We start from the raw sequence: 144179 nt of genomic DNA, 5'->3' as shown, positions 1-144179 counted from the left end.
ATGCAAAAACAACAATTGATGGACAGAATGCAGAACAATGTCATACATTCACCCCAGTACAGAGATCTGGGCCTAAATCCATCGTTTTTTTGCTCACCATGCCATTCCAGTTTGAACCCAGCCATATGCAAATCAGTCTTGACCCTGTGCCCCATGGGAACAGTCCAGCCCGAACTGCCAAGCCAGGTCCTCCCTGGACTGGAAACAAGCATCCTAGGACCGGTTTCGGGCTTTCAGCCCTCGTCAGCCAGGATAGCTTGATTCCAGTGGCATGGAGAGCAAGGGACTCACGTCTGAGCATACCCTTTCCACTCGGGGTGACAAATGCAAAAACAACAATTGATGGACAGAATGCAGAACAATGTCATACATTCACCCCAGTACAGAGATCTGGGCCTAAATCCATCGTTTTTTTGCTCACCATGCCATTCCAGTTTGAACCCAGCCATATGCAAATCAGTCTTGACCCTGTGCCCCATGGGAACAGTCCAGCCCGAACTGCCAAGCCAGGTCCTCCCTGGACTGGAAACAAGCATCCTAGGACCGGTTTCGGGCTTTCAGCCCTTGTCAGCCAGGATAGCTTGATTCCAGTGGCATGGAGAGCAAGGGACTCACGTCTGAGCATACCCTTTCCACTCGGGGTGACAAATGCAAAAACAACAATTGATGGACAGAATGCAGAACAATGTCATACATTCACCCCAGTACAGAGATCTGGGCCTAAATCCATCGTTTTTTTGCTCACCATGCCATTCCAGTTTGAACCCAGCCATATGCAAATCAGTCTTGACCCTGTGCCCCATGGGAACAGTCCAGCCCGAACTGCCAAGCCAGGTCCTCCCTGGACTGGAAACAAGCATCCTAGGACCGGTTTCGGGCTTTCAGCCCTCGTCAGCCAGGATAGCTTGATTCCAGTGGCATGGAGAGCAAGGGACTCACGTCTGAGCATACCCTTTCCACTCGGGGTGACAAATGCAAAAACAACAATTGATGGACAGAATGCAGAACAATGTCATACATTCACCCCAGTACAGAGATCTGGGCCTAAATCCATCGTTTTTTTGCTCACCATGCCATTCCAGTTTGAACCCAGCCATATGCAAATCAGTCTTGACCCTGTGCCCCATGGGAACAGTCCAGCCCGAACTGCCAAGCCAGGTCCTCCCTGGACTGGAAACAAGCATCCTAGGACCGGTTTCGGGCTTTCAGCCCTCGTCAGCCAGGATAGCTTGATTCCAGTGGCATGGAGAGCAAGGGACTCACGTCTGAGCATACCCTTTCCACTCGGGGTGACAAATGCAAAAACAACAATTGATGGACAGAATGCAGAACAATGTCATACATTCACCCCAGTACAGAGATCTGGGCCTAAATCCATCGTTTTTTTGCTCACCATGCCATTCCAGTTTGAACCCAGCCATATGCAAATCAGTCTTGACCCTGTGCCCCATGGGAACAGTCCAGCTCGAACTGCCAAGCCAGGTCCTCCCTGGACTGGAAACAAGCATCCTAGGACCGGTTTCGGGCTTTCAGCCTTCGTCAGCAAGGATAGCTTGATTCCAGTGGCATGGAGAGCAATGTATGCATTGTCAGCATTCCGTCCATCATTTGTTTGTTGTGACGCTTTTCGCCCTAAGTGGGATGGGTATTCCCAGACGTGGGACCCATGCTCACTACGCCACTGGAGTCAAGCTATCCTGGCTGATGACGGCTGATAGCCAGAAACCGGTCCTAGGATGCTTGATTCTGGTCCAGGGAAGACATGGCTTGGCAGTTCGGGCTGGACTGTTCCCATGAGGCACAGGGTCAAGACTGATTTGCATATGGCCATGTCTAAACTGGGGTGGTGTAGTGGGCAAAAGAACGATGGATTTAACCCAGATCTCTTGACTGGGGGAGAATGTATGCATTGTCAGCATTCCGTCCATCATTTGTTTGTTGTAACGCTTTTCGCCCTAAGTGGGATGGGTATTCCCAGACGTGGGACCCGTGCTCACTACGCCACTGGAGTCAAGCTATCCTGGCTGATGACGGCTGATAGCCAGAAACCGGTCCTAGGATGCTTGATTCTGGTCCAGGGAAGACATGGCTTGGCAGTTCGGGCTGGACTGTTCCCATAAGCCACAGGGTCAAGACTGATTTGCATATGGCCATGTCTAAACTGGGGTGGTGTAGTGGGCAAAAGAACGAGGGATTTAACCCAGATCTCTTGACTGGGGGAGAATGTATGCATTGTCAGCATTCCGTCCATCATTTGTTTGTTGTAACGCTTTTCGCCCTAAGTGGGATGGGTATTCCCAGACGTGGGACCCGTGCTCACTACGCCACTGGAGTCAAGCTATCCTGGCTGATGACGGCTGATAGCCAGAAACCGGTCCTAGGATGCTTGATTCTGGTCCAGGGAAGACATGGCTTGGCAGTTCGGGCTGGACTGTTCCCATGAGGCACAGGGTCAAGACTGATTTGCATATGGCCATGTCTAAACTGGGGTGGTGTAGTGGGCAAAAGAACGATGGATTTAACCCAGATCTCTTGACTGGGGGAGAATGTATGCATTGTCAGCATTCCGTCCATCATTTGTTTGTTGTAACGCTTTTCGCCCTAAGTGGGATGGGTATTCCCAGACGTGGGACCCGTGCTCACTACGCCACTGGAGTCAAGCTATCCTGGCTGATGACGGCTGATAGCCAGAAACCGGTCCTAGGATGCTTGATTCTGGTCCAGGGAAGACATGGCTTGGCAGTTCGGGCTGGACTGTTCCCATGAGGCACAGGGTCAAGACTGATTTGCATATGGCCATGTCTAAACTGGGGTGGTGTAGTGGGCAAAAGAACGATGGATTTAACCCAGATCTCTTGACTGGGGGAGAATGTATGCATTGTCAGCATTCCGTCCATCATTTGTTTGTTGTAACGCTTTTCGCCCTAAGTGGGATGGGTATTCCCAGACGTGGGACCCGTGCTCACTACGCCACTGGAGTCAAGCTATCCTGGCTGATGACGGCTGATAGCCAGAAACCGGTCCTAGGATGCTTGATTCTGGTCCAGGGAAGACATGGCTTGGCAGTTCGGGCTGGACTGTTCCCATGAGGCACAGGGTCAAGACTGATTTGCATATGGCCATGTCTAAACTGGGGTGGTGTAGTGGGCAAAAGAACGATGGATTTAACCCAGATCTCTTGACTGGGGGAGAATGTATGCATTGTCAGCATTCCGTCCATCATTTGTTTGTTGTAACGCTTTTCGCCCTAAGTGGGATGGGTATTCCCAGACGTGGGATCCGTGCTCACTACGCCACTGGAGTCAATCTATCCTGGCTGATGACGGCTGATAGCCAGAAACCGGTCCTAGGATGCTTGATTCTGGTCCAGGGAAGACATGGCTTGGCAGTTCGGGCTGGACTGTTCCCATGAGGCACAGGGTCAAGACTGATTTGCATATGGCCATGTCTAAACTGGGGTGGTGTAGTGGGCAAAAGAACGATGGATTTAACCCAGATCTCTTGACTGGGGGAGAATGTATGCATTGTCAGCATTCCGTCCATCATTTGTTTGTTGTAACGTTGTAGGTCTGCCACAGCACCCGTGCCTAGACAACCGAGTGTTCGTTTTCGTGGGAGTAGTGTTCTGTGTCGCTAATAATCGTGTCATGTATCTTAGGGATCTTAAGGTACCAGGGGTTAATAGGGGTTGTTCTCCCTCTTCGTGGCTTCCCCACCTCCACCCGGGCCCAGAGAGGCGAATGGTCCGATATTCCCCTTGCAAGGTGGGTAACCTCTCTGATATATTCCTGTTGGCCCGTCGGTGTTATCATAAAGTCTATCCTAGACATACTACGGTGGGCCCCTGAGTAAAACATATATTGCTGCTCTGTGGGCTGGAGTGCTATCCAGGTGTCAATGAGTCCCATCGCATTCAAGAAGTTATGAATCTGTGTGCAGGCTAGCGGCAGGTCCCTAGGGGGCCAGCGATCCAACTTGTCAGAGACAATGGAGTTGAAATCTCTCCCTATCATAAGTCTCCCCTCGGGCAGGGAGAGTAAGAGGTCTACCAGATCTTTGAAGGCCGGGGCTTGGAGGCCAGGTAAAATGTACACAGAGACTAAGTTTAACGTCTGACCCTCCCAACACCCCCAAGACGGCCACAAATCTGCCCAGATTATCCGTCCATACGTGATCCGTCGTCATCGGAATTTTTTTCCGAATCAGTATCCCCACCCCCCGAGATCCAGAACCAAACGCAGAGTGTGCCACCAGTTTGAACCCCCAGCATGTGAGAGCCTGACATGTATTACCCAGCAAGTGTGGGGCCTATTCTCAAGGAGGTATCGCTGAGTTAACGGCACTTTATCGCAGCCAAAGTCGCGATAAACTTATCACCCCATTCACAAGGTGGTGCTAACGGCTCATAACACCAGTTTAACCTCAATAGCTGTCACAAAAAACATTGCCACAGATGACCCCGGCAACTATCGCTAATGAGATGCAGAGTAGGCGTTTCCGAGCAAAATTCCGTGACAACACAACCCCACAACATTCTCAACGACCAGCCAGATCGGCGAAAAGACCATGAAACATGCGATAAGGCACGTTAGCTGCAGGAAATTAACACCTGCTCCGACCTGGAGCAAAGTCGGTACAGCAGCCTGCACCACAAAAGGGAGCCCAGCCCACAGCCACACCTGAAGAACAACAAATGCCATGGAGCCACTGAACATGCGGGCCGGACTACCAAGAGGGCCACAACACCCACCACCAACACCCCCATGACCCCCCCAGACACCCACTGCCCCCCTGACCAACACTGAGGCAGCACAGACAAAGACAGCGACACTCCAAAAATGCACCAACCTCACAGACCCAACACCAGAGAATGTCATTGCCCACTACATGCTCAAAGGGACAACCCTCCTCCTCATCCTGACCACCATTGCCTACAGTCTGATGGTACCAACACAGCAGACAACCAACATCCCAACTCAGACAAAGGTGATGGCCGTGCTGCACCTGTTGGCCTCTGGTACCCTCCAACCAAAATCCGCCTGAGACAGAGGAGTCACACAGGCAGGCCAATCCAAGTCCCTCACAACGGCCATGGATGCCACGATCAGCTTGGTATCCCACCATCTATACTTTGCACACACTGCGCAGGAACAGCCTGAGACCAAGCAAGGCATGTATGCCACAGCTGGCTGCCCACACGTGTCAGGGGGCAATTGACTGCACACATGTCCCACTAGTGGCCCCTGGCAACACTGCACACAATAAGCGCAACAGAAAGTGCACGTATCCCACCAAGGTGCAGGGCAATAGTGGACCACCGGGGAATCCCCGCCAATGCTGCCACAAACCACCCAGGCAGTGTGCATGATTCCCACACCTTCCGACAGTCCATCATCAACCTGCGCCACTAGGATGGCACCTACAGAAATGCACTGCTCGTTGCCCAAAACCAAATGCACACACCACACACCTCAACTCCACAATGCTGCAACACATGACACAGGAAATGCACACGTCACAAGCTCACATACAACATGCACACCCACCAGACACGACAGCACAACTCACTGTGGGAACCTGGGCCAGCCATGTACATTACCCATCAACGGCATGGCACTTCGGCCACACCATAGCAGATAGTGTGAAGAGGTGGGCACCAGGCATGTGCGAAGGAGGCAAGTGACCCATGAATGAGTATGTACACAATGCCAAGTGCGGCATGGATGTTCTGGACAGACTGGAGTATGCAGATCACACCCATATCCATGTCGAAATACACCGCTGGTGTATGGAGTGTATTGAACAGTGGACGCAACCATGTCACCCCAGCCAGGGGGGAAGATCGCGGAAATGTAGCCTCTTGCGTCCCCCCCTGTAAGCGTGAGCCGAGTGGGCTGGCCCTGCGTACGCCAGGCCAGCGTAGGGGTGTGAATAAAAAGCACCTAGTCCTGGGCGTGGTCCTCTTCCGGAATGCCCAACGTCTCTGCCAGGGCGGCACCTCTCACCCCGCCACGAAGCCGACGCCGTCGTCCTGAGCAGAGTTTCCTGCGATCCTGTGCGCCTGCTGTACCCGGGCCGCTAGTCCCCGAACCCGTCTTGCCCGCCCCGGCGCAGCCAGGCCTCACTGCTCGCTTGCCGACATGGGCGTGTGTCATGGAGGACCCACCACGTGTCGATGCAACCTCCAAGCCCGAGGCCCGCGACCTTGGCAGCCTACTCAGACCATCACGGCCTCCTCGAGCAAGGCCCTCAGTCCTCCTTTCTCGTTGACATACTCCACTGGCATACACAGTGGACAAGTGGGTCACAGATTTGGAACTGAGACTTGATTTATTTATTTCAGAGTGTGTACCATTGTACGCAAGGAGAGAAGTAAGAGGAAGACGTGGTTCAGTCTGGAGGAAGAAAGGATCATCGTTACAGAGGTGATCGAACACTACCAACAGCTGCTCTTATGTCACTAACTCTGTGCATCGCAAGCCAACGACACGTAGCTGTGGGCCCCTGCTGAGTCTTGGCACCGGACTACACTGTGGACAAGTAGGTCACACATGTGGAACTGAGATGTGATTTATTTTTGGAAGATTTCATGCCATTTTACACGCATCATCGCAGACTGCATCCCCTTTCAGCACTGGTGCCACTAACTCTGTGCCCCGTAATCCATGTACACTCCCTGGTTGAACTTTGGTGGCGTGTGAGACTATGGCCTGGGTGTTGTCATCATCATCATATAGCCGATACTGATTTGCTGTCAAGTATGTGTCTGTAGCATTCACCTCCTACATATTGCCTGTGTCTGCTTGGTTCTGCCCTCTGCATCAGGCCCTGGAAGAACTCCTTCCACTGTCCCCTGAAACACTCCGCGACATTCACCTTGGACATCGACGATGACCCACTCAGCTCTGGTGTCCCTATCTCACTGTACCGTAAGTCACCGTTCCGTGGCGGTGTGCCTGTGCCGGCTGCACTGCATCCGGGGCCACAAACTCTGTGCACCACAACTCATGGACCTGTTCTGATTGAGTACTGTGCTGTGGACAGCGCATGCAACAATGTTACCTCATGCAGTGGGGAAGACCTGGGACTATGATGAGGAAGATGTGGCAAGTGTGTGGACGGGAGAAGGCACAGACAATGAGAGGGCAGGAGGCAATAACCAGAAGGTAGGAATGCAGACTGAAGGTGGTAGTCCAGCTACACACCCGGATCTATTACTGGGTATTGCGCTATGGACTGCGGACGCAACTGTCACCTCAGGCAGTGTGGAGGGCCTGGGACGATGATGGGTGAGAAGTGGCAGGTGTAGCACACCCTACTGCAGCTGCAGCAGGGATATCCCAAAGGGACACAATCCGAGACAATATCTCACATGAGCACGCTCAGTCCTGGTGCCCCTACCTCAGTGCACTGCGACTCACGGAACCTCCTGACTGAATATTGGGTGACCTCTGTACTTGCTCCGGTTCCACCCATGTTGCTCAGCAGTTGACTCTGGTATGCTGGTGCTTTCTGTTTTCATTGCACTGATGTCCAATGTTCAAGTTGTTGCCAGCACCAAGCACTCCGTGCGGGCTGGCTTATACTCACCCCACACACATCCAGCACAGGCGTCACTGTACATGTGGCCCTTGCCAATAAAGGGGCCGGGTGCACTTACCCGTAGCCAGTTCAACATTGTATCTGCGTGTGTCCCTGTGGTCTTGATGTATGCATGAGGGCCGTGGGCCCTACGACATTACATTGTGCTCTGTACAGCGGACATGTCACCGCAGGCAGCGGGCTAGGCTTGGACATGTAGCTTTGTCATCACCCACTTAATTCGTAAGGGGAGTGGACTGGGCCGTCGTACGCAGAGCCAACGTGGGTGTGTGACTGATGTGTGCGTGCCCCTGGGCGTGGTTCTGTACTGTGAATGTGCATATGCAGGTGTCTCTATGGCAGTGTGGGTTATCTTTGTGGGGTGTAGGTTGTCCCTGAAGGGTAATAGACACCGGCGTATGTGGTCTAGTTCGCCTTCCATGGGTTCGGACCACACCCGCACCTGTTGGGCCAACTCCTTTTGGCATTCTGACACCTGGCATTGGGGTGCCATGTGTGGGTCAGTGGGGTGTTGTGAGCCAGCCGTGCTTGCGGATGCTTCATGCTGCGTGGTCTGTTTCAGGGGCTGGGTTCTCCTCTAAGTAGCTTGGCTGCCCTGGTCCTGTTGGTGGGTTGCGTGGGATGTCCATGGCCTGTTGTAGGGCGTCGGTGTCGAAGGTGTGGTGGTCCTCTCCGGCATCACTGATGTGTGGTCTTCTGTGCTCTGCTGGAGGTGTTGTCTGTCCCTCTGCAATGTGATGGGGAGATGCATGTTGACATTGTGTTGACATGTATGTTGGCGCATTGTTCTTGGTTACATGCATACTGCATGACAATGTACATTGTGACTGTTTTGGTGGTGCAGGATTTAGATGCGGGACAGTGAACATTTGGACCACATGATGGATGTGAGGTTGCACATGTACATTTCCATTTCGCAGTTTCCAGCTCTGTCAGATGTAGTAGACCTGTTTCTGCGTGTGTGCGGAGACAGTTGTGTCCTCTGTTCTGCAGTGTCGGGGTTGCACATTGTGCCACATTGTCGTCAATGTGGATGTGCTGTTATTGCTATGTGTGTGTGCTGCAGTGTGCCACGGGGATGAGGGGCATGATCCTGGGTCATTGTGGGTGTGCAGTGTGCTCTGCTTATTTGTGCATTTGTGCTGTTGTGCCCATCCCCCCCGTCCCCCCAGTCCCTTGTCTTTACTCACCCTGTTGATGTTGTGTCAGGTCCTCCGGAGCCGTGTCCGCACTCCTGACTCCTTGCACCATCTCCTCACTGTTGACTGTGGCCTCCGTTTCCTCCAGCTCCTCCTGTGGCGCAGGACTCCCACCTTCTGTCGCTCTTGCTGCCTTCCTGTTGGCAGCGGCTTTGTGCCTGGTTTCGATTTTCACGTCATGCCAGCGCCTCTTGGCCTCCTCCATTGGCCTCCTCGCCACTCCGGCTGCATTCAAGGTGGTCTGATTGTGGGTCAGTTGCTGGTTGTGTTCTGTCATCTCCGTGACGCTGGTCTTGTTTCCCTGTGGACTGCACCCCGTCTTCCTCTCTCTCGTCTCCTTGGCCTTCCCCGACCCCGTTGTTCCTTGCTGGTGGTCTGTAGGGCTTGTGGGGTTTGCGTTGGCCTCTGCGCTCGGTCAGGGTGCATCCATATTGCTATGCACTTTGGCTTCTTTCTGGTGTGTTGTTTTTGTTGCTTTTATAGTGCATTTTCCCGCCAGACGTGTGGGATTTGCAAGCCTGCCGCTGGTTTTCGCTTTTTGTATCACGATTGGCCTCATCGCAGCTTTTTTTGCATTCGTGTTCCGCATTTTTGCGGTGTGGTGTTGATTTTATCGCGGCCATTTTACGAGTTGTCTGGTGACTATCGCATGGTAACCGCCGTGTTGTAAATACTTAGTTAACACCGTGTAATTTTCCCGCAATGGACTGCGATGTTGAGAGTTGCGTTAAGTAACTTTTGCTATGGTTATCACACGTTCTTGAGAATATGCCCCTGTGTTTCTTGGAGCAAGATCACGTCCGGCAATTGCCTTTTAATATAGTGAAGCACTATACCCCGTTTCAATTTATTCCCCAGTCCGTTGACGTTCCAGGACAGTAGTTTAAATCTGATTGGTAATGGTAGCCCCATAGATGTGTGGTGCATTAATTAGGTGCCTGAGGGGAGTCCTAGCCGATGCATCACATTTCAGGCAAGCTGCTCCTATATCAGCTATTGTGTCTAGTGCAAACATGATTCCTGTGGGTGCAAGCATGTCAGCGGCATTATAACGACCTGTCGTAACCACCTTGTCATAACTTTGAACAAACTAAACTAAAACAGCCCTCCCCCCCTCGACGGCTCTATAGGGAACAAACTGTGCCCCAATGCCATCGTAAAAGAATGTAACATTTTCCTTCGCTGACTGAAGTCTCTCCCACCCTACAAACCCTAAATGTAACCCCCTCCCTGCCTCCCTGCATGGCGGTATCAGAACCTCCCGCCACCCCAACATTGCAGACTGCCTTTCGCCCACCCCTGAAACTTGTAGGTCGTGTGCCAACCCCGCACCCGTTCCATCATTAGTGTTGCAAGTCACTCTAGCATTAGTTCAAGTTTCCAAGAGCCCAGTTCATTTATTCATGCCGTGAAGGCAAATGTCAAGTGTGAGGATCGATCGAATCCACCCCACAGGCGACCCACAACCCTCATGGAGGTTAGGTCCCATAGTTCCCCAAAGAAAGGTGATGGTGAGTCAAGGATTATCACAAGAAAGGATACAGACCAATTATTTTCTGTCGCCGTCGGTCGTCAGATTTTCGCCTGGTGAAGATCGCTCTGCTGCTCCAATCGGTTTTGCCCCTGCCTCTCCCGTGAGTTCTGGTGGTTCTTCTGTCCTGCAACACACCATCCATCGAGCCAGTCCCACGCCTCGTCGGGAGTATTATAATTATTTTTGATGTGTGTTCTAATATATATTTTTGGAAGTAATGTTTTATTTTCAAAATGTTTTTTATTGACAGGAAATGTATAGTGAGCAGATATGGTTTTATATGTGAATATTTTTATTATTCTTGTTTGAATATATTGTTATATCATAAAACGTTTTGGTGTAGTTTAGTTAGTCATATTTCTTATATGTAAATGGAATGAGTTTATAATGTTAAATAATAATTTTTGCTTATTTGTAACAATACTATTGTAGTCAATATTATGTGTTTCGATATTTATGGTATTTGTATATATTTAGTTAGTAGATGATAGTTTGTTTTAGTTTTTTTATGCTTTCAGTAATGTTAGTTTTAAATATTTTTACGACTGAACTTTTGTCATCGATATTTGTGTTTTTTTTTTTGGTTTTTTTTTAAGAAACCTTTATTACACATTAAAGAGATACAAACAAGGGCCTACAACCACACGGGCCGGCCGCTAGAAGGCTCGGGAGCCAGCAAGGCAACTCCATACATTCAAATAAGTCAGAAGCAAGAGCTCCCGAAAGTTCAAAAGCACATATAACAGACCGCGGCCATAGTCCAAGGACTATCGAAAAGAACGGTTTCATATTTTCTAAAAAAGAGAAAAAAAAAAAAAAAAGAAAGATCCACAATAACACACAAACAAGGCAATGAGAGTCCGAAATAGCATCGTGCGTTCCCCAGGACGGGGGAAGATACATATTATCTAGAATAACTCTTGACAGGAGGTGGTAGTGGGGGGCGGCGGGAAAGGGGACAAAGCATGCACAATTACGTAGAATGTGCGGCTAGGGGGACAAAGCGGCATCGACCTCTCGCGGATTTGTGTTATTTTTAATTAAATATAGGGTGACAATATTTTTGTAAACTATATCATTTTGATGATTAGTAATTCAATATTATTCTCCAACATATGCTGTCATGGAACCATGGAGAAGAGATGTCCTCTCCTCTGTCAGAACCAGAACCATTTCCCCCCCTACTGGGTTTTTAGGAAGAACATCTTGGATGGCCATTGGAATGGATAGTAGCCGTTCCTTGCAGCCCTATTTGGTTCTTCCTTTGATTGGAAGATGTCAACCAACTGTTATTGTCCGACTCCCCAGTGGCTAATCCCTGCTATGTTACCACTTGTTGACTACACCCCTACCTTATTGGGCAGAGAGGCCAAACCATTGTGCTTCAGGAACAGGGTTGCTAAAAGTCAGCAAATAATGTGCATGTGGCCTCTGGAGTAGGACTGAAAGGTAAACCAGCTCTAACCTGGTTTCCTGTTAGGCAGCACATCGTATGTTTCTTAGGGCCTTAATATGACTTTGGCGTTTCGTAGAAGGACCGCCACACTGCCGCCCGCTCCGAAATCGCCAAATCCATTAAAGACCGCCCGCCAGAGTATGACTTATTTTTACTCTGGCGGGCGGTTCTTTGGCGGTCCCACTGTGGTGCCTTTTTTTAAAAAGGCGCCGCAATGGGACGGTCTGAGGCAGTTCCTGCAGGGCATGGATTGTGCCCCCCGGCCTGAGCCCCATGGCAAAGAGGCACAATTTCCTCCTCGCCACAATTTTCATGGCCATGAAAAGTATGGAGGTGAGGAAACTCGTAATGTTTGGTGGGACCGCATATTGTGGCCTCAAGACCGCCACACCACCGCCTTGTAGTGGCAGTGCAATGGCGGTCCGACCACCCTAGTTGTAATATGGCAGTTGGAAGACTGCCACGACCCTGCAAATCTGGCGGTCAGTGTATTGCCAGACTCGTAATAAGACCCTTAGAGTTTTATTTCCACTAAAGTGTCAATCTACTTCCCACATTGATTAGGAGTTTTTAAACTAAGTGAAAAAAAAGGTTATCATTGCTCTAACATGTTCATCGGAGGAGATATGGAACATTGACTTTGTTCAATTTTGGAGTTTACTTACTCAATGAAAACAGCTTTTGGATAACTGGTCAATGTGGTGGCATACTGTTCTAAATATGCGATATGCCACATTTTTAGGTATTACCCATTGATTCCTCTGGTCTTGAAGGACATACTTTAGTTAGCTAATATGTAAAAATATATATAGGTTCCAGAAAAAAGGTGAATAATCCAGTTTGACCATGCAAAAAGGGTGACTTAGCCTACAGAGCATTTTAAATCCAGGAGAATATGGTTATATGGATGTAGCTGAGTTCCTAAGCTCATGGCACAAATCAGGGAAAAGGATAAGGAAGGCATAATTGGATTGGAATCTCAATGAACTAGCACACAGGCAAGCCCAACCTAGCCACAAATTCACAACATAAACTGCAGTGCAGTTAAATTAATGGATTGTCTTATATGTGCACTTTATACCATTGATGTGGTGCAGACCGGTTTCATGATGCTCAGTGGGTGTACTTGATTGGAAGATTATCAATCACAGTATACATTGCACTCTGAATTATATATAAATTAAATTGTTTGCATAAACCTAACATTGGGCTGATTTATGTTAGTGTCCCATATGTTGCCATTACAGACAATTAGGTTCAATGAGGTAACATTGCTTGCTCAGGATTGCATGCGTTGGCCTACTATAAAAGTTAGGATTTCAGTCCCAGTTTTCCATACACACATTCTGCAATTCAGTCACTCCTCTCCCGTCTCTGTTTTTACCAGAAAGACCAATGCTTTGTTCATAGTTGTTTTTGAACAGCTAAATTAGAATACTATTCAATACAAGTGACTTGTATACAAACAATTTCTAATTTTTATGAACTTATTCACAAATGCACAAAAGAAATTGATGTAGGGTTTACAAGAGATTTGAATAGGACCCACGTGCCAGATTATGAGTTTTTCTGTCACTGGCAGGCGGTTCTTTGGCGTCCCCATGGCAGTACCTGCACGGCATGGACTGGTGCAGTCCATGCCATGCAGGTACTAGGGTGCATGCACACCGGGGGACACATCATGTGCCCCCCTGCATGCACCCCATAGCCCAGAGGCAACAGGGGGCCCTGTAGGGCCCCCTTTGTTTCCTCTTTGCCCTAGTTTTCATGTAGGAGACACCGCCATGAAAACCATTGCGTAGAAGAAACTTGTAATATGCTTGGTAGGACCGTGGCTGTCCCACCAAGCAAATTGCGGTCTCAAGACCTCTGCACCACCGCCAGGGATCTCTGATCCCTAGAGGTTGGGGTGGTGCAATTGTGGTCCGACCGCCGTAGTTGTAATAGGGTGGCCGGAAGAATGTCACCGCCATGCCCGCATGGACCACCAGACTTATAATCAGACCCTAAGAAAATAAAAGCACATCTGTGCATTGTCATACAACCATGGGGTTTGAGGCCTTTAGCCACCGCAGCCTAGAGCCTGCCTTGCCACGTCTCTGCAAACTAGGCCAAATGCAACCATTTCCACACTTGACTCAATGTTAGGGAGACAAGCAGGCACAGGCTTGGGGGGTACTCAGGCTTGAGAATCAAGACTATCCCCAGCAGCGCAATAAGGAAATGTACAGCCCAGTGCTTCTCTTTGTAGAAAAGAGAATTACTTTCTTACAGAGAAAACATCAAATTCAACTACACAATCAATAATGCTTGAGTACCCAGTTCACGGGTGCAAGTTCTTTATGCTCAAAGGACTTTTGCCAACTAATCTTCCACCTCCCAATGTGGGCCCCCTGTCTTTTTGCTTCACGCTCAGGTTCAGCATTCAAGGTAGATTGGTGGGTGCAGTTCGTACTCTCCTACAACCCCCACTCCCTTTGATTTAGTCTTAGCACTCAGTCTCTTGGGCCTAGGCTTGTTCAGTCTTTCGTCAAGCTCCGCAGCCGGCCGTACAGCGTGCAAATCAATGGGTCACAGTTGGAGTGGAGGATTCTGTCAGGGTCCCTCTTCTGGTCAGCGGACAGTAGATCTCTGCACACTCCTGCACACCAGTGGGTACTTGACTCATGGTGTGGCTCACTCCAATACTCTGGTGAATTCTTGGCCCTCCTTCTTTGAAACAATGGTCACACACCTATAGATGGCGATTCTTCAGACTGAACTCCAGGCAACGTTGCATCACTGCTGGGGAGTTGGCCGTCAGAGTGAAGCCAACCCTTGGCTGCATAGTAGTCAGTGAATGCTCTGCACTACCCCCTCCTCGGCAAAAAAGACCACAACAACGTACAACAATGGTCTTGGACTCCCATCTTTATACTGATTTCACAGGCGGCAGATAAGTGCTGTGGGTTGACTCTCTTTTCATATGTCCTAGCCAGGTCACTTTCCAAACCTGGTCTCTGCTTGCAACAATGTTGTGCCCAGCAGGTCAGTCTCCAGGAGGAGTGGCCACCACGAAGTACAAACAGGTGAGAACAGGCTGCACTCAGCTACTCCTCCTCACAGTGATTAGAAAGAAAGACAAGCATCTATGCCCTTTTAGACGTCTCCTATCCCCAATTAACAAATTCTGCAGGCTTCACCCTTTACCATCTGCCATCTACCAAATAGAAAATGCAATCAGAGGTATTTACTGCACAATGTATCAGGAATAACCCTGGTACATCTAAGGAAAACGCCCGTTCATCTTTACTCACCATAGAGTTTGGTGTTGCCCCCTCCCAACTAGGGGCCAGCAAAACACATATGCTGTCTGAAGAAAGCAACCTCTCCTCCATCTTGTACTCAGGTTCAGGCTCTGGGCTTCCAAAATGGAGCCCGCAGGCCTGTATCACTCCTGCATGACACTATCATGTTTAGCACACGTACACGTACATGTAGAGGATGTTCCATTCAGGATTCTAGGTTTACGGAGTAACGGAACTTTAGATGGATGGGCCTGTAAGCATGCATTCATATCTCACACACAAAAAGACTAGAAATCACTAACCTGCATGCTGCCACCACCACGCTTCAAGCATGAAACCCATGGCAGAGACGGAAGTCCCCTGTAACTATGATGGTGCGCTTGGTGCACCCTCTCTGGTTCAGAACCTACCACTGACAAAAATCTACGCCTAGGTCAATGTGCGCACCCAGGATTAGTGTGTGACATGACCAGAAATCAAAAAATCAGGATCACAGGTATGCAGTTGAGGAACGCAGAGCAAGGGATGAGACTTTACATCATGCATTGGACATTCCCGTTGCAACATGGATGGAAACATTGTTCAAAATACAAGCAATCTGTGGCATGGCCTAGCCCTGGAGACACATTGGGATGTGCCTTCCAAGAAGCCATCCTTGGTTATTCTGCAATCAGCCCCTTGAGCTTTGGTGCCTAGTTTAATGGGGGATGCGCCAGAGGAGAGAAATGTATTGTATTATTACAGTGATGGAAGTGAGTTGTACTTTCTAGAGGTTTTCCTCCTGATTTGCAAGAAGACATGCCTTCAAGGTCATGGTTCACCTGATGCCAGAGTCACAGATTATGGTCCAGATTGTAATTTCCCCAAAAGGACTATGTGCCTTGATTAAAAACATGTAACGAAGGTGATTTGCTGCGAAATGGCAACAAAGGCACTATGATTATTATAGCTACACTTGATCAGCAAGACTCTTGTTCACTGGTAAATTGTTGTGGAGTGAATAAAATGAAAAATGCACCTAGCGTAGAGGGGGAAACAACCTTTACATCGTGGATTTTACTCTGCAATACAATCACAACGCGGTTGTTACAACAACCGTGTTGTAACCACGTAGTGCCATTTCTACGCAAGTCATTACATCAACTTGCAGCAGATGGCGCTCTAACATAATGAATAGTATAGTTTACTATTCCAACACCTTCCCTACTGTTACGTAGACTGGAGTTGGAATAGTAAATTATACATTTCTAATGTTACAGCGCCATCTACTTCAAGTCGATGTAATGACTTGCTTAGTAATGGCATTGCACGGCTACAACACGGTCATTGTAACGACTGCATTGTGATTGTATTGCAGAGTAAAATCTGCGTTGTAAAGGTATATATATTCGTGTAGAGGTATTGCTAAAGAGATGGTTGGCTGTGAAGAATGGTTTTTCCCATGACTTCCCAGAACATTTTTTTCATTATGTATTGAGTTCTCATACAGACATTGCGTGAGTTTTTTCTATGCTTATTTAAGCGGTTAATCAGTTTAAATTTCCATTAAAAGCATAGAAAAGAAGGACATTGATGGCTCTTAACTGGATCGAGGTGCAGCTCAGGTCAGCCTCTAAAGCATTAATGGTGGTAGACAGGGATAGTACCTTGGCTTTTCATCCAAAAGCGACTTTTGTGGTCTTCCCATTGGAGTGACATTTATCATTTTGGCCCCAGATCCCCACTCCATAACATATGGTACTTCCTACTTTAGCCTGGCGAATTTGGTTCAAGTTGTGAGGGACAGGTTTACAAAGCTGTGTAGCAAAGCAGAAGATTCCCTTGGCCATACTTTCCTTTGTATTAGACACCTCTTCCACATGACATTTTCAGCAGAGTATGTCCAAAATGGTTGCCTCACATGACTAAAGATTTTTCATTTGTCTGACATCTGAAAAATGACGTAGTATGGAGTCTCTGATTTTGGGCCCCATGCTATAACTTTTGATTTTGATGTTTTTATTTTTAGCTTGTTCTTCGTGCAATATTGCTCCCTGGCTTCACACATAAATTACACCTAGAAATGTCCCAAGAAACCTGCCTTAGATTAATTGAAAAATATGTGTTGGGATAGGGCTGGAGGACTGCAAGAACCAAGGATAGAGAAATCATTATAGATTTCATGGTGAATCTGTGGGAACAATAAGCCTTTTGCATAAAAGGAGAATAATGCAGGAAACTCGAGGGAGGGTTTCATTGAAGGAAACCCAGAGGAGAACACTGTGGATAAAGACTCACCAAATCCCAGAGTGCAGACTTCTCCTAGACTGGTCTCCTCAGTGTCCCTGGATTGTTTTGCAGATTATCCCCTGGACAGTCTTCTTCGTCCATCTCCTGGGTACCTGTATCCACTGTCAAAGGTATTGCACCCTTATATAGTAGGGAGTTTGAGAAGGAGGCTCTCAGATTAGCTTGCTGAGAAGAAGACGAGAGCCGAAGAGATGACCAGGTTGAGTGGTCCCAGGAAGAGGGAACAGGAGAAAAAGAGTGATAGATAGGGAGTTGGATCACATGTGGCTAGCCCTGGAGAATGAAAGGCTCAGGACAGACTCTGAGAGAAGGGTTAGCTCCAGAGTTAGTAACTCCCACAAGCCCCATAGATCCACCACTAAGATACCAAACGAATAGACATATATCTATGTGCCAGATACTGATATTATATTTTAATTCCACAGTTTTGAGATTGCATGTAAGGTGCAAGGCCGGAAAGATAAGTCTAAATCAGCGACTCTGAGTGGACTCCCATTTGAAGGGACTATGGTAATTGGAAAAGTGCCTGAGAATGATAATATGACATGAATAAATGAAGGATTTTCTAGTTAGGTGCTTTGTGTTGATGCCAGCCCAATGCCTGCAAAGGTTGGTTGAGGACAAGAGGGTGGATTGGGTTCCATTTGAGCATTGGATTCATGACACAGTAGATGAGAGTGATGAAAGTGAAGCATTATCAGTCCCTAGTTCTGATAATGATAGTAGTGCGACTCAGAGAAGAGGTCTCTAACTAAGACCGTATGAAAAGGATGCATAAATGCTTGCTGTATTTACTGACATTCAATGTTAGCACACCATGTGAACATAGGGTTACAGCAGCATGGTTCCAATCATAGAGGGTGTAAGCTTTCCCAGCAGAGTAGTTTCAGGCCAGAAGGGAAGGTGGCAGATCATGCACAATGGTCCTGACCTGAACAGAAGCCTGATGGGAACACCAGAAGGAGAAGGGAGGGAAAGAAACCCCATCCCCACCAAAGGTGGTAACTTGCTATAGTTCCACAAGGACGGGCATTATGAAAAAAGGACTGTCTACTTAAGGGCCTGTGTCAGCTGTACCTCTGGTGGGCAGTATGCATCAGTAGAGAGAGCCCAGTGGTACTTTCCTTAGTCATTATGGACATTTGGGTAAGGGATCCAGAGGTCCTTAAACAAATTCTCCAAACACGAAGATGTTTGTCAGTGAGGTGGTTATCAACAAGAGGAAGCTTCCTACCAAAAGGTTTACTTACTGCTGTCTACCAAACTATGGTTGAGAGGATGTTTCTCAGATCTGAAGAGAGTCTCCCTGATACCATTTACAATGAGCTGGTAGCTAGTGAGGACAAGATAGATGAACCTTTTCCTAGGGTTGAGATTGAAGCCAGCCGCAAGATGGACAAGGCTGATGCAGGACTGCTAGTGAAACAGGGTGCATGCTGCCTGCTAGACAGTGATGTTATGTTAACTAGGCTCGTTCCAGGGCCACAGTGTACATTGCCGTGGCACTGTTCCTGTGCGGACCAGAGCACAGGTTGAAAATCAGCCTCAGGAGAAGGGTGTTGTAACTTCTCAAGGGTAAGAATTAGGGGAGAGCGATATAGTGCAGACTAGAGCAGACTATGAGAAGACACCAGCCGTGGTGTCCATCGCCCATGCTCCAGAGGGAGAGAAAGATGAGGCCTCAGATGTGGTCTAGAGATGCAGGAGCTGTTAACAGTTGGAGGGCCAGGACTGGTGTCCTACTCTGATGGGCCCACACAAGGTGGCCCTGGACAAGCTACACTCTAGTGATTGGCAAACGCCACAATCTGGTAGGACAGGCTACTGTTTAGCAAACCTGGGGATCCAGAATATGGAGCCAGCAAGAAGGTGACTGTTCTGCAAGAATACAGGAGTTTTCCGTTGTCCTAGCCCATGGGGTAAATTTAGCAGAGCACCTGAGCATCAAGAAGACACAGGACAGGTAGGAACCTTCTTTTCTAGAGGCCAGGTATGAGCAGAGATGTAGGGAGGTTCTGCAGAACTTGTCTGACTATTCAAGTGAATGGCTAGTCTAGAGGCAAAGCCAGGGCGCTGGTGTCTCTGCCCGTGGTTAGTGTGCTGTTTGAGAGACTGGGAATATACATATTTCGGTACATATTTGGTCCATTTGTTTCCACCCCAAAGCTAATAACATTTTGGTTATGGAGGACCATGCCACCAAGCATCCCAAACTGGTTTCCTAGATGAGCACACCTGCCAAAACATTGAGCCCTACTTCATGCACCTGTCTAAATACCCAAGAGGGCTATACATTTAGATTAGGGTACACCAGTAACAGATGTCCTGAAGAATGCCACTGACTTGTGACGGTAAGAAGGCAGAAACATGTAGACCAATTCCTAGTTGTGGACATTTGGGATTATAATTTCCCACCAATCAGTCCTTTCCTTTTAATCTTACTGTGGATAGTGCAAATTAAAAACATAATAAACTCATCAAAACCTAACCATAGGTAAGTTAACATCACTTAGAAAAGCCCTATTAAAAAAAGGTTTAAACGTACATGATCCTTGGGGGTCCTTTGATCTAAAAAAAAGGTAGATGAAAAGAGTCAAAGTCAAAGTCAAAAGATTTGTATAGCGCGCTACATACCCAGAGGGTCTCAAGGCGCTTGTAGAAGGGTGGGGAGTTACTTGTCAAATATCCACGTTTTGAGTTGCTTTCTGAATGCTAGGTGGTTCTGAGTAAGGCGAAGGTGAGTGGGAAGTGAGTTCCAAGTTTTAGCTGCTAGGTAGGAGAAGGATCTGCCTCCCATGGTGGTCTTGTTGATGCGAGGTACATTGGCAAGGGCTTGGTTGGAGGATCGTAGCTGGCGGGAGGGGGTGTAGAAGGATAGTCGTGTGTTGAGGCATTCGGGTCCGATTTCGTAGAGTGCTTTGTGTGCGTGGGTTAGGAGCCGGAAAGTGATCCTCTTATTGACGGGGAGCCAGTGGAGGTTTTTCAGGTGATCAGAGATGTGTTCTTTACGCTGGATGTCTAGTATGAGCCTGGCTGAGGCGTTCTGGATGCGTTGTAGTTTTTTCTGGAGTTTTGCGGTGGTGCCGGCGTAGAGGGTGTTTCCGTAGTCCAGTCGGCTCGTGACTAGAGCGTGGATGACTGTTTTTCTAGTTTCGGTAGGGATCCAGCGAAATGTTTTTTTGAGCATGCGAAGAATGTTGAAGCAAGATGAAGAAACGGCGTTGACTTGTCTGTTCATCGAGAGTGAGGAATCCAGGATGACGCCCAGATTCCGTGCGTGGTCCGTCGGGATGGGTGCTATTCCAAGGGCCTCTGGCCACCAAGAGTCGTCCCAGGCGGAGGGGGAGGTACCTAAGATGAGGACTTCTGTTTTGTCTGAGTTCAGTTTCAGATGGCTGTGCTTCATCCCTTCGGCTACTTCTTTCATTCCTTCATGTAGGTTGGTTTTGGCCGTGTTAGGGTCTCTGGTGAGTGATAGGATCAGTTGAGTGTCGTCGGCGTAGGAGATGATGTTGAGGTTGTGTTGACGTACAATGGCCGCGAGGGGGCTCATGTACACGTTGAAGAGGGTGGGACTGAGTGAGGACCCTTGAGGTACGCCGCAGATGACTTCAGTGGCCTCCGACTTGAATGGTGGGAGGCGGACTCTCTGGGTTCTTCCGGAGAGGAACGAGGTGATCCATTCCAGTGCTTTTCCTTGGATTCCGATGTTTTTGAGGCGCTGTAGAAGGGTGCTATGGCAGACTGTGTCGAAGGCTGCGGAGAGGTCGAGGAGGATGAGGGCGACTGTGTCTCCATTGTCCAGTAGAGTTCGAATGTCGTCTGTTGCTGCGATGAGGGCGGTTTCGGTGCTGTGCTTGGCTCGGAAGCCGGTCTGTGAGGAGTCGAGGGATTTGTTGGTTTCGAGGAATGCGGCGAGCTGGTTGTTGACAGCTTTCTCGATGACTTTGGCTGGGAATGGAAGGAGTGAGATAGGGCGATAGTTTTTGAGTTCGGTGGGGTCAGCTGTGGGTTTCTTCAGGAGGGCGCTGAGTTCGGCATGTTTCCAGCTTTCCGGGAAGGTTGCGGAGTTGAGGGAGCAGTTGATGACGTCTCGGAGGTGCGGTGCAATAATGGAGTCTGCTTTGTTAAAGATGTGGTGAGGGCAGGGGTCTGTGGGGGATCCTGAGTGGATAGAGTTCATCAGATGAATGGTGTCCTCAGTGGAAATTGGCTTCCAGTCGTTGAGGATGTTCGGGGGGGGTGGGGGACCTGCAGGGTATTGGGAGGCTTGGACTTCTGGTTGGTTGTCGAAGCTGTTGTGGATGTCTGCAATTTTGTTGTGGAAGAATGAGGCTAGGGAGTTGCAGAGGGCTTGAGAGGGGGTGATGTCGTTGGAGTTGGCTGAGGGGTTGGTAAATTCCTTGACGATGTTGAATAGTTCCTTGCTGTTGTGGGCGTTGTTATCTAGACGGTCCTTGAAGGCTGCTTTCTTGGCAATTCGGATTAGTTGGTGGTGGATGCGGGTGGCGTTTTTGAAGGCGTCCTTGGTGCTGGTGGTTGGGTCTTTTTTCCAGGCCTTCTCGAGGGAGCGACAGAGTTTCTTGGATTTCTTAAGATCATCGTTGAACCAGGAGGCCTTCTTGCTGCCTAGTTTGATTTGTCGTTTTTTCAGTGGTGCTAGGATGTCGGCGCTGTTGGATAACCATTGGGTGAGGTTGGTGGCTGCTTGGTCTGTGTTTGAGGAGTGGGCGGGGGGCTTTTGAAGAAGCGATGAGGAGATCTGGTCGATGGTGATTTTGTTCCAGTTTCTTTGCAGAGTGGGTTGGGGGTGGTTGTTGGATGTGGGCTTGTTGTAGGTGAAGTGAACACAGCTGTGGTCAGTCCAAAGGAGAGCTGTGGTGTGGCTGAAGGAAACATGCTTGCTGGAGGTGAAGATAGGGTCGAGTGTGTGACCTGCGATGTGGGTGGGGGTAGTGACAAGTTGTTTAAGTCCAAGGTTTGCGAGGTTGTCCAAAAGGGTGGTGGTGTTGCGGTCGTTGTTCTTTTCAAGGTGAAAGTTGAGGTCTCCCAAAAGGATGTAGTCCTCGGAGGGGAGCGCGTGTGGAGTGATGAAGTCCGTGATGTCCTCACTGAATTGTGCGCGGGGACCTGGTGGCCTGTAAAGGAGGGTGCCTCTGAGTGTGGTCTTGGGGTCGATGTGGATCTGGAAGTGAAGGTGTTCAGAGTTGGCGAGGTTGACGTCTGAGTTGGTTGAGATACGGATGGAATTCTTATGGACGATAGCGATGCCTCCTCCTGTGTGGCCGGTACGGTCCTTGCGAATGATCTTATAGCCTTCCGGGATGGCGATGGTGATGTCTGGGGCTGAAGAGGCATTCATCCATGTTTCTGTTAGGAAGGCGACGTCCGGAGAGATGGTGTCGAGTAGATTCCAGAGGTCAGTGGCATGTCTGTGGACCGAGCGGGTGTTGAGCAGGAAGCATTGTAGGTGGTTGGGATCGGATATCTGTTGTGTGTTCGTGGATGCGGAGTTGTTCTTGGTGCCGTCGAACTTGCAGGAGTAGCAGGAAAAGGGTCCATGGGTGTGTCCAGGAGCGGCTTGGACGCAGTTGGGGGAGCGGCCAGGGTTAAGGGCTAGGAGGGTGGTGGCATCGTAAGTAATGCGGGAGGGGTGGGCAATACGGGGACCAGGGGGTCTGGCGCTGGGCGCGGTCCAGGCGCGGACGGCGGATTGGGCGCGGTCGCTGCGCGTGAACGCTGCGCGCGGAAGCAACTGTCATATATGGATAGTGGAGGGGGAGGGGCGAGGGCGGCTCAGCTGGGAGGCGGGGCGGGCAACAGGGGACGACAATAACAAACAAAATGGCTGCGTAGGGGTGAGCACAGCAGTGCGCTTGAGGACAACGCGCAATCAGAGGGAAAGTTCAAATGGCAATTCAAAAGTGCATACAAAGCAAAAGCGGCAACCTAGGCAGACTGCAGGCAAAATAATGAGGCAGTTTAGAATACAAGCGAAGCACAACGATACCAAATGTCGCCAGGGACACTGGGGAGCGACCACTCAGCCCAAGAGCGAAGAGCGAGTCACAGCGCTTCTAGGTAAGGGAGCGCTGTTTGTAGTTAGTGGGAGGGCGGCTCAGCTGGGAGGCGGGGCGGGCAACAGGGGACGACAATAACAAACAAAATGGCAGCGTAGGGGTGAGCACAGCAGAGCGCTTGAGGACAACGCGCAATCAGAGGGAAAGTTCAAATGGCAATTCAAAAGTGCATACAAAGCAAAAGCGGCAACCTAGGCAGACTGCAGGCAAAATAATGAGGCAGTTTAGAATACAAGCAAAGCACAACGATACCAAATGTCGCCAGGGACACTGGGGAGCGACCACTCAGCCCAAGAGCGAAGAGCGAGTCACAGCGCTTCTAGGTAAGGGAGCGCTGTTTGTAGTTAGTGGGAGGGCGGCTCAGCTGGGAGGCGGGGCGGGCAACAGGGGACGACAATAACAAACAAAATGGCAGCGTAGGGGTGAGCACAGCAGAGCGCTTGAGGACAACGCGCAATCAGAGGGAAAGTTCAAATGGCAATTCAAAAGTGCATACAAAGCAAAAGCGGCAACCTAGGCAGACTGCAGGTAAAATAATGAGGCAGTTTAGAATACAAGCGAAGCACAACGATACCAAATGTCGCCAGGGACACTGGGGAGCGACCACTCAGCCCAAGAGCGCCCTCCAGTATTGCAGACCTCAACCATCGTGGAGCACAGCCCAATTATGAAGCATGCCTCCTAGATGGGTGAGGTTCAGTGCATCCTGAAGAGGAGATTCCTTGTATCTGGTAGTTGGTGGCTTAAAGGAAGATTCCACTTACGTACCATAAACGGAATGTCACACTATTTAAATTGTGTGAAAATCTCTATGTGCAAGCAACTGGCAAAAAATATGGCTAAAAATCTACATGCACCAAACAACTAGCATAAAAACAATCCGTGAATGTAAGGTTAAGTTATTATTATTATTATTTTGAGTTTTATATAGCGCTAGCTAGACCCGACTATATCAGAGCGCTTTACATGTTATGTGATTCATACGAGTCATAGTTGAACAACACATCATTAAGTGGTTATAAAGTCACACAAGTAATCTAAAATGCAACATATTCCTTGACGAGGTGTAGAATAGTTGTCTCTTTATCTGGCCACTCATTTTGAGGTCGATCCTGCTGCTGAAACACGGTTTAATAAATGATCTCAGGGTAATTTACATTTCAGGACCAATCCAGACCTAGTTAGTTCCAGCAGAGTCTGCCTTAGCGTGGTGCAGTATTCCCTCGAGCCTGTGTTAATTTCAGGGCAAATTCAATCCTGATAGTTGCAAGAGTTGGATGTTCTGATTAATACTAAAGGCATGTCTCCGAGGTGAATCGATTACTTTCTACAGAGTTCCAAGTTGTTGCCCCGTCTGATAATGTCGGTGCAAAGTGCAAATTTGACACTGTAGACCTTTCTAAAGACTACTATGGAAAAAGACTGTACATATTGTTAAACATATTTATCCCATTCATGCTGCTCTTAGCTGATACTGCCTTAGTGATAACATATTGGTATTGGTATTACACTCAAATTGGTTATGCGCGTGCTATCGAAATACCATATGCATACTTTCATACATACGTATATTCTGCAGCTGTGCAGAACCCAGATAAGAACCAAACTTCACATTTGCTCTTGGTTTCGAAAGTCATAATTTGCAATTTTTTATGGTTAATCAACAGCAGGTTCTCAACTGTAAACATCTGCATTATATTTAAAACATACTGCAGCCAAATGTAATTCTGATCCGAAAGGACCATGTTGTTGCAAGATAGGGATGTGTCCAGCCTTTCTTCCCACCCATGCCGGCTACCATTTTGGGTAAAAACAACTTACCTCCGGTTAAATAAACTTTTCAAACCAATTCTATGACTATATAACATTAAATTTTCTGCTAAACGTGGAATGGATGTGTAGTCCTGAAAATATAAACAAATATCTGCGATGCTTAAGATGACATGTTCACCATTGTAAATTCTGTTCTTCAACTGAGCGTATGAAAAGTTGTAACCGTCCATTGAAATACATTTATGAGGCAACTGTCTGCCTGGAGCACCTGCATCATGTAGCTAATAAAATATATGAGGTGAGGAGCCTTTGGCATCTATTAAGCAGCGTGGGGCTCAGCCGGGCATTCTCGGCGTTCTCGAGTCCGGAAGTGTGCAGAGCCTCCTGAGCGCGCCGAAGACCGTGTCTCCCTAACGATGTGGATTGCCTACAATGTTTAGACCTGTCAGGGAAGTTGTGAAGCCTCAATACTTTGGTTTATTTTGAATCATGTTTTGCTGTGCTGTTGTATTCAGAGTTGCTCAGTGGTCGAAGTGGGCGGGAACGGAGGGGCACGGCGTGCCCCTACTTATTTAATTTAACAAAGTCCGTTCCCCTACTTCTTCATTTCAAAAATGCGTCCCGGGACGGCAGGAATGCTTGGAGTTTAAAAAAAAACCTAAAGGATCATCCAGGCCGGTGAGCTGCATAGCGAGGAAGGCCTCTGCAGTTGCCAGGACCCCCTCCCCCTTCCCCACTGTATCTGTGGGCAGGGACCTGCCCAGCAACACTGTAGGAGCCGTGGCACTGGAGGAGCAATCAATCGGCACAAAAACCCGGCTACCTCTGATGGGCCCGGCTGTGCAGTGATTTACACCTCATTTAGTGAGGAGGCCACCCACATGCCCCCACTGTGACCAATACAATGGACACATTAGGACACATTGGCGGCCCCGCCCTTGAACTCATCTGCCCTTTATTTTCCAGCTCACCCAGACTGACAATACCACACGGAAAGGAAGAGGACTTCATGTGGAATTAGTGGCAGACTGTGCTCAAACCTTGGCGCTTTTTAAAAATAAATGTGGCAAATTTTAATGTCTTATCTGCTGTTTTCCGTATTATATTTTATAAAATGTGTACTGCTTCTCTGTCTATGCAGGGCCGGCTTTAGGGCGGTGCGACCGGTGCCACCGCACCGGGTGCTGCCTTCCTGGGAGCGCAGTGTTTGAAAGTTTATTAAGGTTTTGAAGCACCTGCTACAGCGTTTCTTTCCGCCGGCAATTACCAGGCCTCACATAAATGTCAAGAAAACTCGCGTGATTAATTATCTTCCTGGAGAGAGATCAGTGTTTTGTAAAGTTGAGGTTTTGACTTAGGTGAAGTTAGTGCAGAGGGTTAATATGCCTGCTGCAAAGAACGTGTAACAAGTAGATTACAGAGTGCATATGATGTAAACAGATCAGCAGATTACTGCCTTCAAAAGAGACAACCTTTTGTTACTTGCAACTTATAACTTAAAGTCCTAATATAGAATAGTGAGCTATTAACTTTCATCCCAGAACTGCATACACACCGCAAAGTATACATTATTAGAACATTGATTAATGTTGCAAAAAGGGTTAATTTGGCTAGAAATCGATTCTTATTATTAAAGAAAACTCCCAACTATCCTGTTTCTTTTTCGACTGCGTTTGTGCTTCTCCACACCAAGCACTCTTAAACTATACTGCCTACCAGTATGGATGACATGTGACTCCTACACTTTCAGTCCTTTGGCTTATGTAACATTTCCTATACACTGATTTACACACGTATGATTGATTGTCTCTGTGTAATGTGTGTGTGATGCAAAGTGCTCGGACACCCTACACTGGTATGAGTGGCGCTATATAACTAATTCAATGCATCTGAGAGAGTGTGGTTATGGTGACTTGGTCACTGTTAAAGGGTGCTAGTGAGAGAATCCGTGGTGGAGGTGGTCATTGGGGGGGGGCGCCAACAAACATTGTCGCACAGGGGGCCACCAGCACTAAAGCCGGCCCTGTGTCCATGTTCAGGGATGTGGTCTTTTTGAAAATACTGTTTACCCTTTTCTAAGGATATAACATAAAAGCAGCCCGAGGTGTCCATTTCTGTGACACCCGAGCACCAGAGCCCCTTGTGAACCCCATCCAGGGTCTGACTGTGAAGACAAATAAGCCCTGGCTCCGAGGTCTGGTGTACTGGGCATCTGGTTTTATTACTGGAGGCTGCAAAATCGACCCCAGTAACAAAACCCGCAGGGCTGTCCAGCACAATGACTCACTTCACACTCTCAAAAACGCAAAAATCACTGCAGGATTCCTTGTAAGCCCAGCAGATTTCAGGCAACAATAAAAGAGTCAAGATTTATATCTCTGGTGGTTGATCTTCCTGTTGGAGAGAGATTGGAGTATTGTCTATTGCCAGTTTTGACCCATCCATTGTAGCGCAGAGGGTTAAAATGCCTGCTGCAAAGAACCTGTACCATAGAAATCACAGAACTGTATTTAATGGGCAAAGCTCAGTGGGTTACTGCTTTTGTCACAGAGAGCTGCATGCAAACTGTATGGTGAGGGTTTGGAAGTTATGTTTTTTCCCCAGTCATTCATTATCCTAATACTGCTAAAATTGGTTTGTTTGGGAAGAAATACATTCTTATTAGAAAATCCAACTACTGTGTTACATTTTGAACCCTCGGGTTGTGTTCCAGATCTTAAAAAAATGCCAACCAGAATTGATGGCATGTGAATCCTAACACCTTGTAGCCCTTTTTGTGTTGTAAACATTTTCTAAACATTGATTTACACACGTATGACTAATTGTCTCTGTATGTGTGCATGATGTAAAGTGCTCCAAATCCCTCACTGGTATGAGAGGCTCTATAAAACAATTTAAATATTTAAATACATGTGAGAGAGGGGCAGTGGAGAGATGAGGGGTGCTGTTGGAGGGTGATAGTGAGGGAATCCTTGAAGGGCCCCAACAAGATTGTCGTATCCTGGTGCACCGTAAGGTCATCATTTACTGTTCTCTAAAAGCTAATACAATGGAATACATAATACAATGTGTTGTAGAATGCACCATTTATGTAATTTTTTCCAACATTTTCTAGGGGAGAGAAAACCCTCTCCCCGTGTCCCTTTTGCAGTCATCAGGCTTGCTTGCTGCGTTCGCATGCATCACACTGTGCAGGGGATGGACACAAATTTGCCAGGGCTGCTTTGGGTTCCCAGTTTGGCCCTGTCTGGCACCAAATTAAAAGTGCCCCATTTAACAAATGAGATATCTAAACAAGCATTGGCAAAGCCAATAGGTCTTGCCTTTGGGACCTCTTAGGTTTGTGATTTTGGTTTAGCAATGCATTACAGCCTAACTAATGTACGATTGTGTCACCACAAAAAATAAAGTTGGATGTATCCTTCACTTCCCAAATGAAAATATAATTTTGCCTTTTACCCTCAAGAGCTCTTTCAAGTTTTTTGTGGGTAGGAGAGTTAGCAAGCCAGACAGTTCAAAAGGTATAGTTAGCAGGACACTTGAATACATAATGTCGATGTTTGAGCAGCTTGCTGGCTGACATGAATGTGGAGGAGCCCTGTGGGTTTCTGTGAGTCAGATCAGATTTTCCTCAAGAATCCCTTAATCTTCTGAGCCCTGATTATGCCCTTCCTTGCTGTCCACGAGTACACCAAAGGCACACGTGTACACTAAGAGCACAGTTTTCATGTCCTCAACGTTTGAGGCAAAAAACAGTCATTGATTTCTAAACAAGGAGTGAAAAAACTAAAGTAGCCATGTCGTTCCTGCTTATTTCGCACGCTTTACATAATCTTCCTGTGCCTATGAGTGTTTGCTTTTTCCAGGATGTTGTTACTTTTTTCAGGCAGTGCGTAATTTGAATTGAGTCACAGCCAGGTGTTTATAATGGGGCAGAATTGGGTTGTAGCTGAAGGCAGTGCAAGTGTCTCTCAGTGGGACAGAAGGGTGCTCAGGGAGGATAGGATGTGGCACTACGGCCAGAGCTACCAAATCTGGAACTGGGGAATCGGGCTTCATGACCAGTCCACCAGACCACTCTCCTGAGGGAGCACATTCCCCTACTAGACCTTAGAAGGCCATACTAGACCGTAGAAGCCCTGGTCTCTAAGCACCAGCAAGTGGACCCTACCGGTGGCCAGTGTGGGTTAACCTTGAAGGCCTGTCCATCACAATCCATACTGAAGTTCACCTACAGTCTTGCGGGTAGGCCTACGAAGCAGCACACCCTAGAACAGCAGTGACTTTTTCACTGAGGGCACAGGACCCTTGAGGCCAGTCCGCCTCACACATAGGTGCCTCCATTGGCCTTGTTCCAGCAGTATTAATGCAACTCACCAGGGATTGGCAACGCAGGATTTGCATGCACACCAGACTAAGGGGCATGTTTACAAGGGCCTTGCGTCATGCTTGCACCACGGAACGTGGTAAATGCACGTCACAAATCTGCAAGTCATATTTATGAAGCCACGCAAAGTCACTTTGCATGGCTTTGAATGGTTTCATAAATATGGAGTAATGCAACACAGCGCAAATTTCTGCTTTGACTTACTCTGCACAAGGGAGGCGTTGCAGTGGGTGTTCCCACTCAACTCTCACGTTTTTTATGCATTCCCAGATTTACAAGGACTTGTCAACCTGGGACTGATTCAAAATCTTACGCCTCCCCAAGGGAGGCACAACAAGGAGAAAAATCTTTATTTCTCCCTGTTTTCCTCTTTCTATATGTGCAGCACTCATACAAAGAAGAAAAAGCCTCTCAGGTTTGCTTTTGTGCACAAAAACAATGCTGCATGCAACGGAGGTACCCTTGCACCATGGTGGAAGGGTGCCTGCGTTGGCGCTAGGCTGACGAAACGGCACCAGCACACTTGGAAAGGGCGGGAATGCACCGTATTGGATAAAGACAGTGCATTTCTGCCCTTTCCCTGTGACGCAGCACAGCAAAGTAACTTGATGCGTTGCACCACCATTCCTGTAAATATGTCCCTAAGTTCTCAAACTTCACGGTGTCTCTTTGCTTCAAGCAGCAAGCACTTTTAACATGTGCTGCCTGCTTTTGGGCCGCTGCAATTACGCAGTAATGGAGGGCAAAATTATGTTGCAGTGTTGACTAAATTATGCAGCAATGAAAGACTGCAGCTTAATGTGGTACATTTTCTGATACTTTGTTATTTTAAAATTTTTATACATACTAACCGTCTCTGCAAAGCTTTCGCCTCATTAATAGCAGCCCTGAGAACGTGACCAGTCAACCTTTGTAAAGGGCCCTCCACTTCACAGCAACACAAGTCACGTTGTTTTGATCCATTTGAGATACACACAAATTTTTAGGTAAAACCATCAGCTTATGAAACACGGCAGAGTTATAATTATGTGAAAAACATTTGCAAACTAGGATAATTTGCCATTCATGTTTGAACTTCTCTCATGCAGTCTCTGGTGCGTGGTATTCCTAGACACCTACAGTGCTCATGGAAACACAAAGGAGGAAGGTGCCTAATAGTGATTGCAGAGGATAGGAGCCTGTAGGGGAGAAAATAACTGATTGAAATAATCTGAGGACCACTACCTATTTTTGACTCTACCAATGTTTGAGTCTCATAATTTCAGAATTGACGCATTTGCAATTCTGATTGCTATCTAACTTGAGTGGTAATTACACAAACTACTCATAAAATAGTTGTATCTCATTCATCTGATACTGCTAAAAGCATCTGCAAAACCAACAGGTCTGGGTTGTTTTAGAGTGGTAGGTCTAGATACAATAACAGGAAACTAAGAGGCATCTAATGCTGGCTTCATGACATGTTGCGTGAAGCATGTAAAAACACATGAATACAATTTTGCATTGACTTTGGGGCACAGAATGATGTCATCAACAGAGCTCCCCAACACGTGGGGCTTCCTGTCGAATCTAAAGCCAAATGTTATGTTCAGAAATGGTTAGAAAAAGGGAGGAGAAGTGCTAATGAAAGAAACTGCATGGCTCGGACACAAATGGCTTATGATTCCACCTATATGCGTATTTGGGACATTCTGTGATTGAAGACGTATCCCACATTGTAAATGTATTTTAATGTCAATAACTCATCTATTAAACCTCAAATAAACGTGTATCTATTGGTTGCATTAAATAACATTATAAGCTGTAACTCATCAGTGAAATGCCAAACATACTAAAAATTGGGATGTTTTGCTCTTTCTAGCTATACCTGACTCCGCCCACTGACCCAATCCTCGGAATATTCCCGCCCCCTGAGGCTCCGCCCACAGTTCCCCTACTTTTTTTTCCCCACTTCGACCACTGGAGTTGCTGCTAATTGAAGACACGCGCCTCCAGCAAAATATGATTTATGTGGGGCAAGGTCAAGGGAATAAGCAACTGTTCACGTACGTGTAGTGACAGGAAGCTGAGCGCCAGTGGTGGCGAGAGGCCGCAGGAATGTTCGAGAAGAGGTGGAACTGTCTGCAAGGTGTTTGTATATGCTGACGGCGGACCAGCTGGTGCTGTTTCAAACCCCTGGATCAACAGCTCAGTTTTTTGGGCATATTTAGGACTAATTGGTGCAAACCCCACACCAATATCTTACATTGTGGAAGTGTGGACACACTGGGTGTGAGAGTTCTGCTGTTCCAAACAAATTCGGGAACTTTCTGACAGAAGAAATTTCCTTTTTTTTGTTTTACTTATAATATTTCAGGGCAAATTCAATCCTGATAGTTGCAAGAGTTGGATTTTCTGATAAATTCTAAAAGCATGTCTCCAAGGTGAATAGATTACTTTCTACAGAGTTCCAAGTGGTTGCCCCGTAGGGTAATATTGGTGCAAATTCGACATTGTAGACCTTTCTAAAGGCTACTATGGAAAAAGACTGTACAGTTTGTTAAACATTTTTACCCCATTCATGGTGCTCTTAACTGATACTGCCTTAGCACCAACCTATTGGTATTACACTCAAATTGGTTATGCGCATGCTATCTAAATGCATACTTTCATACTACATATATTCAGCGGCTGTGCAAAACCCAGATAAGAACCAAACTTCACATTTGCTCTTGGTTTCAAAAGTCATAATTTGCTATTTTTTGTGGTTAACCAACAGCAGATTCTCAACTGTAAACATCTGTATTATATTTAAAACATACTGCAGCAAAATTGAATTATGATCTGAAAGGACCCAGTTGTTGCAAGATAGGGATGTGCTCAGCCTTACTTCCCACCTCTGCCATTTTGGGTCAAAACAACTTACCTCTGGTTAAATAAACTTTTCAAACCAATTCTATGGATATGTGACAAAGTGAATCACAGCACTCCTGGAGTTTAAATTACAAATATGTGACCTTGATAAGTTTTATGCCAATATGGCAAGAGTCTATTCAATCACAGGTAAGAACCCAGAGATGTATTTAAACAAAATTTCCTCAGTTTATTACATACAAAAGTTTTACATGTAAGGGCTAAAAGCATCACTATAACAGTTTATAACAAGACTAGATGCACTCAGAATTAGTCACAAGGTGAGTACAGATGGCAAAACATTCCTTTGATGAAGGTGACATGCATCACTCCAAGTGAGCGAAAATATGGATGTCCAAAACTACGGACGGCGTAATTAGATGCTAGAATCTCTGTAGGGGCCTATCATAGCCTTTACGACCAGCCAGGTACATCGACAACATTGTCTTCTTCTGGATTGTCTAAATTGTTTAAAACATGGACATAAAAGAGTCCTAAAAAGAGCTGCCCACAGATTTGGTTTGCAGCCATCACCAGCCCTCATATAAATTCTTATGGGCATTATTTAATTCTCAGAACTTAGCTGGACGGTTGAGCGACCTGTACAACAAGCATAATCATCACAACGGCTTTCTCAGTACCGCAATTTCTTCCATAGAGCCTTGAGGAAGTCACTTGATGTGACAAAACACGTGTCGGCTGTTTCTGTATCTACTCACTTGGACTGATGCACGTCACCTTCATCAAAGGAATGTTTTTGCCATCTGTACTCACCTTGTGACTAATTCTGAGTGCATCTAGTCTTGCTATAAACTGTTATAGTGATGCTTTTAGCCTGTATGTAAATCTTTTGTATGTAATGAACTGGGCAAATTTTGTTTAAATATATCTCTGGGTTCTTACCTGTGATTGAATAGACTCTTGCCATATTGGTATAAAACATATCAACCCCCACTAATGAAGAGAAGCTTGTCCTCCATCGGGTGAGAGAAAAAATATATTTAAAAACAGCCATAAGATTGAGGGGAGCTCCTAGTTGCCCTCTACATATATATTACAACAAACAAATGATGGACGGAAAGCTGACAATGCAGACATTCTCCCCCAGTCAAGAGATCTGGGTTAAATCCATCGTTCTTTTGCCCACTACACCACCCCAGTTTAGACATGGCCATATGCAAATCAGTCTTGACCCTGTGCCTCATGGGAACAGTCCAGCCCGAACTGCCAAGCCATGTCTTCCCTGGACCGGAATCAAGCATCCTAGGACCGGTTTCTGGCTATCAGCCGTCATCAGCCAGGATAGCTTGACTCCAGTGGCGTAGTGAGCACGGGTCCCACGTCTGGGAATACCCATCCCACTTAGGGCGAAAAGCGTTACAACAAACAAATGATGGACGGAAAGCTGACAATGCAGACATTCTCCCCCAGTCAAGAGATCTGGGTTAAATCCATCGTTCTTTTGCCCACTACACCACCCCAGTTTAGACATGGCCATATGCAAATCAGTCTTGACCCTGTGCCTCATGGGAACAGTCCAGCCCGAACTGCCAAGCCATGTCTTCCCTGGACCGGAATCAAGCATCCTAGGACCGGTTTCTGGCTATCAGCCGTCATCAGCCAGGATAGCTTGACTCCAGTGGCGTAGTGAGCACGGGTCCCACGTCTGGGAACACCCATCCCACTTAGGGCGAAAAGCGTTACAACAAACAAATGATGGACGGAAAGCTGACAATGCAGACATTCTCCCCCAGTCAAGAGATCTGGGTTAAATCCATCGTTCTTTTGCCCACTACACCACCCCAGTTTAGACATGGCCATATGCAAATCAGTCTTGACCCTGTGCCTCATGGGAACAGTCCAGCCCGAACTGCCAAGCCATGTCTTCCCTGGACCGGAATCAAGCATCCTAGGACCGGTTTCTGGCTATCAGCCGTCATCAGCCAGGATAGCTTGACTCCAGTGGCGTAGTGAGCACGGGTCCCACGTCTGGGAATAGCCATCCCACTTAGTGCAAAAAGCGTTACAACAAACAAATGATGGACGGAAAGCTGACAATGCAGACATTATCCCCCAGTCAAGAGATCTGGGTTAAATCCATCGTTCTTTTGCCCACTACACCACCCCAGTTTGACATGGCCATATGCAAATCAGTCTTGACCCTGTGCCTCATGGGAACAGTCCAGCCCGAACTGCCAAGCCGTGTCTTCCCTGGACCGGAATCAAGCATCATAGGACCGGTTTCTGGCTATCAGCCGTCATCAGCCAGGATAGCTTGACTCCAGTGGCGTAGTGAGCACGGGTCCCACGTCTGGGAATACCCATCCCACTTAGGGCGAAAAGCGTTACAACAAACAAATGATGGACGGAAAGCTGACAATGCAGACATTCTCCCCCAGTCAAGAGATCTGGGTTAAATCCATCGTTCTTTTGCCCACTACACCACCCCAGTTTAGACATGGCCATATGCAAATCAGTCTTGACCCTGTGCCTCATGGGAACAGTCCAGCCCGAACTGCCAAGCCATGTCTTCCCTGGACCGGAATCAAGCATCCTAGGACCGGTTTCTGGCTATCAGCCGTCATCAGCCAGGATAGCTTGACTCCAGTGGCGTAGTGAGCACGGGTCCCACGTCTGGGAATACCCATCCCACTTAGGGCGAAAAGCGTTACAACAAACAAATGATGGACGGAAAGCTGACAATGCAGACATTCTCCCCCAGTCAAGAGATCTGGGTTAAATCCATCGTTCTTTTGCCCACTACACCACCCCAGTTTAGACATGGCCATATGCAAATCAGTCTTGACCCTGTGCCTCATGGGAACAGTCCAGCCCGAACTGCCAAGCCATGTCTTCCCTGGACCGGAATCAAGCATCCTAGGACCGGTTTCTGGCTATCAGCCGTCATCAGCCAGGATAGCTTGACTCCAGTGGCGTAGTGAGCACGGGTCCCACGTCTGGGAACACCCATCCCACTTAGGGCGAAAAGCGTTATAACAAACAAATGATGGACGGAAAGCTGACAATGCAGACATTCTCCCCCAGTCAAGAGATCTGGGTTAAATCCATCGTTCTTTTGCCCACTACACCACCCCAGTTTAGACATGGCCATATGCAAATCAGTCTTGACGCTGTGCCTCATGGGAACAGTCCAGCCCGAACTGCCAAGCCATGTCTTCCCTGGACCGGAATCAAGCATCCTAGGACCGGTTTCTGGCTATCAGCCGTCATCAGCCATGATAGCTTGACTCCAGTGGCGTAGTGAGCACGGGTCCCACGTCTGGGAATAGCCATCCCACTTAGGGCGAAAAGCGTTACAACAAACAAATGATGGACGGAAAGCTGACAATGCAGACATTCTCCCCCAGTCAAGAGATCTGGGTTAAATCCATCGTTCTTTTGCCCACTACACCACCCCAGTTTAGACATGGCCATATGCAAATCAGTCTTGACCCTGTGCCTCATGGGAACAGTCCAGCCCGAACTGCCAAGCCATGTCTTCCCTGGACCGGAATCAAGCATCCTAGGACCGGTTTCTGGCTATCAGCCGTCATCAGCCAGGATAGCTTGACTCCAGTGGCGTAGTGAGCACGGGTCCCACGTCTGGGAATACCCATCCCACTTAGGGCGAAAAGCGTTACAACAAACAAATGATGGACGGAAAGCTGACAATGCAGACATTCTCCCCCAGTCAAGAGATCTGGGTTACATTCATCGTTCTTTTGCCCACTACACCACCCCAGTTTAGACATGGCCATATGCAAATCAGTCTTGACCCTGTGCCTCATGGGAACAGTCCAGCCCGAACTGCCAAGCCATGTCTTCCCTGGACCGGAATCAAGCATCCTAGGACCGGTTTCTGGCTATCAGCCGTCATCAGCCAGGATAGCTTGACTCCAGTGGCGTAGTGAGCACGGGTCCCACGTCTGGGAATACCCATCCCACTTAGGGCGAAAAGCGTTACAACAAACAAATGATGGACGGAAAGCTGACAATGCAGACATTCTCCCCCAGTCAAGAGATCTGGGTTAAATCCATCGTTCTTTTGCCCACTACACCACCCCAGTTTAGACATGGCCATATGCAAATCAGTCTTGACCCTGTGCCTCATGGGAACAGTCCAGCCCGAACTGCCAAGCCATGTCTTCCCTGGACCGGAATCAAGCATCCTAGGACCGGTTTCTGGCTATCAGCCGTCATCAGCCAGGATAGCTTGACTCCAGTGGCGTAGTGAGCACGGGTCCCACGTCTGGGAACACCCATCCCACTTAGGGCGAAAAGCGTTATAACAAACAAATGATGGACGGAAAGCTGACAATGCAGACATTCTCCCCCAGTCAAGAGATCTGGGTTAAATCCATCGTTCTTTTGCCCACTACACCACCCCAGTTTAGACATGGCCATATGCAAATCAGTCTTGACGCTGTGCCTCATGGGAACAGTCCAGCCCGAACTGCCAAGCCATGTCTTCCCTGGACCGGAATCAAGCATCCTAGGACCGGTTTCTGGCTATCAGCCGTCATCAGCCAGGATAGCTTGACTCCAGTGGCGTAGTGAGCACGGGTCCCACGTCTGGGAATACCAATCCCACTTAGGGCGAAAAGCGTTACAACAAACAAATGATGGACGGAAAGCTGACAATGCAGACATTCTCCCCCAGTCAAGAGATCTGGGTTACATTCATCGTTCTTTTGCCCACTACACCACCCCAGTTTAGACATGGCCATATGCAAATCAGTCTTGACCCTGTGCCTCATGGGAACAGTCCAGCCCGAACTGCCAAGCCATGTCTTCCCTGGACCGGAATCAAGCATCCTAGGACCGGTTTCTGGCTATCAGCCGTCATCAGCCAGGATAGCTTGACTCCAGTGGCGTAGTGAGCACGGGTCCCACGTCTGGGAATACCCATCCCACTTAGGGCGTAAAGCGTTACAACAAACAAATGATGGACGGAAAGCTGACATATATATGTCATAAGGCTGCCCTGGAAACAACCTTTCATGATATAGCTCTATCTATCTATCTATCTATCTATCTATCTATCTATCTATCTATCTATCTATCTATCTATCTATCTATCTATCTATCTATCTATCTATCTATCTATCTATCTATCTATCTATCTATCTATCTATCTATCTATCTATCTATCTATCTATCTATCTATCTATCTATCTATCTATCTATCTATCTATCTATCTATCTATCTATCTATCTATCTATCTATCTATCTATCTATCTATCTCACTCTCTCTCTCTCTCTCTCTCTCTCTCTCTATATATATATATATATATTGCATATTCCTTGTTGTACGTTCCTTTCACAGAAAAAAACGCGCGTGGACCCAATTCGTGCTACAAAGTTCTTTATTGCCACCAAGCTAGTCTGCCATGACCCATTTCGGCCGTCCCACGGCCTTAATCACATAACATGGCTCAAACTGTGATAATCGTTTCTAAAGTTCTAGTGCTCAATTTGCATCAAATAGACATGGACAACATACTATTTTCGCATTGTAAACAATACTCTATATTGCACATATTTAAATAAATATATGTACATCGTTATTTACAATGCTAAAAAAAAAGGACATTATTTAAGTTTAATACATGATTAACCTTCTAGTCCAGATCCCTGTATGGCTCAATTATGTCATAGTTGCCCTGGCTCTACTAGGACAGGGTATTCTTCATTATATATATATGTATATATATGGTCCAACTCGGGCAGTCATGGCGCTCCTTGTCAGGTGGTGCGTTACTCCCGGCGGGACCAAGACGTTAAATATTATTAACTCCCTCTCGCCTAGGAAAGGATTGAGTCGCACTCCTTGAGGTGACCACTTTTATTAAATTAAAACACGCTGACAGCTCCTAATGCATTTCGATCAGACACTGCCGTGGCTATTCTCTGAAGAAGGTCAGTGTCTGACCGAAATGCATTAGGAGCTGTCAGCGTGTTTTAATTTAATAAAAGTGGTCACCTCAAGGAGTGCGACTCAATCCTGTCCTAGGCGAGCGGGAGGTAATAATATATATATATATATATATATATATATATATATATATATATCAACAAACCAGTCCCGATAAAGGCGAAGGCTGTCTGCTGGGCGGTCCGTGTGGGGGTAATCGGCAACCCCAATTATGCAACACCATACACTTCTCCTCAAGGAAGTATACACGGACACCAAGGATATTTGCAGTTATCAAATTGGTTTAATGGACTGCACAAACAACGCGTTTCGGCTTTCGCCTTGTTCACGTTACAATGACGTTTTTTTGTGTAAAGTTAAATACCGTTCATGAACACAAAATAAACAAAATAAACAACAGACTCTTAGCACCAGAGAATGTGTGGAGTGGCGAATTGGTAAACTTGGCGGCCATCTTAGCCTAGTGCAGAAAATCAATCAAAGGGTAACAATTACCCAGTAGCCTTTCAAAAGTTACACTACATGCATGAAAGTTAGTAACAAAATTGTATCAATTTTCAAAATAAACATATCCAATGCCGAATTACATTAGGGTAGCGATTGAAATCGCGTTGTCATGTTATGAATATAACATAAAGACATGTATTAAGCCCTAGTGGGCATACTTCCATAAATATTACTAATGAAATAATAAGCATTCACAAAATTATATAACTATATAACTTCGTAAAGGATATGCCAACAATCTCGCCCCAGTGGGCATACTGAAAGAGTAAATTGATGCTTGAAATATACATCGAAGTTCTGCAGTGCCACAGCATAATTCAATACCATTCTCTGAAAACGAAATAAAATAAGATTTAGTGTATTACAAAAAAGAGAGAGAACCACAGTAAACACATGATGGCAGCTCCATATTCTATTTGTGTAAGTGTACAGAAAGTTCTTCACTTGAATTCAATCCTCTAGGGAACATTGTATCGAAATCTACGATGTATCTAGATTCCAATTGTCTCAGATAGAGTAGTCGATTGCCCCCACATACAGTGTCAATCACAACATCAATCACCACCATTTTTAACAATGCTTCATTCTGTGCATGTTGTTCAAAAAAATGTCGGGCAACAGGATATTGTTTGTTGTTGTGGCGTAAAGCCCTTATGTGTTCTAACACTCTCTTTTTGGCGCGATGAATAGTGCTGCCAATATATGCCTTGTTGCATGGACAAGTTAACGCGTAAACACAGTACATTGTATTGCAGGTTAAAGCTTTTTTGATAATGAACTTGCTATTCATGCTGGAAAATTGTACCTCCATACAGTCCACGCTGTTTTTACAAGCCTTGCAGTTTTTGCAACAACGGAAACCTGGTCTACCAACAATCTTTGAAGATGTTAAGCTCGATATTACATTGGGACTTAGCTCATCTCTCAGAGAATTGCTTCTCTTAAATGTAATTTGTGGATGGCTGGTCAGATGTTTTTTGAGATTGTTGTCCGTTAATAGGACATGCCAGTGTTTGTCTAGAACACGGCGCACATCATGGGCTCGTCCTGAGTATGTGGTTATGAAGCGAAGACTCTCTGTTTCTGATGTCCGTGGCCTAGGATGCAGCAAATCATTACGTGCAACTTTATCCACTTTGTTACATGCTTCGTTGATAGTATTTGAATTGTAACCCCTATCTTTGAAGCGTTGTATCATCATGTTTTTTTCGCTTTCATAACCACTGTCAGTACTACAGTTGCGCTTAGCACGCAGTAATTCCCCATATGGAATACTGTGTACTAGCTTGCGGGGGTGTGAACTGGAGGCACTTAATATGCTATTACCAGCCGTCTTTTTACGGTACAGCTGTGTGTGCATAGATTGATCCCTAATCTCCACTGTGACGTCGAGAAATTCAACAGAAGTTCTACTGACGTGTTCAGTGAACACCAGGTTATATGGATTGTCATTCAATGTGTTCACAAATGCTGTAGCAGAGTTTAAATCACCATTCCAAATTAAAAAGATGTCGTCTATGTACCGGAGCCACAGGACACAGCTGGAGAAATCATCCAACTGTGTGGCCACCTGCTCCTCCCACCAGCCCATGACACGATTAGCATAGCTGGGGGCGAAGCAGGCGCCCATCGCTGTGCCCTGCGACTGCCGATACACGACATCGTCAAACAGAAAAAAATTGTTGGTCAGACAATATTCGATCATGGCCATGATCATTTCTGAGTGACGCAAGTAAGAGATAGAGCGGGTCTTTAGAAAATGCTGTACAGCCTGCAAACCTAACTGATGTTGTATGCTAGTATACAGACTGCCAACATCCAGGGTAACCAAGGTGTAATCAGGCTCCCAGTGTATCCCATCAATGATTGTTAAAAAGTGGGTAGTGTCGCGAAGATAAGCTGGTAAGGCAACAACATAAGGACGTAAGTAATGATCGATGTACCGGGAAGTGTTTTCCAGGAGAGACCCAATTGAAGACACTATAGGCCTACCAGGGGGGTTCACTGGGTCCTTGTGCAATTTGGGAAGTAAGTATAGCACAGGTATCCGAGGGTGAGGACATCTAAGGTAGTTATATTCCTCCCACTCTAGCAACCCCTTTTCCCTCCATTCTACTAAAAGTTCCCAGTATTTCACATTAGAAGCTGCTATGGTCTTTCTATCTGACACTGCATAACATGTCTGGTCACTCAATTGTCTCATACCCTCATGCAAGTAAGATGTTTTGACATCTTACTTGCATGAGGGTATGAGACAATTGAGTGACCAGACATGTTATGCAGTGTCAGATAGAAAGACCATAGCAGCTTCTAATGTGAAATACTGGGAACTTTTAGTAGAATGGAGGGAAAAGGGGTTGCTAGAGTGGGAGGAATATAACTACCTTAGATGTCCTCACCCTCGGATACCTGTGCTATACTTACTTCCCAAATTGCACAAGGACCCAGTGAACCCCCCTGGTAGGCCTATAGTGTCTTCAATTGGGTCTCTCCTGGAAAACACTTCCCGGTACATCGATCATTACTTACGTCCTTATGTTGTTGCCTTACCAGCTTATCTTCGCGACACTACCCACTTTTTAACAATCATTGATGGGATACACTGGGAGCCTGATTACACCTTGGTTACCCTGGATGTTGGCAGTCTGTATACTAGCATACAACATCAGTTAGGTTTGCAGGCTGTACAGCATTTTCTAAAGACCCGCTCTATCTCTTACTTGCGTCACTCAGAAATGATCATGGCCATGATCGAATATTGTCTGACCAACAATTTTTTTCTGTTTGACGATGTCGTGTATCGGCAGTCGCAGGGCACAGCGATGGGCACCTGCTTCGCCCCCAGCTATGCTAATCTTGTCATGGGCTGGTGGGAGGAACAGGTGGCCACACAGTTGGATGATTTCTCCAGCTGTGTCCTGTGGCTCCGGTATATAGACGACATCTTTTTAATTTGGAATGGTGATTTAAACTCTGCTACAGCATTTGTGAACACATTGAATGACAATCCATATAACCTGATGTTCACTGAACACGTCAGTAGAACTTCTGTTGAATTTCTCGACGTCACAGTGGAGATTAGGGATCAATCTATGCACACACAGCTGTACCGTAAAAAGACTGCTGGTAATAGCATTTTAAGTGCCTCCAGTTCACACCCCCGCAAGCTAGTACACAGTATTCCATATGGGGAATTACTGCGTGCTAAGCGCAACTGTAGTACTGACAGTGGTTATGAAAGCGAAAAAAACATGATGATACAACGCTTCAAAGATAGGGGTTACAATTCAAATACTATCAACGAAGCATGTAACAAAGTGGATAAAGTTGCACGTAATGATTTGCTGCATCCTAGGCCACGGACATCAGAAACAGAGAGTCTTCGCTTCATAACCACATACTCAGGACGAGCGCATGATGTGCGCCGTGTTCTAGACAAACACTGGCATGTCCTATTAATGGACAACAATCTCAAAAAACATCTGACCAGCCATCCACAAATTACATTTAAGAGAAGCAATTCTCTGAGAGATGAGCTAAGTCCCAATGTAATATCGAGCTTAACATCTTCAAAGATTGTTGGTAGACCAGGTTTCCGTTGTTGCAAAACTGCAAGGCTTGTAAAAACAGCGTGGACTGTATGGAGGTACAATTTTCCAGCATGAATAGCAAGTTCATTATCAAAAAAGCTTTAACCTGCAATACAATGTACTGTGTTTACGCGTTAACTTGTCCATGCAACAAGGCATATATTGGCAGCACTATTCATCGCGCCAAAAAGAGAGTGTTAGAACACATAAGGGCTTTACGCCACAACAACAAACAATATCCTGTTGCCCGACATTTTTTTGAACAACATGCACAGAATGAAGCATTGTTAAAAATGGTGGTGATTGATGCTGTGATTGACACTGTACGTGGGGGCAATCGACTACTCTATCTGAGACAATTGGAATCTAGATACATCGTAGATTTCGATACAATGTTCCTTAGAGGATTGAATTCAAGTGAAGAACTTTCTGTACACTTACACAAATAGAATATGGAGCTGCCATCATGTGTTTACTGTGGTTCTCTCTCTTTTTTGTAATACACTAAATCTTATTTTATTTCGTTTTCAGAGAATGGTATTGAATTATGCTGTGGCACTGCAGAACTTCGATGTATATTTCAAGCATCAATTTACTCTTTCAGTATGCCCACTGGGGCGAGATTGTTGGCATATCCTTTACGAAGTTATATAGTTATATAATTTTGTGAATGCTTATTATTTCATTAGTAATATTTATGGAAGTATGCCCACTAGGGCTTAATACATGTCTTTATGTTATATTCATAACATGACAACGCGATTTCAATCGCTACCCTAATGTAATTAGGCATTGGATATGTTTATTTTGTAAATTGATACAATTTTGTTACTAACTTTCATGCATGTAGTGTAACTTTTGAAAGGCTACTGGGTAATTGTTACCCTTTGATTGATTTTCTGCACTAGGCTAAGATGGCCACCAAGTTTACCAATTCGCCACTCCACACATTCTCTGGTGCTAAGAGTCTGTTGTTTATTTTGTTTATTTTGTGTTCATGAACTGTATTTAACTTTACACAAAAAAAGTCATTGTAACGTGAACAAGGCGAAAGCCGAAACGCGTTGTTTGTGCAGTCCATTAAACCAATTTGATAACTGCAAATATCCTTGGTGTCCGTGTATACTTCCTTGAGGAGAAGTGTATGGTGTTGCATATATATATATATATATACGCACACACACGCACGTACGCTCACACACACACACACACACACACACCACCATCCCCCCAACCACCCTCCCACCCACCCACCGATATTGTGCAAGGAGATGAAGGAAGTGGGACTGGTGTTGTCAGGGCTGCTTTTGGTTCCCCAGTCTGGGCCTATTATTGATCAGAAAAGGCAACACTAGTGACTTGTGGATGAAAAAAACAGGTTACTACCACAAAAAGAATTTCATAGTTTAAGGTCAGATTGTGATCAATCCAGACCCCTTAGTGAGTGTATTGCAGGAGATGGTGCCTGAGGGAACCCACAGACAGAACGGCCGGATGGACCTATACCATCTCTGTCTTGTTTTTGATCAACAGCAACAACTCTGTTTTGTCACCATTGAGTTCACCAAAGTTTTCACTCATCCAAGATAGAATACATGATAGGCATTTTCTTCGACTGAGTGGCATGAACGGTGGGTGCTGATCCAAACTGACAATAGGTTGGGTGTTGTCCACATACAATAGAGTGCTGCACCCATGATGTTTAACTGACGGAGAGGTCATATGCAGCAAATAGCAGCTGTAATACAGAACAACCAAAGGGGAGCTCAACTACCAACATTCAAGCAGGCACTTTGGAATGATAGCAGCGTAGAAGGGTAGAGTTGTTGCTTGGAAAGAAGGAAAAACATTTAGCAACTGAGCCACAGATGCCCACTTTGTATAAACTTTGTAGAATAATCGAGTGGCCCACCATCCCACATGGCGCGTGGATAGTAAACACCAGTTTGAATCGCACTGGCTGATAATCCATCTCTGCTTGTTGAAAGCTAACAGAAGGGTGGTTTAGGTGCCTCTACCATGCCGAAAGCCGAACTGCGATACTAACCAGTTGTTCGGCTACAATTCTTTCAGGTCTTTCCATATCATGGAAAGCACATTTTTGGGGTGATAGTACTCGCCCTGAGTGCTTTGAAGTTATATTTTGTGAACAGAGATAGAAAACCTGCTATCCACTAGTCGACCACCACCACTGACACCAGTGATATTATAGATCTAGTCAACTGAGTTCAGGCCTGCTTCAGGCGAGTGATAACACAAGGGAAACATTAGTGAAAGATGTGGGGTTAAATTACATCGACAGGCTAGTAGTTCAGGGTACAGTTACTCCCATGAGGCATAATTCAGGCAGTTGAGAAAATCTGAAGATTGCAGTAACTCTGTCCACCCAAGACCCCACTCGATCTCGCTGTAGAATCTTATAATCTTGGTATTCCGCCCAGTGGGAGACCAGCTCTACAGTACAAGCCTTTGAGGTGCAGCAAATTTCATCCTGGCATCTAAAGTGTCACTTATCTGCAGCAACTGGTGGTGAGTAATGCATCTTCACACCATCATCAAGCTCATCAAAAGGCCTCAATGTTTTAAAAAGTGTTTTAATGCACTCTGTAGGTGGGCTTGGCGCTATTTCCAGGAAGTGTGGAAAGTAGAACAGGTACCTTACAATCTCCCACACACTTCTATGTGTATTTGAATTACGTGTCTAACCCGGTTTTCTCCTCGTATGTAAAGTAATAGACAGATGTGGTTTACCTTACAAAATGAGAGCTATTCTGCTTTCAGAAGTTATATTTATTGTGTTCTCAGTATGTCTAGTTATATTATGTACTGTGCTAGATACATGGCCAGGTGTTTTCATCTATCTTACAGATCCCTTCACAACTCTACTGTGCCCAATTTCCAGGAGAATCTGTAGCCACCTGGTGAGGCACACTAGCCTACTTAGGTACATCATAAAGTTGTGAATCACGAGTCCCAATCTCCTATGGAGGGTTCTTTATACTGGCCTTCTGTACACAACACTCTAATGCAGGATGCCTAACAGCTGTCGCGTCCTGCCACTACCAGATAAGGCAACTCCTGTTACTGGCTAGGCCATAAAAGTGCACCAACTACCTCTACAGAAAGCAGTAAAAAGATCTGTGAAACATCAAAAATATTAGATTCATGTTTTGCAAGAAATGGATTCCACCAAGCACAATGGGGTTTAAAATTTGAAGGGATCAGTTATACAGGTGAATATTCCTTCCTTTTGAAAAAAACATAAAACTAATGGAAGAGCCTTGCATTCAAGTGGGAATATTGCTTTTAATGAACCATGTCTATAGGGGGCTGCATAACTGGCATCGGCTCTGTTGCAAGGATTTTTGGAGCGCCAAGAAAAATTACATTTTATTATTTGGGCATTACCATTCTGTAGCCACAATATATTTTTGGGTCTTTTTGTTGCAGACTGGGCATACTCTGCTAGCGGTGCAATAATCCAGTCGCAAATGTGACATTAATGCTGCCGGAGCCCTGTGTGACACCCTCGGTTGAGAAAAAAATAGTATTTTTTTTATCCAAAATTTATTGACTATAGAGTTTTGCACGCATCAGGGAGAATGCTTTTCAACAAGGCATTTATCACAGCTTGAAGCTTTGCGTTTTAATATAACCATTGAGTTCAGCCTTAGTGTCAAATTGTTCATGCAACGCAGCGCAGCAAATGAAGTTGCTGTGCTGCGTTGCGTGTACTAGAGAGAGCAGAACTGCACCATACCTTAAAATCACTCCATGTGTTGGTGCACCTATGGATGCCTAGCGCCAATACAGGCACCCTCGCGCCATGGTGCAAGGGTGTCTGTGTTAGCAAAAGGATAGATTTTGTACAGGAAAGTGTACCTTGCAGTACAAAAACTATCCTTTGAAGCTATTTCCTCTGCAGAATGAAGCACACATGCAAAGAGGAAATAATGAGCAAAAATGAAAATATTTCCCCTCTTTACACCAGCCTTAGGCAGGTGCGCCATTTAGGTGCAAACTCATTTTTACAAGTCTTTGCAGATATACCTTTGTGTCAGGATGCATGAGTGAATGAATGCATGGGAATGCCCAGGCACTACTCATGATCTGCCTACTTGATGCAAAGTAACGCATAGTCCACTGCCTTGTGTTTTGTTTTTGCAAAGCATGCAAATAAGCATTTGTGTTGCTTTGTAAATACCACATATGGTTTTGCATTAAGTGTACATCAAAAAAGTGACACACACGTGAAGCAACACTTTTTAAATCTGGCCGTAGCTGTTTTGTTGCTTTTCTGTGAGACAGCCCTCAGCATTCATGTTCCTTTCCTTGCCTTGCACTATGTCCCTGGCAGATTGGCTCTGAATGTGGGTACCTCAAATACCATGCCTGGTGTAAATGATGTTCCCCCCTTATTGGTACTGACAATGAGCAACCTTATCACTGACAATAACATGTTAAGAAAATATCTCCTTTCCAGACAGTTCAGATGTCATAAATGTCATCTTTAAGAAGGGCGACCGCTCCTCATTGGCCTGCTGTCTCCCAATATCACTGCTTGATTTCTTAGTGAAAGTGGCAGGGCGTATTATTCTGGAAAGACTAGAGGAGTGGTCAGTAAGTAATAAGATATTATCAGACCTGCAATATGGCTTCCGTAGCGGCCTTTGAACAGTAAACCAGGGCCTTCATTTAAATTTGTTAGTCGGAAAATACACTCAGATCAAACGTACAAATGTGTTTTTATCTTTTGTCGACCTATTTTGCACTTTTGGTTGCGTAATACGTGATAAACTGTGGTCCATTATGTCTAAGCTTGGGGTGGATCCTCCCATTATTTAGTTTTTGAGGGAGCTATACTCGGAGAGCAGGGCCAGGGTTCGCTACTGTCTCAAGGGGGAATATACCAATTTGTTAGTCTATTACTTGGAGTCGGCCATGGGTGCATCCTCACCCCCTTTCTGTTTAACTTATACATACACAAACTAAGTAGCGTTCTAGCAGAAAATTGTATCGATCTCCTCCAAGTCGGTCATCGGCTGATTCCGGCCCTCCTCTACGCGGAAGATGCCTTCCTTACGGCCCACACTCTTCTGGATTTCCAAAGGTTGCTTGCCTGTTTTACAGACTATATGAAAGATTTGGGACTTTTGGTCAGCATTGGCAAAACCTTTATAATGAAATGTGGGAGAAGGAATGCTGTTGCGATTTTATGTTTAGGGATACCAAAATCAATTTTACCTCCTTTCTCCTATTTGGGCATTGTGTTCGACAGATGCCTAGGGCAGTTTCTTAACGCCCTTCCAACTATCACAGCCAACTTAGCCTCCATCCCAGCTAATTTCTCAGTACTAGGTGATCTTAATATTCATCTGGATAACTCCTTTGACCACAGTGCTAGGGAACTAACCGCAAGCTTGGCGGCCTTACGACTCAAACAGTTAATTTTAGAAGCCACTCATGCTAAAGGCCATCTACTCGACCCGGTCTTCAGCAACTGCTTACAACTCTCAGCTGGAACTCCCCGCCCGCTCCCTTGGACAGATCACTTTCTGATCCCCCTCTCCTGGGCTATCCCTAATCTGCTGCCTCCCTCCATCCCAAACACCCGTAAAGAACGTAATTGGTCCAAACTCCCTCTGGAACTCTGGCTCCCAGCCCTTGCAGCCTCCAGACCTCCTTCCAACCCTGACCCCATCAAAGCAAACGATTAATATAATAGGTGGATATACAGCTCCCTAGACGCGGTGCCCCCCCTGCAATGCTCGCATGCCAAACGCAGCAGCCCATCCTCTTCCTGGTACACCTCCAAACTTCGGGAACTGAAAAGCAAATGTAAAACATTGGAGAGGAAATGGCGAACTGATTACTCCCCACTCAGTAAAACCATGTACAGGGAAGCAATAAAAATATACAAGGACGAAATCAAAGCATCCCAAGCAACATTTTATGAAGATAAAATCAAAGCAGCTGCCTCTGCCCCGAAGTAAATCTATCGTATCGCTAAAACTTTGCTTAAACTTCCCTAGAAACCTCCTAACACAAAAGACTCCAAAACATGTTGTAATAATTTGGCAGAATTTTTCTTACACAAAATACAAAGTATCTATACCTCCTTCCCCCTCTCTCAGTGTGTCCTGGTCCTGGCGTCCCCCACAAGCTCTGGACCAGCACTAGCAGCTAACCTGGACTCCTTCCCCCCTCTTGACCCCAGCACTCTAATGTCCCTCATGCACAAGGTCAAATCCGGTTCCCCTCTGGACCCAGCTCCTCTGCGAGCCTTGCTGCCGGCTATAGATAACATTCTTCCAAACGTCTTGGATCTGCTTAATGCCTCCATCTCATTAGGCACTGTTCCCCCTTCATGGAAGCATGCTATGGTCAGGGCAAACTTAAAGAAGCCCACTCTCGACCAAGATAATCCCAGCAACTATAGGCCAATCTCCCTGTTACCCTGGGTGAGTAAGATCTTGGAGAAGCACATTAACGTGACACTGATTGAATTTCTGGAGACCAACCATCTACTCGATTTTTCCCAAACAGGGTTCCGTCCGAAGCACGGTACCAAGACTGCCCTCCTCGCAGTAACGGAGGAGGCCAGACGAATTCTTGACCAGGGAGGTTATGCGGCGATTATTCTTTGAGACCTAAGTGCCACGTTCGACACTGTAAACCACAATATATTGCTTCACCGATTTACCAACTTAGGTGTCTCAGGAAAAGCCATTACTTGGCTTCGGTCCTTTTTAGCAGATTGCTCCTTCCAGGTCTTTGAGGCCGACTCCGTTTCCTCCAGCCTCCCGCTCAGACGTGGCATTCCCCAGGGCTTCTCCCTGAGCCCCACTCTATTCAACTCATATATGAGCCCCCAGCTGAGATCGTCCGCCCCTTTGGCATAAAAATCATCACCTATGCCGACGACACTCAGCTAGTGGTGGCTCTCAACCAGCCAAACGCTGCATCATCTAATCTGAGCGGCTGTCTCGAGGAGGTGGCTAATTGGATGACCCGTTCCTGCTTAAAACTGAACGGAGAAAAAACTGAGCTGATGCTCCTGGGACACACTCCTTTGTTCAATGCCAACTTACTAAGGCCTGCCTGTCTCGGACCACCCCCACCCCCAAAAAGCAAAATAAAAAGTTTGGGCATCTGGCTGGACCAATCACTCAACTTCAACCATCAAGCAGTAATGCTATCCGCCTCCTGCTATGGCCTGCTCAGACTATTACGCAAAATCCTTCCCCTGCTCCCATTTCAGGCGAGACAAATTATGGTCCAGGGTCTCATTATGTCCCGCTTTGACTACAGGAACGCTCTATACCTGGGGGCCCCTCAATCCACTGCTCACAAGCTTCAGATTATTCAAAACTGTGCCGCCCGAACCCTTCTTCAAATTCCCCGACGACTATCTACCAAACCTGGACTGAAAAACCTTCACTGGCTCCCAGTCAGGGAACAAATTCAGTTCAAGGCCCTGTGGAAAACCGGCCCGGACATCTGCCATTCACTGATCTCCCCCTATCAGCCTCCCAAACAGCTTTGATCAGCTACAGCCCATCTCACCCTCGTCCCGAAAGTCAAGAAAGCTAGATGTGGTGGCCGCTCCTTTTCCCACAATTCAGCCAAGTTGTGGAACTCTCTTACCCTCCCGCTGCGAGCGGAGTCCAACCTGCTGTCTTTCCGCAAACTCCTAAAAACCTTCCTTTTCAATTAAATCTCCACACTCTGTGGGCAGTTACTGGGGAGTGTGGGTCGTAGCATCCCCTTAGACTGGCCTGAACACATCTTACACCAATTTACCAGATCGCCCAAAGACAAGGTAGCGTCCCGATTCCTAGACCTGGGGCTTGTAGTAGCGAAGCGCCTCATCACCAGGAGATGGAAGGCGCATGACCCACCACACACACGGGCCTGGAGTTCCTCATTCCAGGCATGGGCTAGGGCGGAGGGGACGGCCATCAGCAGGGAGGACACTCTGGGGCTGCGGAGGGAGCCCATGGCGGACCGCTGGGAGCAGTTGCTTGCTGAGTTTCGGCGCTTGGAAGGGGAAGGTACCACGGGCTGCATAGGGGAGGCCAGACAGGATAGCGCGAGCGGCGGCGCAGTGCAGGCAGTCTCGCTGACGGGATAGCATAGCGCCTATTACCTCTGGCCCAAAGATGGGGCATCTGCGAACACTTGGGGATAATTGCATCCGTGGGAGCTGGGAGGGGCGATCCGGGGGTTCGGGGGGGGGGGAGTCGGGGTAGGAAGGGGGAAGGAGCACACTATGTGAATCACTGTTCACGCTGCCTCTGTTATGGGTTCTTCTTTTTGTAATGCATGTAACTTTTCTGTCTTTATTGACGCCTCAATTGTGTAGGCGACATAAGTTTCCATGTAGGGCTCAATGGCTGGTAGGTGGTGGCGATGGCCCCTCCTCAAGAGATGACACCGGAACTGATGAGGACATTGTGGCCGGCTCCTAAGCGGGTGGTGGTTGGCGGGCAACCAGACAGCAGGTTATATCCTCTTGACTGCCGGCATGACTTGCCAACCTGTATACGTTTATGACTCACTGTGTGTAAAGCATGCTGTCGTACAATGTACTTTCTCACCAAATTACAAAACCAATAAAAACAGATTTACAAAAAAAAAAAAAATCTCCACACTCTGCCTTTTCCCTGCACGCGTTTTGTCTACAGCGCTGGGACGCCTCAGGGTAGCTATCGCGCTCTACAAATACTATTTTCATTTAATTTCATTTCATTTCAGATGGGGTGCTTGGAAAGAGGTGATTCATCCCAGAAAACTTCATTTCCTGATAGCCTTAAAGGAGCTCCATAAGTTCACAACTAGATTAGATAATAAACCATCCAAGGAAATTCAATCTATTTACAAGGCCAAGTGTTTGCCAACTGCCCTATACTATGCAGGGTTCCGGGGTTATAGTGATTGTCAACCTTTCCATGCGGTGAAAAACTCCTTTTTAAGGAATGTCTTATCGGACCCCCAGAGCTTCCCCTCGGCAATTTGACGCTCTGAACTGGGTGCCTCATTTCTATCAGATAAAGCTAATACACAGCCACTTTTACTCTGAGAAGATCTGGACTTCAGAAGAGACTACCTTCAACCAGGAGTTATTGGGGACTGTTTAAATCAATCTCTTGCCCTACTAATCCCTTGGCTGAATTATATTAAAATCTTGTGCTCTGATTTAGGCACGAAGAGTGTTTTAACTCCCACGAGACACTGTCCCAAGTCAGTAGAAGCTTGCTTTTCTCTGATTGAAAACCTCCGACTTATGTCTGAGCTAGTAAAACCTAGTGTTCTTAACAACCAATTGATGCTGGTTACTTATGACATACAACCCTATCTAGTTTTTGTTCAGAATGCCAGACATAAGTTCATCCTCACAAAATTTAGGTTGAACACATTCCATCAATTGATAATCTATTCGTCTGTTAATGACTAGTCAAGGTCTCTTATTAAATGCCCCTGTGAAAATGCGCCTGAACAGAGCACAATTTTGCACATTGTACAGGGCTCCAAGAAAGAATTTTATTACCTTGCCTATGTGAACATAAATTTGCACAATGTCGCCCCGTGTTTTCGTTTTTGCAGTGTTGTCCACCCTTTTGCTTTGCTGTATTATGTCCTCTTATTTATTAGCAGTATTCAATCGGAGGCAGTCTTTTGCACACCTACTATGATCAGGCTAGCCTATGGCTCAATGCACCTAAGTGCATTTGATTGCACCTGCTTAGTTTTATTATGAATCTTTTATAAGATGTTTTTATAAGACAGAAATAGAGTTTTTATCTTTTTAATGCTTTTATACTCATACTTCTAATGTGTTATGGCCTTTTTACAATTCGAATAAAGCTTGATTTGTATTAATAAATGTAAGAAAATTATCATATAAACTGCCTAATGAAGAACAGAATTATTCAACATAATTCAATAATTAGAAAAAACGAAATTAGATCAAAGCATGTATAGTACCTTATTAGAATGTTTCATATCAAGGGTTTTTATAATATCTAAGTATTGTAAAAATGATAAATGTTATCACTCCATGTAACTGTATATGGGGATGAAACTTGTATTGTGCATACCTATGCAACAGAGCACTCATCAGCTGCTGATCAGGAGAGAAGCATACATCAAATGACGCAGGCAGCATCGGGTAAGAGAGCAGATAGTACTATAGGGAGAGAAATCAGCGAGGGGCTGAGGTATCATAGACAGTGAGTGTCAATGAAGGGATGGCAATCAAGATCTGGGAAGAGTTTGAACGTAAAGTGGGTGATATTGTGACGTCATGTTGATTGTACAGATGAGTTTCTCTTTCCGAAGGGTACATGGGTTGGGGACTCTTGGAATTAACCTACTGTGGAATTCCACCCCAGACGTGTGTATCGCGAGAAGTCTCGGCATCTTGTCTTCTCCTTGTTACTCTTCCATCCTGGTGATACTACTGTTGCAGGATGTGCTTCATCACCTGTCATTTTCCTGGTCTTGAGTTGGTATTGTGAACCTTTGGTGTTGACAACACAGCAGGTCTAGGAAGTGCACATGTGCACAGTGGAAGCCGTAGTAGTTCTCTCGATGTTGGCGTGAACCTGTTCGGTTTATGAAGGCCCTCAATGAGATCTGATGCTCCATGAAGAACACTCTTCGGTGGGTCAGGTGGGTCTTTGGACTGCCTGTCAAAAGTGCATTACCTTCATCAAGATAGAATAATGCTAGTGCATGTATCACTGTACTGAAGTCAGTTTCTGGTAGGAATGGCATCACCTTCCAGAGGAGAGTAGGGTTCTAGGCTGTCTTTGTGTCGTGTGCAATGTAGGTCCTGAAGCTAAGGTTGATCTCAATATGGAAGACCATGGACTTTGCACTTCATGAGAGCAATTATCCAGATTCAGTTTTGATAGCCATTACTGTGTGCAGCCATAGGCAAGAGTGCAAATTCGGCTAGGAGAATTTCCACTTGAGGAAGGATGTGGACATGCATGCCTTGATACTGAAGAGACAGACGGCATCGTGGAGAGGTGAGATTATAAGTAAGAGCTGGGTATTGTTCATGTAATGAATGCTGATGTTTAAACATGCTTGAAGGACCGAAAGAGCTCCACAAAGAGTAATCGATTAATTTACATCAGAAAGATGAAAGTCTAAGCTCGGCATTCCGAGATTCAATCTCAAGATCCATACAGATGTCGGTGACGAGCGCGTAAATCGCTGAATCGAGTGTCAGTGCTTGGATGGAGTTTAGTGATATTGTATGTTGGAAATTGTAGTTCCAAAGACACTGAATGAAGTTAAACCAGTCCAGATGTTATGGTAGATTTAGTTTCATTTAGGCAGCTGACATTAAGGCCCTCCTTCCGCTGTCACAGGGTTACACTCACTCCAGGAAGTTTGTGACTGTCAAATGTTGTCAACCCCTAGAACCACTCATCAGATAGGAACAGCAGTCTCTTTTGGTTAAACTCCAGCAGTAGCAGAACAAATATTTAAAAATTACCCCGTTTCTCGTTTGCCCATTTCTCCGTTCCTGAGTGAGTACAGGATGTATGCCAACAGTGAAGGACTTTTCATACTGCCAAGGGGGCATGTTATTGGCTTGAAAAACCTTAAAGCTGAAGAAATGTTAACACCAAAATGTTAAAGAGTATTTTAGATTTCTTTGTTTTTGGGCTCAAAAAAGCAATGCTAATTATTGACAGTCAATAACAACGTGCTTCTGGAAAGCATCACAGCGAGGTAATATCAAAAGGCGCTAAGGCGTTAGCATCAGATCAAGTATCATTCTAATTCCTAAAAACTCCTAATCCGACCTTTTGATATTTCTCATAAACGCATAACATCAAAATCAGGTTGCTTCTCTATTACAAACCCAGCAAATGCCATCATTAGACACATCCTAAATGTTCATATGTACCGGGGTATAGTTCCCCCAGAGACGTAGTTAGATATCCACACCAAACTTGAAAATTAGAGTTTTTTATTTTATTTTTATAGATATTTGATGGAGGGGAAAGTATTATTGCTAGATCTGTTTTTTTCTTCTAAAGTGTTTTAATTTGCATTTATGTAAAACAATACATACAAAATGTACCGAGAGCAAAAAACAGACTTACAGAGCATGAGACCTCCCAATGTAACATTCTCAATATTGTGGCAATGGACTTGTAAGGAGGACAAACCTTTCAGCATTCTAAGACCCTCCCTCCAGCCAGGGTCGTCATCCAAGTGCCCCAGCGAAGAGCCAGTAATTCACAAGCCACGTGCATCAGCTCTCATACAGCAATCCATATTGGATTCCCACAATTCCAGATTTGTTACAGATGTACCTCCCCAGTGCCTAGCACTGTCACGCCTTGACACCATTAGTGCCACGTTACAAAAAAGAATGTGTATTTATTCAGGGTTAATTCTCCCCATAGACCCAGGACCACTAATTGAGGGGCGAGTACCAAGTTCCCCGATAACCGACGATAGCTTCTGCTTAATACCTGGCAGAAAAGGGTATTATCCCATTACCAGTCCATATATCTTCTCTCTTGGAGATGTCCAAAAGATGCCACTTCCGAAGGCCCTCCACCTCTTGTAGGTCCCTCAACAGTCCCCCACGAGGGATTTCCAATGTCTCTCTGTCCTTCCAACCCAGTTTCTGCATCGCTACTCTCCTTGTTGTGACCACTATGGCTGTCGGGATTGGAAGCCCTATCAACCATCCCTACCACACAGCATCTGCATGTATCCATTATGATCCGTTGCTCTCCTCCGCACCAGAGGCAAAGGCTCCTGCTCCAGGGCAAACACCCAGTCATTGATGAGCAGCAATTGAGAAGCCCAATAATAGAAGTGTAGGTTTGAACACAGTATCCCCCCCCCTCCGATTTTCAGGTTTCTTGTTTAGTTTGGATAGGGCTATCCCCTTAGCCTCCACCTCGTCTGTGTCACAACAGCAATTGTGTTGCCTCGTCCACCAACTGAAAACTGGAAACTTCAAAGGGGGGGTTCTGTAAAATATTGAGGAACTTGGGCAGAAATATCATTTTATGAAGGGCCGCTCTGCCCAGGAGCGTCAGCCGGCGGAACTGCTTTTCTGTATGCGTGGGATCTGTGCAAGTAGGAGTCTGGACGAGCAGAGGTGTCTGGAAGTCTGGTGAAAGCAGATGCAATTGTTGAGGTATGCTGGGCCAATGTTATGTCGTATCTTGAAAGTGTGGGTGACGAGTTTGAATTGTGCTCCTTTGTGCATGGGGCGCCAGCGGAGCTCCTTCAGGTGTGGTGTGATGAGAGTTTTGCATGAGAGGTTGAGAGAAATTCGGGCCGCCATCCAATAGCACTCCGAAGCCAAGAATAACACCACATACCATTATTTCAATCTCACATACTAATGGTCATACTTGGACATCTAAAGGTAGACTAAACTCCTCACCATCATGAGTACAACTCAGACTCAAAGACATACAGATGGCGAAGTGTGGCCAAATCAAAGCACTACCACTCACCAGACACCCTAAGACACACACAGGTAATATTAGCATAAATATAACACACTATCGTGCACAAATCACATCATAAGACAACCGATTTGGCTTGTGATGTTTGTACAGAAGCGCTACAATCTGGTGAGACAAAGGAAAAGTGACCTCCCAATATAAAGAATAACATTAAATCTCACCCACCGATAAAAAATAAAAAGCACAAATATCTTCCTAGATTAAACTCAATTTACCTGTCACACTCACACCATTTTGAATCTTAACACTGTGCAACCTCTCTAACAACAAAAACCAAACACTAACAAAACAAAAAAAAAGATTGTTAATCAATGGCCCCTCCGATCCACCTGATGGCTTTCCCATATCTGCGTAAAAAAGCACCCACATAGAGAATGCGCTACAATCACACATCAATGGTGGTCTGTGCTCTACAAATGCGAACAAATGACATAGCTAAAGCACTGCTACTGCTCTGTCTTGAGTACCATTACCATGGCAGGCATACACAGCAAACAACAAAGAAGCTGAGCTTACGTCAAACATTTTCAAAAGCCTTCTTCCCGAGAACGGGAAGCCATTTAGGCTTCATGGCTTAACGGTATTTAGACACATGGACAGTTTGTATAGTCCACTAATGAGAACCTGGAGGGGTCCATTAGCGAATGTAATCCCAAACAGCAGTATCCTGTGCAGGTACATACGTCATGAGTTTATGTAATGGCCGGGTTCCTGAGCTTTCAGTTCAAAATTCACATTTGTTCCACTTTGTCTGGCAGGCAACCAGATGCCTCCAGGCTGGTTTGCAGGGGAATTAAAATCGCGGCCCTTTGTTCTTGTCTTTGTAAAACATTTGTTTCAGTCAACAGGGTTATTTCTTTTAAAGAAGTTTCCTTATATTTATTCCCTGGAGCTGAGAGTGTACATTCATGAGAGGGAGGCATTATTTACAGATGCATGTGGAGCTCTGTGGTCATGTTACATAGACGACTGCTGCAACAAGCATTTGCAATGCAATAGGTCGCGCAAAGGCGAGATTTTGAGCTAATGGCGTAGTAAATGGCAATGCCTTCTATAATAATAAAAGAAATGGCAATGCCTTTAATAATAATAAAAGAAATGGCAATGCCTTTTATAATAATGAAAAGCATTGTCATTTACAATACCAATAGGTAAAAGTTTGGCAAAAGCGAGACCTATTGTATTGCAGAGCACGGTGTCCCTGAATTGGGCGCTGCGCTCACCACTGAAGTAAAAAAAAAATGAAACAGAGTGCTGTGTTCCTGAAGCAAGCGGCGTGCTCACCATTAAAGTTGAAAAAAAATGAAATAGACCCTAGTGTCCCTGAAGCAAGCGCTGCGCTCAGCATTCAAGTTTAACAAAAAAAAAAGCAGGAAAAAAGCGCGGTGTCCCTGAAGGGACGCTGCGTTCAGCTTAAAAGTGTTAAAAAACAAGAATCGTCTGCCATTGTCCTGTGAGTGCTGTGGGGGTAAGAGACAGCCACTTTTAAAGTTAGAGCAGCATAGCGCTCCATTGGAGAAGCAGCCGCCATTGTCCTGCGAGTGCTATGTGGGCGAGCTGCAACTACAAGAAGCAGCTGCCATTGTCCCCATTATTCAACAAACAAAATAGTGCTCACCGACTTATAACACAGACCGTGTAACAAGCCAAGTAAAAGGTCCAGTCGTTATGGCAGGTAACAAATGCAGACAAGGCGGTACCAAGGAGGGACTAACAAGCCTAATAACGAATCAGAAGCCAGCGTTTACGAAGGGCAATGACACAAGCCAATTAAAAATATGGGCGGAGAGTGGGCGGGGCTTCACATCCATACTCCAATTCTACATGCCTCACAGCAGCACAACAGCATTTGAACCAATGGACACATGCAAAAGCCACACTTTGCACCAGCCAGTTATCGCAATTGGCATTGTTGTGCCAGTCAGTCAGTGCAAAAGTAGTTTCTGCACTTGTTGGTCACTGCAAATAGTGCATAATTACTTGACAGCAGAGCAATTTAAATAATCTTACCTGGACGAGATTGTTTGTTAGAAACCCAAAACTTATGACTGCGGCACATGCTGATTCTTGTGATTGGCCTGAACTGACTTTGAATGGATACACTGGTCAAGCCAGGCAGTCACTGCTCTCTAATCTCAGCCTACATCATACAAGTTAGAATTTATGGCCAAATTTACTAAGATTTCATACAACGAAGCAAGGCAACTTATCCTGGTGCCTACTCTTGGTCCATAGGGTAATGAAATTTTGCTTGGCCTAAGGGGATACAATTGGATATCATGTATTAGATGCACAAGTCTTCTCTGTGGACTACCCAAGATTGACCCACTGAAAGGCACTACTTTCCAACCGATATAATCGCAATATGAGGCCATGGGAACCATCTAGGAGCGGCGAGGGTGAACAGTCCTCATAGAAATATCTACACTGTTCCTTTAAGAAGGATGCCTTGCTGCTCTCCCTACTAGTCAGTTGGCGTCCATTTTAGTGTGGTGCCTTCAGCACTAGCCTAATGAACAAGGCAGGTAGAGGTTAGAGACAGAGAACCATGCCAGACAGAGAGCTCAGCCTCTACACCCCCACCGCGCCCTAGCCACCGTCCCTCGCATCCGAAGAGTGACCGCCGGCGGCAGATCATTCTCCCACCTCGCCGCCAAGACATGGAATACCCTCCCCACCCGCCTACGACAGATCGAAGACCTTCTGACCTTCAGAAGACTTCTCAAGACCTGGCTCTTCGAACAGTAGGAAGCTCCACCCCCCCCCCCAGCGCCTTGAGACCCTCACGGGTAAGTAGTGCGCTTTACAAATGCTATGATTGATTGATTGATTGATGCTGGTTAGTGGGGCGGTGTGAAAGGCGAATTACTGCAGACCGGTTGAACTTACCTCCATTTTCACTGCTGTTGTGGTTGATAGTACCCCGAAGTGCCATAGTTGATATTAATATTTCTTTTATTACATTTGATTTGAGCACAGCTTTATAGTTTTTTACTTTTTTACATTTTCAGGATTTTATTTTCTTGTTATTAATACTGTGTAAACTTCTGATACAAAAAAGATCTAAGTGATTGAAAATGTTCTCTAAACTTACCTACACGAATACCGTCAGTCTCAGTGGTTTACAGGGCTCGGAGAGTAGTTGTTAGCCTTATGACTGCCTCTGCTGAGCAGGGTGCAGGTAAAGAGATGGTTTCTGTGTAGTTTGTCCGGAAGGCATAGTTGATCTTGAATGTAACAGGCTGAACTGAGTTTTCCACAGGATAATGGTTTATCTCTCAGGGCTATTTGGTTACTCCCCTACAAGCTCTCGACTTCTTCAGTATATGACGTTATGAGGATTACTAAAAGGAAGGAAAGAGATGTATCTGACCCCTGGGAAAACTGGTTGGAGCATACCACTACCCCCACCACGCGCAGTGTGCTAGTTGTTGTTATACTGATTTGTATAGCGCACCAATCTCCCTAGAGGATATCCAGGCGCTTGGTATACATTTAATAAGTAAACCCTTTAAGCCCCGGCTGGGTCAGTGGAAGACTGCAGCCATATGTGTTTGCAGCAGGCAATGCTTGTGCAATATCAGGAAAATCAACAGTAAAAAACGGCAAACCAGACCATAAAACAGCCCCACAAACAGCCAAAAAACGGCCCACGCATTGGTCTGTAAGACCATCCCTTCTGGCACTGCCACGTTGAAATATCAACCTTTCCAACCCTTCCACTTCCCGTTGGATCTCTGTCAAACAGACTGACTTTCGGCTGCTTTTGTCCAGGCGATGACATCCCACTTCCTAGCTCCTTCTGTCGTCCATAGGCCTTCAGTGAGTTTCTCTCATGGCTCCCCAGATGCGATTTGAGGTCACTGCCCTGGTGCTTGCTGCCTCACGCACGGTTGAGGTGGGACTGGCCCCTGAGCTCTTGACCACACTGGAGAACACTTGAGGCTGTTGTCATGGAGTCCGTTGCTAGGTACAGTGTGACGGCAACAATCTCTGGCCCACACGTCACGTTGAGCAGAAGAAGCTATTGTGATGTCATGCAGCGGGTTATGTCCAGCGTCAGAGACAAGCTGGTGAAAGGGCCACAGAGATCGGTAGGTTACAGAGACAGGACAGGGCAGGGAACAAAGTGATGGTTGAGCAGGAGCCAAGGAGGGAAGAGAGTTAACGGAGAAAAATACACTAACGGTTAAGTAAAAGAATCAGGAAACCACGATGATGATCATGAGCTATTAAGGGGAGGGACCAGTGGAACAGTGACTTGTGGTCAGGTGGGTATGCGGAACGCATGGCTGGTGGTGCAGTCGGGCTATTGCAAGCAACTGGTTTATAGCATCACCCCAAATGTTCATACGCGGCCGCCAGATTATAACAAATAAGATCACAATGACGCTATTGCTAATGGTAAGGGAGCCCTCAAACGGAAAAATATAATTTTTCCTGGCGCCCTGAAATTCCTTGTTACTGAATAGGAGCAATGGACAGTGAACTGCGAGTAAGTTGAGAGTGCTGATGCAGCTGTGAGGATATACTGCACAGGCAAGTGGAAAGAGGTAATACTTCAAGCTCGGCAGGAGGGAACCAAGGAAGTAGGTCAATGAAGCTTTATGGCCGTGAAGGCACATAGCATAGAGGGTCAGGCGATCTTATCTAAGCTTCTTTTTCAAGTGACTGTCAAACTTTGATCCCGGCGCCCCATTTTGACGCATCAAGGGGCATATCAACAACAACCGGTGATAATTATCGCTAAGCGCACTTAGCGCTAGGATAATTATCGCCGGCTAGCGTTGATTTTTATCGCTGAGATAGCGTGCTATTAGCAACGCTTATCTCATTAGCGATAAAAATCCTCACGCTAACAGGCTAACGTGAGATTATCGCTGGAAAGCCAGCGATAATCTCACGTTACCTTGTTGATAGTGACAGGCAAACTTAGCCATGATATCCTCCTTCCATATGATATCATGGCTAAGTCAGAAAAATACCAGACGTAAAAAAGCAGCGTTAACCGAAGTTAGCGCTGCTTTTTTTGTCTCTAACAGGGTTAGCGATATTCTTGATAATAGGAGAAATGTCGCTTAGCGACATTTCTCCTATTATTTTACTCTGGAACGCCCCCTTTGCATCTCATTAGAGATGCAAGGGGAAGCGTAGAGTAAAAGGGTGCTAACATGCCAATTTGCATGTTAGCACCCTGTTGTTGATAGGGTGCTAGTTTTATCTCTGCTTTTTTGGCTTTTAAAGCCAAAAAAGCAGAGATAAAGCCCTTGTTGATATGCCCCTAAATGCGGCTGAAAGAAGCACCCTTTGAACCTTACCAAGAACTTCACCATACACTTCCCTCTAGGGTCAGTGTCCCCTCTGGTGTTTTCTCCTTCCTCCCTCCTCCCTCCTCACCTTTTCTCCGTTGCCCAGTCCTGTTGATAAAGGTCTCCAGTGTGCTCTGTCAGAGGGGGCCTGGCAGCCCTTCAGGTCAGTAAGTATGACATGTGCTGGGCTGAAATGAATACCTCTGGGTGCCAGCTTGGAGAGGCTTCAGGTCTTTGTCTTTCAGTCTCTGCACGGTTCACTGACATGGCTGAAGAGATGAGTAGTGCACTTAGGCCTCGATTACCAATGCCTCATTACTTTATGATCCTCGCACAGTGGTTCACGCAGTTATGCGAAGTTTACCTCACTCGATCATTTTGATATATTATGTCATGTTATATTGATTTGTATAGTGCACTAATCACCCGACAGGGTATCCAGGAGCTTGGGCAGATGCGTGGGTTTGTGGTCCCCAAGGTGCTCGTACGAAGAGCCAGGTCTTCAGCTTCTTGTGGAACTGAAGAAGTGAGGAGGCTCTGATGTGTTGAGGGAGGTCCTTCCATGTCTTGAGGGTGATGTAAGAGAATACGCGACCTCTAGTTTTGCTTTTGCAGATGTCAGGAATGTGTGCAAATGAGAGTGAGGCAAAGCGTAGGTGGCTGGTGGGTGTGTGAAAGAGTGTGAAGCTGTTCAGGTATTGGGGTGGAGCTTGCCTAGCAACAAGATGGCCCCAGTTTAAGCGAGCCGCCCGCATTATACTGCAGGAATCTGCTTGCATCCAGGAATCTTACCGTCTGGTACTGAGCGGATGGTGTGTCGCTAGTCCAGAACAACCCAGAAATAATTTGTTGATAATTGGCCGAGCGTGCTATGGCCATTCTTAACGGAAAAGGTGTGGTGCGGCCTAGCAGAGCGTGAAGACCGGGGCAGTCGCATGTTGCGATTATAGAACCTGACGCAGCCCTGTGTGCGCCCGTCCAGGAGGGCAGAGACTCCCGCATCAGGAGCCGCCCTGACTTCAGGCGGGTGAACTGCTGCCGGGGTAACTGCAGAGCTGCACTGCCCAAGGGCGCAACGGCTGAGACCTGAACAGCGGCAGCAGGCGGCGAGAAAATACCGAGGTGGGACGGCCCTCGGGGGCTGTGACTGTGGGTTGGGACCATGGGGCACATCCAGCTCCAGCGTCGGTGAGTGATTGCCGAGTGGCGGCTCACGCAACCCACTTCCCCCCTGATATTTAGCAACAGAATAGCGTGCTGGCCCGGAGAGATTTGGCCCCATAGATTGCGGGGGTGCCCTCGCCATTGCCAAGGCCCGGCATTATTGACGAGTGTGAGACCTGAGACCCCACAGGGCACAATAATCCCCGCTGGGCGGCTTGGAAAGGCACATACGAGCGAGCCAGCCATCCTCCTGTGAGGTGATCTCCCCCACAGTATCCGCCTATGTGGCAGAGCAGCTCAGGTGAAGTCATGTGGAAGACCGATAAGGCGCAGCTCAGATTACTTTTGAACGGCCCAAGACTACTGGGGCCCGTGAGGATGACACAGAATCCTCCTCACTTGAGCAAGTGGACACTGTAGCTGAAACAGGTGAGAACATACAACACATTTTGACGGCGATTCAACAAAGTCTGGCCTCCATAGACGGTAAAATTGACTCTTTAGCATATAGAATGGATTGCATGTCTGAGTGTGTGGATAAGCATGCTGAAAGGTTAGACATGGTAGAACGCTGGATGTCTTAGGCGGAGGACACTGTAGAGGTGCAGGCCCAGGGTCGCAGTTACGGTAAGGTGACAGTAAAGGACACAACACAGTTCTTGGTTACTGGGCTACACCATAGAGACCCCTTGCGGTCTCGCCCACCTTTATTTATCCCCTCGGGGCGAGCCCGCCCCCAGGGGTGTGTGGATGCGTGTATTAGCGCAACATTGTAGTGGAGAGCCCGAGTGGCTCTCTACATCCCTCTTTTGTTTTAGCTATACAGTCCACACCAAATCCACACTCATGGAAAAGTATATACATAGTCTCGTAGTCTCTGGCTAGGCGCCGGATTGGGGTGCAGCCCATACCTCGGGCACCTGGAGTAAGAGTCGAGTGACCTGTCCCGCAGGAGAGTCCCAGAATCACCCGCCCCAATGTCTTGACTCCCGGACCCCTGGCTGACCTCCTCACCTGACTCGGACGATCGTCCACCGGCCAGAGGGGAAGCTGTTCGGGTGGGAGACGCTGGAGCCCCGTCCATGGCCCCGCCCTGGGCCAGATCAGGATCTTCGACCTCCAGGCCCGTCTCCGGCACCACCTTGAAGCTAGACACATTCCTTGTGATGGCCTGCGGGCCCCGACGTGCCGTGATCATGGTTCCTTGCACCCCAGTCACTGTCCACTTCTCAGGTTCATAGGGAGTTCGGAACTTCCATCCGGGGTGCCGGTCCTTGATGACCACGCTGTCTCCAACCTTGAGCTCAATGTCCTGGGCTCGGCGCGCTTCACTCGCCTTACGGTTCATCAACTCTCGCCTGGCCTGAATGGCAGCTCCATCTCGCTCTGCGGGGGTCCAGGCGGGATCCGTCGGGATGCTGTCCCTCGGGGCTCTTTTGAACAGAAGGTGCGCGGGTGCACATTTCGTGGTGCTATGGGGGGTGTGACGGTACACTCCCAAGAACTCACTTAAGGGTGCTTCCGAATCCTCCCCGGCCTCCACGGCGATCCGCAGTGCCCGGTTGAGTGTCCTCATCAGCCGTTCCACCTCCCCATTAGCTTGCGGCCACAGGGGCGTGATTTTCCGGTGTCGGATGGCTTGACTCGTCAGGTATTCATGAAACTCCCGCCCCTGAAATGGGGGCCCGTTGTCCGACTTTATCTCTTCGGGCAGTCCCATCGTTGCAAACACGCGATCCAGAGCTCTCTTGACTTGTGGAAATGCGGTGGACGCAATGACTTCCACTATCGGGAACTTTGAAAAGGAGTCAATCAGAACCATCATCTGCCGTCCATCCGGAAAGCTTCCAAAGTCTATGCTGAGATGCGTCCATGGCGACGTGCTTGCCTCCTCAGTGATCACGCGGGCGGGTGCTGGATCCCCTCCAGTGATGGTGCAGGCATGGCACTGCCTGGCCATTTCATCGACCTTGGTATCCATCGCCGGGAACCACACCTTGTCTCGGAGTCGTGCTTTGGTCTTGGCCGTGCCTTGGTGGCCCACGTGCGCAAGTGCTAAGACCTTCTGCTGGAGGCTCTCGGGGACCACTATCAGCCGTCCCCTCAGGATGACGTCTTTGTCCCCCACGCTGAGCTCACTCCGGATGTGCCACAGTTGCTGACGAGCATGACTGACCTCTGGCCGCAGAGCCCGAGCCCCATCGAGGAAATGGGTTCATCCCTCACGATCTAGAGCTTTCCGTACTCGGGTAAGAGTGGGGTCTTCCCGTGTGGCTATGCCGATTTCTTTAGAGTCATCGCTTTAGGACAGGCCCCTTGCGACACCATTCTCACGAACGCCTCCGTGTTGCATGTGTCTTCCTGCACTCCTGCATCGGGGCTGGACTTTGGATGTCTGGACAGGTAGTCCGCAGGGTTGTGGGCCCCTGGCCGGTAGACCACCTTGAACTGGTACCCCTGCAGTTGGACGGCCCACCTTTCGATTCTTGGCGGTGCAAGCCTCGCCGATCCCGTGAACAGGGAGAGCAGAGGCTTGTGATCGGTGACCACTGTGAAGTCTTGTCCGCAGAGATACAGATGGAAGTGCTGGCACGCTCATTTGATTGCCAGCGCCTCTCTCTCAATTTGGGCGTACCTCGTTTCAGTGTCTGTTAGTGCCTTGCTGGCATATGCCACCGGCTTCCATACTTCGGAGCTGTGCTCCTGCAAGAGGATGGCCCCCAGGCCCACCGGGCTGACGTCCACCACCAGTTCCATTTTCCGTCGCGGGTGGAAGTATGCCATGATTGTCTTGTCGAGGAGCCTTGATTTCTTGGAACGCTTTATGAGCCTCAGGGGTCCATTCCCATGGGCGATCTTGGCGCGTGAGGGCACGCAGCGGTTCCGACATCGCGGCTAGCCAGGGAATGAACCGCCCACAGTACGTAGCCATTCCGAGGAAGCTTCGCACTTCGGTCAGGCTCCGAGGGATGGGTGCCGCTCTGATGACCTCTGCTTTCTTCGGATCTACCAGCAGTCCGTCGCGCGTGAACGTATATCCGAAGAAGTCCACCCGGTCTTGATAAAACGAACATTTCGCCTTGTGCAGGGTCAACCCGCACTCCTCCAGCCTTCTGAGCGTGGCCCTCAGGTGAGCATGGTGCTCCTCCAGGGTGTTGGAATAGACCAGGATGTCATCACTGAGGTTGATCACCCCTTGCAGTCCCGACAATGTCTCTCGAATGGCGTTCTGGAACACTTCTGCCGCAGAGGAGACGCCAAAACGTAGCCTCTTGTATCTGCGGAGACCTACGTGTGTTGAAAAGGTTGTTATGTATCGGCTGCTGGGATCCAGTTCCAGCTGGTGGTATCCCGCATTTAGATCCAGCTTCGAGAACCACTTGGCCCCGTTGAGATCTGCCACTATGTCGTCCATCGTGGGGGTGATGTGCCTTTCCCTTTTTACCGCGGTGTTGGGCAACCGCATGTCGACACAGAGTCGAATGGCTCCGGGCTGTTTGGGCTTGGGCGCCACGACCAGCGGGGACACCCAGGGTGTGGGGCCGGATACCTTCTCAATTACGTCCAGTTTCTCGAGTTTCCTCAGCTCCTCTTCCACCTGCGGGCGCAAGTTGAACGGTACCCTCCTGTGTCTCAGGGCTACCGGCCTCACGGTGGGGTCTATGTGCAGTTTGAACCTCTTGCCCTTCAGTTTGCCCAGGCCGGTGAAGAGAGCTGGGAATTCTTGAAGTATGTCCTCCGCGTGGGAATCGTGAACTTGATTCGCAAAGACCAGGCCAAGGTCCTCGGCAGTGTGACAGCTGAGCAGCGTCCCCTTCTTGCCCTCCGTGACATAGAATTGCGTCTGCGTGGAATACCCTCCGCTGGCGACGGTGGTGGTAATGACGCCACGGAGCGGAAGGGGATCCGTCCCTCCGTATGTGTATATTCGCGCCTTCGACGACGCCAACAGGGGTTTTGGAGATAGTCGATCATACTGGTCCGAGTCCATGACGTTGACAGACACGCCGGTGTCGATGAGGGCCTGGATCTCTGCACTTCCCACGGAGACTGAGCACATGGGCGGTGGCCTCCGCCGGGAGCTTGTCCTGCTGACGAATGACACCACGAATACCTCGTCGTCTTCGTCCTCGTACACCGGGTCGTGCGCCTGGTGTTGAGGTCTTCCGCTCGGCAGAGGATCCTCGTGTTCGATCTGACGCACCTATTGTTGTCCAAACTTCGGCCTCGCGGAATGCTGCCTGAAGCGTCCGCCTCGGCACACCCGGGCGTAGTGGTTCATTCTCCCGCAGCGGGAGCACGTCTTGCCTTTCGCTCCGCAGACTGCCGTCGCCGGGTGATCCTCCCCACAGTATCCACACAGGCCCGACGTCGTGGGCTTGGGCGCCGAGCGAGGCGCGGGTGGCCGCCTTTGTATTGCCTCTACCCTCTCTTCCTTGATGGGCACGCACTTGAGCCCCGGTCCTGCCGCCACGGGCGTGTGGAGGGCGGCTTCCATTTCTTCCGCCCTGGCATCGGAGAGTTCGTGGGACCGGGCCAGTATTAGGATATCATCTAGCGAGATCCCTGGCTGCCGAAGGATCAGCTTCCGGAGGAGCTTGGAGCGACATCCTAAAATAATTTGATCCCTTATCTCAGCCCTTTGATCGGTGAACGGGCACGTGCTGGCCAGCCGGCGCAGCCGCGCATAGAACATGTCCACTGACTCCGCGTCAGTTTGACACGCCCTCCTGAACTTGAATTTTTCGAAGTCCGGGTTCAGTTGGGGATCAAAATGCTTGTTCAGCGCCGCGACTGCGGCGTCATAATCATCCTCGTCCCCGGTGTCGGGAAGCGCGTCGAACAGTTCGTATATTTCCGCCCCTCCATAGTAGATCAGTAACGATCTCTTCACCGCCCCGTCAGTCTCTCGGGTCCCTCTGAAGTAGTGATTCAAACGACCTACCCATGCTTTCCATCGTGGGGCGGCGGTAGCTGGGTCCGATGCTTCGCTGAAGGGGGGTAAAGGCGCTACTGCTGTGTGGGTGACCACCGAAGGCGGCGGGGGGTTGTTGTCAGCCACCGCGGCGGGTCCGCTCCCTTGCGATGTCCCTGCGCCGGTTGCTGGCCTTGTGGACATCTTGTGGCCTGGGGCTGCCTTTGTATCACTAGTGCTGGAGTACTGCCCTGATGGGGTTATGTGTTTCCCCCTTTCCTTAGGCTTTAGTATCTATGTGGCAGTGCAGTGTCCTCATGGGCCTTGATTTGGATGTGCCAATGCTTATTCGCCGTAGACCAGGCTTCCCTGCCTGGGGCCGTCGAGCTCCTCCCACCAGGGAGTCCACACGCTGCAGCCAGCAGCCAAGAGCGGCACAATCGGGGGATTTTTCCACAGGCAGCGCGAAGGGCAGCCTGCCTAGGCCCCCTCGCCGGAATCAAAGCATTGTAGAGCGCCGGGGAGCGCGCGTGTGCTGCCACTCACCCGGCCAAGCAGGAAACGGCACCAGCAGCTCCAGGCGAGCGCTCCAGCATGCGGGTGGGCTTCGCCGACAGCAGGTTTCCGCCGGAGGCAGGCCGCCTCCTCCACCACGCGGGTGGGCACCGCAGGCAGCGGCAGAGACGATCGCGAGGAGGGAGCGCGACCAGCGCGGGTGGGCTCCGCCTGCTCCCCTCGCTTCTCCAGCAGCGTCGCACGCACGGGCATGACCGGCCTCGTCGCCAGTGTAGAGGTGCAGGCCCAGGGTCGCAGTTACGGTAAGGTGACAGTAAAGGACACAACACAGTTCTTGGTTACTGGGCTACACCATAGAGACCCCTTGCGGTCTCGCCCACCTTTATTTATCCCCTCGGGGCGAGCCCGCCCCCAGGGGTGTGTGGATGCGTGTATTAGCGCAACATTGTAGTGGAGAGCCCGAGTGGCTCTCTACATCCACGGAGGCTGAAGCTGTAGAAACACAGAGGCAAATGGGCAAAACACTGGTAACTGCACGACAAGGCCGAGGATTAGGAAGCGCACTCTCGGCGCAACAATGTGCGCATACTAGGCCTGCCTGAGTGCACAGTAACTGTCAACATGGAGTCATTTACAGAGCAGCTCCTGATGTCTCAACCTGGACTTGAAACATGCTCTCCAGTTTTCATCGTGGAGCGTGCTTACCGCTTGCTGGCCCCCAGACCGCCCCGGGAGCTCCCCCTCGACCCCTGGTAGCAAGATTATTGAATTACAGTGACAGGTATGCGGCGCTCCAGCGAGCCAGAGAGTTGCGTGTGTTATAATATGAAGGTTCGGAGTTGGCGCTTTTTCTGTACTTTACCCCCCAGGTGCAAGAGGCACGCAGGCAATTCACACTCATGAAACTCAAATTTAGAGAGCTGCATATAGAATATGCAGTTTTATATCTGGCCAGAATGATTGAGAGTGTCTTTCGATATCAAGATATACAATGACCCTCAAGAACTGCAGCAAGATCTCAAAAAGCACAGCAAAGTAAACAAGAAGAAACCTTCGCAGAAGTCTGTGGGTGAGGAAGGCGATGCGCAAGGCGATTCAGAATAACCGGACTGGCAGTTTTGGAGCATCCCTGAGACTCGCTTGGAACATTATAAAAGCAAACTATGGAACAACGTGCATGACAAGCACGCGCCCCATTCGTATCACGAAGTTTGGATAATTCGATATATTAAGAATGCGCGGGGGCACCACAAATGCATAAGTAAAGATGTGCTGATCTATAATTGTAGTAGTTTGTAAAAGACAGTACTAATTACGTTAGTCAGAAGCAGTATCTACCTGGATGGTATTCTATTAGCAGTGCGGACAAGAGGTCATCAGTAGGCACAGTTAGGTGGGCAACCACCGCCCCCAAGTGTAATACACACCGGGGAGTAAAGTTTAAAATGTTTTTTGTTATTGGGAAGGGTAGGTACCAGATGTTCAAGTCAAGTCATGTCGCAAATATTAAGCTACGGCGTGGGTGGAGGGAGGGGTGCGTTTAACACAGTCAGTTTGTCAACAAGCAGGCCTAGGTTAATTGTGCTTAGCACGTGTTGTACAGGTGTATGGTTTTACATTGTGAATATTCCGTATCAAATCATAAGTACATACTATGTCTACAGAACAAACAACTAACACTACTGTCCATTTAAAATGTATGTCATGGAATGTAAGGGGCCTTAATAATCATAGAAGAATTTGTAAAGTAGTGGCCTATTTACAACGACACCATGTGGATGTGGCTATACTTCAAGAGACCCACCTCCCCCCAGGTATCGGCCTGCTGTTATCGAAGAGAATGAAGGGCACTTGTATTGCGTCGGGGTTTACAACACATGCCAGAGGGGTGCTGATTTGGGTGAGCAGAAACTCTGGATTGCAAGTACAGGACTTTGAAGGGGATACTGAGGGTAGATATGTAATAGCTAGCTGTCGTAAGGATACATTTCATGTGTTATTGGCATTAATGGCCTTATCCCGATGACTCTCAATTTTACCACACCTTGCACGGGAAAATCATGCGACACTCAGATATCCCACAACTCTGGGGGGGTAATTTTAATTGCATACAAAACCCAGAATTATATAGATCTAAAGGTCTCCCTAGACGCCCTTCTAAGGCTGCGAAAGTGGTAGCTGACATTGCAGAGACAGAGGATTTAGCAGACGTCTGGCGGCACCGCTCGCCTCTGGGTAGGGAATACACACACTATTCATCTGTGCACGACACCCACACCAGGATAGATTATTGGTATGCATTGCGGGAACTGCTACCCCTCATGACCGAATGCACGCATATGGCTCACACGCTTTCTGACCACTCCCCCGTAGTGTTGAAGGTGACTATAAGTGATATACAGCACAGGGTCTCCACCTGGTGATTCCCGCAATGAGTTCTTTGCCACCAATATGGAAAGTGTACCCAAGATAAGTACTAGCTGGGGAACGTTTAAGGTTTACATCAGAGGCATGACTATTGCGAAACATGCGGGGGTCTTTAAATCGATTAGAACACAACAACAAACAAGCATTTGCAATGCAATAGGTCTCGCATTTGCGGGAGTTTGAGCTATTGGCATTGTAAATTACAATGCCTTTTATTTATGATTTGAAAACCCGCAAGCGATGCATAAACACGCACTTTGTATGTATAGTCATTGCTTATGAGAAGCAAAGCTGGCAGTAACTGCACCACTTTTACTGCCAGCCACGCTTCTCATAAGCAAAGACCAGAAGTACAAAGTGCGTGTTTACGCACCGCTTGCAGGTTTTTAAACACCCAAATAAAAGACATTGTCGTTTACTATGCCAATAGCTCAAACTCTCGCTAATACTAGATCTATTGCATTGCAAATGCTGGTTAGTATATTATTACTGCTTTATACTTTATATTTTATAGTTAGCTATCTTTTACAACTAGCACTACACTTCCGGTGTGAAGTACTCTGTTATCTATTGGATCCTGTCTGTGGTATATGAGAGCATTAATAAATAATATTCACCCGTTTTTCACTACATTTGGGCTGCAGCAGCTGCCTTATGGCTTTCTTACAAGAAAGATGGTGCCAGATCGCATCAATAGCCATAATCACAGCATTTCTGGTGGTGAAAAGGCGCTCCAAAATAGCAATCAATTATATGAAGATCAGTGAATATTATTCATGACTATCATTCATTTGTAACTTTCAAACCCCTTGCACTGGCCCTGCTGAAATCTGACAGAGCATCGAAACATTATGTAACTGGCATTGAAGAAAGGGGTCACAGGGCTTGACATGAAGTAGATGAAAACAAGTCGAATTCTAGGAAGCTGTTGACACTTCATCCCAGACACGGCAGCCTGCTATGCAATTACTGACAAGGCAGACAACAGAACTCAGTGTGCCTGCAAACACCAAACAAACTCAACAGCCTTAACTCATTCGGTTATTTCGAGCCAGCCTCGTCTCCACCGAGTTCCCCCTCCCCCACGGGTTATGCAGCAGCCATGTGAAAATAGACCCAGATGCTGCAACACGGTTCCTATTTAAACACGAGCTTTAATTAATTTCAGCCAAAAAAATCACTTTAATTGTGATAATTACTACGGCCATAATAACTTCTTTGTTTACCTGTTTACTTACACGGAAGGTCAGGGGCCGGGGTGTAGATGTATTTGGAAGTTGATCTAACAGATTCCATCTTTGACGTGCTTCCAAAGCTCTTCGCTTCTACCAACGCCTAATAGAGAAATCCCTCTGGAGTTAACGCACTTTATCAACCAGAACACCGACGAGCAAATAAACACTGGAATTCATTCCAAGATAAAACAGGAAGTGTCCCATAAGTGTCGATCCTTTGTCACCACTCACACAGAAGGACGATCCTTAATGTTTGGAAAGTATTCCCTCACAGTGAACAGTTTAAAGAAAACAAGCCGAGCTCTGTGAGTGATTGCAAAGGAGGGGAGGAAAAACAGAGAGTGGGGTGGAGGAGCTGGGTAAAAACACAATGAACGTAATACCAGCGCAGTGTTCGTGAAGCAGACGCCCCGCTGATTATGTATGTCAGTAAGCTCCTTCCATCAACGAGAAACGGTGATAACTGCTTCTCGGCTGTAAGTTAATTCTCAAAAACACGAGGAGCGCAGTAAAAGTCATGACTTTCAGAGGTGGGTGTGCATACAGCTCATTCATGCAGCGTCGAGATTGGCTTTAAAGGAAACAAGCGACACAGCAGAATTTAATGAGGCGTGAATGAGGGCTGCGACAGCCGGACAATGGAGCTCTTCACTGAAGGGGAAGGGAATGTTTAAAAATATCTATCTATCTACATATCTTTGTATGGAAGATGGCGAGATCCCGGAAAGCAGTTTACACTCAATTTTAGTAAACTATTCTCCTTCCTACCTCCACAGTACTCCGCTGCGTGTTCCAGGGACCGCAAAGCGCAGTTCGCCCTGAAGTACACGAAGACGCTCTCGCCATCGAAGGAAACAATGTGATGACTCTGGGTAGGTTTAAAACAGTTTACTTTGTGAAATGGCGCTGCGTGGGAGTCTACCAGCCAGGCTCGCCGTCTGTGCACTCTGAAAGCACCCCAAGCCCTGCACCTTCGCCGATGGGGATGCACTAAGCCACCAAATCTGGTTAAACTTGGACTCAGCATACATCCGAGAGCCCCCAGGACAGGGGCACTCACTCACAGTGTCCATCCCGCCTGCCTCTCTCGGCCGTTTCTGGCTCAAGCACACGGAAAGACTGAAGCTGAAAACAAATCAAACAATTTATAAAGGAAGCGATTCGGAGCTGGAAGCGCTCACACACCCAGGAAAGAGCAGAGGCGGGCCGGCGCACTGCTTGCAGGAGGAGTGAGACACTCCCACGGAGGCCGGCCCGGTGGAGCAAAAAACCCTCCAGACTCCACGAGTGGATGGAATGCTGAGAAAGGGTCCATGAGGAGGCACCAGGCAACAACAAAGTAGTCCCTACATTCAAAGATACTGCCTTGCAGGGTAAGGTAACTGTAGTTGGTCGATGCTGCTTCCTCCGAAATCGGAAGAAAACGGAAGTGACGCATCGGCCCATCAGCCAATAATAAGCGAGTTTAAAAGAGCAATGCCACATTTAAACCAATGGCAAGGGACAAAACAAAAAAAAACGCAATGGGTGGAGTTTCACCCTTATTACTAATTACTTGATGCCTCGTAGAGGCAGCGCATGCGCGCTACCCATGCGAGACCTAAAAAGGTGGAAACAACACTGAAAACACTAGAAAACCAATTTCAGGAAAGGGGAGACCCTAAACTACTATAACATATCTGGTCGCAGATAGATGAATTCAGTTAGCCAGCGGACACTGAGGTTAAACATTTGGGGAAATATGCCACAGAGAGGGTTTATGCCGAAGAGATAGACCCAACTCAGTACTGGCCAGGTTAACTCGCCCTCCTAGAAAGTGAAAATGATATATATATCGCAAATATATAACGAAAACTGAGTCCTAGTAGGGAGTACACCTAAGATAGCGGAGGCTTTTAGTGATTATTACAAAAAACTGTACACTATTCACAAACCCAACATAGCAGAAACAGATGAGGACTATCTCGCCTGTATTAAAATGAAGTGGCTTGACAATTCGGTTAGAAAAAGGCTTTTGGCCCCTCTTCGCCCAACGGAGATCACTGCAGCTCTAAAAGACATGCCCAGTGACAAGGCACCGGGGTCGGACGGCCTGCCGGTGGCCTTTCACAAGGCATATCAGGACCGCCTAATGCCGCACCTAATGAATCTATTTGAGAACATGTCTAAGGAGGGTATTATGCCACCCTCTATGCGTGAGGCCAGCCTGATTACGCTACTTAAGCCAGGGAAGCAGAGGGAGGATTGCTCCTCTTATAGACAGATCCCTATAGCTGCTGAATACGGATGGCAAACTTTATGCCAAGATTTTGTTGAACAGGTTGCCACCCCTGCTGCCTAAATTAGAAAAGGCTGTGTTTGTCCCGGGTCGTTCTCTCTCGTGTAACCTGAGAACCCTTTTTGACAACATTGCACGTATTGACCCAAAGGTTCGAGATGCCGCCCTTTTCATAGATATAGAGAAGGCTTTTGAATCTGTGGAATGGCTGTTTTTATATGCTGTTCTCAAGAGAGTGGGGGTAGGTGAGGTGTTCTTGAAATTAGTTCAAGTACTTTATACTGATCCCACAGTGCGTGTAAGGGTAATTGTGCTATTTTCACCACCAATACCAATATCAAGAGGCACCAGGCAAGGATGCCCACTTTCCCCCCACTGTATGCTCTAGTGGCAAAACCTCTTGCCTGTGCCATGCGTGAATATCATGCCCACATAGGCATTCAGTCCCTACAATACGGATCACTGACATAATATCGACTACACAAATATCGTGGTACATAAATATCGGGACATAAATATCGTTGTCAAAATACCGACATCCTATCTTTATAATGGTAAGTACTAAAATATCGTAAAAAAATATCGTTGTTAAAAATATCATTTTTTAAAAAAGTATAAAAAATAATGTAAAATAAATTAAATAATACATATAATTAAAAAACATATTTAGAATTATTAGAAAATGTTAAAAATTATAAGTAATAAATATAATGTAAAAAAATTAAACATACATATATAAAATATAATCGTCGGGTTTATGGGAATAATAAACCCTTTTGAATGACCTTGGGAGTTGGTGAACTTTTTTCCTGATCTGAGTGCACGAACGGAACTCCGTTTCTTCTTTGGATATAAAATATAATATATATATTTATTTAATATTAGCAATAAATAATTATTTTAATAAATGATAAAATGTTGGAGAATTATTACAAATTGTAAATATATATATATCAATACATAAAAATAAAATATATATATAATAAATTAAAATATATATATAAAAAAATGTAAACTACATTTTACACTACATTAACTGCAATAGTAGGGAAAATGTTGGATAGTGGAGGGGATAAAATTACTATTCCCACTCCTGTGAGTGCAACAGTAGGGAAAGTGTTGGATAGCGGAGGGGAATAATTTACTATTCCCACTCCAACAAGTGCAACAGTAGAGAAAGTGTTGGATAGCAGAGGAGAATAATTTACCATTCCCACTCCAGCAAGTACAACAGTAGGGAAAATGTTGGAAAGCGTAAGGGTAAAAATTACTATTCCCACTACAGGGATAGCAAAAGTAGGGAAAGTGTTGGATAGCGTAAGGGTAAAAATTACTATTCCCACTACAGGGATAGCAACAGTAGGGAAAGTGTTGGATAGCGTAGGGGTAAAAATTACTATTCCCACTCCAGCAAGTGCAACAGTAGAGAAAGTTTTGGATAGCAGAGGGGATAAAATTACTATTCCCACTCCAGCGAGTGCAACAGTAAGGAAAGTGTTGGATAGCCGAGGGGATAAAATTACTATTTCCATTCCAGCGAGTGCAACAGTATGGAAAGTGTTGGATAGCGGAGGGGATATATTTATTATTCCCACTCCAGATAGTGCAACAGTAGGGAAAGTGTTGGATAGCAGAGGGGTAAAAATTACAATTCCCACTCCAGCAAGTGCAACAGTAGGGAAAGTGTTGGATAGAGGAGGAGAATAATTTACTATTCCCACTCCAGCAAATTAATTAACATTAATTAACAAATAATTAATTAATTGAAAATAATTTACATCCCACCATATTCCCCTATAAATGACACCACCAATGTCGTAAAACATGACACAATTAACATATTTAATTAACAATTAATTAATTAATTACAATTAACAAGCAAATTATAAACAATTGTTAATAAATTAATTCCCACAATTAACACTATAAAATAACATGAAATAAATATTATATACAATTTTTTTTTAAATGTATTACAATTAAATTACTTCCCACCCTATTCCCCTATAAACCCACAACCCTCTACAGAACTAAAACTCAAAACTTTATTTAAATTTTTTTTATAACTTCTAAAAATTATTAAAAAATGTATTATAATTAAATTACTTCCCACCCTATGTATGTGTGCATGAAATTTTTTAATTGGCTGCGCTTGTGAATGGTAGCCTGTGAAGCTTACTGAGGTGTGGCGTGATGTGGGTGTGGCATTGGATATGCAGTATGAGTCTTGCAGCAATGTTCTGGATGGTCTGGAGACTGTGGTGCCGATCACGATCCTGTAAAAACCGGGTACGAACCGTCGGACGGAGCATATTCTCCGTCCGACGCGTACCCGGTCGTAAAAATATACAAACATGGAATTACGATTCGCACGGAAACACCATTTCCGTACGATTCGTACAAAACCCCGACCGCGGAAAATAAACATACAAATGTGATCCGGGAAAGCGCCGACGTGACGTCGGGACGCACGCAGGCTGCCATTCACGAACCAGGAATCACGATTCGCACCGACGTCATCCCGCACGGTGAATATTTTCCGGCAGCCAAAAACTGCCGGGAAATCAGGACGACGCGAACAAGGAGTACCTGTACGCGACGGACAGACATGGACCCGAACCTACGTGTCATCCCGGCCCTCATAGCAGTCGACCTCCTCCACAGGTTACGACGCAGACGCCGCAGAAGGTCAGAACAACAAAAGGAGGGGGGAAAGGGGGGGGCAGGACCAGGGGCAGGCCACAAATCCCCCACCAAAGTCACACAGCACACATGCCCTGGACATACCTGACCCCCAGGCCCTGGTCACTACGAGGGGGTGGGGGCGTGTCCAGCAAAGCCAGCGTCCGCCACAACGGAAGTGCTTGACGACACGAACCGGCAACACAACAATACAGGTACGTCCCGTACCCACGCCTTAAGAGCGTGGGTACGAGTCGTACCCCGCCCACACCTACGTCATCCCAACAATGGCGGGACGGCTGTACCCACGTGGCAAAGGCCTGGGTACGGCCCGCACAAGCATCACATAGCGTGGGGACGCATATGTACGGACCGTACCCCCACCCCCGTATGCATGGAGCGTACCCCCAACCGCAACAGTGTAAGTACGACCCGTACCCCCACCCCAACAGTGTATGTACGACCCGTACCCTCACCCGCGTACGTATGGAGCGTACCCCCACCCCAACAGTGTAAGTACGACCCGTACCCTCACCCGCGGATGTATGGAGCGTACCCCCACCCCAACCGTGTATGTATGGACCGTACCCCCACCCCAACAGTGTAAGTACGACACGTACCCTCGCCCGCGTATGTATGGAGCGTACCCCCACCCCAGCAGTGTATGTACGACCCGTACCCCCACCCCAACCGTGTATGTACGACCCGTACCCCCACCCGTGGACGTATGGAGCGTACCCTCACCCCAACAGTGTAAGTACGACCCTTACCCTCACCCGCGTATGTATGGAGCGTACCCCCACCCCAGCAGTGTATGTACGACCCGTACCCCCACCCCAACCGTGTATGTACGACCCTTACCCTCACCCGCGTATGTATGGAGCGTACCCCCACCCCAACAGTGTCAGTACGACCCGTACCCCCACCCGCATATGCATGGAGCGTACCCCCAACCCAACAGTGTAATTACGACCCGTACCCTCACACGCGGACGCATGGAGCGTACCCCCACCCCAACCGTGTATGTACGGACCGTACCCCTACCTCAACAGTGTAAGTACGACACGTACCCCCACCCGCGTATGCATGGAGCGTACCCCCACCCCAACAGTGTAAGTATGACCCGTACCCTCACCCGTGTATGTATGGAGCGTACGCGTACCCCCACCCCAACAGTGTATGTACGACCCGTACCCCCACCCCAACCGTGTATGTACAACCCGTACCCTCACCCGCGTATGTATGGAGCGTACCCCCACCCCAACAGTGTATATACGACCCGTACCCTCACCCGCATATGTATAGAGCGTACCCCCACCCCAACAGTGTAAGTACGACCCGTACCCACACCCGCGGACGTATGGAGCATACCCCCACCCCAACAGTGTAAGTACGACCCGTACCCTCACCCGCGTATGTATGGAGCGTACCCCCACCCCAGCAGTGTATGTACGACCCGTACCCCCACCCCAACCATGTATGTACGACCCGTACCCCCACCCACGGACGTATGGAGCGTACCCCCACCCCAACAGTGTAAGTCCGACCCGTACCCTCACCCACGGACGTATGGAGCGTACCCCCACCCCAACCGTGTATGTACGACACGTACCCCCACCCGCGTATGCATGGAGCGTACCCCCACCCCAACAGTGTAAGTACAACCCGTACCCTCACCCGCGGACGTATGGAGCGTACCCCCACCCCAACAGTGTATGTACGGACCCTACCCCCACCTCGTATGCATGGAGCGAACCCACACCTGTGTATGTTCTAAGCGTACATATCCTGAAATAGGAGGGGTGGGTGCAGAGTCCTCCCAGCAGTGCCCAGACACAGGAGGGGTGTGTGCCTATCACTCCCAGCAGTGCCCAGACACAGGAGGGGTGGGTGCAGAGTCCTCCCAGCAGTGCCCAGACACAGGAGGGGTGGGTGCAGAGTCCTCCCAGCAGTGCCCAGACACAGGAGGGGTGTGTGCCTATCACTCCCAGCAGTGCCCAGACACAGGAGGGGTGGGTGCAGAGTCCTCCCAGCAGTGCCCAGACACAGGAGGGGTGGGTGTAGAGTCCTCCCAGCAGTGCCCAGACACAGGAGGGGTGGGTGCAGAGTCCTCCCAGCAGTGCCCAGACACAGGAGGGGTGTGTGCCTATCACTCTCAGCAGTGCCCAGACACAGGAGGGGAGGGTGCAGAGTCCTCCCAGCAGTGCCCAGACACAGGAGGGGTGTGTGCCTATCACTCCCAGCAGTGCCCAGACACAAGAGGGGTGTGTGCCTATCACTCCCAGCAGTGCCCAGACACAGGAGGGGTGGGTGCAGAGTCCTCCCAGCAGTGCCCAGACACAGGAGGGGTGGGTGAAGAGTCCTCCCAGCAGTGCCCAGACACAGGAGGAGTGGGTGCAGAGTCCTCCCAGCAGTGCCCAGAGACAGGAGGGGTGGGTGCAGAGGCCCCCAGCAGTGCCCATGGAAAAAAAAGGCTGGAGTACCCACAGATCCAATTGCCACAATTGTCAGTCAGGTGCACAAAGACCCTGCAGTACATGTAACACATGTGTGCGAGGCTGGGAGTACACACATGCATACAGCCGAAAAGGGAACATGTCCACATGAAGTCATGTCAACAGACTACATACACAAGTACAGTGATCACCAAGGATGCCACGAATGATGCAGGTGGAGACATCGCTCTGCATGCATGGCCAAAGTTGAAGTGGTCCGTCACACACCCAGCTAATGCAGACACAGCTCAGCGCTAAATATTGGGAATACCCTGCAGGGAAGATGTCAGGGTACACAGAGGAAGGAATACACCTTGGGACAAGTTCACCATGCAGTAACTGCTTACATGAACAGAGAAACCTAGCTAACACCTTGTGATGGCACACAGATACCAGGGTACCCCCTATGACCAGCACACTACTACATTTCCCACACACCCAACACATGATCACCACCCAAAATCCTGTAGCAGCCCCACCAACAGCAACACCACAAAAGCAGTAGTGTTCTAAGGGAAAAAAAAGGCTTTATTCAGCATTTCCAAATAAAGTGTGTGTGGAAAAAGTTCAATATTTACAAAGCCCATAGGGCAGTCCATGAGTCACAGCTGGATGGGGGACACAGTGGGACGCGTGTCCCCTAGCTTGCCTGCACAGTCAGACTCCTTCGTGTTCCACAGCGGGGAGGGCATCATGTGGGGGGGAAGGACCAGGCACCGCAGGGACATGAGAGCGAAGGGTAGGCGTCATGGGTGCAGGGATGGAGGACTCCACCACAGGGGGTGGGGCAGGGCCAAAGGCGGAGGCCAGGATGTCGCTGCACACCTTAGCAAGGTCCTCCAGAGACTCCTCTGCACCCGAAGGAACCACAGGCCCCAAGGAGGGGGGGGGGGCGGAGGGATGGGTCGCAGCGCCACTGGGGGAGGGTGTGGACAGGGGGGGGGACTCAACCACCCTGACCGGGGACTCCCTTGACCGCTTGCGGGGTGGTGTCACAGTGGGGCTCAGGGACAGAGCGGCCATGAAGGAGTCCTTGCCGGATATGTGGCCAGGAGAGCTGAGGGGAGGGGATTTGGAGGGAGTGGATTTGGTGGAATGCGGACTCCCACTCTGGCTGCTTGACTCACGTTTGCCCCCCGACCCAGTGGGTGTGCCTACTTCACCCTGTGTGTGCGTGCCAGGAGGTGTGCGTATGACCTTCCCTGCTGGTGTGGTGCCTGTGTCTGTTGTGGTGGGTGCATGCTGACGTCTGGGTGTACGTGGGACAGGCATGGGAGTGGGAAGTGTGGATGGGTCAGGGGTAGGGGGTTGGACGTAGCGCTGCAGGAGACCCACTGCTGCAGTCAGTGTCGAGTCAATGGACCTCAACAAGTTGCGTTGGTCAGCCTGCGATGAAAAAATGCCCTCCAAGTATGCCTTCATGTTGTTCAGCACTTGGCTGTGGCCATGGAAGACATTAAGGATCGCAGCCTGACCAACCTGCAACTGCCGGTGGATGTCCACAGACTCGGCATTGGCGGCAGCAGTGGAGACAGGGGCAGGGGGTGCGGTGCCTGGCAGGAAGGAGACATGTGGTGACCGGGCACGCTGGGAAGGGACACGAGCAAGTGGGAGGTGGCTGATGGCACTGGAGGGGGCGGGGTGAGATGTTGTGCCGCTGTCAGCTGCTGGTGCAGCCTCCGCCCACTCGGAGAGATCATCCTCGGACCCGTCAGCTTCATATTCTGTCGTGCCAGTGGACAGGTCCTCGGCCTCACTCTCCTCCGCCTCAGTACCACTCAATGTGCCAGCCACGATGTCAACGCTGGCACTGGTGCTCGGTCCCTCCGCTCCGTCTGTGCTCATGTCTCCCTCCGTGTCCCCCGACGATGCTGTGGGCAAGGTGAAGAGACAGCAATTAATCACACACCTGTATACATATGTCACATGAGTCCAATCTACATAGGTTACAGTGCATAGCCTGCAAAGAGAGATCAGTAACATCTACAAAACAAGGTACAGATGTAGGGCATGCAACACACAGTTGGTTCTCCCACCATGCCACTGAAAATCCATGGAGAGCATGACACAATAGCAAATGACATGAAATGGAGTTTGACAGAGGAGCCAGGCCCTGGGGACAATCCAGCACTGCATCTGCACCACACAGCGGTGCCGAAAAGAGGGATGAGCAGGGACCATATCCATGAACTTGAGGCACATGCTGCATAGGTAATACTGAAAATATGCCCACCATGACTGGCTCACTGCACCTTGAGTGTATGTCCAGACAAACATCACACACTGGCCAGACCTCGCAAGGAGAATTCTGGTTTTGACATGTAGGCTTGGCCCGCACCAACCACCCCCTACATGAGACAATTTGTTGAGACACAGGTGGCACTTACATCTCTTAGTCTGGGTGAAATACACAGGGGCTGCATAAATGCAAGATTGGACGCCAAATACCCAAGGTGCGCCTGTCCAAATAATCATGTACAAATGGCCATCATCAGATGATTGTAACAAGACACACAGGCACTGGCCACTGTGAGTATGAACAAGGAAAATCAGGTCAGGCTGTACAGTGGACACTTGTACTACATTTCACGTCAATATACATGGTGCCAGGGGACAATGGCACAGAGCACAACCTATGCTGTAGACACTGAGAGTGTCCACGTTTTGTGATGACACACATGACACCTAGGAAAATATGCCCCAGGGGACAGTAGTGGCCACACAACTCCATGGTCCTGAATGGGAATGACTGCAACACACGTCACCATCCCTGCACTATGCGTATCGCACACTCATGCACATCATGTCACAGGCCACAACATAGGACATGCGCGCTGTAAGGCATGACACTTGAGAGACTAACTCCCATGTCTGGACTCAGCATCAGTGCCAACTGACATGGAACACACATGTACTGAACTGGACAGGGCACAGGCAAGGTCCCAAAACCTGTTACACACCACCCCCACACATGATGCTACAGACATAGTTCACGTGGAGAAAGCGCCAGCCTACATTACCTTGTGAAGGAGTGACTACACACAGACCAGGGAACACATTGCAAGGAGGGGAAGGGAGGCAGGAGAGCACCGCTAGACTGTGGGTAACAGGATCTGCACAGCACCTTTAAACCCTGGCAGTGTATCCATGCAACTGTGCACTTACAAATGCTGGTGACACACAACAAACACACATGTACCTACCCCCTTCCTGCTGCTGCTTCTCCTGTAAGCGCCTCTCCAAGTCTGGAAATACCACCGCCAGCACACGCTTGTGGATGTGGGTCAGACGGCGGCGCCCGCGGTTCTTATGGGTCTCAGTTGAGTCCCCCAGCAGGACCCGTGCGATCCTCCGCGTCCAGCACCGGATATCCTGCCAGCGTTTCCTCACCTGGGCCAGGCGCCGCTTGCGACCATCCGCACTCCTCACGGCACTGACGGCGGTCAGCCATATCTGCTTCTTGGCAGAGGCGCCTACCTGTGAGGATGAACAAGTGACACTACATCAATACACCAGGCACAAGCGTTTAACGTGTGCCACTCCTTTATTCGCCTCAGAACGCTTGGGAAGCCTCTGGACAACGAAAGGCTTCGAGCGCTGGGACACGATCGGCATCAGCAGAGTGGGGGACCTATGGGTTAAAGGTGCGGTTAAATCCTTCGCGGCGCTCCAGAGCGAGCACGAGCTTAGTGAAAGAGAGTTCTTCCGTTATGCACAGGTTCGGCACGCCCTGCTCTCGGTCTTTGGGGAGGGGACCATGGTCCCTGCTTCTTCGCCTCTCGAGGACCGCATACTCGATGGTCACGTCCCCGACAGTACTATCTCCTTGATTTACAAAAAACTGATAAATAATCGGGCTGACCTCTTGGTGCGTCTTCGGGAGGCATGGACGGGAGATGGGGTGGAGTTGGACGACGAGGACTGGCAGACTGCACTGTCATCCCCTAAGGAGGTGGCCATCCCGGCCCGTCTCCGTCTGGTCCAGCTTAAGATTCTCCATCGTGTTTATGTGACGGGCCCCCGCTTGGTCTCGATGGGGTTCTCTGACGACGGACTCTGTAAGCGTGGCTGTGGGCTCAGTGCCACCTTTCTCCACATTCTATGGGAATGCCGCGAGGTGGCGGAATATTGGCGCCAGGTGCATGATGTTATGAGACGAGTCACCGGGGTCGCTCTGCTGCCGGAGGTGCGTCGCTGTGTTCTGAATGTATGGGAGCCCAATGACTATAATGCGGCTCAGGCTCGGAGGGCGGCCTTGGGGAACATGATCGCAAAGAGAGATATAGCGCAGCTTTGGGGTTCCCAACGGCCTCCCACCGTGTCCGTATGGAAGGAGAACATGGACTGGTGCATGTTCAGGGAGAAAACTGTGTATGTGGCTCGTGGTAAACCGGGGGCATGGGGTAGAATTTGGGGGCAGTGGAACGTGTATCGCGGGTCTATCTGTGCTCCCCCCCTGGTGGATACGTCTGGGGTTGCCTCGTCCCCCTGATCCTTGAGGGTTCCTTGCTTATCTTGTTCTTCGGAGTACAGATTTGGTTCTCCCGTGGCCCCCCCCCTCCCTCTCAGGCCTCCTTTTATTGACCGCCCTCGGGCGGTCGGGTGTGGACTCCCCCGGCTGTGGTTCGACGCCCATTTCAAGTCGTTTCGCCTTGCTTTTTGTTTTTCTTTATTTTTGTTGGTATTTATATTAAAAGTGTGTATCCTGACTTCCCTTATGTGCAGTCTTATCTACTGTAATATAGCGGAGCCCCTGTGGGCCAGTCATTGTTTTTTTGATCTGCTTGACCACTTTAACTACTAGCGGCCGGCCCTGGCGGTTGTAGGCCCGTGCTTGTAACCTTTTCTCTGCACAATAAAACTTTTTTCAAAAAAAAAAAAAATACACCAGGCACATGTCACAGAGAGACATATTAGAACAAATTTGCTGTTTACAACAAGGCATAGTATGCATCCAACGCATTGCACCTTTGTCATAGGGACATGATCCTCTGGGGAAGGGCAAAAGCAGCACGTGCCATTGAAAGTACACAGGTGGAATGAGGGCAACTACACAATCAATGATCCAGGCTCACACTGTGCATCACAAGCTACACCAGGATAATGTGCAGCACCTCTAAGCAGTCACATGCCACAGGCCACTGACGCTACCGCAGCAGAGTACACAGACACACACAGGCACAGGACATTCACCTGCCATTGCCAAATGCAGCGACAAACCTCACTCTGCACATGTGCCACTAGACGGGGGGGGGCTCACAGGTGTGGGGCTGGCCCTGCACATCAGACACACAGCACTGCTCCCTGCTCACATCACATGGGCAGGGTATATCCATCCCTCATGCAGCCCGGGTGCCACACTCTACATATGCACCCACCCACATGACAGGGGACTTACACACACACACCGATGTCCAGGGTACGAACACATCATGTGGACACTCACAGCACAGGTACACTGAACAAACACACATCTGTGGGTACAGTCACCTGTCACACTGGTGTGAGCACATAATCACATGAGGACTGTAGAGGCTACATTCCCAGGAGGACAAGACAGGCAGAATGTGGCATGCACCATGCAGTGATTGTCACAGTAAACACAATGCAAGTGAGGACGGCAGACATGCACCACAGCATGCTCTGGCTTGGAGACATCAGGCATTCCCCCCCCTGGTACCCCCCCCTACAGTACATAGCATGTGTGTCACACCTGGACACAATGGCAGAAGTCACACTCACAAAAAAGGGACACAGTCTGTGCTAGTGGACTCTGCACTCACCTGATACCCTGGTCGCCCATACAGCAGGGGGTACTGTGGGAGGATCACATCCAGCAAAGCCAGGTTCTCCTCCAGGGTGAAAGGCTGTGACCTCTCCACAGACCTTGACATGGTTCCAGGGAATCAGTAGCAGCAGCTGGGTCGTCGAATACAAAGATGTGCAGGCAAGTGCTCCCTCATGGGACCTGGCTGCCTTATATCTGCCTTGCTGGCCTGTTTCATGCACAGGAGTACAGAGTGATTGGTCACTCACATTTGCATCCTATGTTTCCTCCAATCCCTTCAAACGTAGCACAGTCAGTGGGTTCTTATTGTGTTTTTTTCTTGAGCATGATGTCAACTCCAGAACCACATTGCAACAAAGTAGATTCATTCAAACTGACTACTGCTGTGCACCTGCGTAAAAAAATTCAAACTTTAAACTTGGTCTCCATGACAACCAGCATGCATGTAGGCCTTTATACTTGTCCCTCATGTGTCCCCTATGTAATTTGGAGCTTCACACACAGGTACGGTGCGTCCCGGGGCCCTAGGGCACCCCAAATGCATATCAACGGCCCGTACAGGCGTGTGTACGGTCCGTACCACTATGAGTACGCATACGCGACAACACCCATAGTGATAGTGAGCGTACAGGCGTGTGTACGGCCCGTCTCACTATGGGTGTTCTCGCGTATGCGTACTCATAGTGATAGTGAGCGTACAGGCGTGTGTACGGTCCGTACCACTATGGGTGTTCTCGCATATGCGTACTCATAGTGATAGTGAGCGTACAGGCGTGTGTACGGTCCGTACCACTATGAGTACGCATACGCGAGAACACCCATAGTGGTACGGACCGTACACACGCCTGTATGCTCACTATCACTATGAGTACGCATACGCGAGAACACCCATAGTGGTACGGACCGTACACACGCATGTACGCTCACTATCACTATGAGTACGCATACGCGAGAACACCCATAGTGGTACGGACCGTACACACGCATGTACGCTCACTATCACTATGAGTACGCATACGCGAGAACACCCATAGTGATAGTGAGCGTACAGGCGTGTGTACGGTCCGTACCACTATGGGTGTTCTCGCGTATGCGTACTCATAGTGATAGTGAGCGTACAGGCGTGTGTACGGTCCGTACCACTATGAGTACGCATACGCGAGAACACCCATAGTGATACGGACCGTACACGCATGCGTACGCTCACTATCACTATGGGTACACATACGGCAGCACTCCCATGGTGATAGGGAACGTACACAGGCCCTCTTAGGGAAGGTACGGTGCCTTTCACACATCACAGTGGTGACAGGCAGCACACAGGAAGGAATAGGGCTGACATACTTGTCCATGGATGGACATCAAGGCATTGTCTGGGCAGTACTACATGTGTGGGGCACAGGTGTGAAAGGCTGTGATGTGGCACATTACTCCTCAGTCGAGAAGGCACCAGATGTATGATGAGATGTGTACAGATGTTATGTGTGACGGTGCTATGTGTGCCAGGCATGCCCTTGACTCCTTTGACATGTGTGCATGTCGTACTGCACACTTGGGATGAGCGTCACTGGCATGGCACGGTCAACAACACACGCAAGTGTCCCCTGATGCCCGCTACAGGGGTTACCACACCAGACATGTCACTACCCACGGTGCACGATGTGACTATGTCATGTATGTGTCAGGGGTTCCCATTAGCTTGATGTTGGAGCTCCCTCAAAAGCATCAGCTGTTGCAGCAACCAACATGTGTCTGTGTGTAGATGGACATGGCACACTGTTACGCACACAAGGCCACATGTGGTATCGGATGTGAGGTGCGTATGTATGCATGGGACACGGAGCAGCGTAACAAGGACATGTCTGCATCCTCTCTATGAATGTGTGGTGAGTCATTACATGTACACCTTCATGGCAAGGTGTGTGGGCTGTCCTAGTGTAATGTCATGTGACCTGTGGCTCTAGTATTCCGCTACCAGTCTCTGCAATCGACATCCTACTTCTGCTGATGTGTGGATGTATGTCACTCCTGTGTTGCGTCTGGCTGTTCACTTACACTGGGACACAGCTAATCCCATGCCATGGCATGTGGAGGTTCACAATCTCCGTGTGTAGCTGGGTCTTGGTAGGAGTGTCACCTGGCAGCCATATGTGTCCAGGGCATGTGGCACATACCTGACTCCGTATGTCGCATATGTGTATTGACAGATTAACATGTGCTCAGCACCAAAAAATTGTTGTTGTAGTGCACTCACTCTTCCTTGTCACTTCCAAATTACTGCAGAGCGCCGCCTCTTCCCAGAGCAATTCCGGACTTGGCTGACATGCGGGAGAATGACTGTATCCGGTGCTACCGCTTCCCCCAACCGTTGATTCTGGAGTTGACGGCGAGGCTGGCACCACACCTGCAACCGCTGCACAGGTATCCTACGGCACTGACACCCAAGCTGAAGGTAATGGCAGCCCTACATTTTCTTGCCACGGGTACCTTTCAAAATACCATTGCTCATGTTGGTGGCATGTCCCAGAGCATGTTCTGCCGTGTGCTGCATGATTTCTTAGAGGCCATGTTGCTTCACCTGGATGAGTTCATCCATTTCCCAACCCCTGAAATGTTGACTGGTGTCAAGCGTGGATTCTATGCCCTGGGAGGGATGCCCCATGTCATTGGGTCCATAGATGGGACACATGTGGCTTTGGTACCACCACAGGCACAGGAGGTAGCGTACAGGAATCGCAAACACTACCACTCCATCAATGCCCTTGTGGTGTGTCTGTCCAACATGGTGATTTCACATGTCTGTGCTCGTTTTCCAGGATCAGCACACGATGCCTACATCATGAGGCGTAGCAGGGTGCCTGAAATGATGACGCAGCTGCGCAACGAACGAGCATGTGTTGTTGGTGGGTACACTCTGTCTGTCCTGTATTTTGCGTAGACTTCCAGCACGACCGCTTCTCCTGTCCTACTTATGTCCATGTGCTTTCCATGTAGGGGACGCTGGCTATCCCAACATGCCATGGCTGATCACACCTCTCCGCAACCCCATCACGCCGGCCCAGCTCCGCTACAACACCGCCCATGGCCGGACAAGGCGAGTGATAGAGAGGACATTTGGCCTCCTGAAGAGCCGATTCCGATGCCTCCACAAGACCGGCGGCGCCCTCCCATATGCCCCGGCGAAGGTCTGCAAAATCTTCATGGTCTGCTGCAGGCTGCACAACATGGCAGTTGAGAAAGCTGTGCCACTCATCCTGGATCAAGATGATCAGGACCATCCACCCGTGGAGGACGAAGGTCTTGGCAATGGGGCTAGTGATGTGGAGGATGTGGTTCCGCAAGAGGACATCCGGACTCGGCTCATACGCGACTTCTTTGCTTAGTGGTGAGCACCAGTGTCTGTGTGTGCACGCATTGGTCCCCGTGTGGCATGTGTTGCGATGTGTGTGTCCATCTGCATGTATGCCACATGAGTCAGAGGTGTGTGTGGATGTGTCACTGGAGTGATGGTGCCAGTGATGTGAATTTCCCCAGTCATAATTGTGACCTAGCATGTTGTCATCCTTACATGTGTCGAGTACATGCACATGCAAGTGGCTGTGCTTTTTGTGGCTGACTTCTTGTGTGTCTCTCTTCCCCAGGTACTTGCGCATGCCGTCTGCTGGTTGCAGTGTTGTGGCACTGCTATTCCTCATGGACACGTCATCGTGTGCTGACTCAGCGTTACACGCACGGACAAGTTTGGAAGTCTCCTTAGGGTAAGGGATGCATCAGGGGTGTATTGGGTGTGGCAGTTGTTTACGATGTATGCACACTGCCCCAGTCGATGTTTGGTTCCTCTGCAGACATGTCGCGTCACCATGGGACACATTACATGTTGCTGGGTACACCTGAATAGATGGTCAGACTTGTTGCCAGTCATCTGTGATGGGATAGTGGATTGTGATGATGGCATCAATGTGTGTAACACTGCCCTCGGACACATACGGTTTGCATTGGCTTGACATGGTGTGAGACTTCCACATCAGAGGATCAATGGTGTATGGCAGCCTCTCCGTGAGCAGCAGGGGGTGTTTAGCTGTTATCCGACACTTGTGTGCCAGTTCCATGGCTATCACACATTTGTGCTGCAGAAAGGGGGTTCCAGTGTTGGACCCACATGTTACTCCACATGATCTGTTCATGTGTACTCCGAGTTGCCTCTGCATTCCCAAAGACATGAATAATAAAGGTGTCACTGTGCCTCCAAGGTGCCTATTCTCAGTCAATGCTGGTGTGTTGCCACGGTGCATCCGGCATGTCTGGCATGGTTTTCCCTGATAGTGGCTATGTGTCTTTGTGTCAAGTAGCAAGATGCAAGCTGTTTGTGTGGGATTAGACTGTGTATTGTGCATGATGTCCATGACTGTTTGGGTATTGTGACATGTGCCATCCCCATGCATCCAACGTTGGGCAGGCCACCATTCTCTGCATCCACCTGACTCAAGCTTGCAGGACATGGTTCTGCCACCTGTCCACACATACCTGGGTGCCCCCCAGGACACTCCACATGATCCCTGACCACTGCGCATGGCTGTCGCTGTACTCAATATGTCTGTCGGCACGGTTGTGCGGCCACCCCCTCAGCTGGTTGGGCCCATCACGGGTGTGTATGGTGCTCCATGTCCGTCTTGCCTAATACATTGTGACCCATGTGTGTCCTGAGCCAGACTCAGGCCCCAGGGTGTGGATGGTTGAAGTCAAATGAGAACTCAGGCATGGTTAGACTTTACAAGACACATGTAAGGTAATAATGCAAAATGTAGCCATCATCTCTTTATCGTGTAACATTTTATTTTGGTTGGGGTACGTGGGGGGGGGTATGACATGAGGGGCTTTCCGGGTGTGTGGAATCCAAAGTTCACTATGGGAGTTGGTGTCCTTGCCATTGAAAATCCTCAGAGTCCATGCCACAGTCTTTGCCAACATTGGTCAGACAGTGACCAGCAAGTCCATGTGGCAGAAATTGTCTTTTGCTGCTGTGCTGCTGTTGGTCCAGTGGCCAGGTGCCAGACCAGGTGTCCTGGGAGATGGTGCTGTTGCGCTGACCCTCACAGTCTTTTCCGTGGACGACCCGCCCTCCTGCGGGGACCCTCAGAAGCAGGCCGCGACGATGTTTGGGATGCTCCGTCGGATGACTCCTCCTCCTCCTGCTCCCTCCCTGTGGGTGGTGATGTTCTACGCCTGGTGGCACAGGGAGGGTTGCCCATGTTGTCGGCTATCCGACGGAGTGTACTGTGAATTCCCGTGAACACCGTCACAAGCTCAGCCTGTCTGTCCTCCATCCGCCCTTGGTGTCGCAGTAGACAGGCATGTTGCTCCGCATGTTGCTGGGCCTGCTGGGTCTTGATCTCCTCGAGGATGGACACAACCTGGGCCATGCCCGTGGTGTCCTGCCGGTATGTGTCCAGGATGTTGCGGACATGGGAATATACCGGCTCCACAGCCAACTGGTCAGGCTCGCGCCTCCGCCGTCCTCCACTCCCACCACCCCTGCCCACTTGCACCTGGCCTGCCCTTGTGGGCACATCGGGTCTCCGGGACCCCTGAGGGGTGGCATTGGCGTTGTCGCCTGCCTCCTCCTGGGTGCCCGGTACACCGTGTCCCTCCTGGCCAGCCTGGCTGCATTGTGGTGGTGGGGCAGGGATCCTGGGTGTCTCCTGGGATGTGGCAGGAGTGGGGGTGGTGGTTGGCCCAGTTGTACCTGACACAGGTGCTGCAGGTCGTTGGACACCAGAGGGGCCAGGTTGGTCGGGGTCGGGTTCGTCCACAGAGTGGTGAGAGTCGTCGCTGCCGGTGGCTCCGTCATCCCGCCGAGCCGGGTCCTGTGAGTCTTCCCCCCCAGTGTTGGGGGGTGATCCACGACGTTGACCTGTGTGTGAGAGAGACAATGTTGATTTTGTTCCATGCAACATCCATGTTTCATTGGTTTCTAAGTTGGCACATTTCCTCTGGGAATTTGGATGTGTCTTGCATTCCACTCACAGTGCACTTGTGCATGGGTATGTCCCTTGGCCACAGCTTTTGCGACTTTACCTATGTGTGGCACAGTCTTACTTGCTGCGTCAATTGTGACTGCAGTCAGCAGTGGAGTGGGCAGGTGTGGCGAGCCATGCATTGGTGCCTTCCGTGTTGCACTGTATGTGGGCACATGGAGTGGTTCCACACACTTAGATAATGCAGGTAGCTGCCGTTGTGCTCGTGCACAGGTTGTGACATGGCCCTGTGTTTTGCCATGGAGAAGAGGGGGGGTTCTGGCACTGGCCACCCTTGTCTACATGCACGCAGTCCACCTGCTGACGAGCAGACATTCCCACACCCCCAAGGCTGAATTGGGCTCCCTGTGTGTCCCTTTCTCACTCCCTCTCTGTCCCCCTCTCCCTCCCTCTGTGTGTCAGCCTCCTCCCTCTGTCCGTCTCCCTGTGTCTCCCTCCCTCTCTGTCCCCCTCTCCCTCCCTCTGTGTGTCACCCTCTGTCACCTCAGCCCAGCTTCCTGGGCACACACTTTTAGCAGATCTTTGAATGGCCCTTGGCTTGTTGATGTGAGTTTGTTTCGGATCTCCAGGCACCCATTGGGTGTAGTGTCTGTGTCTGCGCTGCTGCTGTGGTGGTGTGTGCTGCCACTCTTTCACAGTGTTGGCTGTTCATTATCTGCTGTCATGGGCACACACGTGCGGTCACCCCCATGTGTTAATGCAAGGCGTCCGCCATTTGCTGGCAAGTCTTTCCTGTGTGGGGACACACTGTTTGTCTGGCTGTGACCTAGGCCATATGGGCAGGGGGCATTGTTGTCTGCTTCTGAGTTGCACTATGTGATTTTTCGGGCCCACACTCCCGCCATCCGGCTTACCGTGTCTTGTGTTGGTGTTTTCTGTGGCCTGTGACTTGGCATTGTCCAGCTGGGTGCATGGGGCATGGTGGCGCCAGTGGCATGTGCGTGTTCATGGAGTGTGGTTGAGTCATGCGATAGCTTGGGGTGGTTGCGTGCCTGTTTGTGAGTTTGGTTGTGGATGACGTTCCCCCCATGTGAGGTGAGTTGTTTGTGTACTCACCCGGGTCTCGGAGTCCTTCTAATCCGTCGACTGCCACCACCGGCAGTATGGCCATCACCCTCTCCTCCCAGGGATGGTATTGTACGCGTCTGCGGGGCAGCCCTCCTCCAGTGACGTTGGCCTGGTTGTGGTCGTCGGTCATTTTTTCTCGGACCCTCCTCCGCAGATCGTACCACCTGGCTTGGCATTCATGCCTGGTCCTTCTGGTGGCCGCAACAGCATTCACAGCATCAACAATCGTCTGCCACATGGCTGTTTTGGCTGAAATGCTGGTCTGTCTGACCAATGTTCCAAAGAGGTGTGGCTCGACTCTGAGGATTTCATCGACAAGGACCTCCAACTCTCGGCTAGTGAACTTTGGATTCTTGTTAGTGGGCATGGTGAGGGGTGTGGGTGTGGATGGTTGTGGGGGGTGTGGGTGTGGATGGTTGTGGGTGTGTGGGTGTGGTTGTGCAGGTGTGTGTGTGAATGTGATGAGGGGGTGTTTGTGTAGGTGTGTTTGTGAAGGTGTGCAAGTGTAAGGTGTAGTAAAGGTTCAAGTATGGTGCTGTAGGTTGTCTGTGGGGTCTGGCAGCAGTGAGTCTGTTGCAAAGGCTCATGGTTTGTGTGTGTGGGCCCTTTTTATTGGTCCATTGGTGGGTGTGGCTGTGTTTGAACTTTGGGTGGGTGTGTTATAAGGAGTGGTTGTGTTTTGGGCCTCTGTTTTGGATTTTGGCAGTTGCAGGTCAGTGAATGTGTTGTTTTTGTGCTTGTTAGACATGTTTAGTGGCTTTGTGCCATTCGAATGGTGTATTCTTGTGTTGTTTTGCTTTGTCCTGGTTGTGTACGTGCGTTTTTAACGTGTGTACGGTGTGTACTTCGGGCATTTTGTTGTACAGTGCTGTCCTTGTGTCTGGCTTGGTACGACTCGTACATGCGCGATGTTGTGTGAAGGTGCTGGTGTTGGGGCCTGGGGTGCGCTCCGTACTTAGAATGTTGGGGTGGGGGTACGCTCCATGCATACGCGGGTGGGGGTACGCGTCGTACATACACGGTTGGGGTGGGGGTACGCTCCATGCATACGCGGGTGGGGGTACGCGTCGTACATACACGGTTGGGGTGGGGGTACGCTCCATGCATGCGCGGGTGGGGGTACGCGTCGTACATACACGGTTGGGGTGGGGGTACGCTCCATGCATACGCGGGTGGGTGTACGCGTCGTACATACACGGTTGGGGTGAGGGGACGGGTCGTACATACACGGTTGGGGTGGGGGTACGCTCCATACGTACGCGGGTGAGGGTACGGGTCATACATACACGGTTGGGGTGGGGGTACGCTCCAATGCGTACGCGGGTGGGGGTACGCGTCGTACATACACGGTTGGGGTGAGGGTACGGGTCGTACATACATGGTTGGGGTGGGGGTACGCTCCATACGTCCGTGGGTGAGGGTACGGGTCGTACATACACGGTTGGGGTGGGGGTATGGTCCATACATACGTGGGTGCGGGTTCGGGTCGTACATTCACTGTTGGGGTGGGGGTACGCTCCATACATACGTGGGTGGGGGTACGCGTCGTACATACACGGTTGGGGTGAGGGTACGGGTCGTACATACACGGTTGGGGTGGGGGTACGCTCCATACGTCCGCGGGTGAGGGTATGGGTCGTACATACACGGTTGGGGTGGGGGTACGGGTCGTACATGCACGGTTGGGGTGGGGGTACGCTCCATACGTCCGCGGGTGAGGGTACGGGTCATACATACACGGTTGGGGTGGGGGTACGGTCCATACGTACGCGGGTGCCGGTTCGGGTCGTACATTCACTGTTGGGGTGGGGGTACGCTCCATACATACGCGGGTGAGGGTACGGGTCGTACATTCACTGTTGGGGTGGGGGTACGCTCCATACATACGCGGGTGAGGGTACGGGTCGTACATACACGGTTGGGGTGGGGGTACGCTCCATACGTACGCGGGTGAGGGTATGGGTCGTACATACACGGGTGGGGATTCGACTCGTACATAGGAGGGCTGGGGGATGTTGTGCGCGTATGCGGGCACATGTCTCCATGGTTGCTATGGGAGTTCGGTGCGGACGGTGTTTTTTCCATCCGGTTGTAACATCGGACGCACGGGATGGATCGTGATTCCGCGGTCGGACTTCACTTTTTACATTTGTACGGTTAATCGTCCGAGGACGTGTCGGACACATTTTCCGACCCGAGGACGTGTGGGGAATAATTCCCAATGCAGTTCGTATGGACTTTTTACCATGCGAATCGTGATTGGCAGTTTGTACGGCACTTGTACGATTCGTACGGTAAAAAGACCGGATACGAGTCGTACGGGGACATTTTTTGCAGGATCGTAATCGGCACCTGTGTAGGAGTTATTTGGAGATTCCAGCATAGAGAGTGTTGCCATAGTCAGGCCTGCTGGTGATGAGTGCTTGCACTATGGTCCATCTGGTGTTCTGAGGCATTCATTAAAAATGTTTTCGTAGCATGTGTAGGATGTAGAATCAGGAGGTGCACACAGCATTGACTTGGGTCGTCATGTTGAGCTTGTCATCTAGGATAATGTCTAGATATTTTGTGTGGTCTGCAGGGGTGGGTCCTAGCTCAGACAGCCACCAGGTGGAATCCAATGGGGAGGTCTAGTTGAGGAAGACCAGTACTTTCATCTTGTCGCAGTTGCGCTGCAGGAGGTTGGTTCACATCCAGTCTGCTACCATGATCATGGAGTTGGTGAAGTTGGGTCTGGCGGTGGTTGTTTTGTCAATCAGGGAGAGAAGGATTTGTGTGTCATAAGCGTAGGAGATGATGGTGATGTCTTGTGATCGGATGATGTCGGCAAGCGGAGTCATGTATTTGGTGAAAAGGGTGGGCCTGCGAGACCATTCATATCAATTCCTTGGTCTCTGATAAGAAGGGTGGAAGCCTGACCCTTTGGGTTCTTCGTGAAGAAGAAACAGATCCATTTTAGAGCAGATCCTTGTATGCCAATCTTGTGGAATCTTCTGATGAAGGTGTGATGGGAGACAGAGTTGAAGGTCGAGCAGGATGAGGGCCACTGTTTCTCCTCAGTACAGGATGATTTGAATGTCATCGGTGGCCGCAATGAGTGCTGTGTCGTTGCTGTGGTTCCTTCTGAATCCTAATTAAGTGTTGTATAGAAGATGGTGAAGTTGGAGGTGGATTGTGAGTTGCTTGTTGATGGCCTTCTCAATCACTTTGGCTGAATAGGGAAGCAAGAAGATGGGTTGGAAGTTGTACAGTTGAGTCGGGTCGGCTGTGAGCTTCTTGAGTAGGGTGTTGCTTTCTGCAAGTTTCCATTCATCCCGGAAAGTGCTGGTCATGATGTAGGTGTTGATGATGTGGGTCAGGGTGGTGCTGATTGGTGATTTTCCCAGGTTGTAGATGTGGTGGGGGCTTAGGTCCATTGGGACCCCTGAGTGGATGGTCTGCATGATTGCTGTTTTTGGTGAGGGTTGTCCATTCGATCAGGTGGCCGTCATGGTTGGTGGGAGGTAGGTTAGCAAAAAGTTATCTGGGTTTGGGGCTGTGTGCATAGTTGCTGTAGATATTTGCGATTGTTTGTGAAAGAAGTTGGATGAGTTGTCGCAGAGTTGCTGGAAGGCAGTGATGTTGATGACTGTGGCTAAGGGCTAAGTAAGATCTTTAAAGATCAAGAAGATCTCCTTGCAGTTGTTGGAGTTTCCTTTGATATGGTCCACCAGTGCTTTTTTGTCTTATTTGCTGGTGATTGCCTCTGAGTGCAGCCTTGTAGGTAGTTCTGTCAGTGGTGTTGTGACTGGCTCTCCATTTCCTTGTGGTACGAGGGACTACACACAGTTCTTGATCCCTCTCTTGAAGTTGTTTGTGGGGCTAGATTGATCCGTGCTAAGGGCGTTGAGCCAGTCTGCTTCTGTGATTTTGCCCCAGTTGCAGCCTGGAAAGCTGAACCAGGTAGGGATGTTGATTTGAGGTGTTTTGATTTGGAAGTGGATGATGGAGTTGTTGGTCCATATGAGCAGTGTGGTGGAGTTGTATTTGATGCTGTTGCTTGTGGTGAAGATGGGGTCCAGTTTGTGTCCTGTGGTGTGTGTTTTTTCTGGGACGAGCTGGGTGAGTCTGATGTTGCTCAATATTTCGAGGAGTGCTGTCGAGCATGGGTCATTTCAGTCTTTCAGGTAAAAGGTGAAGCCCCCGAGAAGAATTTAGGCTCTGGAGTCAATGGTGAACGAGGCAACAAAGTTGGTGATGAGGTTGGTAAAGGTGGTTGGTGGTGCTGGTGGTTGGTAGGTGAGGTTTATGTTCAGTTTGAAGTTTTCTGCGATTACCAGCATGAAGTGCAGGTTTTCCATGAATGGGGTGGATTTCTATGTTGATATTGTGCATTTGATGGATTCCTTGTACATGACACTGAGTCCTCCTCCTGGCTTGTGAAGGTGATCCTGTCGAATGATCTTGTAGCCCACTGGGATTGCCGTGGCTATGTTGGGAGCCCATGAGGTGTTGAGCCAGGTCTCTGTGATAAAGAGGATGCCAAGTGCATTGCTTCTCAGCAGGTCCCATATTTCAGTTGTGTGTTTGCTGAGTGATTGTGTGCTGAGAAGCATGCATGCGAGTGGATGTTGATGTGCAGGTTTGCTGTAGCATGTGGTGTAGGGTGGTGGTGTAGGTAGTGTTGTTGCTTGTGTGGCATGTGTGTTGGGAGGGGGTGTTGAGGGCATTGTTAGTATTCGTTTGGGGCTGTGGGTATGTGGCTGTTACAGAACTGGCAGTGGATGCAGGTAAAAGCTCCCACCGTTTTTTGAGGCATGGCATGGCAGCAGTTGGGGGAACAACATCTGGGTTCTAGCGACCTAAGAAGTGCTTCAGAGTATGGCTGGGTGGTGATCGGACCAGGGTTCCTGGGAAGGGATGTGTTGTAATGGTGTAAGGTATCGTGTAGAATCCTTGATGTGTTAATGTTCTATTATCTATTTGTGTGTTGCCTAAGCAGTATTCCACGCTTGACAGTTGGTCTTCGGTTGACAAACGGAAATCACACTCTGGCAGGCTGTTCTGAATTAAAGCTTCTCCTTCAATCATCCCTGTTGTCATTGAGTTCTTCATTACATAAATCATGCAACAAACATAATGTAAACATATGCTACAATCTCTTTAAAATTCAAAAATGCGTGTTTCTTTAATGTGGAAGTGTTTCATCTTACTATATCAGATTATATCATCGTATAGGCAGACATTTATTAAAAGGTTTTAGAAACATTCATGGCTCACCCTCCAAAAATAATGCCATTAGTAAACTAAGATGCAAGTCAGTAGTTATGTAAACCCTAAACGTAGCCTAGATTCTCATTATAGCTGGAGCAAAATTACAGTCTACTAAATCAAACATAAGAGGTGCTTGTACAGTACACATCCTGAATTCAAGTATTTAAAAGTGATAACAAAGAAAAAGGAGGCTCTGTGAAATAAAATATTTGCCTAGGATCACAAACTTTGGACAAGCAGGAACGTTGGTATTGATTCCAGGTTATCCAGTTTCATTTTTCAAAATTCAGCCACCTGATGGGTATCTCTGTCGCTCTCTCTTTCCTGTTGACACCAAATATCACTGCTTTGTTTTTCATTCTTGGTTCACAAAGGGCAAACCTGAAACATAGATAGTAGATCCAATACAGAGCCCCTGACCCAACTACCAAGGCAAAATTGTATTTATTTGGGGGGTATCACCCCCTAACCCCCACCCCGAAATTGTCCTGATTGTACCCAATAAATTCAGATTTCAGAGGTTTCAGATTTTATCGGTGCAATAATCAGGACATCATCCTCTGGGAAAATCATTATCAAAGATTAGATTCATAGTTGACTTATTGCCTTAGACTTTAAGTTCCCTTACACTATAGTGAAAACACATATCCATTGGGACAATCCCCCCAGTACCTTGTGGTATTAATGATATGTCAGACAGATATATCGGGATATGGTAAATATGGTACATGGACTAAGCGGCTGGTGTCACAAGGGTGGTGTATACTTCGTTATTGGCAGCAGCAACACATAACAACACCAGTATATGCATTGCTAGGTAGTGTATGCCCAGACATGGGTCCCTTGCTCACTTTGCCACTAGATTCAAGCTAGCCTGGCTGATGAGGGCTGTTAACCCGAAATCGGTCCCAGGATGTGTGTTTTTGGTCCAGGGAAGACATGGCTTGGCAGTTCGGGCTGGACTGTTCCCATGAGGCACAGGATCAAGACTGATTTGCATATAGCTGTGTCTGATCTGGGGTGGTGAAGTGAGCTAAAGAATGATGATGGATTCAATCCAGATCTGTGACTGGGGCTGAATGTCTGAAGAGTTTCAGTGCTCCGTCCATCATCTCCTAGTGTTTGCTTTGTTCGCCCTAAGATGGCAGGATATGCCCAGACGTAGGTCCCTTGCTCACGTTGCCACTGGATTCAAGCTAGTCTGACTGTTAGCCCGAAACCAGTCCCAGGATGCTTGTTTCCGGTCCAGGGAAGACATGGCTTGGCAGTTCGGGCTGGACTGTTCCCATGAGGCCAGGGACAAGACTGATTTGCATATAGCTGTGTCTGAACTGGGGTGGCAAAGTGAGCTAAAGAATGATGATGGATTCAACCCAGATCTGTGACTGGGGGTGAGTGTCCGAAAAGTTTCAGCCCTCCGTCCATCATCTCCTAGTGTTTGCTTTGTTTGCTCTAAATTTTCAAGGTATGCCCAGACGTGGGTCCCTTGCTCACTTTGCCACTGGATTCAAGCTAGCCTGCCTGGCGAGGGCTATTAGCCCAAAACCGGTTCCAGGATGCTTGTTTACGATTCAGGCGAAGTCATGGCTTGGCAGTTCGAGCTGGACTGTTCCTATGAGGCACAGGGTCAAGACTGATTTGCATATAGCTGTGTCTGAGCTGGGGTGGCGAAGTGAGCTAAAGAATGATGATGGATTCAACCCAGATCTGTGACTGGGGGTGAGTGTCTGAAAAGTTTCAGTGCTCCGTCCATCATCTCCTAGTGTTTGTTTTGTTCGCCTTAAGTTGGCAGGGTATGCCCAGACGTGGGTCCCTTGCTCACTTTGCCAATGGATTCAAGATAGCCTGGCTGATGAGGGCTGTTAGCCCAAAATCGGTCCCAGGATGTGTGTTTCCGGTCAAGGGAAGACATGGCTTGGCAGTTCGAGCTGGACTGTTCCCATGAGGCACAGGGTTAAGACTGATTTGCATATAGCTGTATCTGAGCTGGGGTGGCGAAGTGAGCTAAAGAATGATGATGGATTCAACCCAGATCTGTGACTGGGGGTGAGTGTCTGAAAAGTTTCAGTGCTCCGTCCATCATCTCCTAGTGTTTGTTTTGTTCGCCTTAAGTTGGCAGGGTATGCCCAGACGTGGGTCCCTTGCTCACTTTGCCAATGGATTCAAGATAGCCTGGCTGATGAGGGCTGTTAGCCCAAAATCGGTCCCAGGATGTGTGTTTCCGGTCAAGGGAAGACATGGCTTGGCAGTTCGAGCTGGACTGTTCCCATGAGGCACAGGGTTAAGACTGATTTGCATATAGCTGTATCTGAACTGGGGTGGTGAAGTGAGCTAAAGAATGATGATGGATTCAACCCAGATCTGTGACTGGGGGTAAATGTCTGAAAAGTTTCAGCGCTCCGTCCATCATCTCCTAGTGTTTGCTTTGTTCTGCCTAAGATGGCAGGGTATGCCCAGACGTGGGTCTCTTGCTCACTTTGCCACTGGATTCAAGCTAGCTTGGCTGATGAGGGCTGTTAGCCCGAAAGCAGTTCCAGGATGCTTGTTTCCAGTCCAGGGAAGACATGGCTTGGCAGTTCGGGCTGGACTGTTCCCATGAGGCCAGGGTCAAGACTGATTTGCATATAGCTGTGTCTGAACTGGGGTGGCAAAGTGAGCTAAAGAATGATGATGGATTCAACCCAGATCTGTGACTGGGGGTGAGTGTCTGAAAAGTTTCAGCCCTCCGTCCATCATCTCCTAGTGTTTGCTTTGTTTGCTCTAAATTTTCAAGGTATGCCCAGACGTGGGTCCCTTGCTCACTTTGCCACTGGATTCAAGCTAGTCTGACTGTTAGCCCGAAACCAGTCCCAGGATGCTTGTTTCCGGTCCAGGGAAGACATGGCTTGGCAGTTCGGGCTGGACTGTTCCCATGAGGCCAGGGTCAAGACTGATTTGCATATAGCTGTGTCTGAGCTGGGGTGGCAAAGTGAGCTAAAGAATGATGATGGATTCAACCCAGATCTGTGACTGGGGGTGAGTGTCTGAAAAGTTTCAGCCCTCCGTCCATCATCTCCTAGTGTTTGCTTTGTTTGCTCTAAATTTTCAAGGTATGCCCAGATGTGGGTCCCTTGCTCACTTTGCCACTGGATTCAAGCTAGCCTGCCTGGCGAGGGCTATTAGCCCAAAACCGGTCCCAGGATGCTTGTTTACGATTCAGGCGAAGACATGGCTTGGCAGTTCGAGCTGGACTGTTCCTATGAGGCACAGGGTCAAGACTGATTTGCATATAGCTGTGTCTGAGCTGGGGTGGCGAAGTGAGCTAAAGAATGATGATGGATTCAACCCAGATCTGTGACTGGGGGTGAGTGTCTGAAAAGTTTCAGTGCTCCGTCCATCATCTCCTAGTGTTTGTTTTGTTCGCCTTAAGTTGGCAGGGTATTCCCAGACGTGGGTCCCTTGCTCACTTTGCCAATGGATTCAAGATAGCCTGGCTGATGAGGGCTGTTAGTCCAAAATCGGTCCCAGGATGTGTGTTTCCGGTCAAGGGAAGACATGGCTTGGCAGTTTGAGCTGGACTGTTCCCATGAGGCACAGGGTTAAGACTGATTTGCATATAGCTGTATCTGAGCTGGGGTGGCGAAGTGAGCTAAAGAATGATGATGGATTCAACCCAGATCTGTGACTGGGGGTGAGTGTCTGAAAAGTTTCAGTGCTCCGTCCATCATCTCCTAGTGTTTGTTTTGTTCGCCTTAAGTTGGCAGGGTATGCCCAGACGTGGGTCCCTTGCTCACTTTGCCAATGGATTCAAGATAGCCTGGCTGATGAGGGCTGTTAGCCCAAAATCGGTCCCAGGATGTGTGTTTCCGGTCAAGGGAAGACATGGCTTGGCAGTTCGAGCTGGACTGTTCCCATGAGGCACAGGGTTAAGACTGATTTGCATATAGCTGTATCTGAACTGGGGTGGTGAAGTGAGCTAAAGAATGATGATGGATTCAACCCAGATCTGTGACTGGGGGTAAATGTCTGAAAAGTTTCAGCGCTCCGTCCATCATCTCCTAGTGTTTGCTTTGTTCTGCCTAAGATGGCAGGGTATGCCCCGACGTGGGTCTCTTGCTCACTTTGCCACTAGATTCAAGCTAGCTTGGCTGATGAGGGCTGTTAGCCCAAAAGCAGTTCCAGGATGCTTGTTTCCAGTCCAGGGAAGACATGGCTTGGCAGTTCAGGGTGGACTGTTCCCATGAGGCACAGGGTTATGACTGATTTGCATATAGCTGTGTCTGAACTGGGGTGGCGAAGTGAGCTAAAGAACGATGATTAATTCAACCCAGATCTGTGACTAGGGGTGAGTGTCTGAAAAGTTTCAGCACTCCGTCCATCATCTCCTAGTGTTTGCTATGCTAGGTAGCTGAGCATGGTTTTAGTATTGATCACGGAACTGGACGCTGTACCATTGTAAACCAGATGTGGTCATTCTCTTTCTTCTTCCCCACACTAAGGGGCTCATTAGGATGGCAGGCGGAAAAACATCCTGACCATCTTGGTCGTGGAAAAGTACCGTCCGCAGGTACCGCAGCAAAACCGGCAGTCACATTAGGATGCACTGCCTGAAACACCCTACCGCGGCAGTCGGATTCCAGGATTTACTGCCGGAAAATCTAAAAATCCATCCGCGGCAGGCGGATTTGCTGCAGAAAGGCCAAAGACCGCCGTTTTCCCAGCGGTCAGGAACACATGAAGCTATCCGCGGTATTGCCACTGCCAACCCCGTATGGCCGGATTCTCTGCTGCGGTGTGATGGGCTGTTTGGGGCATCGTGATGTGACCGGCTGTCTTCACCGCATTCCGCACGGCGGTACCTTTCTATTGGCTCCGTCCGCTACCGGTGCGGACGGAGATTTCTGGCGGATCGACAAACACCGCAGCGGACCAGAAATGGGCCATCTATGCCCATCATAATACGGTGGTCGCAAGGACCGCCGATGGAGTGCGGAAAAGGGCATTTTCTGCCGCCACCAGCACGGCGGTTGTGCCTCTGCCCGCCATCCTAATCAGCCCTTTAGTTACAATAGCGATTGCACACTAGGGAAGGGGAGGATCAAGAAGGATGTTCGTATCAGTCCTGGAGAATGTCCCAGATCTATGTAGAGCTATAAATTGGAGGCAGAAGCATGTAGACTAAACAAAGGATTTGCATTACTTAGGTCCCTTAAGACATTGATTGTGCCAATTGCTGTTGGAAGGTCCGAGAATACATTAATTAATTACACTCCATCCCTAACGAAATTTAACCAAAATAGGTTGCTTATTTACATTAGGCGCGTACATTACTCATTAGCAAACAAAATTCTCAATATCTTTAAGAGGTCCTGGGTGAGCCCACCGTGGATTTCAAGGGAATATTTTGCTTAATCAGTGTACTTTTATTCTTCTGTGGTCGATAAATTAATTTCCATAAAGGATATCATTATGTGATTCTTGGGAAATGGACCGGTATTTCTCCCCGCCCAGAGGTACCAATGATGGGGGACCAGTAACTCTGGAAGGAGAGGTAAGGAACATCTGAACAACCATAAGTTGGATAGAGAGGATCCACTAAATGCAATAGGTCTCGCCTTTGATTAAATTAAAGCCATTTGCTTTGCTAATGGTATTCTATAGGAAAGCAAATGGCTTTAACTTAATGAAAGGCGAGAACTTTTGCATTTTTTTTTTTTTTTTTTTTTTTTTAAAAACCTTTATTTGTGCATAGTAAAAGAACAAATACGGGCCTACAACCATCCGGCCGGCCACAATACGGTGAAGCACGGAGTCAAACATTACATCCCTTGTGCATCAATGGTCAAGTGTGCAACGATTCAAGAGGTATACACTGGAGAAATCCTTGACACCAGGGGAAGGAGAAGTGAAGGTTAATTTTAAGGTTTTTAAAATGATTTTTGCGAGAAAAAAGTCAGTAGAGGATAGAACGAAGGAGATTCGAGTCCGCAAGATGGCTTCACCACACGGGGAAACAGCAGCATCATTAAAACGACCATAGAAAATCTCAGACAGTGAGGCGGTGCAGTTAGACAACAGGATAGTTACATGAGTAAATACGCACCCCTCCAAAGCCGCCCCCACTCAATTCACCCCACCCCCGGACCCCGAATCGAAACAAGTATAGCACAGAGACATAGAAGAAAAAGGCCCATAGAACTAAAAAGAAACAGTGAATTACCCCCCCACCCTACACCAATGCGGAGGCTACGGCCTGCCCCCCCCCAGCATAGTGCCTGTCGCCCAATGAACCCGAAATATAGACAAGAGAGAAAGTAGGAAAAGAATAAAGAAAATAAGAAAACAAAGAAGAAAGGAAAGCGGGGAGGAGCCCACGTAACCTCAGAGCGCCCGGAACCACCGGCCGGCCACGCCTCCACACACTGAAAACCCACTACACCCAAAAGCGGTCGTGTGTAGATAGCATGTCACAGCAATTTAAATGAAGGCAAACAATTCGCGACGAGTGCGCACAACATATGCAAACAGTTCCAGTCCGAGTCCAGTCCATCCGTGAAACCCTGATGATAGAACTCAACCTAGCCCTGGCCCGATCGCGGGCTTAAGATTAGACCAGCCCCCACATGAAGGCCCCGCATCCCGTGCAAACAAAGACAATATGGCCGCTGGGGAAAAGATGGGGAAGTAGAGTCACAAAATGGCCGCCGATCATTTATTGAGGTCCCCTTTTGCACCACATAAAATCCAGACCTGGCCTGTAAAGTACAGGAGTTCCACATAAAAGAAGCCGTAGCCCACCATGAACGATTCCTCGAGGACGTCAGGTGTCGCTCAGCTGGATACTCTTGCGGGCGCGGTGAGGCAGGCAACATCAAAGCAGGCAGCGATGAACGGGGAAGCAAAGTGTCCGCAGTTGAACAGGAGAGCGAGTGATCCTGGGTGCCGGGAAAGCCAGTTGCAGACACCAGTGTAGCACGGTTATACACAGTCATTGCGTCCCCGCAAGAGGACAAAAGCACCGGCTGACCCATGTCTTGTTGATACCAAACGGGGCGCTCACGACCCGCATCCGACAGTATGGAGTCGAACCGCTCACTCAGCGTTTGCAAGCCAGCACACAATTGCAGACGAAAGTCCCGCAGGGCAGCCAGAACGGAGCCGCATGTCAGCGGAAGCTGCGCCCCCACATCGGCAGCACTCCGGGACGGCACCGTGGAGCTAGAGTCTGGTAGAGGGAGGGCGAAGCGGGCAGCGGGCGAGACCAAAGCATCACCCCCCGACAGCGAGCAGGCAATCAACGCCATGTTTTACCGCTGAACGGTGCAGTGGCCAGGGGGGGGGTCGTTACAAGGAGGCAATTCCCATCAGGTCTACGCCGCAACAGGTGAAAGCCAACAGTCGCTTCCCCTCCCTCGGGCTCTCTTTGCCGCCGACTAGGCGATAGAAGAGGGGGGTCTGCAGCCTTCCGCAGCGCGGTCCACAGAGCGGGCCAGGAGACCCGCCACTCCGGGGCTTACCCTATAGCTCCAGCCCGTCAGGTGCAGGGTGCAGGAGGTGTCCGGGCGTCTCTCCCCCGGCTCATCAGGCGACAGTCCGTGGTGTGAGGCGGGATCGGGGCCGCGGGGCTCAGGTTTGCGACAGCGGGTCCGGTGACTGCGGAGCTTCCAGGGGGCCGGCCAAGGCCACAATAGAGCAGGGGTCCAGTGCGGAGAACAAAGGCACCAAAAACTCTGGCATCCGGGCGGGCTAAGACTCCGGGAAAGCGGCGGCGCGGTCAGCGCGTCGTCGCACACGGTGCACCTCGAAAATCGGCGAGGATAGGAATCAGGATGATAGTCCGAGGCCAAGGGCCGACGGAGCCGGGCGCTCAAGCGTCTGCTCCGGTCGCCATCTTGGCTCCTCCCCCAACTTTTGCATTTTTAATGCCTACATTTATTTTCAAAAACTGGAAAAAATACAAAAAATGTAGACCCTTTTGCTTGACTTTCCATGCAGTCTTTCATTAGTTGCAAGTCAATAGCTAAGTAGATAGACAGAATAGGGAGTTAAAAAACACAGAATGAGATTTCCTTACATAATGGCGTATGTCAGCATACATTTGTAGCATAATGCCAATATTTACCTGAGGGGCTATTGTAATGTTCGGCTACTTAATTTTCTAAAACACATCAGGCATCGAAGTATGTGTGTAGGTTTATCAGTTAAATAAATGTGGAAACATACAATTTTACAATCAGATTTATTCACGAAATATACAATAAATATGGATAAATACTGATAAAATAGCCCAAAAATAAATATGGATAAATACAGACGACAATGTTAAAAAACAAATACCATAAAACCAGAGCCTTAAATATACACCCAAAAAAAAACCTCAAGCATATTTCAGTCTCAGTACATAAATCACCAATCCTATTACAGACATACATCTCAAAGTCACCAGCACATACACTGGCACAATTGCACACACACACTCAAATTATAGCCCTCTCATGATTCGTACAAATTTACAGTACGTGATCCGCAGTCACCAGCACAACTACTACAGCCCCAGTACAAGTGCCATGGTCCTGTGTTCATGCCTCATCCCTCCCAGCATCCCTTCACAGACCCCAGTACATGTGTCAGAGTCGGAAGTACACGCCTCTCATTGTATATTAGTAATCCCATCACAGGCCTCGTCCATCACAACCCCCAGTACAAATGCCAGAGTCCTGTGTACCTGTCCCCACACGTATCTCAACGCAGACCCCTCAGCCCATCACAGCTCCCCCATAGAAGCATGAAAGTTCCAAGTACATGTTCGATCACAGACCTGCATACCGTCAGACAGCTTCAGCTCACCACAGCCCCAGTACATGGTCCGCCACACTTGTGTATGCCCTCACAACCCCTTCAGCCCACCATAACCATCAGAGTACAGTGTACATAACTTGCACAGACCCCTTCAGCCACAATAGCCCCCAGAGTCTAAAACTCTCGCCCCTCTTAATGTACATCATGTATCCAACACAGACCCCTCGAGTCCACCACCGCCCCCTGTAGAAGCAGGGGAGTTCCAAGTACATGCGCCAGCACACACATGCACGCCGTCGCAGACACCCATTGCCATATTCTTGCATATTGTTTCCCTTACTACTTGTGGTTGTGCCAAAACGGTCTGCAGAATAAAATACATCATATGCAAGTGTATTTGCCGTGGCGAGGGTAAGAAAAAAACTGGGTTTATATAAGTTAACATTTGGCACTTGAAGAGACAGACCGGTTACCACTAAAATGCTGTTTTGTGCTGCCCCTCCCTCCAACCCCACCACACCGACGCTATTCCCAAACTCGGTCAGTTCGAGTGCCATTCAACTCTTAAGTAGTTCCTAACAGTAAATATTTTGAGCCCGGAAAGCTTGATTGCATAAGCATTATGACCCTCTGCTGAGTGCTTTACTAGAGGTCAAAGTCTTCTGCCGAGAGACTTCACATGTTTACTAAGCAAATCCTTTCCATGAAGTAATGCGTTCAGTAGACGAGAACAAACAAAAAGTCTAAATAAAGTCTAAATATAAAAAAATATTTTCATTCTTAACTTCAATTCCACATTTAAATTTAGAAACGTGCTGTAAGTGGGTTAGAACGTGCATTAGGAAGTCTCCACTGCGCTAACTGCAATTAATTTTATACAAATTAGTTGACAAACAAAACAAAATAGCATAAATGTCAAAGAAAAAAAAAGATTGAGCATATACACGGACATCTGCTCCCCTTGTAAATAAACATGACGTGCCCCTAATGGGTGTGTGAATGTTTATGATGCTGTGTAAAGACTCTTTGGCGTCTGGGTGGTTTTGTGTGTACACACTGTTGCCCACGGCACTGGATAATTAGGGCTTAGTGAAGGCTTGCATGCAAACACCCAGGTTTAGCAGGGGTTTACAAGCGGTATAAGTGAGAACGCTGGCCAGACTGTTCATGAACTGGAAAAGAACAGGCCCGCAGTGAATAACGGACACAATCAAAGCTTGGCAGATCTAATCATTCCCATCACACACAGTCTATCCCCTGCGAATACGAGTACAAAAGGCACTCGCAACACACAATGGGCTATTCTTGTGGGAGAGGAGAGCATACATAAGGTCACAACTCAGACATTTTTATACATAGTCCTGCGGTAGCATAAAATATATATATGTAGATATATAGATTAGCATGTGACTGCAACAAAGAAGGGACTTAAAACACTCCTGGACAATCAACACAGTCCCTTCTGAATAAAAACTGACGTCAAACGACGCACACCAATCAAAATTGCAGGTAGAGCTCAGACATGACTTCTGGAATCGGATTGTTTCCAAGAAGCTCTCGCATGGCAAGGGCAGCGCATGCGCGCTTCTAGCGCCAGGCGAGACCTAATAAAGAATTACATTAGTAATTCTGGGTCAGAATCCCTGGTGCTTTTTTAGTGGACCCCATTACAGCCAAGGATTGCAGCAACTTTTTAGGATCTGGGAAAGGAATTTGATTATAGAGAGAATTTTCTTTTAGTTTTGAGACAAAACAGCGCTCTCATAGATTCATGAAACAGCAAATCAGAGCTAGTCAGATACATTAGAGTAATCACAAACACCACATGATGTGCTCATTCAGCACGAATATGTTTAGGCATGCACAATGGTAATATTGTGACAAAAATATCATAATGAGAAGAATATCGCGGGACTGAATATTGCAGGTAAGAATATGTTTTTTTTAAGTGGTTTGTATCATTTTTAAACATTGTATATAATATTGATTTTGTCATTTTTTTTGTACTATTTTATTATTTTTTGTGCTTATTAATATCTTATTATTAGTTTTCTATAAATCTAATTTAGTAGTTGTTTTATTGTTCTTGGTAATATTTTTGAAGTGCTGGTTTAAAAATATATATATATTTGTGGGTTTCCAGGTTTGTAGGGGAATAGGGTGGGAAGCTATTTTAATATATATTTTATTTTTCATACATTTTCTTACAATTTATTAAATGTAATTGGTTAATTAGAATATTAGTTATGTGAAATACTGATAATCAAATTAAACGGGGTTTTAAAGATAAAAATACCTAAAGGGCACCCCACTTTCTTTTAATTATTTTTACCCCTCCACCTTATATACAGCAAACTAGTGAGTTTTTTAATCCTACCAAAGGCACCCAATAATAAAGGGACACCAGTGGGGTGCCCTTTAAGTATTTTTATCTTTCAAACCCTGCAGAAGGAATATCCAAAGTGCTCCCTGGAATACGGTTGAGTCCATACTGGTTCATAGGGACCAGGGTGAGGCCCAGTGATGAAGCATGACACCAAAAGGGTGTGTGAGGTTCCTAAACATCCACAAATTTGCAGCTGATGTCCCACATGCACAATGCCTTATATGACTCCCTATTATTTCGCCTTTCTTCCTCATGATGTATTGACCTGCATGACACCTTCAGTGTATATTGTTCTTTTTGATGGTGTTTTGTAGTAAACACATTTTCTTGACTTCTATAACTTGTCCTTCCAGTCTATATATATTCTCTGATGAAACTCAATAACCTTTTGATGTACAACACTCAAAACCCTAAACGTTAAGTCTACACATTAAAAAAACCTGTAAGTAACATTTTAAAAAATATCATAATATTAATAAAATAGCTATTACAAAAATACTCATGATAAGTTTTATACTTGTTTGTATTCTTACTATCATCAACTAAAATAAAAATAGTCATAACAATCATAATTTTTAAATATGAATTCATTGCTACACAGATTAATTGTTTGTGATGATAATTAAGGGCTGCCAGTTCCCTCTGTCCTGACTTGTTGATCAGACCTACTTTGACAAAGGGAATATATTGGGCATTAAAACATTTTAGATCCAGTGCCAGTCTAGGTTCACCCAACGTGAGGCACTGACCGAATAGTTGCTTCATTTATGTTGATTTAAGACAAGTGGGGGGACAGCAATGTAGGGGGCATTAATTCTACATCATGTATCAACTGCTTTCTACATTGTCGATCGTTATGTATTTTTAATATGGACTCAGACAGACTGCTAATCCAGAGCGCACACTTCTGTGGATTTAATTATTCCTTGCAGGTCATGAGCTGTCTCAGTCCAAGCCTTTCATTCGGCGTTCTCACCAGTCACATGATGCGGAGTAACATTCCTTGGCATAATTGTTTTTCAGTATTGACACTGATGCACGCTTTCAGCATATATTCTGTTATTCATCCCATTGATACACAAATGTTGTTCAAATTTCAACCGATAGCCTTGCCCTCATTAGAAACCTTGCGCATAACATCTTCAATATGGATGGAAGGATGTCAAATAGTCAACTAAACATTAACCCTAGAACTACCAATATGCTGGTTGTGGGAGCACCAGAATCCTTTTGACCTGATCAGATGTGGCCATCAAGTCAATAAGCAAGGGCAAAGCCAATCTGGCTTTTGTGTAGGTGAGTAAAAAATGAACCCCTCAATTGCTGAGGCTTCCTCCCCTTCCCTTCACTGCTGAGGCAAGCCAACCCGCCCCATAGTGCTTGTAATGTTGTAGCTGGGCCGGGCACTAGGACCAGCACCAGGGATCTCTAAGTGGGGAGGAGATTGAGAAACGGAAGGGGAGGAGTCAAAAAATGAGGCAGGGGATGTACAAGTGAGGACGTGATTACAATAAAGCTCCCACTGAATAATTACATAGTGTCGTCTGTGTGTTGACTGCGACACTACAGCTGGCGACGAGGGTCGTGGACCTTCGCTGCACTTACGTGGTGCAGTAATATCCTGTGGAGCGCTCCGTTACGTTGGAGCTGTGCTGTTTGTGACCTGGGAGCTCACCCCGGTCGCTTGTGTCCCCTGCAGTGTGCCGCTGTAGACGCGAGCCGGGAGCCCACCCCGGTCGCGCAGAATCCAGGCTGCGTGGCGCCCGATGTGCTGTCTGGCGTGAACCTCGAAGGAGCCCTGAGGAGACGAGTCTTGGACCTGGTGACCAAGTTCCCACAAGCGCCGGTAGGTTCCAGTGCCTGCCTGCTCCCGTGTGGTGGAGCCTCTGCATTTCACCGTACTCTCGCGAGGGGCGAGCCCTCACCGGCGGCCATCTTGGGATCAGGCACCTCAGCCAATCCCATTCGAGGATTATCCGGCGGCCGGCGGCCATATTTAGGTCAGGCAAGCATCAGAACTGCATTATATGACCCTACAAATGCCTTTAAATGCCTGTGATGGACTTTAATTACTGGCAGTCATTAGCTGGCTCTGCAAATGTTATATTACATGTCTTCTGGAGTGTACTGCCTGCCTTTGTACATACTGAAGCATACCAGTGAACAGCGCATGTCCAGTACCTAACGCATTTCTGAGTTACTTCTTGTGTATTGAGCATCATCCTTCAAGGGCAGACACTGTTCACATTAATGCAACTGCGCCAAGTGACAGGCACTGTGAGATTCACTGTGCGTAGACAAGGTCTGTCAAATCCTCCGCTAAACTAGACTGCCTACATTCAGTCATTATGTCTGGGTCCCCAACGTCCAGGCAGCGTCACACCTCCGCTGGCACCAGTAACAGGACGGAGTCACCTACATCTACATCACAGACTGGAGGCCAACAACTTGGCATGCTTGGTGTCCCGTTTCTACGTCCGCCGGAACCCCTAGTCCTCAAATCTGGGGGAGGAATGAGCCTTCGCTGGCAGGAATGGTTAGAGGATTTCGAAGATTTCATGAAAGGGGCTCATGTGACTGAGGAGGATCAGCAACTGATTGCACTGCGCAATCTAATTGGGAAAGATGTTGGTCAGATCATAAAAGAACTTCCGGCTGATGCTGTGATGGAGCTTAGATTTCACCTATAAAATGTGCGTGACGCTCTAAATCGAAAATTTCTTCACAAAAGAAATATTGGCTATGAAAGATACGCATTCAATCTAGCATCCTAAGAGAAAGATGAACCCATGAGCAGATTCATCACATGCCTCCGACAGTTGGCTCGTTACTGTAAATTTGACTCTTTCACGACGGAAGACGCACTTCGCCTGCGAATCATAGAAGGATGCCATTCTGAGTCGTTACGTAGATGTCTATTGAAGAAAAGCTACTCGCTTGATGAGATTGAAGAAATGACGCGGGTACATGATCAGGTGGAAGAACATGCAAAGCAAATGGAAGCGGGAAGAGGCGAAAAACGAGAACAGGCATTTAGGCTCGAATCTCTCAACAATGATACGTCCTTCCCTGCAAAACAACGATCATCGAGACCCAAAGTGCAGTCTCATCACACAAGCCATCGTCGTCGCAGTCACAGTCGGACTGACAAACGACAGGAGCACCAATTTAAATGCTATCGCTGTGGATATGACTTCCCTCACACGGAGCCGTGCCCTGCAGTAGGCCAAAGATGTAGGAAGTGTGGCCGGGACAATCACTTTGAAAACGTCTGCAGGTCACCTCGCAAAGACACTCACAGAGATACGTACAGACAATCCAGACAATCCACTGTTCGCCATCATGTCAAGGCTGTGAGAGACCTCAGAGATTCTTCTACTTGCTCTTCAAGGTCCAGCCGCCAGTCTCATGGCACATATAACTCACGTCGGTCACAATCTCGTGAGTCGAGGTCGTTGTCTCCAGTATCGCAAGACAGTGATGAATACGTCTGCATGATTGCGGATCCTGACCGACTGAAGAAATACCCGCGACTACATATCCAAATGGACACTCACATGGCCAAGTTTGTATTGGCTAGTGGGGCCTCTCTCAACTATATTTCCGTTGCAGAATACAATCAAATGGATCCACAGCCACGCCTACATAAAGCTGATGTGTGGGTATATACATGGATGTCAAAGGAATCTCTTCCATGTTTAGAACAATTTTAGACTAATCTCACATACAAGAACAGGACTTTTCCCTCCCGCATTCATGTCATTGACGGTCCTGAAGCAGATTGTCTTCTCAGTTTGCCTACGGCGGAACGATTGCGACTAGTAGAAATACTATATCAAGTTGATGATGAACCCGATATAGTTCACAAATTTCCAAAATTATTTAATGGACTTGGAAAAATGGCTCATTGTCAAGTTCGACTGCATATAAATGAGTGAGTGACACCCATAGCACAACATCACTGGAAAATTCCATTTCACCTTCAACAGTCCGTGGAAGAGGAACTGCAGGATCTTCTCAGGGCTGACATCATCGAGAGAACATCAGGACCCACTCCCTAGGTCTCTCCAGTGGTCGTAGGACCGAAAAAGGGCTCACCGGACAAAGTGCGTCTCTGCGTGGACATGAGAGCACCGAACACCGCCATTGAGAGAGAGAGACACCCGGGACCTCACATCAGCGACATGATTGCGTCACTCAATGGGGCGAAAATATTCTCCGAATTAGACCTCAACAAGGGCTATCATCAGCTAGAACTTCATGAAAAATCAAGATACATTACCACGTTCTCGACTCACCAAGGCCTGTTCAGATACAAAAGACTCAGTTTTGGGGTCTCATCTGCCGCTGAAATCTTTCAAGAGGCCATCAGGAAAGTAATTCATCATATTCCCAACGCTCTAAACTACAGTGATGACATTCTCGTATATGGAGCAACAATGCAAGAACACAACAAGGCGCTAGACCGAGTGTGTCATGCCTTATTGGAAGCTAACCTCACATTGACTAAAGACAAGTGCATTAAAATTCTTTGGACACATTGTTTCAGGTGCAGGCATGAGACCAGATCCGGAAAAGATTGCAGCCTTAAATGATATTCCCAGACGAGAGACGCTGGAGATGTGCGCTCTTTTCTAGGCATGGCGACCTACTGTGCACGTTATATCAAAGACTACGCCACCATCAGTTATCCGCTGAGAAAGCTGACCAAACAGGGCCATCCATTCCAATGGTCCACGAGATGTGATCAAGCTTTCCATGCGATCAAAGCTTCAGTGGAGTCGGCCAACTACCTCGCTTATTTCAATCTTCGGCGAAAAACGGAAATCACTGTGGATGCGAGTCCCGTGGGACTTGGAGCCATCTTAGCATAATATGACAGGGAGGGTGATCAATGATACATCATAGCCTATGCAAGTCGGAGTTTCATGGACACAGAGAGAGCGTACTCTCAGCCCGAAAAGGAAAGCTTGGCGGTAGTATGGGCCTGCGAACATTTCCACATCTTCATTTATGGAAAACACTTCACGCTTATCACGGATCACCAGGCCTTGTTAACCATTTTTGGTAATCCCCGAGCCAAAATGCCACCCAGAATAGAGCGGTGGGGCATCCGCCTTCAAGAATATACCTATACTATTGTCCACAAACGCAGAAAAGCTGCAAATCCAGCTGACTATATGTCGAGGCATCCTAAAGCGACGTCCAAACCAAATCCATCACTAGCGGAAGAGTACATTCATTTTGTAGTGGCCTAAGCCAAACCACCTGCAGTCCCTCTGGAGGCCATTCTGGACGCCACCAATGAGGATGCCACACTACAAAATGTAAAACAGCGTATCCAGACAAATAGCTGGAGAAACCTAGAAGAACCCGGACAAAATGAACAGGTTGACAGTCAGGAACTGTCCTCCTTTAGACACGTGAAGGATGAACTGTCCATCACTTCCAATGGTCTCCTATTACGAGACAAACAGATCATCATTCCGAAACAGCTGCGCCAAGGAGTCAACAACTTAGTACATGAAGGGCACAAAGGTATCGTAGCCACAAAGAGAGCCCTGCGGGAGCGTGTCTGGTTCCCTACACTCGATCAGATGGTTGAACTCACCCTGAAAGACTGCCCACAGTGTCAGCTAGTAAGTCGAGAGGATCCACCTGCGCCTCTACAAATGTCAGAACTGCCGGACGGCGTCTGGCAACATGTTGCGGTAGATTTCTTTGGCCCATTGCAATCTGGCAAGTATATCCTGTTTATAATGGACGAGTACTCACGCTTCCCAATTGTACACCTCATAGCATCCACCAAAGCTGCCACCACGATACCTGTGTTGGATGAGGTTTTTGCAGCATGGGGTATACCGAAGGTAGTGAAAACAGACAATGGTCCACCGTTCAGTGGGCAAGACTTTGCTGCTTTTGCCAACCACCTGAATTTCAGACACAGGAAGATCACCCCACTATGGCCACAGGCCAACGGAATGGTAGAAAGATTTATGGCCACTCTCAAGAAAACCATTCAGCAAGCAGAACTTTCAAAGTGTGATGTTCAAGTGGTTTTAAATGAGGTGTTCCGAGCCTATCGAACCACACCTCATACCACCACAGGTAGATGTCCTGCAACCTTAATGTTGGGTCGCACAGTGCGCACGAGAATACCGGCCTGGGAAGACATCGCTAGTGGTATTCATCAAGATTTTGATCACAAAGAATTAGTGGCACGAGACAGACTAAAAAAGGAGAAGATGAAAGAATACGCCGAAAATCGGAGAAAATCTGCGTAGTCATCCATCCAGGAAGGGGATTGGTTGCTGGTGAGGCAAGAACAACAGCGAAAAGCAGACTGCCGATATCATCCTTGCACGCTGTTAGTAACAAAACAAACAAGCATTTTCAATGCAATAGGTCTCGCATTTACTAGAGTTTGAGCTATTGGCATTGTAAATGACAATGCCTTTTATTTACTTGTTGATTTTTAAAACATAAATAAAATGCATTGTTATTTACAATGCCAATAGCTTAAACTCTCCCAAATGCGAGACCTATTGCATTGCAAATGCTTGTTTTTAAGTACCTACTAATTGATTTTACAGCACATTATTCATAAGATATTGGTGGTAAACCAATACATTTTTGGGCAGTTCTGATGAGATACTCAAGAAATATGCCAGTACAGAATTTGGTACAATATCTTTCTTCGTTGCAGCAAATAATTAAAATTTGCTTTTATATGGCTCTTATGACCGCAATTTTGCTGCTTCTGTACGTTGCAAGTGTTACCCAATTTAATTTTAGTGGTACATATGAGCCTAAAAGATGTGTGCTGCTGTACTGAAGTCACCCTTGGGTCTGCCTGACTGAATCCCCTACAGTAAACCCAATCCTGAGAGCAGACCACTGTCCTCCAATGTATCCGGATCTACCCTGTCTCCCGTGTGGGCAGCCCAGCCTTGATTGGACTCAGGGAGGGAAAGAGTATCACTCTAGTATAATAGCTGCAAGAAGACATTTTGAAACAGGAGGTGGTGGTACTGGATGCGCGCAACACGCAAAAGCTGTAATACTTATCCAATATATTTCCGACATATTTCTTTTGGACTTTTAGCAGAAGGCACCAAATACTTAGACACTGACCATCAAATTATAGGAACTAAACTGAGGACTAGGGAGACGAGCTCTGGCAAGAAGGCCTGAGGCGTTCTGACCACTTCTAGGGGGTCTCTGAAAACCAAGAGCACATTGCAAAAGAGCTTTTAAAGAAAGACTCAACAGCATTATAATGTTTGAAATGTTTGATGTATCAGTGATAAAATAAAATGCAAAATTAGACATATTGTTTTCTTTCAAATTGTCTCGGATGATGCGCATTGCACTTAACTGTAGAAAATTAAGAAAGCGCCACTGAATTTTGTCTTTATCTCGTGCAAGAACTTTCCTCAAAACTCAAGCAGAATGTTTTTACCTTGTTAGGAACATTTGACATTTAAAAAATTGAATGGTGCAAAATATTAGTAGTTGTGCACTGGAGAGCTATCAATCAAATAAATTTACTCGAAACCCGGGGCCAGAGGCAGAGGGTGAATGATTTAATTTGTGTCACACCTTCCCTTTCACGAACAGCACGGCGAGCAACGCTATTGGCGGTTGTTTTCAGTCAGGGAAAGATTTCGCTTTGGAAATACTCTCACACAGCCAGCAGAGTTTATTTATGAGAGAATAAAAACGCGGACAGCCAGGCTGCCTGACTCATGACTGTGGGTCCCTTATTATGCTTGAGTTTTGAACGTGCTTTCCTGCCTGTTGGCCTTTCTCGGCTGTTCTGGCAGGGCCGGGATAGGCCAGGTCTGCTGGTAAACTGAAAGGGTTTCCATTCTCGTGCCTTCCTTTACACTCTGCAGCTTCCGGTATGATGTGGCTTTAAAGTAATTCCGGCAGCGCACTTCCAAAGCTTCCTTTCAGACTTCAGTCACATCCGGTTTGGAGTTACACAACACACACAGCTGCGAGGTAAGGGCAATAGAGGGAACCTGAAACATGCACCATTCATGTTTTTATAACGTGTTTACAAATCTTAGTGATTCGGACAACTAGAGCCAGGAGAAAAATTTAAGTGACCAGTTACAAATCTCCCTTTTGGATCTAGTTGCGAAACATGGGATTTTGGACATTAAAATACGTAGACTAGCAGAACAATCTAGTACAATCCTGCTGGTTAATTAAAGCTGCTTCCTGAAACTATGGACTCCATTTTACAATGATAACAAGACAAGCCCGGCAGAGCGTGGCGCGCGCGCTTGGCGGGGGAGCGCTTTCCAGGCGGGGGAGCGGACCCTTTGAAGTGCGATGCCAAACGGATTGCATGGCGGCACGATGCGCGTGATTGTGCGCGTGCTAGCCATGCAATCCGCTTTTGGGAGCACTTTGAAATGCCCCCTTACAATAGTCTTGCTTTGCGATCGCTTACGCGATAGCAAGGCGAGACCTAAAAAGCCACCCTACGATGGGTGGGGCCTGGAGTAGCAGGAATTAAGAGATGCTACTGGGCAACTTAAATGATCCCATCAATGACAGGATATTTGGGGACAGAGGTGAAATTCGGCATGCTAGAAAGTCTGGGCTTAGTGGACTGGTTATACAGAATGGCCCCGTCAGAGGCACTACCCAGGGTTCCTAGAACTCCAATACATTCCTGACGACATGCAATGGAATGGAATGGATCAAATGGAAGGAGAAACCCACCCATCAAATTACACAATGGCACAGGAACTGGTTAGCTAAGTTACACAACTAATTTGTTTCAAGGCATAGGACATGACTGGAATCACAAGGCTGGGTGATCTATGGTAAAGGAAACCATAAAAAAATGCTACGAGCAACATACACACGAATACCAGTTCTTGTGATACCTATAGCCAAGGAATGCTCCAGAGACTCACTTTACTAGACCAGCAATTACACCAGAGCTCGGTCCACTGCAACCAAAAGTCACAATGGAGTAACTAGAAAGAAAGGGGATTTTCTAGTATGTCTATAGGTCACTAGAATTAAAAATCCTGAACCTGTTAGCCGACCTGCGAACCAAATGTGAGGGAGATGTGCAAAGGCTGGACAATGAAGAGTGGACGGAAGCTAAAATAGCAGCAGAATCGCTAGCCAGGATTTCTTTGCGCCTTCACCTCATTCAATTTAAATAATTTCATCTAATTTATTCCACCCCAAAAGGCTTTCGAAAATGAATGGAAGCCACGACCCTCAGTGCCTCAGAAGTAAAGGGGAAATATTACATTTGGGACTACCCTATTAATAAATTTTGGTCACGCACACACAACACACTTGGGGAAAAAAATCTGGGTTTCCAATCAACGTTCACTCCAAAAATAGCAATTGTAATCAAGGACGACACAAAGGGGTTTTACGCACGCCTGCACACTAACAGCAAGAGGCATGATGACAGCCAAGAGAGACACTACAAGATACTGGCGCTCAGACTGCACAGCCATTTGCCGAATGATTCAGAAGGATGGACTATTGCTCAGAAGCAGAAAAAAAAAACGGTCAAAAAACACAAACAAAAAACGGGATCTGTAAACAAACCAACACATTTTGGTGACCATGGACTCAGTAATTGAACTAAATATATTTCATTTGGAAACTAACACCATGTGTCAGATCAATCGTTTCATTATACACGACGTGTAGGAACGTGAGAACAGAGTGTGATGTCATGCTGAAACTGTGTTTTGTCTTTTAAAATTAATCTGAACATTTTATTAAAGGGTCTAAGTGCTTCTGGGGAAGTTTGTTCAGTGCTTCCCGCCCTGACGTGTGAATGACTGAAGGAGAGGATCCCCCAGCTGGCCCTTCAGAGACAGTGAAGTGAAAAGGCAGAGGGAGATGGGCGGGTCCAGGCAAGCCTTCTGGAGTAGTGAGATAAAACACAACCTGACCTCAGCACAACACCAAAAGCAATAACAGTGCTCATAATAACGAGTCAACACAAATAACGAAGTGTTTTATCAACAGTATGTGGGTTAGACAAGGAGCAGGCGTATACGGTGCCACTATAGGTCCAGAGCTCAGTCAGTATCTTGCTGCAGGAGCATTTTCTTGCCCTCATAGGGAAGCCACTTTACATAAGATGGTGTGCGGAGGTGGTGTGTAGTCCTGGGATGCAAGTGTGCAGGGCTCTAGGGCTTGAGTTCTTGTGGTGGACAGTAAAGAAGGTGAGATGTTTCAAGCCACATGGTGGCAGCAGAGAGCTTACAGGGCCCACCTCAAATTCCGCGTGAGACTGTCTTTTCGCCCGTAACCTAAAGAGGACTTCTGGGCATCTCGTTCCTTAAAGGCAGCCATTTTTCTTAGATTTTGCATTGTATGCTTCATAGAAGGACATTTAAAAAAAGATAACGAATCTGTATACCAGCAGTAAGATACACATAGAGAAACATCAATGTAACCATAATTTGTAGGAGCTACACTATGCATTAGAGAAAAATGTTCAGCAAAAATCCACACCCTTGTAATATAGCTTAATCACTTAACGTATGCGCAACATTAACCCTACTCACCCCCATTATCGGTGCAAGAACAACTACAAGTAGTCACTTCAACATAGAACGTCATTCATCTTGTTTTTTGAACTTCAGTGCCATACAGAATATATATATCACGAAAGCACTAGCGGTTGCTGGGGCGCAGCCCAATCGTCGTTGGTGCCCTATTCTGGCGTCCCCGCATACAATGGTTATAAATCCACCAAACTCCTCTGATAAAGCACAGGTTGGCATTCCGACACGGTAAAGGTTTATTAAATGCAAAATGGCACTGAAGCTGACGAGGAGGGAGTGGGAGGGGGGAGTGGGGGCGGGCGCAGTGGTGCGGGCCGCAGTTGTAAAAGGCAGGGAGAGGGTGAGATTGAGGAAGGGAAAGATAGGGATCAAAGGAAAAAACAAGGGGTGGCAAATGGTGTGCACTTTGATGTCCTCAGTGGCCCCGCGGCTCACTGAGGACATCAAAGCAAGTGATCAGGCAGTGCTTTTCAGGCTGCCAAATGGTGCGCGCGCCCAGGGCACATGCACTGTATTTGGAGGCCTGGAAAGCACTGTTTGCACTTCCAAAAGTGCTTACTATAAGTCTCGCCAGAACAGCGCTAAAGCGCTGTCTCAGACGAGACCTAAAAAGGACCATGATCACGGCCGGGTCGGAAAGCAAGAGGATCACTAGGAATGTGGCGCACTTCCAGAAATGCACGCCCACTGTCCGAGAAGTACCGACGGTGCCTGACAATGCTTTGAACGAGACTGCACCTGAGTTAGCAAGCGATCATCAGACTTCCACTTCTGGTGACGATGAGCAGGTGATTCACGATGTAACTCACCGGCCGCAGCGAACTCATCGAAGACCCGTTCTCCTGATTGAAGAACTGTAATTATGTTGTTTTCCTTTATTGTTTAATTTGACATGCAAGGACATCTCTGAAATGTTTCAAGTTGTTTACGAAGGAGAAGATGTAATTGTCAGAAGCTGTGTCGGAATTCCCACGGAGGCAGAACGCTGCTAGCTCCCAATGCCCACCTCCCGGAACGCACTGTTGAATACAATGGCTCCAGGCAGGGGGAAAGGGGAATGGGACAAGAAGAGACACTCGAGCTTTTCTGGACTCCTTTTCTTTCTGTTCTTGATATTGTTGTCTGGAGTACCTAATGCACAGAGGGAGAAATCACTTAACTCTTATGGACTCTAAATACCTGACTGCTTGGGTTCTCGCTTGTTGTTACCTTCCCTACCCAGGTTTGCTGGAGTTTGAGCTCCTCTTCTGATTCAGCTGACTACTTCTGGCATGTGTTTCTATCAACCTAATGCACAAAGAGATATTATTCAGTCAGGTGATTACCTAATTCCCTCCTCAGGTCTCTGACTCCTTCGCCTCCCCTTCTATTCTCTTACCTTGTGTAGTCTGACTGAATGATTATCAAGGGGGTTCTATATTAGCGAAGACTGCTCTGCTCTTGGTGATAGTGGAATGATCACAGAGTCTAATGGACTATAGTTCTGCTTCTGGTGATGTAATCCACAGGCAATTCTTGGCATTCAATGGAAGCGCGCAAAAAGGTAAGTAAAGGAAAGTTAGGAAGGAGAGAATAGGGAAGAACGCAAGCGGGGGGGGGTTCGAAGGGGGGAAGTACGCCTGGCAGCGTGGTCTCTTACTTTCAGCAAATGAGTACAAGTTCTAGTCTTTTACAGCTGACCTTACTTGTTGCTGGAAGTCTGGGCTTGAATTCTGAAACTCCCTCAAACTCGACGATTTTCCGCAGAGCAGGAGGGCTGCTAAGTTCTTCTGGAAATAATACTGCTTCTTTCTCTTCTGGAAATTATTTATCTCTTCTCTCACTGAAGGTTCTCGGACGCACTGTGAAGGAATGTTCCTATATAACTGGAACTCGGAATTTCACTCTTCACAATGCCTCTTCTGAGTTTACAAAAGAATTCGCCACACCCTGTGACGCACACTGGAATTCACTCAAAAACTACGGAGTTCACCCAAAACACAACTTCTCTCACAGAGGACTAAATTGAAGTGCGCATGAAAACGCTCTTCGCTGACGCACGAAACCTCATATCTCGCGAGATCCCGTGCGTCAAACAGTACTTAGATTGTTCTGATGAGTCAAGCGGCCATCTTGAAATGGTGCGCATGATCTCTAATAGGCATTTGTCCAAACATTACAGCAGGAGGGTTTAACCGTCACTCGAGATCTTTTCTGAGGCAAATTGAGGGTAGCGACGGTTTTTGCTTCCCTGACAGTAATGTTGTAGCTGGGCCTGGCACTAGGACCGGCACCAGGGATCTCAAAGTGGGGAGGAGATTGAGAAACGGAAGGGGACGAGTCAAAAAATGAGGCAGGGGATGTACAAGTGAGGACGCGATTACAATAAAGCTCCCACTGAATAATTACATAGTGTCGTCTGTGTGCTGACTGCGACACTACAGCGTTCAGCCCTTTTTCATGTTTGGGGCACTTCACACATAAGCCTTCGTAACTTTTTTATCACTAAAGATATAAAAGCCAAATTTCCTTTCTTTTTAAACACATATTGGGGATTATAAAGATACCCAGGTTTTGTGGATTCTACTGGAAGGAACCAAGAAATTAGGTAAAATATAGTACACTTTTGGTTTTTAGGGAAAAATTCAAAAAAGTTCTGTGCAAGAAAGCATATGTTCTTCCAAACATGGTATAAGAAAACGTTTTTCTGTGCCAGGAACACATCTTCAAAGTTGTAAAAAAGATATTTTTTAATGCAGTGTTTGTGAGCTTGGGAAAAGTGCTTATTTGTACAACTTTGAATTTGGTTTTACCAATACTATCATGTGATTCAGAGGGCTTTTGAAAAAGGTGTTTTTTCTTGCACACTGGCTTATTTTTAGGGACCATAAATGGAGAGGAATTCAACAGGTTGTAACAAATGTTCTACTGTTTTGTGTTTCCACACGGCTTCTGATAAATATGGTATCTCACTTGTGTGGCTGGGCTTATCGTCTGCGACAGGAAAAGCCACAAAGAGCAACCTGGAGACATCAAAATATTGCCTTGCAATTTGACCATTTTGGCAATGTGGTTAGCTGCTGTTTTTGGGCCCAGACTCGAACCCCCAAGGGAAACCTCCTAAGCCTAGATTTTTTTTTTAACTTTTAAACTGCAGTGGAGGGTATTGTGAAATGCATGAATTTGATGAAGGTTTCTTACCCAGAATGTCCTGCAAATGTCAAACCTTAGCAAAATTCAATCACTTTACTCTGGTTTCATGTGAAGGAAAGTTCTGGATTCTGTGAGGATCCACAAAATTCTTGCCACTCAGTGTTCCCACACTCCTCTCAATGAAAAGATATCCTGTATGTGTGGCAGAGCCTATCACGTGCAACACAATAGGCCCCAAAACACAACATTGAGACATCAAATTTTCACACATAAATTTACTAATTTTGGCAGTGTGGCTAGCTGTGATACTTCAGACCAGGCTTGCCGACACCCAGCAAAACCAACTACACCTAGACATTTCTGAAGACTAGACACCCAGGAGAGTCCAATGTTGTGTGAATATCTTGTCTCCCATAATGTTTTCTTACCTGGAATACCCTACCTTAAACTTTGAATGAAATCACATATTTTTGTAACATTTATGACAGGGAAAGATCCAGCATCTGCAGGGATCCAAAATTCCATACCAACCCAGTATTCCCACACTTCTCCTGATAAAAATGTCACCCCAGTCTCTGATGCCTAAGCTGTCCCCCTCTATCCCTTCATTTTTTACCATTTTTCCCTGGTGTACAGTAGGCTTTCTGCTGCTCAGGGATGAGGTGCCAGGAAGACTGTGGGATCACTTATGGGCTGGGTGCACCACTAATGCCCCTTCTTTTTTTATGATTTTCTCTGGTATCTATTGTGCTTTCTGTCGTCTGGAGGGGTGGGGGGCAGAAATGCTGTTGGGCCCATTATGGGGGTTGGAACCAAATGATGCCTGAGTGAGATGTCCCACCCCTTCTTTAAAACAAAATAATGTCCCCTGCACCTGCTAGACTTTCTTGGTGGGGGGGTGGGCCATGTTGGGAGTTAACACCCCAATAAGCCCTCTGGATATAGAAATATTGCTGAGGACATTTTCGGGGTGGTAGAAGGGTTCAATGGTCCAATGCCTGGTCAGGCTGTGTCCTTACCCTTTTGTTGCACTATTTTCCTTGATGACAAGCGGTTTTACTGCCCCCTCTGGGGGACAGATTTGTAATAAAAGCCATTGTCTGTTCCTAGGAAAGGGGGTTTGGGGGGACTAGAGGGCAGAAAGACTATTCAATTTTTTAAATTGGTAAGCACTTGCCCGGTGTCTAGTGGGTGGAAAACTACTTGGGGATTGTGGCCCTGTGACAATCCCCATCAGGGATCCACAAGGGAGAGATTCTGTTGGAAAGGGGATATTGTTCTCTTTCAAGCGTTTCTTCTTCTGCTTGGATTGGTGGTCTGGGAGCTGAGATATGACCCCCAAACACTGATCAATGTGAAACCAGCGGCGCTAATGGCTACAACTCTTTTTACGTACAATCAGTGTGACATCAGTACACATCACACTGATTGAAACTAACATAATGGTAAGAGCTGAGAGAAGCTCTTCCATCGCAGCCCAACAATATTTTTCTAAAAGTAAATCGTTCTGCTGCTCACACAAGAAGTATTTTTTTCTTGAATGTGGAGGGCGAGACGTTCTTGCCCTCCACATTACAGAGGTAATGTGGAGGATATGACCATCTCGTCCTCCGCTTTCAAGTGGTTACCCAAACTTTAATGAGGCACACAGGATCAGTGCTATATTAAGGCACCTGGAGGAAGTTACTACATGGTGTCACCTGTCACCAAAAGTGGGCATCAGGCTGCAACAAATGGCTTAAAGAATTTGCCTGTTGTCAGGGGACAGGGAGGTTCAAATGGAAAACTGTTATTTTACCTGTCTCAGAGTCCTTGCATTGGAGCAGACAGCATTGATAAAGTATGTGCAGGAAAGGACAAGTAAAGCATCAGTTCATGGTTGCTCTGTGTCTTTCGTCTTCTCACACACAGATACATACAGAAAAATGCTTATAAAAGATATTGTTTGTGCAGCAGCAATGCAGGCTTCTATTATTTATTTTAATGCATTATAACATTTTTATTGCTCAACAAATAGCAGGGTTCTTTTTTTAGGTGCAGTATACATTCTAACAGGGAATGTATACATTTCAATAGGAAGTTACGTACAACTGAAAACACTAAGGGGAGGAAAAAACGGATGCTAGGAAGCTAATGGGCGGGGGAAAGAGGGAGAGAGTCTGCAAAGAGGAGGTTACAGTGGGAAAAAAGGTGGTGAAAGCATCAGAGTTTGTTTATTGCGAGGGAGAAGGTTTGGAGGGGTCTTGGAGATTTTGAGGATAACCTGAATTGCTTAGTAAGATTGTACCAAAGTTTCCCTTGCTACTGTCCATGTTGGAATGATCAGCTTGAGGTTAGTGTTGGAGAGTCACAAGGTAGATGCTTGGTAGAATGTGAAGAGGTCTGATAGTTATCTAAATGCTTTTGGTTTGATGGACTTTCAGATAAGACAGAGGACTCAGTGAGGGTTTGTTTTCTATGGTTAAATAAGATAGTTGTGATCTGAAAATATAAATATGATTGCATTTTTTCAGACTGAAGATGGCTTTGTTGAAACGATTTAGGTATTCTGCTCTGTAATAATAATGTCCAAATAAGGAGACTACCTGGGCTTTTAGTTTTTAGTGCCAGATGCTTCGAAGATGGCTGATTTTAGATAGAGCATACAGGTGATAGTTTACTGATTTCATGTGGCTTGGATTTAAGTGTAGAAAGACAGTTGAGGGTCGTAAAGGACTCCTACATTACTTTACAAAATTACATAAATGTCAAGGATGAACTGTCTATAACTCAGCAAGGAGTTATCCTACGAGGGTCGAGAAGTCTGATTCCAGAGAGTCTGTGACAGAAAATAATTGAAGTGGCCCATGAAGGACATCATGGAATTGATGCCACAAAACGAGCTCTCTGAGACCGAGTCTGGCTTCCTTATCTTCATGACAGGATTGAAAAGGAATTAAGGGCTGGTCATCTATGCAACTGCCTTTCTACAACACCTCACTTTGAGTATGTCAGATTTCCCAAAGCATGGATGAGAGAGAATATTCATTGACTTTTTCGGTCCACTTGACAATGGATAGCACCTGCCGGTGATTATGGACGAGTATTCACGATTTCCATTAATTGAATATCTTTCATCTACCACTCATGAACGAGTCGTTGAAAGAATAGACTGCATTTTTGTGACATGGAGTGTTCCCGTCGTAGTGAAGTCTGATAATGGCTGACCTTTCAATATCTGAGAGCTAAAGATTTTTTGGAGCATTTGAATATAAAGTATCAAAAGAGTACACCTTTGTGGCCCAGGCCAACAGACTTGTGGAGCGTTTTATGAGTACACTAAAGAAAGTAGTGCAGTGTGCTGCTCTTGAGAAGCTCGATTTAAAAACTGTGTTCAACACCACACTTGACCACAGGTGAAAGTCCTGAGACATTGATGTTCAGGAGAGGAATGAACACCTAGTTACCTCAATAGTCCAATCAGAGACAGAGAAATGAGAAAGCAACTCATGAGAAAAATGTGGTGAACAAACAAAAGGCTTGGAAAGATGCTACAGTTAGCATGAGCAGGAAAACATGGTGATAGTGGTTACAGTTACACTAATGCGAATATATATTTTTCATCAACGCATGCATGCATTTGTCTGTCCTTCCATTCATCCATTCTCTCTCAATACACCAGTCATCTGTTTATCCATTCTTCCACCCATTGACCAAGGTCATCCATCCATCCTTCCTCCATCAATCCACCCAATGAACTGTCCACCCGTCCATCCATTCTTCCGTCCACTGACCCAGCCCTTCATCCATCCTCAGTCAATCCACACATCTATCTGTCCATTTCGCCATCCACTAATAGATCCACCATCAAGCCATGCACCTATCTGTCCATATGTCTGTCCATTCATTCTTCCATCCACTGCCCTAACTCAGTCAACGATCCTCCATCAATCCCACCACCAATTTGTCTGTCCTTCTATCTCCAGTTCTTCCTCCACTGACCCAACCCAACCATCCACCATCAATCCACCCACCTCTCTGTCTGTCCACCAGTTTTTCATTCAATGACCCTACCCAATCATAAATCCGCCATGATTTTACCTTCCATCTTTTATCCACTGATCGAGCCCATGCATCCATTCACACCAATCCACCTACACATTTGCCCATCCATCCAGTCATTCTTCTGCCCCTGTCCCAGCCTATTAATCTATTCGCCATCAGTTCGTCCGTCCGGCCCTGTCTGTGCATGAAGACACATTCTTCTTTTCAAATACATTTCAAGAATGGTAGGAGAGTGCCTTTTGATGCCTCTGGGAAGAGCTCTTGCAAGCCTCGGCCTGTGCAAGATGCACGCTGCACAATGATGTAGGAGACCTCTCCTCACAAACACGTCACTTCCGCTTGCTGCAGGGAAAGAGAGGTCTGGAAACTTTTCAGGAACTGGCCGGCCTTTCATTCTAGAACTGGAGCAGGGTAGATTTATTGGAGATCCGACAGGACGCCACAAAACAAGTTAAAGACATTGCCCGCTCTCTGGTACTACCCTGTGCGCCCTTCCTTCCTTTCAGCATTTCTCTGCAGGCTTTATGCCCCTTGTGTCTCGCGTTCCTCTCGCCTGTCTCTCCTACACTTTCTCTTCGTTAGCTCTTTCGTTCTGCCCGAGTCTGTCGGTATCCAAGGGCGTAAGAGAGGCTAATTTCTGTGAGGGGTATTTCGACATCCTGGGAGAGAGAGTCTGGCTTGGCTCTGAGAACCAAAGCACGAGCCGAGCCTTCCAAAGATGTAAACTAGGCATCGAATGTCATGAAAAAAATATGATAAAGACTTTAAAATAAACCAATTTTTTTTAGTTTTGAACCATTTTCACCTGCTCGTTTAACTACATATCACTGAATAAATGAAGTGACATTTGTTGAAAGTAATATATCTTTTTTTGTAACATGAAGCGTTTAAGAGCACCTCATACCCTAACGACGTTACAGTGACTTTCCCAAGACATGTCAGCCTATGTTGTTATTAAACGTGAAGATAATTTTATATTAATCATATAATAGGTTTTTGTAGATCGCAGACCCTAAAATGAATTACTTTGATGTTGTCTCACACTGCAATGTTAAGGAAAGGACATACATCGATAGGCTGTGAAGCACACAATTTAGACAAATGGGGAAACTGGGTTTTGAGTCAAAACTGCATACCCTGCACCTCAGAGAGGGTAGGGTCACATCCTCTCTTCCGCTTAATACCAAAGGTCAGTGCTTTATGCCCAGTAATTCACTTATTGTTATTCAGCTGGTGTTACAACATGGAGTACAATAAATACACTTATAACACGTTCCATCAAACTGGCATTATACACACATATGCACTTGAGTGTGGCCACAATATTTAAAGGGATGCTTTCTGTTTGGAATGTTTCTTCCAACACTTAAGATTAAATACAGTGGTACAACATGCCTTCTGGACTCATGCTGCACCCCGCAAGCCTCTCCGTGAAGAGCAGTAACATAAGGAGCAAAATCTCAGGGGTCTCCGAGACCCCTTCCTTTTTGACAATTATTAAATTGCTGTAATTGAGGTGCTTCCTAAAATAGTTTTCTCTATTGCTAGTCTGTGAGCCAGAGTAACATTAACATAAAACAGCATCTCTTGCCATCTTGATTTTGAGCATGCACTGCGGGGGAAGGGGGGAACAGACGTTTTATGGGAGATTATATGAAATTGCCTCTTATTAGTTCTTCTGTGGTTAAAACATAATTTCTATACATGTGGTATCCAAGCTCGTTTTTGACATTGGGCTCAGGTTGATATTTTAAAGAGTGTTATTGTGGATTGAATTATATTTTGTTATTTAAGCAATACTTAAGGGAGCTTTGATGATCTTTCTGATTTGAAAGCTTGCAGGCAAGTTGATAAGAGTCAAACCATTGATTTAGGCTGTTGTATTACTCCTTGTTCACAAATCCTATAGAACACAAAACCAGAAAACCAATGTGGGATCACACTGCTTCGCTTCACCTCCCAGCAGGTTCGCCCCTGAGCATTATTGTGCATGCAGTTCGCCAAGCGTGTGTAAGGCTTTCGAGTATTTCACCAGGTTGGTGCAGGTAAGTGCTGGCCATCTCTATACACGTGTTTCTGGATTATTATCCGTCGTCAGTAGAGATTAGGCATTTCAAATATTTGGGGTTGCGGAGCAGGCTGCCAAAGTATTCTCGGGTCACAGTACCTCTCAAGGCGCGCAGGTGCCTCTCCACGAGCTCGTCAGCTCAAATGACTGGGAGGTGAAGCAGTGTGATCCCACATTGGTTTCCTGTTTAAAAGGCTCCCTCAAGCCATTTGAGCTGATGAGCTCGTGGAGAGGCACATGCGCGCCTTGCGAGGTACTGTGACCCGAGAATACTTTGGAAGCCTGCTCAGCAACCCCAAATATTTGAAATGCCTAATCTCTACTGACAACGGATAATAATCCAGAAACATGTATATAGAGATGGCCAGCACTTACCTGCACCAACCTGCTTAAATACTCGAAAGACTTTTGCAAGTACACACGCATGGCGAACTGCATGCACCATAATGCTTAGGGGGGAACCTGCTGGGAGGTGAAGCAGTGTGATCCCACATTGGTTTCCTATAGAACACAGTCAGAATCATTAGTCGATCTCATTAGTATTCCAACAATGTTGTTATTTAAATTGTAGTTGATCTTCAAATGTACGTTTATAAAGAGAAATATTAGTAGGGGAAGAATAGACATTTTTATCAGTGCTACACAACCTATTAGAGTTAAAGGGAGGAGAGACCACTTATCGAGCAGGGCTTTAATTTTATTCCGCATTGCTGAGTAATTCAAACTGAATAATTGTTTATAGTGATTGGTGACATAAATGCCCAGATATCTAATCGGTTCTGCTTTCAGACCCTGGGATTTTAAATTGGAGGGTAAAAAATGACAATCAACATTCAATGTTAAAATCTCAGTTTTATTTTGATTCATTTTGTACCCCCCTATTAGTTCAAATTGTCTGAATTCTTCTAAAGCCTGATCCAAATTCTGCTTATCGGGGCGCAGATACAGAATTATATCATCTACGAAAAGTTTTAATTTCGCCATCCCTTTTATTGAATCTTTAATTTCCGGATTTCCGCGAATTCTAATAACCAGGGACTCGATGAAGAAGGTGAACAAAATGGGGGACATCGGGCAACCTTGTCTGGTTCCACGATTTATATTAACTGCCCCTATTTGATTGGCATTTACTACCACCCGGGCTTGGGCACCCTGATAGATGTTTCTCAAAATTTTTGTGATTTGAACAGGGATACCAAATCCAAAGAAAAGGGCGTCCCAATTAACCAGGTCGAACACTTTTTCAGCGTCAACCATCGTAACAATAGTTGGAATTTTATTGTTCGTCGAATAATCGAGTGCATGAATTAAAAACCCGGTATTGGAGGACATAGTCCTCCCCGCAACGAAGCCGGACTGATCACTATGAATTAGTGCCTGGGCAATAGGGGTGAAGCGTTGAGCCCAGACTTTCATTAAGATTTTAAAATCAGCATTGAGGAGACTGATCGGCCTATAAAAATTGACATCCTTTTGATTTGTCCCCTTCTTTACAAAACTGAGGATTATAGATTCTTTAAAACTAGGGGGAACACAGCTTCCCAATTTAATAGTTTTAAACAGTTTTGCCAGGAAGGGAGTCAATTCCTTAGAAAAAGTTTTATAAAATTCGATTGGTAGCCCATCAGCTCTACTGGCTTTAGCCCGTGCAATTGATTTCACCACATTTAAAACTTCTGTTTCAGATATATCGAGCTGGATTTGTTCTGCTAGCAGGTCTGGCAAAGTGGGAAGATTTACCTCCTCAAAATATTTAGGGATTTGGTCCCGTCCTACCTCGTATCTCGTGGTGTATAGCTGTGAATAATGTTCCATAAAGAATTGGGCTATGCCGACTTTATCCAACATAATGTCTCGGGTCTTAGGTTCAATAATTTCAGAAATCAGGGCTGCTTCCTGTTTTGTTTTTGTTGCCCCAGCTAGCATTTTACCAACCATTTGACTCTCCTCATACACTCGCTGTTGGTTTATTCTAGAGCTGTTTATTTCTTCAATTAAAAAAAACTCCTTTAATGCCTGCTTCGCCCTTTGAAGCTGAACTCCGGCATCCCCTGTCCCCTTAGACGGGGCATTTCTCAGGCACATAGCATTTTCCACCACCTGCTGGAGTTTAGCAATCTTATCTCACCATTTTTTAGACCGAGCACTTGAAACTGCGATCATCTGCCCACGTATGGCTGCTTTGAACCCACCCCAGACAGAGAAAATCTCTGCCGTGTTTTCATTTATCTTAAAATAGTCTAATATCCAATTTTTTAAATCAGCAACCCACTGAGGATACTGCAAGAGGAGCCGATCCATCTGTCACCTGGATCCTATCCTCCTGCCCTCCTCTATCTCCAACTCGAGTTTTACGAGGGAGTGACCCGAAAATGCGTTTGTCCTTATTTCAATACCTGTATACTTCTGAGATTGTGACATTAAAAAAAAATCAATACGGGAGGCTGTATGAAATTGGCGAGAATAACATGTAAATTTACAATCAGTTGGATTAGAGTGGCGCCAGGGGTCTTACAGAAGTTGTTCCTGTCTAAACGTATCTAAGATTTTTTTGGTTTTGGGTTTCAATTCTTTCTTATTTTTATAAGAAGTGTCTTTTTTAAAATCTTGAATAAAATTAAAATCCCCACCCAAAATTATCTTTCCAGGTGCCCCCTGAGTAGCTCACTGATTTTAAGTATAGCTGTGATATCGTCTACTATTAGACCATAGTAGTTTAAAAAATGTAATATCATGCCGCTTAGTTTGGCCTCAATTCATATCCACCTTCCAAAGGGGTCTCTCCGGATTTGACCGAATTCCCATGGAAGACCTCTACAAAAAAAGACAGCTACTCCTCTTTTCACCAACCCAGCTGAAGCAAAAAAGGCATGAGAAAAAGCTCTTGGGAGAAATAACTTTGGGGAGTTGGTTTCTAAATGAGTTTCTGGAAGAAATAATACCTGGGGCGAGAAGGAAACTAGGGCCAGATGTAGCAAAGGTTTTTCCCCATTCTGTGTCTATGGGAAAATGTGTTCATACATATGGCCTCTAGCCACCTAATTAGTCCTCCGTACTTTTTGTTGTTTAGTATCCCATTAACGTTGACTGAAACAATACAGCACTTATTTATCATTTTTACAGTGTTTCAAAAAACACAGTCTTTCCCCAACTGCCCCTGCTACTGCTCATTTTACTGCTACACCCTTTTATAAAGCCACCCCCTCCCTCCACAACCCACCCTTCTAGAGATGTGGACCACCACACTAACCACCTCTCCCCCCCTGACTAATCTTTGGGGTGCCATGGACCTGCACCCTCGATGACCCGCCTCCCCCCGGCAATAGTGGGCTTAGATGAACTTAAATGCGATGGCGAAAAACATTATATAGACTATCATTTCACTTTGAAACTGAGATCTCCTTGAGAAGACCCTGAGCATCTTCTAGATTAGAGAACATGTGAATTTCCCCCTCACAAGAACACGCAGCTTGGATTGCTGGGCTATAGACGCCTGCGCGCCTTGAGCTTTGAAGAGAAAGAGCAGTTTGACAAACTCTTTGCGCCTTCTGGCCGCAGCCGCTGACATATCCGAAAAAAATCGGCAATTCGAGGTTTCATTAATCGGAATTGTCTTTGTTGTATGGCCTTAGCCAGAATCCTTTCCTTAATGCGATAGTCAGCGAAGTTAACTAAGATGGTGCGTGAAATGTTAGAGTTTGGCAGTGGATGGAATGGAATTCTGTGAGCCCTTGTAATTGTAAGATCCCGGCTATACTCAGGCAATACTTTTTGCTTAATAAAGGATTCCACCCATTGCAGCACCTGGGAGCCCTCACTTCTCTCAGGGGCCCCCACTAATCGCAAATTTGAGCGCCACAAGTGATTTTCAAGCTCTTCAAATTTATTCTCTAAAATAGTCTTGTACTTGGTGACTTCGTTTACTTTCGAGAGCAAGGAGCTCATTTGATCTTCTAACTGTGTGATCCTTGACTCGGCTTCTTGAATTTGTACTGGAAGGCAGGCCACTGCAACTATTTTAAAGAGATGGAGTCAATGTTCAGGGAATTTGTCTGGAATAGGAAGGCTTCTAGGGTTAATCTACCTATACTACAATTGGAAACTATTCAGGGGGGTTTAGTCTTACCAAGAATTCGAACATATTATGAGGCAGCGTTCTTAGATCTCACAACACGTCTTTTGGAACCAAATGGTTTACTAGACAATTTCTTTTTTGATAGAATGATTCAGGAGTCTGGCTCGCAAATTCCAATATTCTTAAAAACATCCAAATTACCAAAAAAGACCCGATATAAGACGGTTTGAGACTTTTCTGACAGATTACAGTCCTTTTTAAACAAGCCGGGTCCTCAGGATTGAACTTTTTTGGTCTCCAAGTACACTCTAGACGGCTTAAAAGATGGAAGGACTGTGGTCTTGAGGAATTGAGTCACTTTTTAATTTCTAGAAAAGTAATTTCCTGGCAAGAGGTTCAAAATAGATATGGCAACCGAAATAAGCCTGGGTTTTTGGAGTATCTGCAGATTATAAACTTCATAAATAAATACAATCTACTGTCGAGCGGTGCTCCAACAAACCAGGTAAATGCTCTATATAGAGCTAAACTAAAGGGGGTTGGAAATTGCCATTCTCTACTGAGAAAGTGTAATGACCTCCCACTGGTTGAAGAATTCCTGGAAAAAGTAACCCGGGAAACCAACTGTTCTTTCTCTTGCCAGGAATGGCAGTCCATAGCCCAGTTGGGATCCAAGGCCCTAAAGAGCAGCCAACTTTAAAAGAACGGCTTTTTTATCTCGGTGGTTGGCATACCACACTCCTAAAACTCTTAATAAACGTTACCCGGAAGTGGAAAACAAATGTTTCCGATGCCAGGCTGCAGGCGAGGGAGATTAGCTCCACATATTTTTCATGTGCCCAAAACTCAAACTATTCTGGCGCAAGATCTTCTCGTCAATAAGCCAGGCAATAAAGAAGAGGCTTGACCCCAAGGTAGAGGTAGCTCTCTTTGGTATTTCTAAAGTAAGGTCCGATTTGACTAAAGCCGAAGAGATCTACACAGCGATTTGTTCTTCAGTGGCTCGTTTGCTAATTCTCCAAAATTGGAGGTCTGAAGATGTACCTTTCTATTCTAAATGGCTAAATAAAATGCAAAGGACCATGAGGTTAGAAGAAGCTTATGCTAAGAGGGTTGGTGCAACAAAAGTATTTAAAACTGTTTGGAAGTTTTCTGAAGATTGTGAAACCATGATAGAAATTTGAAATATTTAGAGATGTATGTAGTGACATGTTAGGGAGCACGATGGCACTTTAATACTGCAGTTCTTTTTATAGATATAATGTTTACATTATTTATATAGAGCTCTACATGGTTACTTCTTTTTTACTAGGGTCCTATAATCAAGGGTATAAGTTATCCTAGTTTAATGATTATAGGTAATCCTCAGGGCCAGTAAACAATGTTAGTAAGTTAATCTTGCGATATTTTAGCATGTAGCACGTTAGCACTTTAGAACTTTCCACAGTAAGATCAGGTTTTTAAATATTGTATGATCCAGCCAGACTTTTGTTCCCTTTCTAAATATTTGTTGTCTAGATGTTGCTATTTAATCCATATAGGTTTCATTTGAAAAATGAATAAGAGTGTGTTTTATTGTATAATGTTGGTTTTTACTCCTGATGACTAATTATACTATTATGTATGTATCACCCCCATGCTCTGCTCAATAAACAATTGTTAAAAAAAAAATGTTGTTATTTAAATATAGTCCGTGATTCCATGAATTATGTCATTGAACGTCTTGAGCGGGTGACCAGAATTAATATTTCCAGTCAGTATCCTTGCACCTCAATCTGGCTATTACAAATTATTAATTCCACAGTGGGATATAACAAGCCAACCCACAGACCACATGCAAATTCCTATAAATGATAAGCAAGTTTGGATAGGGGCAATGCAGAGCCCTGCTCCACCCGACTTCTGCTGCTCCATGGTGGGAACACTGGAATGCCCCCCTCTGGAGGTAATAGCCACTCCTTTCTCTGGATCTCCCCAGCACTCACTGACCAGCAGCTACCTCCCCATTCCCGTTTCCCACCTGGGATTTGGATGTGGTCAGTGGATTGGCTTGTTATATCTTATTGCGGACTTAACAACTTGTAATGGCCAGATTTAGGTGCAAGGATACCGACTGGAAATGTTAATTCTGGTCACCCACTGTCCTCAAATCTAAACCTGGCTGATTCATAGTTGTGCACTTACTGGGGCAGATTTACTAAAATCTTATGCAGCGCAGCATGCAAAAAAGCTGTGCTGTGTTGCACGAGAAGAAGAGAGTAGGAAAGTGCCATATTTACAGAAATATGGCACTCTCCTCCACTCTCCTTAGTGCTGGTGCTGAAATTAGCTGCTGTGCGCCAGGCACACGTCTTTGCACCATAATGCAAGGGCGCCTGCGTGTGTCTAGCCTAGGGTTAGTACTAGAAGAATAACCATGTCATGGCCCGACACTATTTACTGTGTTCATAAATGGGATAGTTGATTGTATGGCAAGAGTCAACACAGATGCTCCGGTTTTGGCAGGTATCAAAATCCCAATTTTAATGTTTGCCGATGACACTCTGATAATTTCGAAGACCCCGAGTGGGCTCCAAAGAGCTCTGAGAGTATTTGAGGAGTTCTGCTGCTCCGCTCGGGGACTCGAAGTCAACGTGTCAAAAACGAAACTCATGACATTTAATCAACATGAAGTTTTTAAAGGTGGCATTTTAATGAACAGTCGTCCCCTGGAACAAGTTAGGGACTTTACATACCTAGGGCTGAATTTTCAGAATGATTTAAAGTGGAACCACGAGATTGACATGGCCACCCTGAAACATTGGCAGTTGTCAGGAGCTCTACGCCTTGAGCACAATAGGTCTTTGACGAAACCTATTAGACCAGTGCTCCAAGTTTAAGACGCTAAAGTGGTAAGCTCTGCATTGTATGGCGTAGAACTTTGGGGGTTAGAGAACTTGTCGAAACTAAGTTTATCTGAAAATAAGTTCCTGAGAGGCATTACCAATGTCCGACAAAGTACACCGCTCTGTCCGCTGTTCCATGATCTTGGGAGGAAACCTCTCCAGGATATTGCAAAGCTACGCACTGTGTTATACTGGCGTAGATTGTGGACAACACCGGAATTGAAACAATATGCTGAAGATTTCATGGAGATTATAAAAGCTGATACCTTTCATAAAATTAGTTGGTTGTGTGGTGTGAAAGAAATCTTAGTTAAATTGGAATGTCGACACTCTGGGACGAACCCACTACGGCCTGCTTTCCAACTAAGAAGGTTTTAAAAGAGAAATATTGGGAGATGGTTATTTTAAGTGTCTTTAGTGGCAGTGAAGCATCCTCCTTAACAGGTAAATTCTTGGAATTTAAACCCATCTCGACCTATGAACCATACTGGGATACTGTCACTAAACCTTTAGACAGGAAGCTTTATTTTCAGCTGAGAGTGGGTTCGTTGCCACTAAGGTCTTTTACTTCGAGGTGGACTAAACTTGGTGAAAGTAAGTGTCCTTGCTGCTTGGCCCCCAATTAATCTGTTGCGCATATGTTATTTGCCTGCCCAGCCTACGAAAATCCTCGTAGAGTTTGGCTAAGGCCTGTATGTAAGCTTTTGGGGACAAGATGTAGTCTGGCAGCTGAAAGAATATTGCGTACGAATATTTCATCCCCCATATTCGTAGCAGTTGCCAAATACCTAGAATGGATGTGGGTAATTAGGGCAAAGCCCATCGTTATTTAAAAATGTGCCTTGCTAAACTGTGTTAATATATTTTTATCATCATGAGTTTTAAAAATATGTCCTGTCAAACAGTGCTTTTTATATTCATTGGGTTTTAGCCAACTTGTTTAATTATATTCTTTTTTAATAGTGTTTAATATGAATTTTATGAACTTTGTTTATAAATTATTTTACGCTATGAAATGATTGTGTTAAGTCAGACAAACTGTGAATTCAGAGTTTTATTTAGGAAAGTATGAACCATGGGGACATATAAAGTGTAACCATTGTCCAAATAGGCTTTTATATATAATTGAATGACACTTTTATTGTAAATATTATAAAGTTTATGTGCTTTTATGACGATGTGTCGAATAAAGCTGGTTTGGATTGGATTGGAAGAATAACCTTCCAGTACAAAATACTATACATAGATTTCCTTTAAACCGTTTCCTGCTTTGCATGTGTGCTGCACAGTGCAACACACATACAAAGGAAAACAGAAGGAAAATTAAAGTTTTTCTCCTTCATAGCGCCTACTTGAAAAGAGCACTATGTGACGCTAAACCCTGTCTAATTTTTTAAGTAAATAGGGCTTAGTGTCAGAGAGATTTGGTGGTTGCATAGGAACGCCCATGCACCACCCATGGTATGCCTCCTTGGCACTAAGTAACAAGTTTAGCGCTGCAAAGTAAATAGGTAAAAAAGAGTTTGCGTTGACACAGCGTAAAATCTTAGTAAATAGATCCCACTGTGTGAAGTTATGATTATACATCCTACTGAGTCCAGCCACCCATCCTGATAATACTTAGGTGAGAAAAGAGTCCTGAGCAGTAGTTAACAGAGACAGGTAAGTCACATGATAAGTCAAAATATTTACAAGCAGAGGCACTAGAACACAGTCCTGCTTATCTCCAGTAGCCGTCTTCACCTCAAATGCCAGTTCAGTCTGTGTGCTTTATTTACCATAACCCTGGATTGGATTTATAAAATATCATTAAAGACTTGGTGACCTTTAGGAGTTCGTGGGGACTTTTTCCCGTGTTTATTTGTTTTTTTCTGTCTTTTTGCCTGTAGAATCTGGGGACTTGAAGTCCAATGAAATAATTTAACATTGACTCTGAGGCCCTTATTATGAGTTTTCCATAGAACATTTTGTGCTATTTATCGCACCTGGCAAAATCTGGTACCATGTGAATTGGAATTTATCCGGTATGATAAACAGCATTAATCACAATTTTTAAATAATAATAGAATATGAGATTTGAATTTCGGTATAGAAAGCACCAAAATACCCCTGTCCCAGTATTTACTGGGACTTTTTTAGCTGTTAAATTTCAGCAGATTTGGCCTCTAGTATGGCAGACTTAATTGCACTCCGTAATTAGTGGGTTGCAGTAAACTTTGCCTCACTTGTGATTCTATCCCTACCCAAATCAATGTGCATGGATTGTAGTAACAAGCTACTCACAATAGAGGACGAAGGGGCATATTATCAAGAAACGGCGTTAAAATTATTGTCGCTTAAGCGGCAGAAAACTGCCGCTAATACGGCGATAATGGGCTTGATAATATGCAGCAGAGAATTCCAATAGAAGCCCAGGTTCCGGTGTGAACATGGGCTCTATGGGAATTCACAAGGGCATATTATCAAGCCCATTATCGCCGCTTTAGCGGCAGTGTTCTGCCGCTAAAGCGGCGATAATTTTAATGCCGTGCTTGATAATATGCCCCGAAGTGAGCTACTTATCTCTTCAGCCATGTCAATGAATGGTGCAGAGCCTGCAAGGCAGAGATACTCCCAGAGAACACGAAGTCCCTCCTTGTTGGTACCCAGAGGTGTTCATTTCAGGGCAGGCAGTGGTGAGCTGGCAGAACATGTCATACCCACAGACCAGGATAGCAGGGGAGCTTCCTGAACAGCCCTGGCACGGCACACTGGAGATCTTTATAAATAGGACTGGGCAACGGAGAAGAGGCAAGGGGGCAGGAAGGAAGGAAGGAGAAAACACCAGAGAGGGCACTGGCCATTGAAGGAAGTGTATGGTTCAAAGCAGTGCTTAATTTGAGTCTGTGGTTTCCGGTGCTTGGCACCGGCACTTATTTGCCAACACCGGCAATTATGCCAGTCTGCCACATGGTGGCGCTGTGGGTGTTTTATTTAGAGATGAAAACAGCAACAACAGTTGTTTATTAATTCAATATACATTAAAAATGACTAATACCTGCCACTCAAGCCATTCTTATAGCTCTGTGGGCCTGAAATAGTCTGCAGTGCCACACTTCTTCTAGTAGTGTGATGTTCGTATGTGTGTTTGCACTGTCAACAGCAGCGCAGGCCGGGCCAATGGGTGGTGTAAGCTGCTCCTGACGACAGCCTTGGCACTTTTTTTTTTTTTTTTTAAATTAAACACTGGTTGAAAGGGTCCTTTCAGTCACATTTGATACGTCAAAATAATAGGGCGCTGACTCTCTTCCGTGGCTCCTTCCCCTCATTCTAAAGCCATTGGCACATTGCCTTACAGGAGCCTTGCCACTCTCAGCTCACTTGCCCTCGTAGTTCACTTTCCCTCGTTTCATTTCTGTTGCACGGATTTTCCGAGCACAACGCAAAAGTATATAGTGCTGCTTGAGTACTCCTTATCCATTAGAAATAGAGACATTCTGATGCAGTTTGATATGATCTGGCTGCATGTTATGGTCATTTGGCGTGATGCCATAAACCAGGTGCTTGCAATGGGCCAAATGCATCTCCAGATGTGTTTCCTGCTTGCCCACCCGACTACAAGCCCCTCTCCTTATTCACCATTATCCTTTCTCGTCATTATGGTTTCCTGAATCTCGATGACCCTTCTGGCTATTTTTCAAAGTTGAGTGACCACCCTCCTTGTCTCTAGCTCAGCCACCACTTTTTGCTGTTCGTCCCACATTTTAATGTCTTTCTAACCTACCTGGACCTCTGTGACCCGCTATCTTGCTCGTCATTGGCGTAGGACATAAACTGCGACTTGACGTCATAATAACCTCTGCTGCACATCGTGACGTATGGCCCAGAGTTTACTGTCCCAGACACGTCACAATGCCCTCCCACCCCGGCAACAGGCTCCATGACAACAGTCTCAAGTGCTCTCTTTGGCATGTGACCCAGAGCTCGGAGGCCAGACCCACCTCAACCATGCGCGAGGCAGCAAGCAGCACCCTCAGGGGAGACGTACAGAAACTCACCCAGGTCACAGTCATAAGAGAAACCCACCAAGCTACAGGAGAGGGAAGGGAACATGAAAGGCAGTCCCATTGTCAGGACAAACGCAGCCGAAAGACGACCCTGTCTGACCAAGATCCAACGAAAAGTGGCCCCGTCTGGACCGCACGAAATATACCAGGGGCCTCAAAGCTAACATATTAAGGCATAACCCAGACAGGAGCCTATCGTAGCACAATATGGAACAACCTCAAAATGGGATGGCGCACTGAGAAGTCAGAATATCATGGATCAGAGAAGTGGACAGGCCACCAGGCAGGAAGCAACCATATTGATATCTGTTAAAGACATCTGGTGGTCTGTGCAGGCTTTAAATGTAATGCAGGCCCAGAAGGCAGCATAGGGCATGGGAAGAATGGAGATGAAAGAGTCCACCTGTCAAACTGGTAATTAAAGGGGACCGGATTCAATTTAGACGTGCTTCACCCAGAATACTAAAGGCAGTAGGAACACCCAACCAAGCTCCCCAGGGGGTTCTGGCACACCTTTCACTTTTTTTATGAATCCCTCCTAAAGTCAACTCTGAAGAGGATCGGGGCTGGTGGAGACCACGACCATAAAGTCCAGAGAGACTAATGAAAACCATATTGAAAACTCGATTGAATGTGGCATATCAGTATGAAATACCTTTCTCACGAAACAATATCTGTTCACATTCACCCGCCTCAACTACTACAGCGGTGAAACTAAAGGCAAGTGCCACAGGCATGCAGCAATTCCCCCTTTACACTGCCCTACTAACCCCCCAGCATGGCTCTCTGTCCCCTCCCTCTTGTTCATGGGGGAAGTGCTGAAGGTATCACATTGAAATGGAAGCCGACCAGTAGGGGAGAGCAGCGATGGATCCTTCTTAAAGGAACAATGGAAATACTTATGTGAGGGCTGGTCACACTCGCTGCTGCTGGGTGGTCCTCGTAGCCTCCTTTTGCACTTGCATGGGTTGGAAAGCAGCGCCTTCCATTAGGACGCTTCTCCGCTGCTCCTGTGTGGTCCCAAGAGAAAACTGGTGCATCTAATGCATAATACCGAATTTTACCCCTTTAGGCCGGACTAAAAGTGCAGACAAGAGCAGGCACTAGGATAGCTTCAGACACAATACCTGAAGATGGCAAGTAGTAGCTACACATCCAGAGTATTTGTACATAATATCGAGTTATTAATATCGTGATACATTAATATCGTGATGCTGAAATATCGCGGACATAAATATCGATTTTTAAATAAGTAATATTGTTTACAATAACATCATTGTAAAAAATATCGTTCATATTTATTGGTATATGTTATCTATTGTTTGTATAATTGTTGGTCATTTAAATTATAGTTTTACATTTTAAGTTAATTATAATTTTTAATTTGATTGTTAATAGTAATTTATACTGTCATAGCGGGTTGTGAGGTTTACAGGGGTACAGGGTTGGTAGTTAATTAAGTAAAATTAATTAATAATTATTTTTAATTGATATTAATGATTTAATTGCTAATTATTTATGTAAATTGTGTATTTATGATATTTTTAAGTGATATTGTTTTGTTTGTTGGGGTGGGAAGTTAATTAAATAATAATTTCTTAATTATTTATTGATTAATAATTATTAATTCGTTTATTGATAATTCATTATGCGAATTGCGTAATTATTTTATTTTCTAAGTCATATGGTATGTGCCAGTTGTTTTCTTTGTAGGGGTATAGGGTGGGAAGTTAATCAAGTAAGCATTTTTTCATTACTAATTAAATGTTTATTATTAATTAGTTAATTGATAATTAATGAGGTAAATTGTTTAAATATATATTTTTTCTGTTATATTTTACGTGCGGGTTGATGGGTTTGTAGAGTATAGGGTGGAAAGGTAATTAAGCAGTAATCAATGATCACTTAATTATTAATTTGTATTTAAATATTGTATTCATTAATATTTATGTAAATTGTTTAAAAATTATATTTTGTGTTGTGTTTGTAGAGGAATAAGGTTGGAGGTTATTGAATTATAATTAATGAACACATAATTAATCCACAATTAATAATCAGTTTATATATTTCTCAATATTTTATTTGTGTAAATAAAAAAAAAAAATTATTATAGTTAATTGTGTGTTGCTATGTTTGTGGAGTATAATGTTGTATTTTAATTAACTGATCAATGAATATCTCGATTTGTAATTTTAAATTAACTATCAATGTTTTAATCAATTTAAATTATTTAATAGTTGTTTACATTTATATGTATATTTTAATATTAATAGTTTTACATTTTGGACAATTAATAGAGTTATTAAAATATGGTATGTTTTTTAAGTGAATTAATTATGTTTTACATCAATTGCTGTCATTGATGATGACGCAAGATGGCGTCTGAGTAGCAGCTACTCGACTCAGCTCCGCTGGCCTGACCCCTAAGCAGACATAAAGAAACTCTTCTATGTCACCGTGATTACGAAGTCGGAATATTATCTGCTGAACTCACTCCGCATGGACCAACAGTACGGCATAACAGTTGCAGTGATCTCGGCGTGGGCTAGAGATCAGCATGGGCGGCGAGTTGTAGCGCGACATCTGGCAGCAGCTCTCCGAACAGAGAACCGCGCAGCTCTAGCATCCTCGCCCCGCACTGCCCTGCGGCGGCTCTTACCGACGTGCCATCTCGAAGCAATTCTATCGGCTCTCCACGACTGCCTGAGAGCTCCGACAGGCGCGGAGAGACGTTCTAATCATTGCGCCAGGTCTCAGCCCAGAATCAAAAGCTGGAAGATACTTTGTTTCCAGGACATTGAATGAAATCAAGTAAGGATGATGGGGCGAGGGGCAAAAAACATGAAAGTTAAAAATAACAGTCTGCTAGCATTGGCGGTAACTGAAGCTGCACAGCAAAATCACTCAGAAATCCCACAGAGGCACCCAGAAACGCGGGGGGCAAAAAGCAGGGAGCAAGCAGAAAGGGTGGACTCTACAAACAAGAGTGAGTGGATGGCAAAGCAAGGGAAAAGATTGCAAGTCAAAACCGCTAAACTTAGGGATAATACTCAGACGCATAACTCCCAACCCCTAATTTCCAATATTTTTGGCCCAATAGAGGGAAAACATATAACGAGTCAGTTGAGGGGGCTGCACCCAAGGACCAGATTACCTCCTTGTTGACGCCGGAGAGGTGTCTCAAGACTCTGTAGCCTCTTTACCTGTGGTGTCAGCAGCACCGATTCTAGCAACCTCCGCACCACTAGAAAATATAGTTGCAGCCACAGAGTTAGCTACAAACGTAGCTATAAACATAGGAGGCGAGCAAGTAGAGAATGTTCCCCCAACAGATCTCCCAAATCTGACCACAAGAGCATCTGAAACAGCCCAGTGCTAAGAAGAGCGCAAATATTGGAACCACGGTACAAAGGAATCCAGTAAATACAATAAACTCTCAGTTAAAAATACCTGATAACATGAGTAACCCTCACTCAATTACGGATGCGTCAGAGATGTATGAGACAGGTATATCTACATCTAGTGATGGAGGGAGACATGACTGGGGAAGTAGTACGAACTCGGATGCCTCATGGAAAACTGCTGCACAAAAGAAGAAGTTGCTGAAGAAAAAGAAAAGACATAGTAGACGCGAGAGTGGGGAGCTACGGACCAAGGAAACAATGCCGAGCTCAGATGGGATTACATATCCTCTCAGTTAGTGACTGCCTCAGACTGTACTGTATGCTCAGGCGGTAACCCTTTAGCTATGGGAGACATGGATAGTAGAAACTCAGGAAACTCTAGAAGCAAGAAAGAACCCACCCTTGCCGAAGTCTTGCACTCAATCAAGAGCTTTCAAGAAGAGGTTAAGCTGGATAATCGAAAAAACCGACTGGCTACACAAAAACTACAAGGCGCAATAAGGAAAGTGGGTCGAATCTGTGCGGAGATTGTTGACAGAATGTCATCAGTTGAAGTGTGCACTGAGAACCTGGAAAAAGACGTTTCCTCCCTAAAGGTACAGGGAGATGCGCATGAAGGCATAGTCAAAGACTTAATGTATAAGATCGAGGAGCAGGAGAACAGATTGCGACGTAACAACCTTTGAATCCTTGGAGTTCCGGAAGGAGTGGAAGGGAGTGACCCTAGGGCTTATATGATTACGCTCCTCAAAGGAGCATTTCCTGAGCTGCACTCCTGGGACTGGGACAAGGAGATACAGCGTGCTCACTGCTTCCCATTAACACCTTCTAAACGCCCAATGTCCTCAGCGCAGTACCTCCGGGCTATGTTAGTCTATTTTGGTAACTTTCTTTTACGTCAGGCACTCTATGACTTAGCAAGACTAACTAGCAAGAGGGAATTCAATGGAGTTACCTTTTTTACCAGACCTGACTATGCCCATGCCACAGTTGAGTGTAGATGGAGGCTAAGGCAACTATTTGCCCCCTTGCAACAAATAGGGGCAACAGTATATTTTCAGAATCCAGCATGCCTCTAAAATCATTTTTAAGGGGGTCACGCGCAGTTTTACTTCTGAAGTTCAAGCCCAATCCTATCTGCAGGAGATCACACAGTCAAGAAGGGACATAACTAAAGACTAAAAATGTTTACGTTTTAAGGCCCAATGCTTTAAGTCGGGAACTTTCAGCAAGAGGAAATGGTTACAAATGGTCATAAATGGTTTCAGCACAGAGAGAGCGTATAGTTTAGGACAGGGGTTGGATCGGGGGGGTCACGGGGTCCTGATTGCTCAGATGCCCTCTCCCTGGCTCGTGCAGAACCAGGTAGCCTCAGTGGCAGGTGGTGGGGGGAATCCATGGGGGAAGGGACAGGGAGAAGTAAGGGGTTGGCACTAAGAGGGATGACTCTGATTTTTTTTCTTTCCTATTTGGTTTGTTGGTTTGTGTACTGGAGTAAGTTTGTTGAATGTAATGAGTAAATTACGCATAGCAACAATTAACGTGTGTGGTCTAAACAATCCCAAAAATCAATGTA

This window comes from Triturus cristatus, chromosome 4_2 (assembly GCF_964204655.1).
Source record: "Triturus cristatus chromosome 4_2, aTriCri1.1, whole genome shotgun sequence".
Taxonomy (NCBI): domain Eukaryota; kingdom Metazoa; phylum Chordata; class Amphibia; order Caudata; family Salamandridae; genus Triturus; species Triturus cristatus.
The sequence above is the reverse complement of the archived record's forward strand: the minus strand, read 5'-3'. Positions refer to the sequence as shown.